Genomic DNA, 113,188 nt, shown 5'->3' on the forward strand with positions numbered 1-113,188 from the left:
AAGAGGAGATTAGTTGCCTATAAGCTTTGAAGATGTGGGTGTGGAGGAGAATGGAAAGAGTGAAAATGGGTGGACAGAGTAAATAATGAAATTTTGAGGAAAGTAGAAGAGAGAACGTTAGTAAAGAATGGAAAGAGACAAAATAACATTACAGGACATGTATTGAGAAGAGAAAGCATGCAGAGGAAAGTGAATGAGGGTTAGATGTGTGGGGAGAGAACTGTTGGGAGAAGGAGAATTGGAATGATGGATTGGATGATAAGAGGAAATTATACAGGAATTAAAAGTATAGAGAAGCGTGGAGCCAATGGAGCTCTGAACCGGCCTGACGGCAGAGAACTTGAAAAAATTAAGCTTTTATAACTGCAAAATATAAATATTAAACATAGATCAAGATAAACACTTAACATGTTTGCAATTTCATGTACTGTACTGTACTTATTTCAAATGAATTATTTTCCTGGCGTGTTGAAAGGCGTTAATCATCTGATTGTATAAGGGTTTTGGGGTTTATGCTTTCGTAAGGGGTTTTTGAAAACCCGGAAGGGTTTTTGCTTTCGTAAAGGCGACTGCGATGATTTGAGACAGTATTTAAATTCTATGCAGTGGGACCAACTGATGATGTTAACAATAGCAAATTCAAAATAGGAAGCATTCAAAGAATTTATCTTGGAAGCTACTAGGCTTTACATACCAACTAAGAAATATTGTTCAAGGTTCAGGCCTAAATGAATGTCAGATGAACTAATGAGCCATATGGCAGAGAAGAAAAATGCATGGGATATATATAAATTAATGGTTGACATGGAAGACTATGATAGATATACGTTGGTCTGTAACCAAGTCACAAAGAAGATTAGGCAGGCAAAGGAAGATTATGAGAAATCTTTGGCAAAGGATGCAAAGCAAAACAGGAAAGAGTTCTTTACATATGTAAACTCTAGAAGGAAAGGGATGAATCAGATTGGTCCACTGGATATTGATGGTTCAACTGTTGATGATCCTGCTCAGGTGGCTAAAAAACTAAACGAGTATTTTGCATCTACATTCACACATGAGGAGTTATTCAGGAAGAGGAATGCAGGAGGTAAAGTAAACTCTGGCAGTGAGCTAGATGATTTTGTAATAACTGAGAGGAAAGTGGAATCTCGTAATTCTTTCGTATACAGGTCTGGAATCCTAATTTCAAGAAGGATGTAGAGCTGCTGGAACGAATACAGAGAAGGGCAACAAGATTAATGAATGGGTTGCTCTTAGGAAGAAATTATTGAGGATATGTTGAGCACAAACATAAGAAAGGCACCCGGGGTGGATGGGATCTATCCAGTTATATTAAAGGAGGCAGCAAAGGAAGTAAGAAAACCCTTAGCCATAATTATGAGAGCTCCTTTGGAATCAGGGTAGGTACCCATAGACTGAAGATGTGCAAATGTGACCCCAATTCACCAAGAGGATCAAAGGCTAACAAAAGTAATTATAGACCTGTGACTTTAACTTCTGTTCCAGGAAAATTAATGGAGGCACTGGTTAAAGAAGCACTGCAGGGTCATTTAGACAAGACTTCAGTTATAGGTCGGACACAGCATGGTTTGTTAAAGGAGAGTCATGCCTAACCAAATGGACTGGATACTATGATGCAGTCACAAAAGAACTGGATGCAGGAAATAACTTTGATATCATATATTTGGATCTTAGAAAGGCTTTTGATACTGTTGAACATGGAAGACTGCTGCACAAATTGGAGTAGTGTGGCATCGGAGGCAAATTGCTGCTATGGATAAAGGGATGGTTGAGGGGAAGAAGACAGAGAGTGGTAATCAATGGACACTGCTCATCGTGGACTAATATTATTAGTGGAGTCCTTCAAGGTTCAGTGTTGTGTCCATTGTTGTTTTCTGTATTTATAAATGATATTGATGATTGTATATCAAGCTTAATGTCGAAATTTGCAGGCGATACAAAGGTTGGCAGGGTGAAAACCCGGGAAAAAATCTGACTACTGATAGTTTGCTGCTGCAACAGGATCTGGAAATGGTGAGCAGATGGGCTGAGAGGTGGCAAATGAAGTTTAACATTGACAAATGTAAAGTACTACATATGGGAAACAGCAACCCCAGAGCAACGTATCAACTCTGTGGTACTACACTGACAGTGGTAGAGAATTAAAAAGACCTGGGGGTAATTGTGCAGTCAGATATGAAGTTTTCTGAGCAGTGCAGACGGGCTACAAGAGTAGCTCATCGTGTCTTGTCAATGATATACAGGAATTTTTCTAGCAGGGAAAAGGAGATGATTATTCTCTTGTATAAGGCAATGGTCAGGCCACACCTTTAGTACTGTATACAGCTCTGGAGGCCTCATTTCAAGAAGGATGCAGATCTGTTGGAACGAATACAGAGAAGGGTAACAAGATTAGTGAGTGGAACAAAGGGTTGCTCTTACGAAGAAAGGCTTAAGTTTTGCAAATTACAGTGTCTGGAGATTAGGCACCGGCGAGGTGATCTGATAGAGGTACATAAATTATTGAATGGTTTGAGCATGCTCAATGCTGATGGGATTCTTCCTCTAACTCAGAATAATCACCTGAGAGGGCATGAATTCAAATTGAGGAAAGGCAGATGCAGGATAGATGTGCGGAAATTTGACTCTAGCCAGCAGTGGTTGGTTGGTAGAACAGTGTTCCATCCCATGTTGTGGAAGTTGATAGCCTAAATAAATTTAAGGCTCAGCTGGACAGGTATTTCGAACGAACGGAGGGGTGAAATAGGAGTGGGTTTTTTTTTTTTTTGCTGATGCTGCATAAACTTGCTTTCTTGCATCATATGCTAATCCTAATAAAACCAATCAGATGACTAGCAGGATTTCTGGGTATGTGTGACAGGCGGTTGGTTAGGTTTTAAGAGTAACGCTAAGTTGCTGAATCGTAATCGCTTTAATTCTTAATTCATGCTTAGCAGCAGCACTGACTCAATTGTCTGAAGGGCAGAGATCCGAACAATGCGCTCCCAGTAATGTCAAGTAATTCGTTCGTTATATGGAAATTTTCTTCGTTCTACTGAAACTATTATAAATCTGATTACCCAGGGAGATTTTTAAAAACAATCGCTAAATAGAAAATTTCTCTATAAAGAAATTCGTTAAGCAGAGGTCCGACTTGTATAGTCAAAAAAATTTTGGCGCCCTCCTGAACTGCCGCCCGCAAGCGATGCTTACCTCGCCTACTCACTTGCGGCGGCCCTGTGGAAAAGGCCCGATGTTCTAATCCCGTCGATGACGCGAAAGACTTTTATGGTCATTTTTAACTCTATGGCTGAGTTAGTCGTCTCAGGTGTTGTTGTCGTTGTTTGTATGTCCTTATGTTTGTGAGCTCCTCAATAATTGGATTATATTCATGATCTAGACCACCCCGCCCGTGAACGAATTATTGCATAACTTCCATAAATTCTTGGTGAGTGATAGGAGATAAGTTTGGGGTTGTTTTGTGAAGGGGTTACTAAGATATGAGTGATTTAAAATTTCAACTTTAATATTTTATGCTACAAGGTAGTCTCCCATAGACTTAATAGAGACTGGAAATAAGTGGAATATTAGGCTTAACGGTAGTGCTACTGGTTTCACCATTGGCTTCCATGGTGCAAGACAAGATGGCGGCATAACAACAACTTTTGGAGGGAAAAATACTTTCCGTGGGAGTAACCATTATTGTTACCAGTGGCACCTATAAAAATCGAATATGTATATATAAAGATTATTCAGAGAGGGCGATTCAAGCCTCCCATGACATTGTGTTTGTGTATTCTGAAAGCACATGGTATACCTAAGAATAACGTGGCTGACTACCTGTAGTGTAACATAGGAAAAGCATTTGGCAGCCATTGTTTAATAGAAGAAGCCAATAGGAAGTCCTTATTGATGTTTTTGGAGGGAAAACTTTCTTGGTAGTGGCCATCTTGTCTGTAGCGCTATCTATAGTATATATAGGTATAATGAGAATGATAATGCTAATGTATATAAAATTGTATATATATCTTCTCTGTAAGTTCTTGTATATAAAATGTAAAGAATTGTGTGTACAAATAAATGGAAAAAATGGAAAATGGAATGTAGCGCTATCTACATAGAATAATTCAAAATAATATAACTAAAATAGAAAAAATAAGACCCTCAAAGTGCTACAGTGTATGAGTGGATAGTATTCTCATACCACTACATAGAAATATAAATTAGATATAGGATCTTTTGGGCTATTTTTGAAAACTCGTTACTTTGTAATTTCAAAATATTCATGCAATTTTTCATCCAGTTGGTTAGAGAGACCATAGTTTTCCAGTATATAAAAACTTTATATATTGTTATTCTTTGAAAGGTTATTGGTAAGTAATTTGAATACAAGGATCCAGACTAGAAGAATAACTTGAAAGAAGATAAATTCAAATTGAAGTGATACAAAATATTTTAATTTCGGGGAAGACTGGAATATTATTTTGAATTATATATTTTGTGTGTACTGTTTCATTTATCAACACAACACTATGGATTCTAGTGTATCACCTCTGCTTGATTCTGATAGGGACTTGTCTTCGTCGATTGTAGATAAGCCTACTAAATCAGCTGGGAAAAAATATCCCATAATATTAAAAATAACAAGAAGTGATCAGGATAATTCGGCAGATGATAAATCTATTTCATCTGCTTCTGATCCCAGTAGTTCTGACCTGGATAAAAATCCAAATGAAAGCAGAGACACAGTTGCCAACGCTTTGGCTAATGTACAAGAATTCGTGCAAAATACATCATTCACTGAAGGCTAGGACCTTGGGGAGTCTTTAGATACCTCGGTGGTACTTTCAACAATGACCAAGATTAAACACGCACTCGGAGAATTTTAACTGCAGATAGCAGCAAAGTCATGAAGGAAGCCTCAAACTATATACATCGTTTGTGGTCAGACCTGGAGTTACTTACGAATGCATTATTGATCGACAATGAACGATTGAAAGTAAAAACCTCAGAATTACAAATACGCACTGAGATTTTTCACCATCTAATCAAGGACCAACCCAAACAGCGTACCCTTGTTGAAGCAGTTAGAGGATCAACTGCTGCTGCAGCAGGTATTCAACGTACTGAAAATATTGTACATAAACTTAGAGGAGAAGATGAACAATTACAACATAATTTTTCTCAACTTCCTTTGGACGAAGGTGTTATTCCCCCATCAAAAAATAAATTTAATGACCCTAAAAACATCATTATATTGAGACCGAATGCCGATTCTGAAATTTCATCAAGTCAGGATATTAGAATTAAAGTGACAGAGGTGTTCAAAAAAGAACATCGAGATATTAAAATCAAAAATATGAGGTTGCTTAGAAACAAAGGTCTCTTAATCGAAACTACTAATCCCATGGATGCAAATAAAATTAGCAAAATGACGCAGCTGACAAATGCAGGTTTGTCTATGGACAAACCACGGTTACTAGACCCCACGGTTTTAATTTACGGTGTGCCGAAAGAATATACAAAGGAAGATATATCAGAAGATTAGTTTATAAAGAACCTAAACGATCATGGGTTTGAACAAGAGGAAGTTAAAAATGGTACAACGTTCAGATTTAGTTCAGGCTCTGGAAATAAAATAACAAACTGGGTAATAGGATTCACCCCCCAAATTTTTAAACGCTTAATACAGAATGATCGTATCTTTCTTGCCTTCACTTCACATAAATTCCGTCGTTTCACAGTGGTTACTAAATGTTTCCGCTGTCTGGCCTATGGCCATTCAGCTTTAAATTGCACACATAAGACCGTGTCTTGTGGCCACTGTGGAGGCGGTGTACATGTGTTTGCTGAATGCACACACAGGGAAGAACCCCCTCGGTGTGTCAATTTTAAAAGGCGCAACAGAGATTGTCAGCATTCAGTCCGAGACAATAACTGTCCGGAGTATAAAAGAGCTGTTGAACTAGTAAACCAAAAAACTCATAATGAATAATACGGCCACTACAAATTTTTCTAACGTTGTGGGTGTGAATTTTGAGGGTATAAAAATACTGCAAATAAACTGCCAGCGTTCACGAGTGGTCATGGATGAAGTAAGAGTGGCGATGATTGAAAATAATTATGATCTTATATGTGTTCAAGAACCTTATTATTCGACTCAAGTAGGAGGCTTGATTCACAGGGTTATGGGATTCGCGTTATCCCTCAGAATTGTTCATTCTATAGAAACCCGTCCTAAAACTGCAATAGCAATATGCAATCATGAATTAGTAGTGACAACCACCTCGGGAGAGTGTACAGACACTGTAACTTGTCTTTTGATCTCTTCTCCAATTATTACTTTTCATCTAGTTTCTCTGTATTGCCGTCCGTCACCAGATATTCAAACGTCCTTACATCAGCTGGATCGTATATGCACAAAATTTGCTTCAGGGAATTTAATTATATGCGCTGATTTAAATGCCAAATCATCTTTTTGGAACAGCAGAATTTCAGACAACAGAGGTTCTGCTATGGAAGATTTAATATTGTCTTACAATTTAGTAGTTCAAAATTTGCCAAACAGACCTTACACATTCTCTTCCTTAATTGGAACATCAAACATTGATCCAACTATCACCTCTGTTAAACTGGACGGGCAGATAACTAATTGGAATGTTCTACCATCACTTATTAACAGTGATCATAACGTTATAGTATTCAGTATCAAACCCACAGTTAGAAATGCGGATCTACAGCTGGTGGACTTGAGAAGATATTCCATGGAAAACATTAAATGGGACAAGTTTAAGAATTTTCTAAATTTGTTCTTTCGTCCTCACGTGGCTTCTACTTTAAATTCCTTATCTGCCATAGAATATTCAAACTATGTTCAGTCACACTTGTTCCTTGCTATGAGCTACTCTGCTAAACGTAAACAATCCAGACGCCCATCTGTCCCCTGGTGGACTTCGGAACTTACTACATTAAGAACCCAAACCATGAATGCTAGGAAAACGTACCAACGAAACAGGCACCTGGCAGACACTGATGTCCAGAGACTGAAACAACAATACAGTGATCTCAGGAAAAGGCTACATAAAGCCGTCGCAGATGCAAAAATTGAATGTTGGCAAAACTTTGTTCGTAACACGGGAAACACTGAACCGTGGGGTCTAGTGTACAAGATTTCCAGGAACAAGTTAATCTCCGGAGACATATATAACACTGTTATAGTGGACGGACAAGAAACTACCCACTGGTACTCTACTGTTGGTACTATTGTAAATAAGCTTTTTCCTCAAGACAATTCAGAGGATGATTCTCGCGAACAAGCAGAAATTAGGAGACACAATCAACAATATATTGGAACATTTGACATCAATCCTTTTACTCTTGTTGAACTAGGAACAGCTGTCTCCAAACTAAACAGTAAAAAATGTCCAGGGATGGATCTGATAGAAAACTAGATAATAGTCAAATTTTATGACCTATTTCCCAATATCCTCCTCAATCTCATGAACAAGTGTTATATCGAGGGAATCTTTCCAAGACCGTGGAAGATTGCCCTACTTAAAGTTTTACATAAGCCTGGGAAGTCGGCATCTAATCCCAGGGCTTACAGACCAATCTCCCTATTGGCAAACTTGGGGAAACTTTTTGAAAGGCTGCTCTCTCCAAGAATACAAAAAACGTTACAGGATAACCATCTATGTTCAATTAATCAGTTCGGGTTTAAAAAAGGCTCTTCAACAGAAGTTGCCATTGCCACCCTCAAGAACTATGTAGAAAACTCCCAAGCTAAGTACGTGTTGGCAGTGTTTATTGACTTTGAGGGGCTTTTGACATGGTATGGTGGGAGAGTGTCCTTGTGTCACTGCGCTTGGGAAGATGTGACAACTATACTTATAGAATCATCAGGTCCTACTTCCAAGACAGATCCATCAGAATTTGTGCAAAACACCTAGTGTATTCAGCTACTGTTTCAGAAGATGCCCTCAGGGGTCGGTACTGGGGCCTCTCCTCTGGAACGCAGTCTTAGATCAGTGGATGACAAAATACCACGAGGAGGCTATGAAAATCGCTTATGCCGACGAATTAGTAATTGCTGTAGAGGGTGTTCGAGGAGGATACTCGAGGAAAAGATGCAAATTATATTAAATGATCTATTTGTATGGACCAAACTTAACAAACTAAAAATATCACCAACAAAGACCAAATTTATGACCTTCAAAGCTCATTTTAACTATAATAGACCTCCTAAGATCTTGATAGACAACTCTGAAATCCTATATGTATCCCAAAACAAATATTTAGGCATCCTAATCGATGATAAATTAAGCTTTCTGCCACATGTATGTCAACTTAGAGATAAAATAAGGAATTTTACTGCCTCGATCATAAGAATATCAAGGAAAGACTGGGGACTTAGTAAAAGAATCTTGTTTTTATATTATAAAACAATATTTCTGCCAATAGTCTCATATGCTGCAACCATTTGGTATCACAGAGTCATAACGGTTACAATGAAAATGAAACTTATTTCTCTTCAAAGATCCATGTTATTATCTGTTTTAAATTCTCCTAGAACTGTATCAAACAACGCATTACAAGTCTTAGCAGGAACCATTCCCCTGGATCTGTATATCGTATTCAAGGGGATGACAAGTCGGCTTAGGAAAGGTTTGGCTTCGGAACTAATGGGAATAACATCTGATCCAGTTAAAGGAGGTCAAACAAGAAAAGAAAAGATTGTGGGAACATCTGACATCTGTGTGGCAGGATCGGTGGAATGCCAGCGAACATTGAACAGTTACGAGGCAATTTATAACCAAAGTGGATTTTACTGCCGCCAAGGAAATAAATCCTTGGTTAACGGGACATGGATCCCTTAGAGCCAAGTTACACGGACATGGACTTGAGCCAGACCCTTACTGCATTTGTGGGGGTGTGGAAACTTGATCTCATGTTTTATTTCACTGCCCACAGTATCTTCAGGCACGTTTAGTTTTGTTTAGCAGTGTATCGGATCTGACAGAAGATAACGTAAGTCCCTTGGTAGAAAGCTGTAGGAATTTTAATGCTTTACAGACATTTTCAGCGACTGTTTTTAAAAGAAGACTAGAAATAAGATCCCTTCACCCTCGAGGAAATTAGATGTAGGATGTACAGATTAATTAATAAAGTCCCGGTGGTCTTCTCCGTTCTGTGCCACCATGTCTTAAAACTCTTCTTTAGGTGGTTCTCTTCTGGTTGCTGAAGACTTCTAATTATTCTTTTTCCCGAGAGTCCTAACTTGTGTATGATTTGGAATTCCAGTGACAGTCCATGGGTAAGAGAATGTAGTTCATATCTATATGGTCACAGATCTAGATGTAACTTAAGACCACACAAGGTATAACTCCAAAAGTTTCAGAGGAGGTTGTGCTTGTAAACTATGTTTCCATCTAGTTCCTTAGTTTTTGATTTCAGGTGTCACGCCCCAGAATCAATCAACATTCTTATGAGAATCCTGTTAACACCCGAGGGTCCCTGTATATCCTCCCATTAGAGTTCTATCGAGGCATCCAATCTGAGACTTCCAACCAGCTGAGATCCGGGGAAGACTACTGGAACTGACTTCTTTTTCTTGAATGAAATCAAACTGGACAGTTCAACTTGTGACTTCATTCGAAATAAGAAAATGTACTGAGAATAAATGAACTGTGGTGAAAAAGACTAAGACTAGGAAATCATGTATATATGTTAATATAATTGTTACAATTGTTTTGCTAGAACATCATGTATATAACTACTAGTTTTTTTTTTTTTTTTTTTAGCTGGCTCTCCGGTAAGGGCAACCTGGGAGCGGGATTGCAGGCACTCGCCAGTATTGCACTCCCTCTGGCGGGTGCGAGATTTTCGGTGTAATAATACCGGTAATAATACCGGTATAGAAGGACTGTTAACCTAGGCCCGGTGCTAGGGATGGGCACCAGGCAGCAGCTGCCCATACGTTGGCTGCACCCTGGTGGCATAATAGCCTGTCACAAACAAAACAACACACATACACTGACACTTTTCAGGCCCATTATGCAGAGTTTCTGCACAATAAAAGAGTACAAAGGTGGAGATGGGCTAAGGCCTAGGAGCCACCCCGATATAAGAACACACATGCAAACACACACAGTACCTTGATACCATTATATAGAATGGATATATATATATATATATATAACATTATATATATATAATGTTATCTTATATATATATATAAGTGTCATCGATGAAAGTAAAATGAAATAAAATAAAATAATAAAAATAAATTAAAATAAAAATAAATATAGATGGAGAAGTTATTAAACACAAAATGCCAAGCCAGTTGAAGAAAAAAAGAATGTTAAGAACCTATATAAAATTAAGTAGAATTAAATCTGAATTAATGCCGAATTAACAGGCCAATCATATGTACAATGTTTTTCCTTTTCCCTCTTTTTCCACATCTTCGTTTTCATATTTCATATATATATATATATATATATATATATATATATATATATATATATATATATATATATATATATATGATAATGTCTATAAAACTGTATATAATCTTGTATATAAATTGTTTATATCATGAGAATGTACATAAAATTGTGTGTGTAAATAAATGGAATGGAAGGGAACGGTCTCAGGTGTAGACAGCAAGGCCTTTTCTCCGGAACCCGATGTTTTTAGTCCAGAAAGGCAGGCAAATCGACCAGAGAACCTGCAATTTACAGACACAATACACATGGGTAAAAAAAAAACTAAAAACTATTTTATTTTATAAGGGTTACCTGTAAATTTAATTTCAACTATCCATATGTATTGTGCTTGTAAATTGCGCGCGTTTTCTGCTCGATTTGCCTGCCTTGCTGGAAGAAAACCTTAGTTTTTCCGGGGAAAAAATTACTATCTACGTCTAAGAGTTTCTTAAAGATGATCCTTAGAATTACAAATTAGCACAGTATCATCTGCATAACGAAGGTTGTATACCTTCATTCTTCCAATTTTGAAGCCAGTCTCTAAATCTTTCAAAGCTTCACGCATGATATCTTCGGTATAAAAATTAAAAAGGTGAGGTGACAAAATACAGCCCTGCCTTACACCTTTACCTATTGTTAAAAAGTCCGTGCTTCCATGCTTGTTCTCAGAGTTCCTTTCTGTTCCTGGTAACTTAATCAGCTGTATTATGTGGATTGGAAAACCCATAATAGTCATCGTTTCCCATAGTTTCTCATGTTGAACACAATCAAATGCTTTTGCGTAATCTATAAAACACAAAATGACTGGAATATTGAACTACTGTATTTGCATTTTTCAATAATCAGTTGTAGACTTAAGATCTGATCTTTTGTTCCTCTACCCCTTCTGCTCGCTTTTCTGGAATTTGTTCTTTAAGTTTTCTTGAGATTCTGTTTAATATGATTTTAAGAAGAATCTTGGTAGCGTGAGAAATGAGGCTAATAGTCCTGTAATTTGAGCAAATTTTCAGATTTTTTTTGGTAAAGGGATGAAAATTGATTTCTTCCAATCTGATGGCCACCGTCAGTTTCCCAAATTTTTATAATCATTTTATGAAAAAAACTCGGCACGCTTCACACCTGTAGCTTTAATCAATTCCTCTGGGATTTCATCAATTCCAGGTGACTTTCCACACGTTAGTTCTCTGATGTCTTTTTCGACTTCTTCCTTCAGTGGTACTGGTTCATGATCACACTCTTGAAAAAGGGGTCGCAGATCATTAGTGCCAGCAGGTGCTCGGAAGAGCTGCTCACAGTATTCTTACCACGTTCCTTTGATTGTGTTCTCCTCTGTTAAAATTACACCTTTCGAATCCTTAATTACATTAAATTTTGGTCGGAATTTTTTGTCTTAAGGACTTGATTCCATCATACATCTTTTTTTGTGTTGTTTCGTTTGTTGTGGTAACTCAGCTACGGAGTAAAAAGAGTCCATAAAAGTTCCTTGTGTCATCGACGGGTTTGAACCTGGACTTTTTTCACCTAGTGTCGGGAAAACGGCGACGATACCACTGTATCCCCGCGCAGACAAATAGACAAATACACATGGGTAGATCAAATAACTGTCCAGGTGACCCTTATATTGTACTTTATACGTAGTCTTATTGTTCTAGTTACGCTGGTTATTTTTATTTTTAATTTAGATAAGAGTTTTTGTAGATTACTACTTAATATACATAAAAGCGTTGTTTCGTTCGAATCTTGCAGCCATTGTTTTTGTATAGAGTGGTAGGGAATTCAAATTTTTAATTATGGTAACTAGGTAACTCTAAAGTAAAAATATATAGCGTAATACGCATCACTGCATTTAGGATTCTAATAGATAGTGTAGTATTGACAATTAATTAATTAAATTTATTGATCTTATTAATTTAAAATATCATGCCCCAGACTAGAGCAGCAAAGCAACGGGCACAGAGTGGCAGGAGTGCTGTGACTCAGGGGAGCACTGAGGAGAGCGATTCTCCAACGCATTACAGCCTAAAAAAATGTGCAACTTGTGAAATGTTTGCCGATATCTCTGGAACAGAACATGATCTAGCCAAGGAGGATGTCCTTTTGTGTGCCAGGTGCAGAGAGTGTCTAGAAATTAGGTGTCAACTCAGCGTTCTAATGGGCATCTATGAGAATTTAAGGTGTAGGGTAGATGCCCTCAAAGAAATTAATATGATGGGCCCGTCAAGTTCTCAGCTGCCCAACTCAACACCAGAGCTCACACCTGGGCATCAGGCAACACAGCGGCAATCTCCAAGGCAGAATGCACTGGTCCCACAGGAGGTAGTTATTATTGGTGACTCTCTTGTCAGGGAGACCGGAAATATATTGTGTAAAAAGGACAGATGGAACAGAACCAGGGTATGTCTGCCAGGGGCAAAAGTTGATGCGTTCTAAAGGATATATAATCTTTTAAGGGCACAAAATGTGATATTGTTCTACACATTGGCACCAATAACATTAAGAGTAAGAGATCTGAAAATTTACTTACCAAGTATAGGGGCCGACCGGGCTAGCCGAGTGGGTAAAGTACCTGCCCGGCAACCCAAAGGTCGCGGGTTCGATTCCCGCCTCGGGCTTGGATCAAAGTACTGCAAAAACCTTGGGAGGTGCAATATGGCCACAGAAGCTGATGCGCCAACAACTACCAAATCAAAAAAAAAAAAAAAAAAAACCAAGTATAGGTTAATGTTGCAAGAAAGCCGTGAGTTAGGGTTAAATTTTGAAAGTGTTTGCAATTCTGACCAGACACGATAGGAGGGAGTACATGATGAGAACCTTATCAATCAATTCGGCCCTGGAGAGAATGTGCAAGGCAGCATCCTTTGTGTTTGTTAACAGGAAAGACTGCTTCAACAGGGATGGGATACACTTAAATACAATTAAAAATAAATTTAAGGAGGAACTGGACAAATATTTAGAGGGAATTGTTTTGTAATTTTTTTTTTTTTTTGACTGATGCGGTATAAGCTCATAACTTGCTGTTTTGCATCACATGCCACTACTACTATCCTAATAAACAGTTTTTTTTTTTAGATGCTGAAATTTCTTTGAATTCATTAGTATATGGCAATGGGGCCTTGAGCAACTTGTGAATCGTTTCGGTCTCTTCTGTATAAGGTATAGTTTTTTTTTTTTTATCCTAGGGTTGTTTTGGGGAATAAGGTCTTGTAAACAGATACCAGCAGGGTTGTGTTTGTATATTAAATAGTAAATATCACTGGTATTGTTTCGGAACCCTCTGCAGCTGCATGAATGAAAGGCATCATTAATTCCCCTTGGGGAAGAAGGTTGAGTGCTAGTAGAAGGTCTGACTGTTCTAGTATTCTGCCTACGCTTCTCAGCTTTAGCCTCTTCCTTTGATAAAAACGGTTGTCTGAATCCATATCAATCTCTGCACCTGGGTGAAATAATTGTTCTTCTTGCTCAAATTGGTGATCCGTATCCATTGTGATTCTTTGGGTCAATAGTTGTTGCCGAGTTGTTTTTTTTCGGTTTAGGTTTTGAATTTGATACAGACCAACTTACTGGAGAAACGGATATGACTGAGTTACTAGCTTGATCTACGTTTGCCTGATTCACAGGTTCTTTTAGTATTGAGAGAACTGCACGTGGCCAGGCGGAAATTAAGATATCAGAAGAGATGGAAATATAGTCTCGATATACCGTGGTAGTGGTATGGAAATTTTAAATTGGCGGTTGAAGAGGTTAGTCGTAAAGTCGGGATAATGCACGAAAAAGGTGAGCGCACATTTTATGGCTGACCCAATATAGCTGAAAGAAAAAAGAAAAAGTTAGTAGAGATCAAATGAAGAAATATATAAAATAGTATAAGTAGTAAAAATAGTATAAATAGTAAACTTATTGAAACTCGCGAAGTACACCGATGAGCCAAAACATTATGACCACCTAGCTAATATGATGTTTGTCCTCTACGTGCAGCCAAAACAGCTCGTACCCGGCGACGCATGGACGCTACAAAGAAAAGCTAATATATTTAGGCCACCCGAATAATTAAATTCATGTGCTGTGCTGTGCTGTGTCTTATGTCTGTTAATTGCGTGTGTTCTATGGTCGATTTGTATGTTTGCTGGACGAAAAACCTCAATTTCTGGGGGAAAAACCTTGCTATCTACGCCTGAGACCGACTTACTTAGCCATGGAGTGAAAAAAGCCCATTAAAGTTCCATTGAATCGCGTCATGGACGGGATTCGAACCCGGGCCTTTTCCACCCGATGTGGGGAGGACGCTGACGATACAACTGTGTTACACGCGCAGGCTGGCGTGGACGCTACAAGGTTTCTCAAATTGTCTTGTGGCATCTGGTACCAACACGTAACCAGCAGATATTTTAACTCCTGTAAGGTCCGTGGTTGAGACGCCGTAGATCGGAGTTGCTGTTCCAGCACAAACTACAGATGCTCGATGGGATTTATGTCTGGGGAATTTGAAGGCCAGGGAAATAGCTGGAAGTCTCCTCATGTTCCGCGAACCAGTCTAACAATCCGGGCAGTATCATATGGCGCATTATCCTGCTGAAAGACGGCACCGTGATAGTGGAAGATCGTTGCCATGAAAGGTGTACCTGGTCAGCAGTGATGTTTAAGTAAAGAGTAAAGTGTATTTAGGGCCAGACTACACCAGGGTTTTTTTCCATCTCTGCGTAGTTTACATTGTGGTGTGATACAGTTTGCTGTAAAGGCCAGAAATTTGCATGGAAAAGTGCGTGGATCTTGGATTGTGTAGTGTCATGTTCCGTATTCTTCTGGCCATTTAGCCGCCAGACCTCTGCTGAGGCCCGACGTTGCCCACACTTTGAGTGGAGGCAGACCAGGTACCTAATAGTTTGTATTTACTCTGGCAGGTCCTGCCACCTAATTTCCTGAGATTTGAATAGCTAGGACTTTAAAAAATATAAAAAAATAATAAAAAATAAAGAAAAAAATCATTCTATATATACATATAATGATTATTTAATAATTGATCGATTGCGTGGGGAGAGCGCTTGAAGTCTGAGAGGCCAAAATGTGAACGAAAAGTAATTTGTACAAAGTTAGATTTTGACATGTGGGACGTACGCTAGCGTGAAGATAAACTGGGTAGGGGGACTGAAGGCTGGGGGGAGAAAGACAGAAGGATAGGATGGTAGATTTCAGAGTGCCTGGCATATGAGTGACTGGACCCAGGGTATCCCAACAGAACATCGCCCAAAGCATGAGACCATTGCCATCAGTTTGTTTTCATCCCACGGTTCATCCAGGTGCCATCAGTTCCTCAGGTAAACGACGCACACATACCCGGCTGTCCAAATGATGTAACAGGAAATGTGATTCATCGGACCAGACGATCTTCTTCCGATCACTCAAGGTCCAGTTTCGATGCTCGCGTGCCTATTGTAGGTACTGTCGCCGGTGAACCGTGGTTGGCATGGGCACTCGGAGCGGCCTGCGGCTATGGAGCCCCATTTTCAGCAGGGTTCGATGTACTGTGTGTTGTGACACATTAGTCCCATCACCCGATTCCAGTTACCGGTGAGTTGCGCCACAGGCGCCCTTCTTTTGCCACATACCATCCGGGAGAGCCTTCGCTCAACTCGATCATCGATGAGCCATGGTCGTCCAACAACTCGCCGGCGGTTCGTGGATTTTCCCTCCTCGGACCACTTTCAGTAGGTACTACCCACGGCTGACCGTGAGCATCCTACCTTCCATGCCGTTTTGGATATGCTCTGATCCAGTCGTCTGGCCATTACAATTTGGCCTTTGTCAAACTCGCTTAAGTCCGCAGCCTTTCCCATCTGAAGAACACTGATTAACGGAGCTCAGTAACAGGTATTTTTATTTACCGTGTCCCGACCGTGCACGCGCAGTAGTTCACCTGTAGTTGCTTCGATTTGCATAACGATTCGCTGGTAATAATGTTTTGGCTCATCGATGTATTATGTGGCCAAATGAAATCCTGAAGACATTCTAAAGGATGATGATTCCTCATCATTCGGTCATTCTGCGTAAATGACAAATAATGATGCTTATTACGAACCAGAATGTCGTTCCTGCGTAGATTGCGAAGCCTGCCTAGACCGTGAAGTGAAAAAAAAAAAAAAGTTCATAAAAGTTCCTTCTGTCAAGATGATATTCGAACCCAGTCCTTTTCATGTGGTGCAGAGGGACAGTAATTATAAGCTCTGTGATGTCCTCATGTGCAGCCCATTGGTTATAAACACTCTCCTTCCCATACGGGGTGGAAAGGCCAGGATTAGAATTCTGCCAATAAAACGACAAGAACTTTTTAGACTTTCTCACTTATTTCCTGGCTGAGTTAGTCGGTCTCACCTGAGACCGACTAACTGAGCATTGTGGTTTTTTGTTCCACGAAACTCTGGTTTTTCGTTTAGCAAAACAGGCAAACTGACTACTGCACACCCGCAATTCATGGACATATGACACATGGGCAGATTAAATTGTTCCTGGCAGTGCCGGAACAAGGTATTTCCGTGCCACATGCAGATTGATTTTTCAGCGCACTTTACTAAGAATATGTATATATTTTTGTCTCATTTTTCTCCTGTTTTTGTACCCCGGGCAAGGTCTCTGCCAGCCCGTGCTTTAATCTGGCACTGGAATTTCTCGGGTTACACTAATATGACAATTTTTTAAAATAATCTCCGTGCTTCCCTCAAATATATAAAATAGGCAAACGCCGTAGAATTCATGTAGTTTGCAGACACAATAATCGAGAATTCGAACCAAGGTAACTGAATTATCTTGGCTGAACTTCTAAACAACTTAAGCGAATCCTTCATTTCAAAGGATAAGGGTATTTCGTTACAAGATACCCTTAATTAAATGTATTATTATATATTCAACAAAGTAAATAATTTTAACTATCTTCTTTGAGATTATGACGTGTTTTGTTAACATTTGTGGCACGAAAGTTTTTGTTTTGTACACAGTTCCCATTGGTATCAGTGCTTTAAAATTTTTACTCCGTCCAAACATCGTTTAATACGTATCGTTTGTAGTCATGCTACGCTAACAACTGGTTTGGTATTACATAATTTCGTGCCGATGTCTACTTTTGTTTTCTTGTATTGTTCCTTAAATCTGTTACTTTTCCTTCGAATATTCTAAAGAAAACAAGGTAAGGTTTTAATAATGGAATTCTCTCGATCGTTTGTTTCCGAACTGCAATTTTAGATTTTGGGAACACGATTAAATTTCATGATTAGCTTATATGCGATGCGCACTTTACATATTTTACCTAAAATGTGCTGGGACTGTGATTTTGACTGAACCCGGTAAAAGTGTTGAAATGCATTTTTATATAAAATTGGATTGGGATTAATTTCTGTGCATTAAATTAATAAAATATGATAGTTTAGTGGAATATGACCTGACAGAAACGTAAGAGCAGAAACTGTTGTTACAGATATAGCATATGGGTCTTTTAGTATCCATATAGCGTATAGATTTGTATGTTATTAAGACGTGAATGATATACCAACAGCTCGGAAGATACCGATGCATTAGCTTCAACCAGGTTTCTTGTTTTGGGATTTGGATAGCTTTCATCTTACTGAATCGCTTACTCTAATATTCTATTTATTTATTTGAGGGTTCGAACCCTCGCGTTAATCCATTCGGATGCCCAGTTCCCGTTAAGCCTTCGGAGGCATAATTGATGTCATACCCAAAAGAAAAGGAATATAGAAATCAAAATATATCCAAAAATATATATCTATATCGGTATAGTTATGCCATAAAATCCATGTGAAAGTAGTCACGTGTAACGAAACCAATGATAATCTCATTCGTAAAAGAGTGAGAAAACTAAATTCATTATCGTGTCACCTGAAATTGGGGACGAGGCACAGGCAGGAGTAACTATAGGTGGTCCTTGTTGGTGGCACATCCCCTCAGGTTTTACCCAGAGACTCAGGGTTTACAGCCTATTTATTTTCGGGTGGAAAAGGTCAGTGATAGAAGAAAATTAAGGCTCCAGAACGTTGGCACACCCGAGTCACCGTGTTGCGGGCGTGGTCGAATTCGGGACAGAGTCAAGGAAAAGAGGTGTGGGTTTTTTAATAGACCAAAATTTTTTGGCTAGTTGAAAAAGGTTATGTTAGTTTACGCCACTAATTCATAACCGAATTCAAGCAAACAAAGTGAATATGATATTATTGTACATTATGTTTTTCTTTTCTTTTCTTTTCCTTTTTTTTTTTAGATTTACAAAACTATTTAATACCTGTCATGTATGATAATGTTTTTAACTAAATTAGGAAATTGCAAATCTTTATAAGTAAATAATTATCACAAAAAAAAAGTTCTTGCAGTAATAATTTTTTCCAAGTAACATTTAACAAATTAATTTTAATTTCAAAGTAATCTAAAAATGTTTATTTTACATGAAAAAATTTCAGGATTGTGCTCACTGCTTCACATAGTGATAGAAGAAATTTTCTCTCAAATCCCCCAAAGATTTTGAGGGGGTTGCAACTCTGTTGTCCCAAAGTAGTTTCTATTTGAAGCATATAAGAATTAAGTAGCCACTACAATGCCTACTTATAACTGGTGCCCCATTGTGGTGTTTACCTAGCTTTTTACTTGAGCCAGTTCTGGTGAGAGACAGAATAATGTTAGTGAGGATAGCCCCCTTGTTCCATTCCCCTGATATGTTAACTTTGGTCTTAATCCTGATTAGTCACTGCCCTCCCCACATCATGTGGAACTCAGGTTCAAATCCTGTCTGTGAGGTGAGAAACTTTTATGGACTTTTTTACTCAGTGATTGAGCAAGTTAGTCTCAGGCACAGATAACAAGGATTTTCATCCAGAGAAATAGTCAAATTGACCCTAGAACATACACAATTTATGTTCATGGACAATAATACACATGGGAAGATGAGTTGGCTATCAGGTGGCCCTTATGACACTTTACTTTTAATCATGTTTGTATACATGAAAAACATATAAAAAAAAATAGAATTTTCCACATAGATAAAAGTTGCGTCTTAGATGAAGCAGTGACCTGGGCTGTTATGCCAATGCAATCAGTGAAACACTGAGGCAAATTGGAGTAACAGAAAATCAGTGGAATATTGTAGAAACAGAGGAATAAAATATGTACAATTGTCCACTGATTTATACAGAATTATTGCACGTATTATCTATAAACTTTTACAGGTTAGCAGTAAGTTGTGACAGTACTCAGGGTCAGTGACTTGCAGATCAGACCTTGCAGACTTAGAATTAGGAAAATGTCAGTGAAGTTTTTAATCTTATGGGGTTTGGAGTGAGTACTGTAGTACTTTTTTTGATTAGAGTTTGGATTACACTTCTTTTTTTTTTTTTTTTTTTATGGATTAATGACAAAAAAAAAAGTGAATTACACCACTTTTTTATGGAGCTTGGATTAATGACGTAATAACAGGATCTATAAAAGTTAGGCAGATGGGTTGGCAAGTGAAGTTTAACATTGACAAATGCAAAGTACTGCAATGGGTAGCAATAAACCGAGAGTATAGCTTTAGCATTAGTAGAGTCATATGATGCAAGAAAGCAAGCTTATACAGCAACAGCCAAAAAAAAAAAAAAAACCTTCCACTTCACCCCTCCGTTCGTTCGAAATACATGTCCAGCTGAGCCTTAAATTTATTTAGGCTATCAACTTCCACAACAAGGGATGGAAGTCTGTTCCACCAACCAACTATCCGCTGGCTAAAGGCAAATTTCCGCACATCTATCCTACATCTGTTTTTACTCAATTTGAATTTATGCCCTCTCAGGTGATTATTCTGAGCAAGAGGCAGAACCCATCAGCATTGAGCATGCTCAATCCATTCAAAGCTTTATACACCTCTATCAGATCACCTCACCAGTGCCTAGTCTCCAGACACTGTAATCTGCAAAACTTAAATCTGTATATTTATCAGTGATATTGATAAAGGTATATCAGGCTTAATATCGAAGTTTGCAGATGATACAAAGGTTGGCAGGGTTGTTAATGACAGTAATGGCAGTGTGCTACTGCAACAGGATCTAGATAATTTGGGCAGATGGGCTAAGAAGTGGCAACTGAAGATTAACCTTCTCAGCAGCTCTACACCCTTCTTGAAATGAGGCTGCCAGACCTATGTACAGTACTCAAGGTGTGGCCTGACCATTGCCTTATACAAGGGAATAATCACCTCCTTATCCCCTGGTAGAAAAATTCCTGTATATCATTGATAAGACATCATGAGCTACTCTTGCAGCCCATCTGTACTGCTGAGAGAACTTCATATCTGCCTGCACAATTACTCCCAGGTCCTTTTCATTCTCTACCACTGTCAAGGTAGTATCACAGAGTTGATACGTTGCTCTGGGGTTGCTGTTTCCCATATGCACTACTTTACATTTGTCAAGGTTAAACTTCATTTGCCACCTCTCAGCCCATCTGTTCAACCTTTCCAGATCCTGTTCCAGAAGCATAGCATCAGTAGTGTCCTTAACAACCCTGCCAACCTTTGTATTGTCTGCAAACTTGGACATTAAGCTTGATATACCATCATTAATATTATTTATAAAAAAAAAACAATAATGGATCCAACACTGAACCCTGAGGGACTCCACTAATAACATTAGTCCACGATGAACAGTGTCCATTGATTACCACTCTCTGTCTTCTCCCCCTCAACGACCCCTTTATCCACAGCAGCAATTTGCCTCCAATGCCACACTGCTCTAATTTGTGCAGCAGTCTTCCATGTGCAATAGTATCAAAAGCCTTTCTAAGATCCAAGTATATAATATCAAAGTTATTCCCTGCATCCAGTTCTTTTGTGACTGCATCATAGTATCCAATCAAATTGGTCAGGCAAGACTTCCCCTTAACAAAACCATGCTGTGTCCGACCTATAACTGAAGTCTTGTCTAGATGATCCTGCAGTGCTTCTTTAACCAGTGCCTCCCTTAATTTTCCTGGAACAGAAATTAAACTCACAGGTCTATAATTACTTGTGTCAGCCTTTGATCCTTCTTTGTGAATTGGGGTCACATTTGCACTTCTCCAATCTACGGGCATCTCCCCTGAGTCCATAGAAGCTTTCATAATTATGCCTAAGGGTTTGCTTACTTCCTTTGCTACCTCCTTTAATATAACTGGATAGATCCCATCCACCCCAGGTGCCTTTCTTGTGTTTATCTTCAACAATTTCTCCTCCACTTTACTCTCAGTTATTACAAGATTATCTAGCTTACTGCCAGAGTTGAATACACCTCTGGCAATCCCCTCGCTGAATAACTCATGTGTGAATGTCGATGCAAAAGATTCATTTAGTTTGTTAGCTACCTGAGCAGGATCATCAACAGTTGAACCATCGATATTAAGTGGACCAATCTGATTCATCCCCTTCCTTCTAGAGTTTACATAAGTAAAGAACTCTTTGCTGTTTTTCCTTTGCATCCCTTGCCAAAGTTTTCTGGTAATCTGCCTTCGCCTGCCTAACCTCCTTTGTAACTTGGTTACAGATCAACTTATATCTATCATAGGCTTCTGTGTCACGTGTTAATTTATATGTATCCCATGCATTTTTCTTCTCTGCCATGTGTCTCATTAGTTCATCTGACATCCACTTAGGCCTAAACCTTGAACAATATTTCTTAGTTGGTATGTAAGGCCTAGTAGCTTCCAAGACAAGTTCTTTGAATGCTTCCCATTTTGAATTTGCTGTTGGTAACATCTTCAGTTGGTCCCACTGTATAGAATTTAAATACTGTCTCAGACCATCGTAGTCGCCTTTACGAAAGCAATAATCCTTCCGTTTACCCCTAATGGTAGTTACTTCTTTGAGTAAATCCCACTTCAGCACACTGTGATCACTGCCACCTAGTGGTTCCTTTATCTGCAGATTCTTAATGCATGAAGAATCACTACTGATAATCAAATCAAAAGTATTACTCCCTCTAGTTGCTTCCCGAACATGCTGATGTAGAAAACAATCATCCAATAAATCCATAAAAGCCCTGCTAGTGTGTGAGTAACCAGCCCCCAAATTCCAGTCAATATCTGGGTAATTAAAATCCCCCATTATAATACTCTCTGATTTACTGGCCCACTCTATTTCCCTGTACAGTTTCTTATTATACTCATCAAAGTCATTAGGCCTATAGCACACTCCTACTCGCAATTTTGATCTCCCAATGCTTTTGTCACACCAAACTGAATCGACGCTGCACTGTCCAGCGATGTCGACTGGCTTCACTTCCTTTGATTTTATGTGTTTCTTAACTAGTAGCATAACCCCCTCCTCCCTGTCTATCCTTTCTGTAGACGTTGTACTCCCCAAATTCCAGTTGTGCATTCCTTATATCTGTGTAACACCACATCTCTGATATCCCAACAATATCTGCCTTTGATGCTTTGAGCAATACCTCAAATTCATCAAATTTATTTACCAAAATCCTAGCATTGGTGTACACGCAAGTATACATGCACCTGTTCTTTTGCTTAGCTACCCTAACACAACCCATGTATTTACTTGTACCGCAGTGACTCCCAGAAGTCTCTGAAATAACCTGCATCTTGTTTTTCAGGCTTCTGCTCATTCCAATAGAAGCAGTGGAAGAATCACTTTCACCTCTGCCAGTGGCTACTGGTAATCTATTAGTCCTTGTATCCCCCCCCCCCAAGCTAGCAGTTTTCCGACCCACCTAACACTGCCTCGATAGCATCAGCAAATATTCTTGCACCCTTTCTATTTAAGTGTATCCCATCCCTGTAGAAGCAGTCCCTTCTATTAACAAGTACAGACCAGGCTAAAAAAATTCTACCCCTTGAGCCTTGCACAATCTTTCCAGGGCCGAATTAATCTACAAGGCTCTCATCATATACTCCCTCCATATGGTTAAAGAGGCCTATGCGCTCCGGATTCATACTAGTAAAATGTGAAAAAATAAAAGAAACACATAAAAAAATGAAAAGGAACCGTAATTTTCATTTTACTAATATACTCCCTCTGATCGTGTCTGGGCAGAATTGCAGACACTTTCAAATTCAACCCTAATTCCCGGCTTTTTTTCAACAGTGACCTGTACTTGTTAAGTAATTCTGCCAGTCTCCTACTCTTAATATCATTAGTGCCAATGTGTACAACTATATCACCTTCTGTGCCCTTAAAAGATGATGTCTGCTCTACAACGTCATCAACCTTTGCCCCTGGTCCTGTTCCATCTCTCCTTTTTAAAAGCATGTTCCACTTTGGATTTATTGGATGATTGTTTTCTACAGCAGCATGTTCGAGGCAACCAGGGGGAGTCATTAGCATTAGTAGAGGCATAGAAGCGGGCAGCATTGTCGAGGTCACGTTATGTCAAGGATCTGGGTGTATTCTTACCACGTGTATGCCATATCCAAAAATTTCATTACTTCATACAGCATGTCCCACCCACTTTTTCTTACTGTTGAATACACCATGAATTGTCAAACTAATAGAGCAAGCTTATCTGCGAAAAGATCCAAATCTCCCAAGTACTTCCTAATTCATTTCACAAATATACGTGGTCTCAATTCTAATCTCAAGATGTCCATTTCCACTTGCAGTCTGCCAAACCCCATGTACTTTTTCTGACAGAATCCCAGTTATCGGTTGATTCAACTGCTCATCTCAGATGCCCAAATTATTCGCTGTATGATTCCTTTCTCCTCAAAGGTGGTACTTGTGCATATGTCCGTTCTGATATTCCTTGTCAGAGACTTGGCAATTTGGAATCTCCTCTCTTTGATCTTCTCTGGCTTAAAATCTCTCTACCTCATTCAGTCAAAGTCATCTGTTGTCTCTACCGTTCTCCCAACTCCACTAATCACTTGGAACTCTTTGACTTCCTCTCTTTGCAACTTGACTTTCTCCAATCCAACTTTCCTAACAGTGAAGTAATTTTCCTTGGGGATTTTAATGTTCACAACTCCAGCTGGCTTCTGTTTTCTAGTCACACCAACGCAGCAAACAACCCTTCTAAGTACACGGTCGAAGTGAGAGGTCCTTTAGGCACTTCAGATCACAACTTGGTGATTGTCTCTTCTCCAATGGAACTTTTATCTCATGGCTATTCCCAACCTCGTGTTGTTTGGCATTACAAGAATTCAAAATGGGATGACCTGCGAGACTTCTTTTCTTCTTTTCCTTGGTCGGATTACTGTTTCAAAACTTCTGATGTCAACGTTTGCTCAGATCGTGTCAGTGAAATTATTCTTGCAGGAATGGAATCCTTTATTCCACACTCCACTTTAAAATCTCGTCCTTTATCTAAACCTTGGTTTTCCAATAAATGTGCTAAGGCTGTTCAAGAGAAGAATGTTACATATCGTAATTGGCTTGTTTCTAATTCTTTAGTTTCATTTTCTGCCTACACCAAAGCTTGCAACAATTGTAAAGCAGTTATTAATCAGTCCCAACTAGTGTTTGAACAGGCTAAGAGTAGAAAACTTGCTTCTTGCCCTAATGGTAGCCGAGCATTCTGGTCTCTTGCCAAAGCTATTGGCAGCAACTTTTGCCCATCTCTGTTCCCACCTCTGTCCAAACCAGATGGTTCTGTTGTCACTTCAGCCAAGGATAAAGCTGACCTGCTAGCATCCCATTTTTTTTCCAGCTTTCTCCTCATTTGTATTAATGATCTTGGTAAAACACCTCCCACCATTCCCAACACGCTCCATTGAATGCCTCCTTTCTTCCGTCAAAAAAGATATCAGAAGGACTTTGATGAATTTTGATGCTAAGAAAGCTCCAGGTCCTGATGGTATTTCTCCACTTGTTCTCAAAACCCGTGCTCCTGAACTTACTCCTATTCTTTGCTGCCTTTTTTCACTTTCTTATTTCAAAGGTGTTTTTCCTTCTGCTTGGAAATTTGCTCATATCCAGCCAGTTCTTAAAAGGGGTGGCAAATCGCTCCCAGCCAATTATCATTCCCATTGCAATTACTTCTACTCTTTCTAAAGTAATGGAGAAATCATTTAACTGCCAACTCTTAAACTACCTAGAAACCCTCCATCTGATCAACAGTATGGATTCAGTCAGTGTCGATTCACTGATGATATTCTGGCTTATGTTACCCATTTATGGACTAATTCAGTGGAAATGTTTGGTGAAATACAAGTAGTTGCTCTTGACATCTCAAAGGCTTTTGATCGTGTTTGGCATAAAGGTCTTCTAAACAAGCTTCCATCTTATGGTTTGCCAATTGTTTTTAGTAATTGGTTATCCAGTTTTCTCTCTGATCGCTCACTGAGAGTGATGGTAGATGGCTCTCTTGTCTTCTATCTTCTTCACTAATGCTGGTTTCCCCCCAGTTTCAGTTCTTTCCCCCACTCTTTTCCTCTTGTATATTAATGACTTCCTTCCATTGACTGGAAATCCTATCCATAGTATTGCTGATGATAGCACATTGCATTCCACTTTTCATTTTGAGAAACCTTGTCCTGCTCAATCAGCTTCAACTTCTCGAAAATCTGCTACCAATTCCTTAAATGCCGATCTTCAGGTAATTCTCCAGTGAGGCAAAGACAACTTAGTTGATTTCAACCCTTCTAAAACTCAGTCTTGTCTTATATCTCGCAAAAAGGATTCTTCTGCTCCTATGCTTATCTTTAATGACACTCCGATTTCTAGGCAAAATAATATATCTCTCTTGGGGATTACCCTGACTTCTAATCTCTCTTGGAACAAGCACATTACAAATATTGCTTCCTCTGCATCTAAAAAACTTGGTTTTCTCTTTCACTCTCGGCGTTACTTTTCTTCCAAACAGCTGCTCACTCTGTATAAATCACAAATCCGCCCTGCCATGGAATATTGTTCCCACATCTGGGGTGGTGCTTTCAAAACCTCTCTCAGGCTTCTTGATTCCATTCAGAAGAGGGCAGTTAGGTTAATTAATGATTCATCACTAACAGAGTCTCTCCACTCCCTTTCTCATAGACATACTGTTTCTGCTGCATGCCTCTTCTACAGATACTTCCATGTGCACTGTTCTTCTGAATTGGCTTCTATAATTCCCTCTCTCTCTCTTTCAAAACAGTCCGAACACATGCCGCCACCAGCCAACATCCATTTACTGTCAAACTTCAAACTCACAGAACCAACTTTTCATCTTCCTCGTTTATTCATTCAACTGTCGTTTTCTGGAACAACCTTCCTTCATACCTATTTCCTGAAAATTACAGTCTACAGAAGTTCAAGTCCAATGTCAACAAATATCTTCTTTCATCGTCTCAACCTCCAACCCAAGCACGGTACTAAGTACTATAGGTTCTAATACCTCTCGTGTTTGAGGTTCATATAAAAAAAAATATATATATGATGCACGAAAGCAAGCTTATGCAGCATCAGCCAAAAAAAAAAAAAAAAAAAAAAAACTTCCCATTTCACCCATTCATTTGCTCCAAACGTTTGCCCACTTCTTCCTTGAATTTATTTAAGCTATCAACTTCCACAACAGATGGAAGTTTTGTTCCAGCAATCAGCCACCTGCTGGCTAAAGGCAAATATCCGCACATTTATTCTACATCTGTCTTTCCTCAGTTTGAATTTTTGTCCCCTTGGGCAATTAATCTTGGCAAGAGGAAGAATCCCATCAGCATTGAGCTTGTTCGAACCATTCAAGGCCTTATGCACCTCAATCAGATCACCTTGCAGGTACCTAGTCTCCAGACATTGTAATTTGCAGAACTTAAGCCTTTCTATGTAAGAGCCTCGCTTTGTTTCCCTCACCAGTCTTGTTGCCCTTCTCAGTACTTCTAGCAACTCTGTCCTTCCTAAAATGAGGCTTTTGCAGTACTCAAAGCGTGGCCTGATGGGTAGGCCATGCCTTGAGTAGTGCCTTATACTAGGGGATAATCACCTCCTTTTCTCTACTAGAAAAATTCCTGTATATCACTGACAAGACTCCATGAGCCACTCTGGCAGCCTGTCTGCATTGCACTGCTCAGAAAACTTCATATCTTACCTTACAATTATCCCCAGATCTCTTTCGTTCTCCAGTACCCTGACTGTAACAGCACCCAGTTGGAACATTTCTCTCGGGTTACTGCTACCCATATGCAGTACTTTGTGTGAATGTTAAACTTCAGTTTCTACTTCTCAGCCCATCTGCCCAACTTTACCAGATTCTGTTGTAACAGCATACTACAACAGGATCATTACTTTTATTAACCACTCTGCCAATCTTTGTATCATCTGCAAACTTTGACATTAAGTGTGATATACCTTCATCAATATCATTGATGAATATACAAAACAACAATGGGCCCAACATGATCCCTGTGGGACACCACTAATAACTTTAGTCCACGAAGAGCAGTGTCCATTTTTTACCACTCTCTGTCTTCTCCCACTCAACCATCCTTTTATCCATTGTAGCAACTTGCCCTTAATGCCATACTGCTCCAACTTGTACAGTAGTCTTCCATGTGCAACAGTATCAAAAGCTATCCTGAAATCCAAGTATATGATATCAAAATTATTTTTTGCATCTAGTTCTTTTGTGACCACGTCGTAGTATCCAATCAAATTGGTCAGAGATGACTTCTCCTTAACAAATCATGCTGTCTGAATTATTACTGCAGTCTTGTCTGAATGATCCTGCAATGTTTCTTTAACCAGCGACTCCATTATTTTCCCCGGAACACAAGTCAAACTAACAGGTCTGTAATTACCGTGTCACCCTTTGAACCCCGCTTTGTGAATTGGAGATACATTTGCACATATCCAGTCCGTGAAGACGTCCCCTGAGTTAAAGGATGCCCTCATAATTATGGCTAGGGGTTTGCTTACTTCGTTTGCTACCTACTTTAATATAAGTGGATATATCCCATCCACCCCAGGTGCCTTTCTTATGTTTAACTTCAACAATTTCCTTTCCACTTTGCTCTCAGTTATTACAAAATCATTTAACTCCCTGTTAGAGTTTAATAAACATCTGGCCTTCTCCTCCTTGAATAACTCCTCATGTGTGAATGCAGGTGCAAAATACTCATTTAGTTTGGCAGCTGTTTGAGAATGATCATTTGCAGTCAAACCATTGATATCAAGTGGACCAATCTGATTCATCCTCTTCCGTTTAGAGTTTATATAAGTAAAGAAGTCTTTGCTTTTTTTTTTTTTGCATACTTTGCCAACGATTTCTCATAATCTGCCTTTGCTTGCTTAACATCCTTTGTGACTTGATTACAGAGTAGCTTACTCCGATGAGCCAAAACATTATGACCAGCAAGTTGGTATGCAAATTGAAACAACTGCAGGTGAACTATGGCACGGGTCAGGGCAGAGTATAAAAAACACCCGATACTGAGCTCTGTTAATCAGTGTTACTCTTATTCTTCAGATCGGAATGGCAGTGGACTTAAGTGAGTTTGACAAAGGCCAATTTGTAATGGTCAGATGGCTGGGTCAGATCATATCTGAAATGGCATGGCTGGGGGGATGTTCAGCCGTGGTTAGTACCTACCGAAAGTGGTTTGCAGATGGAAAACCCACGAACCGCCGGTGAGGTGTTGGACTACCACGGCTCATCGATGCATGGAGTGAGTGAAGGCTCTCCTGGATGGTATGCGGCAACAGAAGGGCAACACAACTAGCCAGTACAGGAATTCGCGGAACATGAGGAAGACTTCCAGGAATTTCCCTGGCCTCCAAATTCCCCAAACGTCAGTCCCATCGAGCATCTGTGGTTTGTGTTGGAACAGCAACTCCGATCTGCGGCATCTCAACCACTGCCCTTACAGGAGTTAAATGATCTGCTGGTTATGTGTTGGTACCAGATACCACAAGGCACATTTAGAAATCTTGTAGCATCCATGCCTTGCCGATTATGAGCTGTATTGGCTGCACGTGGAGGGCCAACATTATATCAGGTAGGTGGTCATAATGTTTTGGCTCATTGGTGTATATCTACCGTAGGCTTCTATGTTGCTGGCGCCTCTGTAGCCAGGTGGGAAGGAGCAGCAGTGCGTAGCACACGCTTCTTGATTAAACCGGGGTTCGAGCCCGTCACCACCAAATACAGAGGATGTGGAAAGGTCGGGAATGACCACCGCATATCCCCGAGCAATATGGCCTTAGTTGCTAATGCTCCAAAAAAAAAAAAAACAAGCTTCTATGTTGCCTGATAATTTATATTAGCATTAGCATTAGTAGAGGCATATGATGAAAGAAAGCAAGCTTATGCAGCATCAGCCAAAAAAAAAAAAAAAACCACTCCCATTTCACCCCTCCATTCATTCCAAATACCTGTTCAGCTCAAGTCTTAAATTTCTTTAGGCTATCAACTTCCACAACAAAAGATGGAAGTCTGTTCCACTAACCAACTACCCACTGGCTAAAGGCAAACTGCGCACATCTGTCCTACATCTGTCTTTCCTCGATTTGAATTTATGCCCTCTCAGGTGGTTATTCTGAGCAAGAGGAAGAATCCCATCAGCATTTAGCATGCTCAAACCATTCAAAGCTTTATACACCTCAATCAGATCACCTCGCAGGTAGGTGCCTCCGTAGCCAGATGGGAAGAAGCAGCAGTGTGTAGCACACACTTCTTGATTAGACCGGGGTTAGAGCCTGTCAACACCAAATACGGAGGATGCGGAAGGTCAGGCAATGACCGCCGCATATTCCCGGAGCAGTATGGCCTTAGTTGCTAATGCTCCTAAAAACCAAACAACAACCTCGCAGGTGCCTAGTCTCCAGACACTGTAATTTGCAAAATTTAAGCCTTTCTCTGTACTCGTTCCAACGGCTCTACATCCTACTTAAAATGTGGCCTCCAGACCTGTATACAGTACTCAAAGTGTGGCCTGGCCATTGCCTTATACAAGGGAATAATCACCTCCTTATCCCTGCTAGAAAAATTCCTGTATATCATTGACAAGACACCATGAGCTACTCCTGCTGCCAGTCTGCACTGCTCAGAGAACTTCATATCTGCCTGTACAATTACCATCAGGTCCTTTTTGTTCTCTACCACTGTCAGGGTAGTACCACAGAGTTGATACATCACTCTGGGGTTACTGTTTCCCATATGTAGTACTTTACATTAGTCAATGTTAAACTTCATTTGTCACCGCTCAGCCCATCTGCTCAACTTTTCTGGATCCTGTTGCAGCAGCGTACTGTCATTAGTGTCCTTAACAACTCTACCAACCTTCGTATCATCTGCAAACTTGGACATTAAGCTTGATATTCCATCATCAATATCATTTATAAATACAGAAAACAATAATGGACCCAACACTGAACCCAGAGGGACTCCACTAATAACATTAGTCCACAATGAGCAGTGTCCATTGATTACCATTCCTTGTCTTCTCACACTGAACCATCCCTTTATCCATAGCGGCAATTTGCCTCCAATGCCACACTGCTCCAATTTGTTCAGCAGTGTTCCATTTTCAACAGTATCAAAAGCCTTTCTAAGATCTAAATATATGATATCAAAGTTATTCCCTGCATCCAGTTACTTTGTGACCACATCATAGTATCCAATGAAATTGGGCAGGCAAGACTTTCCCTTAACAAAACCATGTTGTGTCCGAGCTATAACTGAAGTCTTGTCTAGATGATTCTGCAGTTCTTCTTTAACCAGTGCCTCCATTAAATTTCCTGGAACAGAAGTTAAACTAACAGGTCTATAATTACTTGTTGTCCTTTGATCCTCCTTTGTGAATTGCGGTCACATTTGCACATCTCCAGTCCATGGGTACCTCCCCTGAGTCCAAAGAAGCTCTCATAATTATGGCTAAGGGTTTGCTTACTTCCTTTGCTGCCTTCTTTAATATAACTGGATGGATCCCATCCACACCAGGTGCCTTTTTTGTGTTTATCTTCAACAATTTCTCCTCCACTTTCCTCTCAGTTATTACAAAATCATCTAGCTCACTGCGAAAGTTTAACTCACCTCTGGCATTCCCCTCTACGAATAACTGCTCATGGGTGAATGTAGATGCAAAATACTCATTGTTTGTTAGCCACCTGAGCAGGATCATCGACAGTTGAACCATCAATATCCAGTGGACCAATTCATTCCTTTCCTTAGAGTTTACATAGGTAAAGAATGCTTTGTTGTTTTTCTTTGCATCTTTTGCCAAGAATTTCTCATAATCTGCCTTTGCGTGCCTAATCTCCTTTGTGACTTGGTTACAGAACAGCTTATATCTATCATAAGCTTCCATGTCACCCATTAATTTATATGTATCCCATGCATTTTTCATCTCTCCCATATGTCTCATTAGTTCATCTGACATCCATTTAGGCCTAAACCTCGAACAATATTTCTTAGTTGGTATGTAAAGCCTAGTAGCTTCCAAGATTTCTTTCTCGAATGCTGCCCATTTAGAATTTGCTGTTGGTAACATCAGTTGAACCCACTGTATAGAATTTAAAAACTGTCTGAGACCACTGTAGTCACCTCTACAAAAGCAAAAACCCTTCCATTTACCCCTGATAGTAGTTGCCTTCTTAAAGTAAATGCCACATCAAATACACAGTGATCACTGCCACCTAGTGGCTCTTTTATCTGTAAATTCGAAATGCATTAATAATCACTGCTGATAACCAGATCAAGAGTGTTACTTCGTCTGGTTGCCTCTCTAACATGTTGCTGTAGAAAACAATCATCCAATAAATCCACAAAAGCCTTTATTGTGAGAGTGATCTACCCACAAGGTCTTGTCAATATCTGGCAAGTTAAAATTTTCCATTATTAGACCCTGATTTATTGGACCACTATTTCTCTGTATACCTCATTGTACTCATCAGAGTCATTAGGCCTATAACAAACTCCTATCCTCATTTTTGCTTTTCCCGTGCTTATATCACATGACACAGACTCAACATTGGTCTGTCCATCTATGTCAACTGGATGCACACCAAATTGACTCAATATTGCACTGGCCACTCATATCAGCTGGATGCACTGCCTTCAATTGTATGTGTTTCCTAACTAACAGTACAATCTCTCCTCCCTTCCTATCCTGTCTATCCTTTCTGTACACATTGTACTCCCAAATTTCCAATTCTGCATTGCTTATATCTGTTTGATAGCATGTCTCTGATATCCCAACAATATCTGCCTTTGATGCTTTGATCAGCACTTCATATTCATCAAATTTATTTACTGTTCTTCTAGCATTGGTGTACATGCAAGTATACGTGCACCTGTTCTTACTTTTAGTCACCTTAACACAGCCCATGTATTTACTCGTTCCATGAAGACTTCCAGCAGTCCTTGAAATCCCTAGTAACTTGTTTTCCAGGCTGCTGCTCGTTCCGATTGAAGCAGTGTAACAATCATTTTCACTTCTGCCTGTGGCTACTGTTAATCTATTAGTCTGTGAATTCCTCCAAGCTAGCAATTTTCCAACCCACATAACATTGCCTCGATAGCATCAGTAAATATTCTTCTTCCCTTTCTCTTTAAGAATATTTCTTCACAGACCATGCTGTGAAAAATTCTATCCCATGAGCCTTCCACAATCTCTCTAGGGCTGAATTGATTGGCAAGGCTCTCATCATATACTCCCTGCTATCGTGTCTGGGCAGGATTTCAAACACTTTCAAATTTATCTCTGACTTGCGACTTTTTTTCAACATTGACCTGTACTTGTTAAGAATATCCACAGATCATCTACACTTAATGTCATTAGTGCCATTGTGTACAACAATATCACCCTTTGTGCCCTTAAAAGATGATATATGCTCTACGTCATCAACTTTTGCCCCTGGCAGACATACTCTGGTGCTATTCCACCTATCCTTTTTGCACAATATATTTCCCATTTCCCTGACATTTGAGTCACCGACAATAACTAGCTCTTGTGGGACCAATGCATTGACAATACTATATTATCTCTGTTTATACTATATTAATATCTGTTTTGATTATTAATTATTTTTAATATACTAGATCTGTTGCTCATATCTCTATTTTCTTTCGTCATGCAAATTGGGTTGTGGTGGGGAGGGGGCTATCTACTCCTCCCACATGAGACTGGCTTACTACAGCTTCAGTTGAAGAGGACTTTAGAAATTCCTTCAGTTGCCAGCAGGAAACATATCTGGATCAGTGTGTCATGCAGACAAGTGACATTGTATCATGGCGGCTATGCTGCCACGCTGATCTGTTTAGTCTGTACAAAGAAATAGTGTGGATGGTGCAAAATCTTATAAATAGAAAATAAATAACTTAAAACTTATATGACACGACTATAGCCTAGCAGTCAGCATGGGCATAAATGCTTACTACTTCGTCTAGGCATGCTTCATTTTCAAATTCTATAGTAATATCTTTGTAATCCCTACCTTTGTAACCTTTTCTGTATGCCCATGCTGGAGTATAATCAGGAAATATATTTCATTTTTTATATTTGGTCAGGACACCTTTCATTTCAGATATAGATCAAAATATTTACAACTACTATGCATCGTGAAGATCTTGTGCGGTTTGACCTACAGACAGCATGATCTAGCTTCTGCTGATGTTTTGTTAGATGCATTTCCTCTCCATCACTTTATTCATCTTGCCATTCTCCTTCCTCCAATCTAGGACCAGGCCATTGAACTGGCTGGTCACATGGAGTGCCAAGATGTTGGTATGCCATCTAGGGATACCTCTTGTCTGAGAAGCTATCAGGTTCAATATTTTTAGTATGGCACTTCATTGCACAGGACAGAAAAAGCAATCCTTTTCTGGTCTGCATGCCAAAAATAAGGTGAAACAAAAATATACAAATTTTTGTATACTCTAGAGGAAAAAAACTGACTGAAATTAGTAAATGGTCTTTATTGATATAAAAAGTAACAATACTTTAAAGTTACTAATAAGACCTTTGCTGCTGCATAATTTTGCACAAAAGTATGTTACAGTTTCATCACTAGATAATGGAATCGTTAATCGCATAAAATTTCAAAATAACAATATTTTACCAAAATAACAATGTATCAATATCTCAATTAATCAGTAGTGGAATTGTATGCAATTAAAAATGGCTGATACTCAATAAATTAAATTTGCCTTCAAATGAATACTTTTTTATGCTGTGTGTTAATATGCTTTCCAGTGCATGCCACTTGGGGCATAGATGCTATTAGTTCACCATAATTGGCCTGACAACCAGTGATATGCATACCACTGAGGATGTGGAAAAATATTAAAGACGTTTCTTCTGCACTAATATGCTCCTTATATTTTTGCATAAATAGCATTTCATGTAAAAAAAACAGGAAAAATTTAAAGTTTTTTGGTTTGTGTATAGTAGTTTTGATAATTTACTCAATAATTTGATAATTCTTGTGTGACCTGTAATTTTATTTTCATTTGCCATTCATTCCGAATAACATCTGAATGATTTCCTTAAAAACAACTATAAGCAATTTTGAATTGTAATAATCTTTTAGTAGTATTAATATTATCAATGATTGTAATTTAAGAATTAAGATCATATTTGTCTATATATCTCTTGTTTATTTAGAGGTAATTATTGTCACCAAACAATTTTTTTATTAGATGTATTCACTTGTTGAATGTTGTTGAAGTGTTGCATACCATGTCCACTAATTTTTTATGAAAATATTCCTTAGTTATTCCATTTCCTCTACTTACCAAATAATTTAAAGGTGGGGGAGCTGGGAAGCTATTTCGGAGGAAAAGCATTGCATACCATTAATGTACAAGTTCAACATGTTGTTATTGAGTTTTGTGTAAAAATAAGTCTATTAATATTAAAAGTGATCTTTATATTTTGTGATTATTTTTATAAAGTGATGCTTGTATAATATACAGATGCTTTTAATGAACTCTCTCTTTAGCATATGGCAACAGTAACAGAAGTTCCAGCTGGTGATTCCTCTTCAGGAAGTGAAGAAAATGGTGCTAGTAGTAATCAGGAAGGCACATTCGAGTGTAACATTTGCCTTGATACTGCAAAAGATGCCGTGGTCAGTCTTTGTGGACATCTTTTTTGGTAAATGTTCTGCTGTTTTAGTTTTCACTTCATCACAGAAGTGCAATTTATTCTTGGAATTTTTATTATTACTTTTTTTAAAATTTTTAATGTGCTTAAAAAATTAAAAATGGGGATGGATTTATGTTAGTCCTGTTTGTGATTAAACTTAAATTTTAAGCAGTGAATTTTTTATGACATATTTACAAAATATACACTTGGATATACAGGGTGTCCCTTTTGAACATCCCTGAATTTAAATGTCTCACAAAAGAAAACCTAGTGCACTAGGAAATGTTAATAACTTTTATTGGGAAAGAAAACAGTCGGCAGATTTCTATATGAGCTCCTTTGGTGCAATGAAGAATGTCCAAACAATACTCTATTTCAGACCAGGTTCACTTCAACATATCTGCACTAATGGTGGCAATTGCTTGCCCGATGTGTGTGCATAGGGTGGTGATTTTAAACACACTGGTGGAATAAACCATGTCTTTCACATAGCCTCAGAAGAAGAAATCATCTAAGGGAGTTATGTCAGGTGAATGGGGGGCTGTGGTATCAGTGTACCACACTCAATGCAATGGTCTGGGAACATGTTGTTCAGAGCATGTGCATCTGCAAGCGCCAATGAGGCAGTGCTCCATCTTGCTGGAAGATTATGCTGCACTACGTGTGCAATCTAAAGAAATGCATATTTTTCCAGCATGTCTAGGTGTGCAGTTCCTTTAACTGTATCCACCAAGAAGGTGGTTCTGATAATCATGTCCTTCATAAGACCGCACTGCACATTCTTTTGAACTGTCTCAAATATGCTCTTGGATATAGTGCAGGTTTACAGAACCTCAAGGCGCCTCCGTAGCCAGATGGGCAGGAGCAGCAGTGCGTAGCACACGCTTCTTGATTAGGCTGGGGTTCGAGCCCATGCCCACCAAATACGGAGGATGCGGAAAGTCAGGGAATGACCACTGCATATCCCCGGAGCAATATGGCCTTAGTTTCTAATGCTCCTAAAAACCAAATAACAAACTAACATAACAACAGAACCTCAAATTTGAACATTGTATCGGTTAACATTTTTCTAAAATGTGAAATATTGCTTCATTGGAAAACAACATCACTCAAGAAATTTTGGTTTTGATTGATGCAATCAAGAATATCAATAGCAAAGTTTTGTTGCTGTGGTAGTAGTAGTAATAGTAGTGGCATGTGAGGCAAGAAAGCAAGTGTATGAGTTTATGCAGCATCAGCCAAAAAAAAGAAAGAAAAAAAAATCGCACCATTACCTTCAAATGCCTGTCCAGTTCCTCCTTAAATTTATTCAAACTATCAACTTCCACAACGACAGATGGAAGTTTGTTCCAGCAATTAACCACCTGCTGGCTAAAGATAAATTTCCGCACATCTATTCTACATTTGTCCTTTCTTGATTTGAATTTATGCCCCTTTAGGTTCGTAATCTGAACAAGTGGAAGGATCCCATCAGAATTCAGCGTGCTCAACCCATTCAAGGCCTTATACACCTCAATCAGATCACCTCGCAGGTGCCTAGTCTCCAGCCACTGCAATTTGCAGAACTTAAACCTCTCTTGGTAAGAGGATCCCTTCATTCCCCTCACCAATCTTGTTGCCCTTCTCTGTAGACGCTCAAGTAAATCTACATCCTTTCTAAAATGAGGGACAATCACCTCCTTTTACCTGCTAGCAAAATTCCTATACAGGGTGATTCACTACCAGTGCGACAAACTTGCAGGAGGTGTAGGGGGCACAAAGACGAATCGGAATCACATAGCATTGCAGGGTCCAAAATGCCTTCGTCATGCAGTAGAGGACGTTGAATGGGAGGTCGCATGAACAGCGATCCTGCTGGAAGTCAGCATTTGCAAACTGGTCCCGAGGCAGTAGGATGGACGAGTATTCAAACGTTGAACTGGCCGACATATGGAGCTGCTGACTCCATATGTCGGACAGCCCGCAGCTCCATACACCTCGCATATGGAGCTGCGGACTGTAACGGGTGTGCCGCTCTGCGCTTGTACCAGGAATGTTTCCCCGCACAGCCTTGCTCCTCATCATATGATTTTTGAATGTGTGCACAGAAGGTTACGTGAGACTGGTTGTTTCACGAGAGGTACCATGAATCAAGAGCGAACGACGAGGACGCCAGACAATGAGGAGAATGTCCTACGTCTTGCCGAAGGCAATCAGAGTACGAATACTCGAGTGATAGGCCAACGATTGGGTATTTCCCAATCCACTGTATGGAGGATACTGTCAACAAACCAAATGAGTTCATACCATCTGCAACATGTCCAATCATTGGAGCCTGCGAATTATCCACTCCAGAGGATTTTTGCTACTTGGTTTCTTCAACAGAGTGCGGCAGACAGCGCATTTGCTGCGTCCGTATTGTTCACGGATGTGGCAAGTTTCACAAGAGAGGGAACCTTCAATCAACATAACGTCCATTTGTGGGCTTTGGAGACCCCATGGTACGTGAACATGTGCAACTCAATGCCGTTTCTCTGTCACTGTTTGGGCCGGCATTGCTGGAGACCACCTCATTGGACCGTACCTTCTGCCCCCTCGTCTGGACGGTAGAGCATACTTGATCTTTCTACAGCAAGTCCTACCAGAACTTATTGAAGAAGCACATGTTCCTCAGTCGTTGCGCCGCTCAGTGTGGTTCCAGCATGATGGGGCTCCCCCACATTACACCAACGACGTCCGCCAACACCTAAACGTTACATTTGGACAGCATTGGATAGGTCGTGGTGGTCCGATTCATTGGCCTGCTAGATCGATGGACATATCATGCCTGGACTTCTGCTGGGGTCAAATGAAGACATTGGTGTACGAGACCCCCATTGATTCAGTTGAAGACCTCGTCGCTCGCATCTCTGTAGTTGCTGGGGAGATTCGAGACACGCCAGGAATCTTCCAGAACGTTAGGGATTCCGTGCAGTGGTGCTGTGAAGCCTGTGTGACTGCTTCTGGTCAAACTTTCGAACACCTTCTGTAGCATGGCTTTTTCCCAATGTAAAACTTGTCATTAAAATGATTTCTGTTACACTAATGAGTGGCTGTTTCTGTTCTTTTTCTTTGCTTCTTTGTTCATGCTACCTCCTACATGACGAAGGCACTTCGGACCCTGCAATGCTATGTGATTCCGATTCGTCTTTGTGCCCCCTACACCTCCTGCAAGTTTGTCGCACTGGTAGTGAATCACCCTGTATATCATTGACAAAACCCCATGACCTGCCCTTGCAGCCTGTCTGCATTGCTCAGAAAACTTCATATCTGACTGCACAATTACTCCCAGGTCTTTTTCATTTTCTACCACCTTAAGTGTAGCACCACACAGTTGGTATGTTTCTCTGGGGCTTCTACCCATATGCAGTACTTTGCATTTGTCAAGGTTAAACTTCAGTTGCAGCCCATCTGCCCAAATTATCTAGATCCTGTTGCAGTAGCACACTGCCATTACTGTCATTAACAACCCTGCCAACCTTTGTATCATCTGCAAACTTCGACATTAAGCCTGATATATCTTCATCAATATCATTGATAAATATACAAAACAGCAGCGGACCCAACACCGAACCCTGTGGGGCTCCACTAATAACATTAGTCCACGAAGAGCAGCACCCATTGATTACCACCCTCTGTCTTTTGCCACTTAACCATCCTTTTATCCATTGTAGCAACTTACCCTTAATACCATTCTGCTCCAATTTGTACAATAGTCTTCCATGCGCAACAGTGTCAAAAGCTTTCCTGAAATCCAAATATATGATATCAAAATTATTTTTTGCATCCAGTTCCTTTGTAACCACATCATAATATCCTCTCAAATTTGTCAGACAAGACTTTCCCTTAACAAACCCATGCTGTGTCTGAATTATTGCTGCAGTCTTGTCTAGATGATCCTGCAATGCATCTTTAACCAGTGACTCCATTATTTTACCCGGAACAGAAGTTAAACTAACTGGTCTGTAATTACTCGTGTCACCCTTCGATCCCCCTTTGTGAATTGGGGATACATTTGCACATCTCCAGTCCGTGGGAACCTCCCCTGAGTCCAAGGATGCTCTCATAATTATGGTAAGGGTTTGCTTAGTTGCTTTGCTGCCTCCTTTAATATAACTGGATAGATCCCATCCACCCCAGATGCTTTTCTTATGTTTAACTTCAACAATTTCTCCTCCACTTTGCTCTCAGTTATTACAAAATCATTAAGTATCCTGCTACAATTTGATAACCTTCTGCCATTTTCAAACCTTAATAATTCCTCATGTGTGAATATAGATGCAAAATACTCATTCAGTTTGTTTGCTATCTGAGCAGGATCATCAACAGTCGAACCATCAATGTCAAATGGACCAATCAGATTCATCCCCTTCCTTTTAGAGTTTATATAAGTAAAGAAATCCTTGCTGTTTTTCTTAGCATCTTTTGCCAAGGATTTCTTGTAATCTGCCTTCACCTTCCTAACCTCCTTCGTGACCTGATTACCTGTGGTTTTTGACTCTGCTTGATTTCTTGAACCATTTGCAATTTATAGGTGTACAAACGCAACTGCTTGTAGACAACCCTGTGTAGAGGTGCAAGGGGCATGCTCAATTCCTTGATGCATGCCTGATTGATTTTATTGGCTATGAACAAAGGCAGCACATATCTCTTCAACTTGCTCTTCTGAGATGCTTTGATGACCTCCTCCATGTTGCTTCTGCACACCACCAGTGTTCAAAACATCCTGTACCATCTGCATATAGACTTTGGGTTGGGTGCATCTTTGTTGAACACATGTCTAAATTGCCTTTGAATCATGACAACAGATTTGCTCTCTGAAAACCACACTATTGCCTGCACTTCCTCCTGCATTGATGCCATATTTACACAAACAACAGTAGTACTGCAGCCTCAATCACAGTGCGATTCAAAACATTAACAATGAAACATGACCATATCCTCCTCTACTGGCTTATACTACTTTGCCATATGTATAACACGTGAAATTTAACCAACTTAAAATTGGGGACATTCAAAAGGGACCCTGTGGTATATAGGCACAAGAAAAAATTCTTAATTAGATGCAAGGGGATTACTAAATCAGGATTGGAACAGTTGTTTACCTAGCTACATTGTTTCATTTTAACTAAAAAACAGTAGATGAACAGGGCTATTTTGTTTGTCAAGAGCTTCTGTTTTTTAGTTTCAGAATGAACATTTCAGCAATCATTGTTGGAAATTTGCTTAGAAATTCCTTATATCCAGCCAATCCCTAAAAATGGTGACAAATCTTTCCCATCCAGTTAATTGCCCTATTGCACTTACTCTTCTCTTTCCCAAGTAATGGCAAAATCTATCAACTGCCGACTCAAACTACAGTTAACCCTCACTAATCCGGAATAAATAAAGCAAGCCTCCTCCCGGGTTGGGGGGGGGGGGGGGTGGGAGGCTTGCTATTCCGGAATAATGGGGGATTGTTAATCCGGATTTGCGAAGCAAAAGATAACCTTAAAAGAACAAAACTTAACACATATAAATGGAAAATTTAATAAATAAAATATAGGTAGTGCTGATGAAAATAAATTTAAAAAAAAATCACTGTAGAGCCTTTATTTAAAATCTATAAAAAGACAATACCAATGCCACTTGATCCTTGCTGTGAATACCACTTAAATACAGCTTCTTCTAGCAACACTTCTTTTGGCTTTTTAATGTCTGTCTATTTGATGCACTGCTTTTATTACTTCCCACATCGAATTTTAAAGAAAACCTCTTTATAGATTCTTTTGGTTTTTTAATATCCGACACAGTTTATTGGCCAATACCAAATTTTTCAGCAATTTTTTTTCCAGGAACACCATCTTCGAGTTGTTCTATCACTTTGAGCTTGTTAATGATAGTTAAAATAACATGTTTTCTTTTTATTCCACTTTTCAATTCTTTTCAATTCACTTTTCAATTCTTGTACAATATATGTATAAAAGAGTATGCACATGAAGCAATATAAGCAATAACATCTGTCCGGCTCTGACAGCATCAGCAATGATGCTGGACAACACGCAAGACAATGTAATGTATGTTTTATTTCCATCTCTCTCTCTCTCTCTCTCTCTCTCTCTCTCTCTCTCTCTCTCTCTCTCTCTCTCTCTCTCTCTCTCTCTCTCTCTCTCTCTCTCTCTCTCTCTCTCTCTCTCTCTCTCTCTGTGTGTGTGTGCAGTCAGAGTGACTCATCTCCTTCCTAAATTCTGTCTTTCAAAGTACTCAACTGTGAGCAGAATTTTTCATATTTTGATTCGGATTATCTGATATATTAACTGTAACTGGATTAGTCAGGGTTTACTGTTCCTTGAAACTTCCCATCTGATCAATGAACATCAGTATGGATTCTGTCAGAGCCAGTTTGTTGGTGATGTATTGGCTTATGTTACTCATCTTTGAACATATTCAACGGGAAAGTTTTGTGAAATTCAAGCAGCTGCTCTTGACATTTCTTAGACTTTTGATCGTGGTTGGGATCAAAGCCTTCTAAACAGATCCCATCTTATGGATTGCCAAATGTTTTTTGCAATTGGGTATTCAGTTTTCTTTTCTTCTTTTTACTCCCTACAAGGATGGTAAGTGGCTCCCTGTCTTCCAACTTCTCTGCTAATACTAGGTTCATTTCTTTCTCCCACTATTTTCCTCTTGTATATTAATGATTTTCCACTGACTGGAAATCCTATCCATAATTTTGATTGTGATAGAACACAACATTCCATCTTGCAGTTTCCGAATTTGTAAAACCTTGCACAAAACAGCTTCAACTTCCTGAATATCCGCTATCAATTCCTTAAATGACAGTCTCAGGTAATTTTTCAGTGGGGCAAAGAAAACTTAGCTACTTTTAATCCTTCTAAAACAAAAAAAAAGAGAGCCTACTGTTCCTTTGCTCATCTTTGATGACCCTCACAGTGTTCTCCCCCAGAAAATTTTTCCAGCTGGGTAGCATTATGAAATAGCCGGGTGAGGAAGTGTAATACTTTGCATAGTATGTTCGAATAAATATTGATCGAGATCGGTGATCAGTACCATACGGTACTGCGAAATTGCTTAAATTTTAGCTGAGTGGGGGGCGCCTATTCAATAGATCCTGGGGAGAACGTTGCCTCAGATTTCTAGACAAGATTGCATATCTCTACTAGGAATTATGCTAACTTCTAATCTCCCTTGGCATAAATACATTACAAATATTGCTCCTCTTCATCCACAAAACTGGGTTTTCTTTTTGCTCTCGGTGTTTTTTTTTTTTTTTTTCTAAACAACTAATCATTCTGTACAAATCTCAAATCCACACTACCATAGAATATTGTTCCCACATCTGGGGTGTTGCCCTCGAAACCACTCTCAAGCTTCTAGACTCCAAAAGAGAGCTCTCAGGTGTAATTTTCCACTCTGTTTTCCTGTTTATCCCTTCTGCGTCAGTTTTCTGCAACAGCATTCCTTTCCATGTATTTCCTAAAAATTGTCTACAAAAATTTAAGTCTAATGTCAACAAGTATCTTCTATTTTCTCAACACAACCTGTACATAGTATGAAGTATTATAGGTTCTCATATCTTTTGTGTTTGAGGCTTTCATTTAAAAAAAAAAAGTATTACTTCATTTGATCATAGGCAAATATTTTTAGAATATTTAAAGAATTCCTGAGTATTGCAGGAAGTACTGATTTGGAGTTTCATCTTGGTGTGTTTGTGTGTGTTCAATATGAAGTTTTGGCACTACAACATATATTAAAAATATCAAAGGCTAGTATTTTATTATCCTAGTGTTATCCCTGTTCATGTGGCAGCTGAGCACGTTGCATCTTCAGCACATACCTTTAGCCAGCTCTGACTTCAGGAGTTATGGAGAGAATGTAAAGTAAAGCATTTAATATTTCTTATGTGCTGTGGTTCAATATTCAATTATGCAAGGTTTATATATGTAACTGCAGTTTTTGAAGGGCATGTAGAGTGCCCCTAGTATGGTGGTTTGTACTTGTCACTTGTTAGGAGAGGTCTGTGGTTATATCCAGTTGGGGATTAGAAGAATTCTTAAAATCCTCTTTAATTGTAGCTGTGGTTAGTTAGTATCTGAGGGAATAGCCACCCTCTCACAATATTAGGGGCTTTTTTCAACACACTTGTGAACAGATAAAATCATATGAACTGGCACACTATGACTAAATTAGTCAGTGCACCAAAATATTCCCAGTCAATTTGTTAGTATGTAGAGCATAGTGCTACATTATTGGCAGAATGTGCTGTGTAAGCCTACTTAAACTGGTTCAAAGTCTAGGAAAAATTACCATTCCCTAAATTTAATAGTTCAGATATATCCTATGAAATTCAGCTCCATCCATTATGCCTTGCATATTGGATCCATTTCCTCCTGCTTAGTACAGTTAGTAAGTAAAATATCTAGTCTTCAAAAAATAAGCCTTCTCTGCTTTTTTTGTCAATATCACTGTAGCTTTTGATGGAAATTTTTGACCAAGCCTCTTTCAGCTTTTAGAAAAGCACTACCCTTTTTTTTTTAGTGCAGTGAGAAAAATATTTCAAGCTGAGCTTATGAATAGAACCCTCCTCATCTTTATTAATGATAAATGTTTTCAAAAATCAGTCTCCGCCAGCTTTCCTCAAGGTAGTAGGCTTCCAGCATTCTTCTCTCATATCTTCATTCTTTTCTTTATAAAAAATCAAAGTCCAGCTCTTAGGTGTATGATGTTATTCTCTCCATGCCCACCTTTTACAACCCTACTGATGACCTACTTCATGGTTACAAACAACTTTAGTCAGTATTATCAGTGGTTTGCATCTATTAGTAGGGTTTTTGATTATCTGCTAGTCCATGTAAAACTAAATATATATATATATATATATATATATATATATAAACATGTCTCCAAAAACACTTTATTATGCATGAAAGTAATTGACAATGGTCATTAGAAGCTTTGCCCATAACCCAAGATGAAGGGTGAGATTGAGTAAAAACAGTAGTAAATAAAACACTGATATTGTTGCTTTGTTACTTTTTAATATTCTTGATTTTGAGAATGCAATCTCAAAATCAAGTGGCAGTCTTTACTTGCATTCTTCCTTCCCTTCTTCTCTAAGAGCCAATATTAGTCATTTGCCAGAGCTCATTCAGTAGCAGCATTGCTTAGTTTCATAGCAGCAACTTCATTTTCCAACATAATTGGTTACCAATAGAATTTCAGGGAAATCAGTACATTTTGCTCCATTTCAAGGCTGCCAGAGTATCCAAAAGTCTGCCATGAAGATATTAAAGACCAAATTCTTGACATGGTGCAATAAGATATGTGGATAAGTAGTACTCAACAAATTGATGCTGCTCTTGTGTTCCTCACACATCTGTTTGACATCAGTTCTTTCATCTTCAGACAGTGACTTCATCATTTGCTTAATCAGACTACCCTCAGTTATTCTAGTTTTATCAACGGCACCTCCATTTTCCTGTCCAAGATCCTGGTTTTGCAAATTGGATACTGTTTATTGATGAAGTGAGTTTTGTGCAGAATGGAATTATCAGCTTGTATTATATCAAGGAGAAAAAATATCTCTGGTGTAATGGTAAGGGCCCATCAACAGCAATTTTTTGTCAGCATCTGCTGCAGTATGGACCACATGTTCTTCATATTGGTTGACCAGACAAGCTTACTGACATTTCTTGGAAGATTTTTTTTGCAAGGAAGGACTGCTCAAAGATGTGAACTTGGGTCATGTACGATATGGCCCAGAATAAAAATATATTGAAATGAATAGAGAAGAATTGTTTGTTTCTGAATTATATCAAGCAGAACACACAACATTACAATTTCTAACAAATACACATTGTAAATATACACTATTACACTCCAGGCATATTGATATTGTAGGTTATCAAATATTTTCTTAATGCAGTCCTTTGAAATTAATCAGAGCACACATCTGATATTGTTTTTCAATTGCATAATATTACAGGGAACAGGTATCTGTAGACATGTTCCTTCAGTATGACCCACAAATAGGCATCAGGATGTGCAAATTCAGGTTAATTTGTAGGGCATGGGTATTCTGCTCCTCTGGAGATTGTGCCACAGAAAGTGCTGTTCAAAGAGTTTCACCACTTCCCTAGCAGTGTGTGTGGGGGCGGGGAGTTAGCTCCATCTTGTTGGAACTACTGTGCATGGAAAAGCAGCTTTCTGTTGCAACAGAATATTTACAGGTCTTTGATGAAGGGTGAGGCAAACAGCTGACAGTATCTTTCTTGGTTTACAGTAACATGCCTTCTCTGTTCATCTTCCACAAAATAAGGTCCGGTGAGACCATTGCTTGAAATGTCACACCAGACAGTTACTTTGTCACTGTGCAGAGAATGTGTGACATTCACTCATCTGGTCTATCAAATCTGAGAAACTATTATTTACTTGTTCACATAATCAGCCATTGTAATATGGCACATGTTAGAAAACAAACCATTACAGAGAAAATGTTTATTTTTGTACACATTTTCAAGAGTGCAAACACAGAACAAAGTCTTTGTTCCAAATCGTGTGTTTGCAGCTGGTGACTCATCTGCATATGACATGAGAAAAGTGCCTAACAGATGAATCATTCTTTGAGCAGACTTTCTTTTCACACTGAGTTTTATTGCTAAATGCTGCTGGCTTTTTTTGGGCAACCATATGATTTTGTCAAACACTGCCCCCATATTCATGTTGTCTGAAGGTCCATTTTTTTTCCATTTCTGTTTTTATGCTGGCTTAAAATTGAACCTATCTGCCTAAACTTATTCACCAAAAGCAACACTTTGCTTTGTTGGTGGATCTTTATTGAAATCAGCTTGGAAACGTTTGTGTACAATTTTTATACTGGGTCCCTGCTTGGTCTGCTCCATGTGAATGGAAGTAATGCTCTACAATAAAAGCCTTTTCTAGAACAGTGAGAATCATCACCAGTAAACAAATTTCATAAGCTTCTCAGCTATAACTCTAAGGTCAGACTAACACATCATGCTAACAACAGCTAATGCAGTGTTGCTAAACTTTGGTATACAGCAGGCCCCCGTTATAATGCGGTTTGCTTTACGCTGATTCGCTATAACGCAGTTCTTATATTATAACCCGTATCTGACTATAACTGTCACAGATCACTATAACGCTCTTTTACAGATTGCATTTTTGGCATATTTAATGAAATCGTTTCATTTGATGGAGTCAGTAGCTTGAAAATGAATAGCAAAACAGCATTGAAACGTTTCCCACGCTGATTTGCGAAATTTTCCCACGCTCGATGAAATTTTCTCGCACGTTAATTTAATTGCAGTACAGTGACTTGTTACGTAGTTTAGAGATCAACATTTTAAAAAATGATCAAGTATATTGCTTGTAATAGTTGCGTTATATGCATTTATCCGAAGTCTAGTCATCACTTAGTACAGTATTAGATATTGTGCGTAATGGACAGTTTACTTGAACATTGTATCATAATTAATGCAATCAACGCAGTTACATTTTCGAAGAGCTGATAATGACCAATAGGAATGAAAAAGCAACAACGTCTGGGCACAGTACGAAGACTATAAATGTAAGAAAAAGACCGAATTTGAAAATTAAATTAGACGTTTTGAAGCGAATCGATTCCGGTCAACGACAAGCGGATGTGTGCCATAATTTAGGACTTGCAACTTTAACTGTAAGAACAATTATAAAAAAATAAAGAATTAATTTTAGCAGTGGGAAAGATAGCTATTCCACTGCAAGCAACTAGGACTAGGCTGGCTGTTAGGATTGAAATGGAAAGACTTTAATTTTATTGAAATAATATTCCAATGCAGAATTCAGTTAAGTTAAATATTAAAAAAAAAAAAAAAAAAAAAAAAGAGAGAGAAAGAGATTAGCCAATATGATGATCTGAAGAAAACTTGCCTTAAAAAAAAAAAAAAGTGGAACCATTTAAAACTGATAAGGGCTGGTAGAATAGATTTAAAATTCAGGGAGAAGCCACTAGTGCAGATCAAGGAGCCGAAACTTTCAAAAACGAACTTGTTAAAATTATTGAAGAGGGGTATTGTGTGTTATACGTCTCAACAAGTTTTTAATATAGATGAAGCAGGACTTTTGTGGAAACGAATGCCTAAAAGAAGTTTCATATTGAAAAAAGAAAAAACATGCCAAGTTTCAAAGCGGCGAAGGATCAGTTGACTTTATTGTTGGGTGGTAACGCTGCGGGTCATTTAAAATTAATACCCCTTTTAGTTTATTTGGAAGAGGGCCATCCACACATTTTTCATGATTAAATTCATCCATTAAATTAAATCAATTAAATTCACTATTTTAATTGGAATTTTAAGTTTACTTTTGATATGCAAATAGTTACTACATAATTATACGTATGTAATGCGGAATATTTTATGTGTACAAATAATTGAATATTAAATATTTTGACCGATGTTTGTGCATCTTTTCACTACTGTTTATTATTGATTAGGAAATGTCCTATGGCACCGACCGCAGCTCACAAATACATATGTTACCTTATGGGAAAGTGGCGCTCGCTTAGCGCGGATTCATTTAGCGCTCTGTTTTTCCGGAACGAATGATCAGGGTTAAGCGGGGGTTACCTGTACTTTATTCTGGGCCTTACTGTACGATAGCACTCCCACCCATTTCAGCTAATAAGTGAGGGCTCACCTCAATGCTACCTATCCACTCTGATGCCCCTTGACTACTATCCTTCAGAATCAATTAAAAATTCTGGTTTACGAAATGGAAGTGCCATAATGCAGTGAAGATTAGAATATAGCTGTGAATGTTTGAACATATTTGGTAGTTACTAATTTGATGAGCTGTGGTTTATGTTCAAGTGCAAGGACCTCACATCAAACAATTCTTTGAAATCAGTACACGAACCTTAAAAATTAAATATGTGTTTGTATGCCTTTCTAAAGTTTATTGGAATAACCCCAGAATAAAGCATTTTCAGACACCTGCTTATGACTTTTTTCATTCTTATTTTGTACTCAGAATATGTCCAATGAGTTTCAGAAATATGTACAAAAATTTGCACATATCTTAAATGGTTCTAGGTGAATTTATTGAAAACAAATTAATTGAATGAGCAACTTATCAAATAATCAATTTATTGAAAGGATTTTTCAAAAATTTTGAAGTAATTTATTTTTCATAAATCTGAATTATTTAATGAAACAGCAATAAATTACAAATTTATAATAACTGGATGCATTTAACATAACTGATTTAAATTAGATTTGTATAAAAAATGAAATTGGATTTTTTTTAAGAACTTAGGAGTTGGTTGTTGTCTAATTTTATATTTTAAGAAATAATACCAATTCATGAACAAGATAGTAGGGATAGAGGGCTAATGAAAAGAAAGAGAATGCAAAAGATACATTTATTGTGATATTCATTTTAATTCCAAGAATCTTCTGCACTGTGACAAGAACACAGATGTACTTTGCTAATTAGACAAGAAATATTCCTGCAACATTAAATACTACACAAAAAAAAAAAAAAAAAAATACTACACTAAATGTATATACCTAATGCAGTAATAACAGTATGCACTGGTTATGCTATTAAAGTTTGTTATTAAATATATATATGTATGTTGCAATATCAAGCTTACAGTATATGTCTTTCATATCTCCTATTAAGTTAGTTGTTTGTATTATGCTATACTGTTACTTTTGTAAGTTCTAAGTAATTATAATTGATAATAAATTTATCTAACTAGTGCCAACCTATGATTCAGACTTTTGAGCTACCTATTTTCAACAATTAAAATACCAGAATTCTTCTACCGTGCACTCAATATTATAATTTTTTTATATGGTTCCTGTGCTGGCAGCCCATTGATGTTATGTGGTTTTTGGGTGATTATGAGGTACAAAATATTCTTTCTCCAAGTACTTTCCTGAACATGCTGATACAAATAGTGATCTGGTTGATTTAAAAATTTTGAATTCTATAGTGTTTTCTTCACACTTGTAGATGGAAGAAGATGGAGACTCACTCACAATATTATTGTTGAGTGTGCCAAAGTATCACTAGATGCAATTGAAGAAGATTCTGTATTTCAATCAGTAAGGGACAAATCAATATTACTCATAAGAAATTATTCACACTTGCTCACTCTTCACATGTTCGTGTATGGGCTCTTTTCATAGTCTTTAGAATTTTCTAGTCTGCACTGTACCCTTTTGTTATTTTACCTTTCCTTCCAACAAATTCAGACCACGCAGATTCTGTGCTGATATGTGTGAGCTCTGAATCTGGGAAAGCTTTTGTCAACATATTTTGCATCAGGCTGCTTTTGATAGGAAGCCAATGAAAGAGCTAATTTGGTTCCCAAAGATGGAAACTGTGCATATGCAATTTCCAACAATGGAACCAGAAGCAACGAAAAAAATAGTATTCTATATATTTTAAATAATTTCTGTTTATACTTTGGGACGACCACACTGTTAGAGGAGTTGCTTGTTCTCAATTTGTTTCATGATAAAATGTTCTATTACTTTTTGAATGCACATTATAAGAGTGCATTCAAAAAGGTTTTTTTTAATGCATTCAGAAGTGATCACATTTCTAATATTTATTAGATTTATTTGTTGAAATGTTATTTTTATTCTTTGCAGTTGGCCATGCCTGCATAGGTGGTTAGAAACGAGACCAAACTCTCAGGTTTGTCCTGTATGCAAAGCAGCTATCAGTAGAGATAAAGTTATTCCATTATATGGACGAGGAGGTTCTCAGCAAGATCCAAGGTTAGCTATTCCTAGATCTCTAAAATATAAAAACCATATTTTAAAAAATTCTAGGTCCCAAATTTTGACAAATTATGAGAACTAATAACTAATGTAAAATCAGAAATCATAATTGTAGAAGAGATATTTTGGAATAGTGAAATAAAATAACAAAGGAAAACTATAAAATGGAATTTTATAGTTTTGGTTGCTATTGCTGTTTCAAATATTGTATTAGAGAAACTTTTAAATTAGAGGAAAATGGGGAAAAAATACCACAGAGTGATTCTGGTACTACTTTTTTAATAATACAAAAGGAGCATCCCTAACTACCTTCCAATTAACCAGTGCTCCCTCTTTAAACATAAAACAGTAATTTCTGCAGCTATGTCAGATGCATCGGTCATCATGCTAGTTTTTTTTTCAGCAGTACATTGTTTACATATACTGAAACTAGCACGTTGAAGGCAAAAATAGTAAATACTTGCACAAGACCAGACACATTCTTTGCACATACAAATTTTGTATAATTCCAAGTAAATAATGATTGTTCACTTCCAAAACTGCTGAAATAAGTTTGACTGAAAAGTGATGGCCATTACCACTGCAACAACAGTTAATGTGGTTCTGTATTTTTTCTGTTGAGCTGTATGTTTCTGAAGAGTTCAGATGTGTTTGTTCTAAATTGTTTACCAATAAAATTATTTATTTTAATTACAATATGTAATTTCATTAAATATTATGTAAATTAATGAAATAATAGGTAAAAAAAAAAGAAAAAAATTGTTTCTATGAAAGCTAAGTTCGATGCTTTGGAAAGATCAACTATTAATTCTGTATTGCTAAAAAAAAAAATTAAAAAAAAAACTGTTGAATGCAAAAGATTGGGAAAATTTTTTTTAAAAATGTAGAAGGATTTTGCATTTGGTTTATGTAACAAGGGTTGTTGAATCCTTTGCTCTACTTTAAAGAAACCAAAATTAAAGATTGTAGATGATGCATTATGGATGGGTTTATGGAAGAATGGCAGTGTGGAGCTACAATCAGTGGATCCATACTCAAAGAAAATATCTTAGCCCTATATCAAAAGTTACAGCTGACAGTTACAGGCTCCGCAAAAACGATAAGTGTTTGCCTTTTATTTACATGATTGTTGTTTTATATTGTACTTAATACGTAGTCATATAGTTATAGTTAAGCTGGTTATTTTTTATTTTAATTTAGATAGAGTTTTTGTGGATTTTACTTACGATAGGTAAAACCGTTATTTTTGTTCGATTTTTGTAGCCATTGTTTTTGTATATAGGGAATTCAAAGTTTTTGTAGGGAATTCAATTTTTTAATTGAGGCAGCTCTAACGCATAATTATATAGTAATACGCTTCACTGTTTCTATTTCATAGTTTCTATTCAAATACTACTGACATTTAATTTATTGATTTTATTAATTTAAACTACCATGCCCCGAACTAGAGCAGCAAAGCAACGGGCACAAAGTGGCAGGAGTGTTGTGACTCGGGGGAGAACTGAGGGGGGCGATTCTCCAACGCGTCACAGCCTAAAAAAATGTGCAACTTGTGAAATGTTTGCCGAACTCTCTGGAACGGAACATGATATTGCCATGGGGGATGTCTTTGTGTGTGCGCAATGTAAGGAGTGTAAGGAAATCAGGAGACAACTCAGCGTTGTTATGGGCCTATATGAGAGTTTGAAGGACAGGGTGGATGCCCTCGAAGGAAATAAATTGAGGGGCCCATCAAGCTCTCAGCTGCCCACATCAACGCCAGAGCTTGCACTTGGTCATCACGCAACACAGCGGCAACCCCCAAGGCAGAATGCGCTGGTCCCACAGGAACTATTAGTTGTTGGTGACTCTATTGTCAGGGAAACGGGGAACATGCTATGTAAAAAGGATAGGTGGAATAGGACCAGGGTATGTCTGCCAGGGGCAAAGGTTGATGACGTTGTAGAGCGGATATCATCTTTCAAGGGCACAAAAGGTGATATAGTTGTACACGTTGGCACTAATGATATTAAGAGTAGGAGACCGGCAGAATTACTCAACAAGTACAGGTCACTGTTGAAAAAAAGCCGAGAATTAGGGTTGAACTTGAAAGTGTCTGCAATTCTGCCCAGACACGATAGGAGGGAGTATATGATGAGAGCCTTGTCGATCAATTCGGCCCTGGAAAGATTGTGCAAGGCTCAAGGGGTAGAATTTTTTTCAGCCTGGACTGTACTTGTTAACAGGAGAGATTGCTTCTACAGGGATGGGATACACTTAAATAGAAAGGGTGCAAGAATATTTGCTGATGCTATCGAGGCAGTGCTAGGTGGGTCGGAAAACTGCTAGCTTGGGGGGATACAAAGACTAATAGTTTAACAGTAACCGCAGGCAGAGGTGAAGGTGATTCTTGCACAACTTCTATTAGAATAAGAAGCGACCTGGAGCGAGGGGTGTTGGGGGTTTCAGGGACGGATGGCAGTCATCCTGGAATAGTTGGGTATATGGGATGTGTTAGGGTAACAAGGAATAGGCATAGGAGCATGTATGCTTGCATGTATACCAATGCTAGAAGTATAGTAAATAAATTTGATGAATTTGAAGTGTTGGTCAAGACATCAAAGGCGGATATTGTTGGGATAGCAGAGACGTGGTGTCACAAAGATATAAGGAATGCAGAACTGGAATTTGGGGAGTACAATGTGTACAGAAAGGATAGACAGGACAGAAAGGGAGGAGGTGTTATGCTGTTAATTAAGAAAAACATAAAATCAAAAGAAGTGCATCCAGTTGATATAGATGGACAGTGCACTGTTGAGTCAGTTTGGTGTGACATAAGCACTGCAAAAGCAAAAATAAGAGTAGGAGTGTGTTATAGGCCTAATGACTCGAATGAGTACAATGAACAATTGTACAGAGAAATAGAGTGGGCCAGTAAATCAGAATGTCTTATAATGGGGGATTTTAACTTCCCAGATATTGACTGGAACTTGTGGGTTGGTCACTCACACACTAGTCAGACTTTTGCGGATTTATTGGATGATTGTTTTCTGCAGCAGCATGTTCGAGAGGCAACCAGAGAAAGTAATACTCTTGATCTGGTTATCAGCAGTGATCATTCGTGTATTAAGAATTTGCAGATAAAGGAACCACTAGGTGGCAGTGATCACAGTGTGCTGAAGTGGGATTTACTCAAAGAGGTAACTACCGTCAGGGGTAAAGGAAAGGGTTTTTGCTTCCGTAAAGGGGAGTACAGTGGTCTCAGACAGTTTTTAAATTCTGTACAGTGGGATCAACTGACGATGTTACAAACAGTAAATTCTAAGTGGGAAGCATTCAAGGAATTAATCGTGGAAGCTACTAGACTTTTCATACCGATGAAGAAATATTGTTCAAGGTTTAGGCCTAAATGGTTATCAAATGAACTAATGAGACTCGTGACAGAGAAGAAAAATGCATGGGATGCATATAAATTATCAGGCGACGCAGAAGCCTGTAGCAGATATAAGCTAGTCTGTAATCAGGTCACAAAGGAGGTTCGGCAGGCAAAGGCGGATTACGAGAAATCTTTGGCAAAAGATGCTAAGAAAAACAGCAAGGATTTCTTTACTTATATAAACTCTAAAAGGAAGGGGCTGAATATGATTGGTCCACTTGACATCGATGGTTCGACTGTTGATGATCCTGCTCAGATAGCAAACAAACTGAATGAGTATTTTGCATCTACATTCACACGTGAGGAATCATTACAGTTTGAAAATGGAAGAAGGTTATCAAATTGTAGCAGTGTGCTTAATGATTTTGTAATAACTGAGAGCAAAGTGGAGGAGAAATTGTTGAAGTTAAACATAAGAAAGGCACCTGGGGCGGATGGGATCTATCCAGTTATATTAAAGGAGGCGGCAAAGCAACTAAGCAAACCCTTAGCCATAATTATGAGAGCATCCTTGGATTCAGGGGAGGTTCCCACGGACTGGAGATGTGCAAATGTATCCCCAATTCACAAAGAAGGTTCGAAGGGTGACACGAATAATTACAGACCAGTTAGTTTAACTTCTGTTCCGGGTAAAATAATGGAGTCACTGGTTAAAGATGCATTGCAGGATCATCTAGACAAGACTGCAGCAATAATTCAGACACAGCATGGGTTTGTTAAGGGAAAGTCTTGTCTGACAAATTTGATTGGTTATTATGATGTGGTCACAAAGGAACTGGATGCAAAAAATAATTTTGATATCATATACTTGGATTTCAGGAAAGCTTTTGACACTGTTGCGCATGGAAGACTACTGTACAAATTGGAGCAGAATGGTATTAAGGGTAAGTTGCTACAATGGATAAAAGGATGGTTAAGTGGGAGAAGACAGAGGGTGGTAATCAATGGGTGCTGCTCTTCGTGGACTAATGTTATTAGTGTAGTCCCACAGGGTTCGGTGTTGGGTCCACTGTTGTTTTGTATATTTATCAATGATATTGATGAAGGTATATCAGGCTTAATGTCGAAGTTTGCAGATGACACGAAGGTTGGCAGGGTTGTTAATGACAGTAATGGCAGTGTGCTACTGCAACAGGATCTAGATAATTTGGGCAGATGGGCTAAGAAGTGGCAGCTGAAGTTTAACCTTGACAAATGCAAAGTACTGCATATGGGTAGAAGTAACCCCAGAGAAACGTACCAACTGTGTGGTACTACACTTAAGGTGGTAGAAAATGAAAAAGACCTGGGAGTAATTGTGCAGTCAGATATGAAGTTTTCTGAGCAATGTAGACAGGCTGCTAGGGCAGGTCATGGGGTTTTGTCAATGATATATAGGAATTTTGCTAGCAGGGAAAAGGAGGTGATTGTCCCTCTGTATAAGGCAATGGTCAGGCCACGCCTTGAGTACTGCATACAGGTCTGGAGGCCTCATTTTAGGAAGGATGTAGATTTGCTTGAGCGTGTACAGAGAAGAGCAACACGATTGGTGAGGGGAATGAAGGGATCCTCTTACCAAGAGAGGCTTAAGTTCTGCAAATTGCAGTGGCTGGAGACTAGGCACCTGTGCGGTGATCTGATTGAGGTCTATAAGGCCTTGAATGGGTTGAGCACGCTGAATTCTGATGGGATCCTCCCACTTGTTCAGAATACGAACCTACGGGGACATAAGTTCAAATTAAGAAAGGATAGATGTAGAATAGATGTGCGGAAATTTGCCTTTAGCCAGCGGGTGGTTAATTGCTGGAACAAACTTCCATCTGTCGTTGTGGAAGTTGATAGGTTAAATAAATTTAAGGAGGAACTGGACAGGCATTTGGAGGGTATGGTGTGATTTTTTTTTTTTTTTTTTTTTTTTTGGCTGATGCTGCATAAGCTCCTACACTTGCTTTCTTGCATCAAGTGCCACTACTACTACTACTACTACTACTACTATGATGCAGAAAGTTTAACAGCAGGTTACAGATGGCTTGGATGTTGGAAAAAAATGTTATGGTATCCATGTATTGAGTATTAGTAGGGAGAATTCAGCCTGCAAAATTACAGAAGATTTAGGGTCATTTATTAACAAGGAAAAATTGAATGGAGAACAACTCTATTGAGGGGGGGGGGTCAAAAAAAAGCTTTGTATTCGCCCGGTACTTGTGCTAGAACAGAGGTTTTCAACCTTTTTTTTAATAATGGCACCCCTATGTAATTTATTTTATTTTGCGGTACCCCTACTCAATCTACTCAATTTTCTGTCTGTTAGATCCGATTCTCTCTCTCTCTCTCTCTCTCTCTCTCTCTCTCTCTCTCTCTCTCTGCGTGCGTGTGCGCGTGTGTGTGTGTGTGATATTAAAAAATATATATGTTATATGATAGTTATTACAATAATATAATTATAAAATTACATTTCATAATATAAATTATATATATACAGTATATAATAATTTTATTCTTTATATAGAGATACTAAGCAAACATCAAATATAGATCACAACAAAATTAAAAAGATACTGTACACCTTTTTATAATGAAATAAACATATAAATTTTAAAAAAATAATAAGTTTAAGTAACTTAAACCCAAATTACATGGCACCCCTGGAATGTTGTTGCAGCACCCCTGTTGAAAACCACTGTGCTAGTAGATTGAAACAGTGTATTACACTTTTTCAACATAGTTACCAAAAAAAAAGACCTATTTTTTCCACTTTTCAATACGCTTCTGCAGACCAGTTTTGTAGAAGTCCTCTGACTGTCATTCAAATCACTGCTCAGCAGCAGAAATCACTTCATCATCATCAGCAAAGTGTTTTCCATGAAGAAAGAACTTTAGGGCAGGAAAAAGGAAGAAATCTGAGGGTGCAAGGTCAGGGGAATAAGCAGGATGTGGCAGTAGTCAGTCCTCGTATAACACGTGTTTACACTACATGAATTCGATCACACATGATTTATAAATAGGGGAACAATATCATATATAACATGAACTAAATTCACTTATGCACGATTCGCCTTTGTGTTTACAAGGAATGGCAGTCCAATTTGGAATCACCCCAACTGAATGCAACACGATAGAAATGAAGAGAAGATTCTGAAAAATGTATTTGTTTTTTATATCAGTGAAGAGGAAACACATTTCACCGTAATAACATAAAAACCGACACAATTCCAGCTATTGGTATTATCACAAATGCAATTAGATAGAGTTTACTACCAGTTTATAACAGATTCCACTAGCAGAAATGTAACTGAATAATGTTTTATTTGTTTTATGGTAGTGACCTCCAGAAATGTGCTTTAGTACAATGTGAGCTAGTGGGGTGTTAATAGTGTGTCTCTGCCTTTATGGTGTTGTTTATTCAATTGCTATACAAGCCAGCTTTGTTTATGTGTATCAAGCATGCCTCCTCATTTTGTAATTGTGCTTTATTCCCTAAAAATGAGTAAAATATTTAAAAAAGGAGTGAAAAGGAAGCATCCTGGTGAAGACAGTACAGATTCAGAGAGAAAAAAGAAAGCAATATCGATAGACAGAGATGGACTGGGTCAAAAATTCTTATTGAGGAAAATTTGTAGCGGCTTCATACTAGCATTTATGGTCAAAATCACACCGGCCTCCGGTCCACCTGGATTTCTTGTAAGGTTTATGGCCAGTCTGCTTCTGTCCATAGAGAAAGAAATATGAAATTCTGAAACACTTTTGGGCAAATTGAAAGAACGTGATATTGCACATGCTACAGGCCTAAATGAGGCAACGCCAAGAATTAAAAAGAATGCAGAGAAAATAAAAAACTTTCATAGCAGGAACAACTCAAAGTGTAATAAAATCATTAGATCAAGACACAAAGAATTGGAAGAGATGGAACGGCTGTCATCTGTTTGGATAGAAAATCATTAGATCAAGACACAAAGAATTGGAAGAGATGGAACGGCTGTCATCTGTTTGGATAGAAAATCAAACAAAGAACAAGTTTGCTTACGATAGAAGCAAAAGCATTAGCAATATTTTATCATGTAATAGTCGTAATAAAATTCTTATGTATTTTTTTATTATGATTATTTATTGTGTTTGGTAATGTTTTGGTTAGAAATGTGTGTTCAATCTTGGGTGGTCGGCACCTAACCCTATTTTTCCCATAGGGCCTGTTATTTATATTGCACGATTTTGTTGCACGAGGGTTTATAGGAACACAACTATTGTGTTATACTAGGACTGACTGTATTTCAGTTTATCCTGACACATCGACAACATTTTATGTGCACATGGTTCTCTTTCCTTCTGGTGAAGGGTCAGAAGTCTGCTAACCCATCTAGCAGACACTTTACTAATATGCAACTGCTAATGGATAATGTTCTCTACAGACTAAACTGGTTTGGAGCTTTGTAGCTAGTTCTTTGATGCTAATATAGCAATCTTGCAGGATCAGTGCCTGTTTTACAACATTCTCTTTTGTTACAGCAGTTGCTGGGCATCCTGGGATTTCTTCATCATTCACTGAGGTTCTTCACATATTTGAATTGTTTATACCAACGACACTAACTTGGGCAGTCTTCTCCGTAAACAGTGACCATTTCTTTGTGGATTGTTTTGAGTGTTTTCCCTTGCAGAAAGAGGAACCGAATCACTGTTCTGTATTCCACTTTATTCATTGTGACACTACTTCATTCAGTGCTGCAAAGAAAAAGAAAAAAATGAATTGTCAGAGATCGAAATCAAAATTTATGTGGTTACTATTAGATATTTCAAGGTATTAAACAGAATTTCAGCTTTCTATCACAACTACTTCTGAGTGAATACAAATCTTTTTTGAACCTCTCCCTCTTGTACATTATAAATGAAACAGATATAAATCATAAGATATTACCTATAAAAATTATTGACAAAAAGCAGAGCCTGATGCACCAAGAGAGAATCACATTAGCTGCCCGCATAAATGTAACTGGAACTCACAAATTGCCACTATTTTCTGTTGGTAAATTAGCTAATTTTAGAGCTTTTAAAAATATAAATTGTTTATTTTTATCAGTGTATTACTGCTTACAAAAATCACATGGCCGGACTCCTCATTATTTAAAGAGGTGGTTTTTTTTTTTTTTTTTTTCATGAATATGTACATTCTTTAAAAAAACACTTGAAATAAATAAATTTACCTGAAAAGGCTTTATTCTTTCTGGATAATGCTCCTTCACATCCCAAATTTGAAGAACTTAAAGAAGGGAATAAAATGGCTATGTTTTTACCACTGAATGTAATATCTTTGATCCAACCCAGAATGTTTGATTCTAGGCTGGATCAAGACTTTCAGAAACTTTCATCTATATTGTCTCTTTACATTCTAGAATCACCTACATTCTAGAATGTTTTAAGATACAATATGGATGAAAGTGTTTGAAATTTTGGAAAAAAACATGAAATATATATATCTTATAGAATCATTAAAAGTTATCAACATCAGAGACATTGTTTACAATATAGCACTGGTGTTGAAGAAAGTCCTGAACTACAGAAAAATAATGGAAAACATAGTTTATTAGAACATTTCAGGCAAATTGAAGGTTTCACAGATTTACAGAAAAGATGGCATACAATAATGAATTCGTGATGATGGTGAGATGGGAAATGAAGTTATGATAATGCAAAAATTATGCGGGTCATAATATCAACAGATGGATATAAAATATGAAGAAGAGGGGATTAAATCAAATCCAGAGCCAAAAATTTCTTATGCAGCAGCAAAAAATGCCTTTTGCAAAATAAAATAAACTTTATGATGCCCTGTTTTAACTGACTTTTTTGATTAAATGACTAACAGCTTGGCCTAATTGCATTGGATAAGAGGACTTCTACTGTACAAATAAGAGGAGCATTATTAATCTCAATTCATTGTTTTTCAAACTTTTTACTACTTGCCAACCACTTCAGCAGGTAAAATTATGATCGCAGAGTAAAGTCTAACTGAAAAAACTATTGAGCTTAAAAGTGGGTAAGACCCTGAGTACTGATGTTATTTAGCTGGTCATTTTGAAGGTGATTGTAAAAGAGCACATTATTAGTATTAATCATGACATTATTAGTCATCATTGGACTTGGTGATTCATCTCCTTGGATTGTAAAAGTACAAATGTCTCATTGTCCCACAAAGGCAGAGATAAGGATGAGACGGATTACTAAAGACTGGTCAGCTTGACATCAGTAGTGGGGGGGGAGTCATGTTGTCCATGGACAAGGGTGCATTACAGAATCATTTTGAGAGGTACAATATTCTAAATGGATTACAACATAGCTTTGTAAAGGAAAACATTTTCTTGATCAATTATATCAGTAGTCGATCAATCTGATCAATTAATGTGAAATAGTTGCAGGAGTTAGATGCAAGAAACAAATTTTACATTATTTATTTATACTTTTTCAAAGTATTTGACACATTCTTGCATAGGAGATTGCTGTACAAGATGAAGCATATTTTAAAAATTCAGGTAAAATCCTCAGGTGGATTAAGATTTGGCTGAATGACAGAAAACAGGGTTCTGTTATAGTTATTATTTAGAGTAGGCCAGAGTGGTGTCCCTTGAGGTTCATTGCTGGGTTGACTTGTTTTGGATTTTCTTGAATGATATGGATTCAGGGAATACTGGATATGATGTTGAAATTTGCATATAACATAAAGGTCAGAAGAGTGGTTAACACAAGTTAGGCTTCAGTTTCTTCAAAATGAGACATGATTAAAAAAAATAGCAGTTACATTTTAATACTGCCGAACATAATGTTCTACATTTAGAAAATAACAAACCAGGAATAACTTATGTTTTGGGATGAGGGAGGGGTAGAGAAGGGTTTAAATAGGAGAGAGACTTGAGTGATTGATACAATCAGACAAAGATTATAATATTTATCTGATTTATAATATACGTAAGTTAGTTATAATCCAGTTTAATGCAAATATATACTAACAAAATCAGTAGCTTTCGAGACACGTGTCTCTTTATCAACTGACAAATTAAATACAAAATACAAAAATACAACGAGCTGAGTGGGGCACGTTAATCATGCGTCATTGTTGTTGCATGGACGTGCGCTGCTTTCTACACCAGTGATCTTCCAGCAATAAAACGGTTGTCTCTAGGATGGGATGCAGACGTATGCCTTTCTGGCGATTTAATGCCTTTGGATTGCTTACTATGTTGAGTGACTCTAGCCATAGGCGGTGGCGAAAGTGTCGTGAATGGTCTACTATTTCAAAGTCTCGTTTGGGGTCAAGATCGTGGTTGGTGGCCCAAAAATGTTCCGCAACCGCGGACTGGTCAGTTTCGGCAAGCCGGATTGCTCTGTCGTGTTCCGTGAGGCGATCCTGGAGACGCCTCGATGTTTCTCCTATGTAGCAACTGTTACAGTCTCTACAGGTGATGCGTCTCGAAAGCTACTGATTTTGTTAGTATATATTTGTATTAAACTGGATTATAACTAACTTACGTATATTATAAACTATGGACCCCAGTACTCCAGGCCCATTCGTTACTATTTACCTGATTGTATCATAACAATCAGAAAAAGGTTATGTAAGTGTGGTAATTACTATGCAGTGTAAGCAGGTGGCTAGAAAGATGCATAATACCTTGTAAATGATTCAATGTACTTTTGCATCTAGAGAGAATTCTTAATTTGCATAATAACTCACACTAAACAACTTATTTACCACTGTTTTGGAAGGTTCTTCTTCTTGGTCCTTAGCTGGCAGCTAGGGGAGGCGGTTGACCACGCAACCAGTATGCTGCTGTAGGTGCCGCAGGGTTTCGGACTTGCTCTGTGATGTTCTTCCATACTTTACGATCCACAGCGTCAGTCCTGGCCTGGTTAAGGTCGAGACGTCGGCTCTTCAAGTCATTTTCCACTTGCTTGGCCCACGTTTTCCTAGGCGCAGTCCGTTGGATGCTCCATTGGGTGGGTCGTTGTCTCCAAAGGAGTGTGGATGGTATTCTGTTTGTGCCCATTCTACATACGTGGCCAAACCATCTAAGCCTTCGCTTCTGGATTTGGTCGGCAATGGTTGGTTGCTGTTGGCATCTGGTGTGGATGGTATCATTAGTGATGCGGTCAAGAAGTGAGATGTCCAAAATCTGCCGCAGGCATCGCATTTGGAATACCTCAAGTTTGTTTAAATCTAGCTTGAGACAAATCCATGTTTCTGATCGGTAAAGGAGAATGGGCAGGATCAAAGTCCGGAAGAGTAGGATTTTAGTCTTTGAGGAAATGTTGGTCCTCTTCCACAGACACCATGTGAGCGAGGCGAACGCAGTGGCCGCCTGTCCAATTCTGCTGTGGATTTCCATGGTGGATGCAACTTTCTTCTCCTGGACCAGCGACCCAAGGTATTTAAAGTCCTGCACTTGCTCGATCTGGATGCCTTTGAGATAGATGGTGGCTTGCGACCCATCTGTTGTCAGGGCCTTTGTCTTATCAGCATTGATCTTCAAACTGTATGGCCGGGCAATGTCGTAGAGGATGTCCGTGGCTTCAGAGTCGTTACCAGCAAAGATAGCACTATCATCGGCAAACATCAGGTCAGTCACATAGTGATCCTTGTCATATTGTATGCCCCGTCTGTTTCTGAATGCTTGGAGGCTACATCCCCTTGGCGGACTCCAGTTTGGATGGTAAATTCCTCAGATAAATCGTTCTGGATGCTCACCTGGCTGGTTAAACCGTTGTATTTGTAAGGTTACTGTTACTAGAGACTATCTGATGAGAGACCATGATAAGTCCTGATAAGATGAAGTAATGATAGCTTATTCTCTTACTTCTAGTGGCCAGTATGTATATCCAAGTAGGGACTCAGTTCAGATGAATTCTCAAAGCCTCATAATATATGCAGCATGTGGCATTATTGCTCTAGCATCTTTGCTTGCTTAACTTGCTTTCTGCTTGGTCATTTGCTTTTAACTATTTTTATATTATTATTTATAATTTTTACATTTTATAATTTATAAGTTTTTAGTTTATTTAATATTAGTATAGACCAAGGGTTCCCAAACTTTTAGAGAAGCCAGCCACATATGAATTTTTGGAATATTTGGTGGGCCAGAGAAAATTCCTAATTACTGAAAACTACATTCTCTGCTTAACTTTAATGTTGTGCAAAGAAACAAATTTTATACTTACCTATATCTACAGATTCAAAAATAAATCGATTGATATGTAATATAAAATATACCAGTTTGTTTATATCAAATTTTAATTATTACTTATTTATTGTACTAATCGCAAAAATACAGTTAGTAATACAACAAAATCATAATTAATGTGATGAATGTGGTTGTAGAGTGTGACTATGTTTTGTAATATTGGGTTTTAAAGTACTATTTCTAATTCTTAAAGTCATGTAAATGCGGGTCAGTTAGATATGATCGTATTTTTGTTTTTACATATTTCATTTTTGAAAAGGTCTGCTCTCATATACATGTACTTCTGAAAATTGATGTAACCTTTCTTGCAAAATTTTAAATTTTTAGATAATCTGACTCAGATAATATTGAATAAAATTGAATTAGATTTTCAATTTTAAATATTGTCTTCAATGCATCATTAGATTGAAGATCTACTAACTCTAATTGTAAATTCTCATCAACATTGTTGACAGGTATGTCAAATGGATTTTGAAAAAGTTCAAATACATTTGAATTATTTTTAAAATCAGAAAATCTAGCTGCAAAATTTTCCTACAACAAACTAATGTTTTGAACAAAATTGTCAGTGTTAGAATTACAACTAGGCATATTTTTAGATAAATTATCGCAACATGGAAAATGTAAAAAATTATTCCGAAGTAGCTGACTTAAATAACTCCAGTTTCGTTTCAAATGCTTTGACGTTATAATACAATTCATTGACAAGTTTGTCTCATAGTAAGAAAATTCAGGCGTTCACTTATAAAAAGGCAAGTGCCACAACCATTTGAGATCTGACAGTTCTGGAACAGGTTTCAATTTTTCGTTCATAAATAAATCTATTTTGATCCTAAGTTCAAAAAATCACTTCAACATGTTACCGTGACTCAACCATGGTGTTTCAGTGTGGTATTGACCGTATTCAGCCTCAATTGTTTCAAGAAAATTTTTGAATTGCCGACGATTCAAACCAGTCTTGCGAATAAAATTTAATGTTGATATTACAGTTGACACGACTGAACCTACACCCAAAAAATTTCCGCATAAAGACCGCTGTTGAATTATACAATGAAATTGCATTGGTTTTTTAATATTTTTACTCTCAAGATATTTATGAAGCTGACCCATGAACCCAATTTTAGTACTGACCATATTTTTAGTGCCATCCGTCGTAACTGCTGATAGCAAATCCCAATTCAATTTGAGGCCGTCAGTTGCTTCTGACACACTCAAAAATATATTTTCACCTGTTGTTGTATCTCTTTCAAGCTTTTTAATGCAACCAGCTTTTCAGTTACTGCAAAATTTTGATTTATACCTCGGATATAAATTAATAATTGAACTGTATGGCTTGTATCGTCACTCTCATCAATTGCTATTGAAAAATGTGTGAATTCACGAACTTTTTCTATGAGTTGATTTTGAACATCGGCTTGTAAATCTTCAATTCTTCTTGTTACATTTGATGAAGATAAACTTACAAATGCAAAATTCTTTTCTTTCTCAGGACATACTTCTTCTGCAATTGCAAACAAATTCATTTTACAAATCCTCCATCCGTAAAGGCCCTTCCTTCTTTGGCAATGATTTGGGAGACTCAAAAACTAGATCTAACTGCAGATAAATTTTGATAAGTAAAAGTTAGATCTTCTGTTGTTGACTTTGTAAAGTTTGGGTTAGTTCTTGGATTTTTTTTCTGCCACAAAGTTCCTTGAAATTTATTGTGAATCGAGGCATGCTTTGTGGTGTAGTGACATTTCACATTATATTCCTTGAACACCGATAAGGCTTCATTGCAGATGAGACAAGTGAAAGTACCATTGAGCAGTGCAAAAAAAAGTAATTTTGGCCACTGCTCATTAAAAATGCAAACCTCAGCATCAACTTTTCTTTTATTTTTCAGCATCAACTTTTCTTTTATTTTATAACATCAACTTTGACATGATTTTTATGGGGTCACTGGAATAAAAAAAATAAAAAAAATACTCCTGAATATTGAAGCAAGCAAGCACTGATGTGTCTTTAAATTTTATGACATATTTTAACATAAAGGTTATTATTATATTCATATCATTTATATCACATGAAATTAATAATATAGTTTATTTAGCTGTTTACCTAATAAACTACATTATATTATAATATAAAACTATATTATTAATTATAATATAGTTTACTAAGGAGATGTTTTGGGTATCTTACTGATACCCGTCATCAGACTGTGTTATGGGGAGAACAGAAAGGGCTACAAATTTGAATATTTTAGGATATTACAGTTACAATTACCAATATTACAATTTGCAAATTATGATTCTAAAGTATTAAGTTTTGAATTGCTGTTACAGTAGAAAACAGGAAACCTAAGGTAATACAAAGAGATTAAATTCATACCTGCCGACAGCCTCCTCTTGCTGATGCTACCAGAAACTTTGTGCATACAGGCTGCCAGCAGTTAATTTATAGCAGAAGGATTAACTCTATTAACGAATAGGATAGTGTCATGTTTTTACCTTGGATCCGGAGTTCTTGTCTAGTAGAAGCCAGGAGTGACCTTTGCTCCCATACTCTGAACATCAGGGTTCATGTGCAGACAGGTTCAGGATCTTACCGACACCGATCATCAGACCATGCTGCTGGTGCCAGGTTTTATCTGAGTTTCGTGTGTAGTGGAAGCCTAGGGTGACCTTTGCTCCTTTTGCTAGGAAATCCCTAATTACTGTTTCTAACGCCTGTGGAAAAATAAAATAATCCGTCAAAATTAACGGATTATTTTAACAATGTTTCAAAGAATAGCTTTGAGTGGAAATAACTGAATTAATATCTAACGAGACTAAGCTGACAACACAGAGGCATCAACACTATTAAACAACCGACAAAGGTTAAAATAATCTGTAAAATGGTGTTTTTCATAAATTTTATTGTGATCTAATATAAACATTTAATTTTTACGATCTAATTGAAATATCCACGGTCCGGATAAAATTCTTTCATGGGCCCTATTTTGGGGACCCCTGGTATAGACCATAAGCTGTTTTTGCTGTATCATCAAAAAAACCCCTTTACAATCTATTTCTTTTTCTCATACTCTTCCAACTTCAGATGGTACTTATCCAGTTGACCCTGAAACTTTTCCAGACTGTTAACTTAACCACCCAGTTAGGCAGTTTATTTCAGTGGTCAACAGCGCACTGACCAAATGTAAACTTTTTTGTGACCCAGCATATTAGTTCCCCATTGGTTTATATCCCCTGGTTTTTGAGTCCTTTTTGTATGAAAATTTTGTCATTCAATTTAGCTCCCCCCACTTAGTACCATTTATACCTCAGTCAGATCCCCTCTGAGATGCCTTGTTCCTAAGCCACACCTTTGTAATCTGTCCTCATCATATGGCTGCTCCTTTGCTATTTACACTAAATGAATCGCTTGTTTTTGGAATCTTTCAAGCCCAATGTCTTCTCTCAAATGTGGCCCCAAGTACAGTTTCATCATTGGCTTGTATAATGGAATCATAACTTCCTTTTATGGTAGATCATTGGTAAAACAACTTTTGCTTTCCTGGCCTTACACTGCATGCTAACTTCATGTCTGACTGCGTCAAAACACCCAGGTCTCTTTCCTCATGCCCTACAGCTATTCCCTACCTAGTGTATAAGTTACTCTTAAGGTTATTGTTTCTCAAACATAGAACCTTATATTTGGCAGCATTAAAATGTAACTGCCATTTATCTGACCATTAATGATGTCTATCAAGGTTATTCCAAAGTGGTTATAATGCCTAATTTTCATTTGTTTATATCATTCAATAAGATCAGAGCTGAGAGTGGCCCAGCACCAAACCTTAAGAGACCCTATTTATAATTCTGTTCCAATCTGAAGAATGATCATTTATAACAACCCTCTACTTTTTTTTTTGGTTTTTTTTTTTTTTTTTAAGGAACATTAGCAACTAAGGACCACCGAATGACCACTGCATATCCCCATATTGCTCCGGGGATATGCGGTGGTCACTTCCTGACCTTTACGCATCCTCCATATTTGGTGGTCACGGGCTCGAACCCCGGTCTAATCAAGAAGCGTGTGCTACGCACTGCTGCTCCTGCCCACCTGGCTACAGAGGCGCCACACAACCCTCTGCTGCCTGTACTTCAGACATATCTCAATCCACTAAAAGATCTTTCCTTCAACCACAGTGTTTCTGTACAAGTCCAGCTTGTACAGAAACCTCCCATGTGTAGAACCCTGTCAAATGCTCTGATGAAGTCCAAGTGTGTAACGTCAGAACTGTTTTTTGCATTGATGTGAACTTCCATGACACATCATAATTTATCAGGTTGGTTAAACAAGATTTTTTTCTTTGCAAATCAGCTGTGTTGTGATCCATTTAGGGTGATCTTGACCTTAAGGTTCATTACAAGATGATCTTGTAATGCAATTGGCTGTAGACTCCGTGACTTTCCCTACCACTGGGGTTAAGCCAGCCTATAGTTGATCTGATCCCTTCCCATCCATTTGTGTATTGGTGAGACATTGGCACTTCTCCAATGCAAGGGGGATTATCCTTAAATCTGAAAAAAAAAAAAAAAAAAAAAACAACATAAGATTTGGCACATTCCTTTTACAGCCTCTTTCAGTATAACTGGTTAAATATCCATCTGTGCTTGTGCCTTATCCACTTTCAAGCTAGCAGTTTTGTTAGAGTCTCTTGCATAATATCAGTATCACATATCTTAAAATGATTGGGTAGGTTAGATCCTATTTGGGTTACTGTTTTCCTCTTATGTATTTACATATGAATAAAACTCCTTGGCTATTATTGGCTCCCTTGACCAATACTTTCTCATACTCAGATTTTGCCTATCATAATTCTCTGCGGTTTGTTACAAATTGACTTATATGCATATGAGTTATATATTTCATTCTAGTTGGCTGTGCCTAAGAATCTTCTCCATCCACAGTAATTCCCTTTCTTGAATTAAAATCTCATTTTTCGTTGTTCACATTCACTATTTTCACTCACTGCTAATGATTCCTGTAGCATATTTATGATATTTGGTCACTGAACGAAATATGAGATTATTATAATCTTATTTTTCATTGTCCACTTTCACTGTGTTCGATCACTGCAGTAGCATCATATTTGTGATATTTGGTCACAAGTGATGACAAGATGAAGAATATTCCTGTCCCTCCCTTGTACTCTTTGTGACATATTGATACAAATAACAGTTATTAATTTGATACAGTAAATTCACTCCACAGTTTCAGTTGCTGTCATGTGGTCTGTAGCACACCCCACTTTCAACATTACTTTATAATTAAATGTCTTGCGCCACACAGACTACATGCACTCATGAAACTGCTCCGAATCAGAGTATGATCTTAATGAATTTCATTATAGAAGACAGTATGCGTTTCTGTGAAGAGATTAGTGGTCTTCTGAATGAACTGGGCATTGAACACAATATGATATAATTCAATACAATTACAATAATTATCATAACTATTAGGGGCGCCTCCATAGCCAGGTGGGCAGGAGGAGCAGTGCATAGCACGCACTTCTTGATTAGACCGGGGTTCGAGCCCATGACCACCAAATACAGAGGATGTGGAAAGGTCAGGGAATGACCACTGCATATCCCCGGAGCAATATGGCCTTAGTTGGTAATGCTCCTAAAAACCAAATAACAAACAAACAATAACTATTAGCGTTCAATAGCTGTAAGTACCACTAAAGTACTGTTTATATTCAGTTAGATATACTATCTATTCCACAAAGAAACATTTGGCTACAAATGGACTAGACTTTGTGTACTGTGGCCTTAGGTGTTGCTACACCATTAACATCTAAACATCCATCCAACAAATGTGGAGTTTTGGTACCAAAGGTTACTGTTAAGAATGGCTATTCAATCAGACAAGTATAACTTCTGAACTACTTGCTTTATTTAAAAGAGTATAAACCCAGCTACTTAATTATAATGAGAAAAAAAAAAAGCTATAAGTAAAAATTTTAACTCTTTAAATTTTATTTTAATAAAATTCAAAACAATTAAATAAAAAAAAATTTTAAAAAGAGGAATCATTACACTTCATCCGAAGTGTGAAGTGTTGGATTTTTTTGGTGCAAAAGCAATTTGGCCATATTGCACATGAAGTGTTGGTTTCTGCAGTTAGGAAAAATATAAGGATATAGAGGGAACTCTAGCACAACATATGTTTTGGAATCCTTTCCTAGTTTAGCATTAGGACAAACTGGATTGTGCTTGAATAAATTTAGATTAATGCTATTAATTGAAGTTAACCTGGGTGATGGGACAGAAAATGTAACAAAAATGGTGGTGAGTCACTTGACAAGTGCCCAATTTTCTTTTAATTTCTGGAAAATGTTTTGGATTTTTTTTTGAATTCTGCTTAAGCAATGGCGCCTCCGTAGCCAGGTGGGAAGGAGCAGCAGTGCGTAGCACACGCTTCTTGATTAGACCGGGGTTCGAGCCCGTCACCACCAAATACGGAGGATGCGGAAAGGTCATTCAGGGAATGACCACCGCATATCCCGGAGCAATATGGCCTTAGTTGCTAATGCTCCTAAAAACCAAATAACAACAACAACAGCTTAAGCAATGCCAATATTTCATTTTTTCTTAATGGATTGCAGTACTTTTTAAGTTTTAATAAAAAATTAAAAGTTTGAAACTGTACTTTATACTTTCTTATTTTCAAGAGAAACAAAAAATATTGATTCTGCTGAAAATTGCAAAAAAAAATCACCCATATCATTTCACCCATCCACTCACTCCAATGTTTGTCTAGTTCTGCCTTGAATCTGTTTAAGCTATCAACTTCTACGACAGTTCCAGCAACCACCTGCTGGCTAAAGGCAAACTTCCACACATCTATCCTACAACTGTCTTTCCTCAATTTGAATTTATGCCCTCTCAGGCGATTATTCTGAGCAAGAGGAAGAATCCCATCAGCATTGAGCATGCTCAAACCATTCAAGGCTTTATACACTTCAATCAGATCACCTCAAGCAGATGCCTAGTCGCCAGACACTGTAATTTGCAAAACTTAAACCTTCCTTCGTAAGAGCAACCCTTTGTTCCATTCACTAATTTTGTTGCCCTTCTCTGTACTCGTTCCAACAGATCTATATCCTTCTTAAAATGAGGCCTCCAGACCTGTATACAGTACTCAAGGTGTGGCCTGACCATTGCCTTATACAAGGGGATGATCACCTCCTTATCCCTGCTAGAAAAATTTTGTATATCATTGACAAGGAGCGAGGGGTGTTGGGGGTTTCAGGGACGGATGGCAGTCATCATGGAATAGTTGGGTATATGGGATGTGTTAGGGTAACAAGGAATAGGCATAGGAGCATGTATGCTTGCATGTATACCAATGCTATAAGTATAGTAAATAAATTTGATGAATTTGAAGTGTTGGTCAAGACATCAAAGGCGGATATTGTTGGGATAGCAGAGACATGGTGTCACAAAGATATAAGGAATGCAGAACTGGAATTTGGGGAGTACAATGTGTACAGAAAGGATAGACAGGACAGAAAGGGAGGGGGTGTTATGCTGTTAATTAAGAAAAACATAAAATCAAAGGAAGTGCACCCAGTTAATATAGATGAACAGTGCTCTGTTGAGTCAGTTTGGTGCGAGATAAGCACTGCGAAAGGAAAAATAAGGGTAGGAGTGTGTTATAGGCCTAATGACTTGAATGAGTACAATGAACAATTGTACAGAGAAATAGAGTGGGCCAGTAAATCTGAATGTCTTATAATGGGGGATTTTAACTTCCCAGATATTGACTGGAACTTGTGGGTTGGTCACTCACACACCAGTCAGACTTTTGTGGATTTATTGGATGATTGTTTTCTGCAGCAGCATGTTCGAGAGGCAACCAGAGAAAGTAACACTCTTGATCTGGTTATCAGCAGTGATCATTCGTGTATTAAGAATTTGCAGATAAAGGAACCACTAGGTGGCAGTGATCACAGTGTGCTGAAGTGGGATTTACTCAAAGAGGTAACTACCGTCAGGGGTAAAGGAAAGGGTTTTTGCTTCCGTAAAGGGGAGTACAGTGGTCTCAGACAGTTTTTAAATTCTGTACAGTGGGATCAACTGACGATGTTACCAACAGTAAATTCTAAGTGGGAAGCATTCAAGGAATTAATCGTGGAAGCTACTAGACTTTATATACCGATTAAGAAATATCGTTCAAGGTTTAGGCATAAATGGTTATCAAATGAACTAATGAGACTCGTGACAGAGAAGAAAAATGCATGGGATGCATATAAATTATCAGGTGACGCAGAAGCCTGTGGCAGATATAAGCTAGTCTGTAATCAGGTCACAAAGGAGGTTCGGCAGGCGAAGGCGGATTACGAGAAATCTTTGGCAAAGGATGCTAAGAAAAACAGCAAGGATTTCTTTACTTATATAAACTCTAAAAGGAAGGGGATGAATAAGATTGGTCCACTTGACATCGATAGTTCGACTGTTGATGATCCTGCTCAGATAGCAAACAAACTGAATGAGTATTTTGCATCTACATTCACACGTGAGGAATTATTACAGTTTGAAAATGGAAGAAGGTTATCAAATTGTAGCAGTGTGCTTAATGATTTTGTAATAACTGAGAGCAAAGTGGAGGAGAAATTGTTGAAGTTAAACATAAGAAAGGCACCTGGGGTGGATGGGATCTATCCAGTTATATTAAAGGAGGCGGCAAAGCAACTAAGCAAACCCTTAGCCATAATTATGAGAGCATCCTTGGACTCAGGGGAGGTTCCCACGGACTGGAGATGTGCAAATGTGTCCCCAATTCACAAAGGTGGATCGAAGGGTGACACGAGTAATTACAGACCAGTTAGTTTAACTTCTGTTCCGGGTAAAATAATGGAGTCACTGGTTAAAGATGCATTGCAGGATCATCTAGACAAGACTGCAGCAATAATTCAAACACAGCATGGGTTTGTTAAGGGAAAGTCTTGTCTGACAAATTTGATTGGTTATTATGATGTGGTCACAAAGGAACTGGATGCAAAAAATAATTTTGATATCATATACTTGGATTTCAGGAAAGCTTTTGACACTGTTGCGCATGGAAGACTACTGTACAAATTGGAGCAGAATGGTATTAAGGGTAAGTTGCTACAATGGATAAAAGGATGGTTAAGTGGGAGAAGACAGAGGGTGGTAATCAATGGGTGCTGCTCTTCGTGGGCTAATGTTATTAGTGGAGTCCCACAGGGTTCTGTGTTGGGTCCACTGTTGTTTTGTGTATTTATCAATGATATTGATGAAGGTATATCAGGCTTAATGTCGAAGTTTGCAGATGACACAAAGGTTGGCAGCGTTGTTAATGACAGTAATGGCAGTGTGCTACTGCAACAGGATCTAGATAATTTGGGCAGATGGGCTAAGAAGTGGCAACTGAAGTTCAACCTTGACAAATGCAAAGTACTGCATATGGGTAGAAGTAACCCCAGAGAAACGTACCAACTGTGTGGTACTACACTTAAGGTGGTAGAAAATGAAAAAGACCTGGGAGTAATTGTGCAGTCAGATATGAAGTTTTCTGAGCAATGCAGACAGGCTGCTAGGGCAGGTCATGGGGTTTTGTCAATGATATATAGGAATTTTGCTAGCAGGGAAAAGGAGGTGATTGTCCCTCTGTATAAGGCAATGGTCAGGCCACGCCTTGAGTACTGCGTACAGGTCTGGAGGCCTCATTTTAGGAAGGATGTAGATTTGCTTGAGCGTGTACAGAGAAGAGCAACACGATTGGTGAGGGGAATGAAGGGATTCTCTTACCAAGAGAGGCTTAAGTTCTGCAAATTGCAGTGGCTGGAGACTAGGCACCTGCGCGGTGATCTGATTGAGGTCTATAAGGCCTTGAATGGGTTGAGCACGCTGAATTCTGATGGGATCCTTCCACTTGTTCAGATTACGAACCTACGGGGACATAAGTTCAAATTAAGAAAGGATAGATGTAGAATAGATGTGCGGAAATTTGCCTTTAGCCAGCGGGTGGTTAATTGCTGGAACAAACTTCCATCTGTCGTTGTGGAAGTTGATAGGTTAAATAAATTTGAGGAACTGGACAGGCATTTGGAGGGAATGGTGTGATTTTTTTTTTTTTTTTTTTTTGGCTGATGCTGCATAAGCTCCTACACTTGCTTTCTTGCATCATGTGCCACTACTACTACTACAAGACACCATGAGCTTTTCTTGCAGACCGTCTGCACAGCTCAAAAAACTTCATATCTGCCTGCACAATTACCCCCAGGTCCTTTTCACTCTCTACCACTGCCAGTGTAGTACCACACAGTTGATATGTTACTCTGGGGTTACTGCTTCCCATATGCAGTACTTTACATTTGTCAATTTTAAACTTCAGTTGCCACCTCTCAGCACATCTGCTTTTCTAGATCCTGTTGCAGTGGCATACTGTCATTAACAACCCTGCCGACCTTCGTATCATCTGCAAACTTGAACATTAAGCCTGATATACCATCAATAGTATCATTGATAAATACAGAAAACAACAATGGACCCAACACTGAACCCTGGGGGACTCCACTAATAACATTAGTCCACGAAGAGCAGTGTCCATTGATTACCACTCTCTGGCTTCTCCCACTCAACCATCGCTTTATCCATAGTAGTAATTTGCCGCTAATGCCACACTGCTCCAATTTGTGCAGCAGTCTTCCATGTGCAACAGTTTCAATAGCCTTTCCATGATCCAAATATATGGTATCATAATTATTCTTTGCTTCCAGTTCCTTTGTGAGTACATTATTTGGATTGGACAGGTTAATGCAAGAAAATAGTTACTTAGATTGGACAAGTTAATGCAAGAAATGGAATGGTAAATGATGAAGTAATTAAGGGGTAGGCGAAATTAATGGGATGGGAATAAGATATTTTGTGTACAGCAATGGTTGGTTACATCATTTTAAGCAGCACCATCAATTGATTCAATGAAAGAGATATGAAGAAATATCTGAGGTTGACTAGGAATCAGTGGAATGGGATATCATCAAAGAATTTTCAATATTTTTAAAAAATACAATCAACAAGACATTTATAACATGGACAAAACAGCTTTATCATGCAACCAGACAAAACAATATCAAGTGGTACAGTGAAAGGGTTTAAAAAAAAAAAAAAAAAAACACAAGTCTCCCTTGCGTTCTGTATAAATGCAGACAGGAGTGACAAATGGACTTCAATTGGAGGGGCAGGCAAAACCTTGGTGCTTTATAATTTCAACCAAATTTACATGAATTATAGACATAATAGTAAAGCATGGATGACTGCAGTAAAATTTTGTGAGTGGCTGCAAAATTTCAAAAGGGAAATGAGAATTGAAAACTGCAATGTGCTTTTGCTTTTAGATAATGCTCCTTGCCACAAAGGAGTTATCTTAGTAATGTGGAAATTGAGTTCCTACCTCCTAATTGAACAGAATTTCTACAGCTTCTTGATGCTGGAATGATTAAGAGTTTTAAGGCACATTATAGGCACCATCAGCTGAAGACAATTGTAGAGGGCATCAATAATTGTTCATCTGAATTGTCCTTGAAAGACATTGTATGATCAAACTTTAATGGGATGAAGTTTCACCATGATCAATAGTTAACTGTTATACTGGGCTTATAGAAAAAGTTCATTTAGATGAAATAGAAGATAATCCTATCCAGAGTTGCGAATAGCCATGAATGATCTTCCATATATGTCTTCTGAAAAATTGCTTGCAGTTGACCAAGAAGAGCCTGCTTTTGGAGAAATGACAACTGAGGAAATTGTGGAATTAATATAAAGAGCTTTCATTTGACAGTGATAGTGAAAAGATGAGATGGAAGTTTGTGAAGAAGTGATAGCTAAGGAGGCTAAGGTATATGTCTTCAAGAACTTTGTCAATTCCCTGAAGAGAACTCAGGTAACAAAGACCTAATGAAACATGTTTAGCTCTGACACTGGCACTAAATCAGGGATGGTGCTAAATCAAGGTACAGTCAGTTATGCTATAACACTGTACATGTGTTCCTAAAAATCTCTGCATTATGGTATTTCGCACATTAAAAACAACAGTGCTTATGGGAAAAATAGGAATAGGAGTAGAGCAGTCAAAAAAAATATTGTCTGGTAAGTAAAACACTAAAAAGGTTAGAAATCCAATAAAATTGCTAAAGCTGGTTTAAACATCTCTTAAATTTCTAATAAATAAGTAAATATTACTAAATATAGCACTTTACCGTGACAAGATATAAAGTTTGATTGATATTTCTGTTCACTGACATTTTCTTTTTTTTTTTTGGATTGTAAAATTTAAAACAGTAAAAAAGAAGCAATCAATAATGACACACAAATTGCACAAGTGAGACAAGCTTAAAAAACAGGAATTGAAGAGGTGATTCTGAAAATTATTCATGTTTTTTATATGATTGAATATTTCATGAAAGGGAAAAAACATTTTACCCCAATAACGTAAAAACTCACAGAATTCCAGCAATCGGTATTATCACAAATGCAGTAAGACTGAGTTTATTACCCATTTATAATTAGATTGCACTAACTGAAAAGCCAATAAACCAGGAACTGCAAATTGTTTTTAATGTTTTACAGTGGTGACCTCCAGAAACGTGCTCCTCTGCTCAAGCCTCATGAAATTTCTGTTCGAACAGAAAAATGTGAGCTCTTGAAAACACGAGTCGGCCTGCAATATCACGTGTTATCTTGTGAATACACCGAATGACAACAGTGTGCCTCTGACCAATACAACTATAGTAAATGGGAAATATAGATCTCACACATTTGACTTTTTTTAAGCTTCGTAAACTTGTATGTATTACTGCACAGGTTGCCACATTCAGCTTGATTCTGGATTTTGCATTCACCTAGTGTTACTCGCAGATGAAATTGCACGTGAGCCAATGCAAAAATCGCATTATACTCTCATTGTTCTCTAATATATCAGTCGTGGTGCAGAAAATGTGCGTTATAGAAGAACTGACTGTAGTTTAAACAACTACATTATAGTAATTATTTTGGCATTAAGAAATTGAAGAATTATGACATTTTTTTTCTACAGGAAAAATAGAATCAAAATATTAGTGCATATAAATGATAAAGAAATATAATGCAGATAGAAAAATATTTAGGGATTACCCAGATATGCAAAGTAAAGTTTAATAATGAGAAATAAAATTTGCTTCATTTATAATAATTATTTAATATACTGAAAAAAATGTGAGTTACAAGAGTTTACAACATACATAAAAATATAGTAAACTCACTTTTTTGACAAAGTACTTATCAGGTCACATTATGGAAAAATCCTGTGTTTCAACTTCTTGCTGAAAGGTTTATGAAGGGTGTATTGGCCATCATGGCCACCATCATTAAATGTGAGTATACTATGTGGACAATGGGCCACTGCTGTAGAACTCCCTCAACTGTTATCCTTTTCACAATTACCTGAAATGGCAGTACTCTATAATTCATTTCAAAATTGAGACTGAGGTAAACAAGGCATGGTGTTTTTTTTTTTTTTTTTTTTTTTTTTACATCACTATTCATGGGATGGAAAAACTTCTCCAATCAGAAATATACAGAAAGCCTACAGGCTCATCCTGTCATTTCAAATCCAACCAACCACAAAGACAGGGATCCTAAGAGCCCTCCAGATCTTCAAAGGCTTAAGTCTACAGAGCGAACTAGCTTTTATTTGTAGCTTGCAACTATCCCATTTCAGTGATAAGACAGGTCACAATAACAGCCTTCTAGCAGTATAATTCTTTACCATTCCCACTAGAGGACAGAAATCTACAACTGCCAGAATCACAGTACCTCACTCTACCATTCATCTTAGAAATTCCAAATCAGGATAGCAAGAATAAGCAAGAGTTACACTGCTTTGGGCTGTTTTAAACAACTTCTGAAAAATCCATCCATATATCTTATTAGCAATAAGAGATCAGTGTGTCTCATCCAGGGCCAAGGATGTCTTGAGAAACATGTCATTGAACAAAAGAGAGATTTTGAACAAGGCATTATTGTACATTTGATGCCTAAGGGTGTCTGGAGAAATCCTAGCAATGATTCTGCATCCCATGCTTGGGAGGCAGAATCATTGCTAGGATTTCTCCAGACACCCTTAGGCACCATCAATCATAATATAACAGTGAAAGTATTGTTCCTGCCAGATCAACAAGAACATGATGGTCCTTCAAGAAGCTCTATCAGCTAACATAGTAGCTGTGATTATTAGTCTTCTACATCATGGGTCAAAATCCCATCTTGATGGGAGGAATATTTGTGGACTTTTTTTGTACTCTAGTTTTTAATCCAGAATAGACAAATTGACATATACCTGCAACAACTATAACAGTGCTGATTCTAAGCAAGCCAACCCATCCCAGTACAAACCAGCTCTTCAAGAAAACAGCACACTGGACCTACTTCATAGTGCCTGTTAGATTAGATCAGTGATGGCGAACCTTTTTTGAAGAGTGGGTCAATTATTTTTATTTCTTTTTTAAATACTAGCCCGTGAGTCATAAGTTAGTGGCCTCAATTAGAAGGGGGGGGGGTGAAAAGAGTACCAATTATTTGGAAACATCAAACATTTTGTTAAGAGATAAAGTTGACAGTTGAATCTTTTTGGTTCTCACTTTTGAAATAATCCAAAAAAGGTTTTAGTTTCCTTTTTGATTTATAACTTTAACTTTTGCAAGTGAAGAGCTAAAAAAAAAAGTAAATATCGAAGCTTGATTTGATACCTTGTACCGCACCAGGTGACATCATGACCAGTATTGCCTCTGCACAAAGTATTTGAATGGGCAAGGAATAAAAGAAAACGCTTTTATTTTGAAATATTCTTCATTAATAATTAACATAATTACTTGTTTGTTTGTTTCGGGATTTATTGGGCGCATCGGCAACTATGACCATAGCGCCAAACATAATTACAGATACAGTACGTGTAATAAAGTTGATAAAAGTATATTTAATGCGAAATTTGTTGTTGCTTACTTTCAGACAGTTTCTTAATATTAGGTACATATTTCGTGTTCATCACTTTAATACATTTTGCAGTCAACTCATTTCCAAGTTTATTCCTGTTGGAAGATTTAACAAAATTCATTGAGGAAAACAATTTTTCACATGAATATGTGGACCCGAACATTGTGAGAAGAGGGTTAGCCAGTTTCCTCATACATGTAAAATTGTTCGGTAAAGAATACCATGCGTTTAATATAATATTTTCAACTTTTAGTGTGGAATCTTCGTTAGGCCTATCTGCATTACTTTCTGAAATTTTTCCTTCTACTTCGAAAATCAAGTTTTCAAATTTATTTTTCCACACTATGCTGCTTTGGAATTCAATTAATTCCATTTCTAAGTTAGTGATACCTAGCCACATAAAATCGTTTAGCTGCATTGTATCGTACTCTGCTTTATGTGGGCATAAAATAAAGCGAAATGTATTTTCCAAACTTTTAAATTGATTATATCTCTCATGGAAAGCTTGTTTTATTTCTTGCAAAATGGTTAAATATTTTTTAATTGCATTTTCTTGAATGTCAAGAATATTTTCAAAATCTTTAGTGTTTTGAAAATGTTTTTGTAATTGAGGAAAATATTTCATGGTGCTCATTTCCAAATCTTTAGTAAAGATGTCAAGTTTTTTCATAAATATTTTGATATTTTCAAACATCATTAATGCAATTTGTCCATGTCCCTGAAGTTTTTTATTCAGTTCATTGAAATGCTGAGTGATATCACATAAGAACATTAAATCATTTAGCCAATCTATATTTGAAAATTCGTCATAACTATTGTTTTTTTCATTCAAAAAGAGCTTTATTTCGTCTAATAAAATGACGATTAAGAACTTGGCCGCAACTGAGCCATCGAACATTGTTATATGTCAAAATCCCAGAATATTGGCACTCAATTTCCTCTAATAATTGTGCAAATTCTCGCTTATTAAGTTTATAAAGTTGATAACTTTAATTACAACTGGTATCACATTAGACGCGTACGTCAAGTCTGCCTCTTAGTCCAATACTGCGAGAGTACGAGCTGTTAACTTTTTACTAGCCCGATACATCTCCGTTCTTCAATGCAACGACAAATCGCGCCAAGTTTGTCAAAATGTAATGAGTCACCCACACGCGTAGTTTAATACAAATAGAATACTGTTTGCCGACGCGCGACGTCCACATTCCACTTGGATTTTTGTTATTTTTTATTTATATATTTTATTTATTTTTTTATAAATCTGACATTACATATTTATATTTTATAATTGTTTAATATTTTCGATTATCTTTTCTCTCTGTTATAATTAAAAAAAGTGGGCCAATATTACAATAAACGCGTGCGCGTGGGTTACTTACAAAGCCTTCGTGGGTCAGATACTGACCCACGTGTCATAGGTTCGCCACCACGGGATTAGATAAATAAAAATATATACTTGACTTAATTATGTAGAATGAAGATTTTTACTTTATTTTTTTTTTTTATGCTGATTCTAATGAACTTTCTTTTTTGCATCATTTTATCAAGGCCAATGATAATAATATTTTTTCAATTCCATTCAGGGATAAGCTTCCACCAAGACCTCCAGGCCAAAGGACAGAGCCAGAAAACAACCCTGTGGTAATGTATATATATATATTTATTATAATATGAGTATATATTTATATTTGGCTATATGTTCAGTTTACTAAAATTTAAATTACCGAAAATAGCTTGAACAGTTCATTTAAATACCATAAATAACATTATGTAAATATAATAGTAATAAAGTATTATTGGCATGAAATTGACTTCCAAGATTTAAATTTACAAATTATTTCTTGGTAAAGTGATATATTATCTCCGCCTATGCACCAACTGAGACTAGCCTGGACCCGACCAAGAATAACTTCTACAACCAGCTCCAACATACGCTGGATTCAATTCCACAGACAAAAGTGATCATCCTCTCAGGGGACTTTAATGCCCACATTGGCATGGATAGATCTGGTTGGGAAACAACAATGGGCAAGTTTGGCCATGGGAAGATCAATGACAACGGACTACGTTTGTTGTCCTTTGCCGCATCTAACAACCTGATCATCGGAAATAGCCATTTCCAGCACCCTCAAAAACATCAACTTACATGGCGAAATCCATCTGGCAAGGACTCAGCAATCCTGGACTACATTCTGATCAATGCCCGATTTCGCTCATCACTCATGGATGTTCGTGCCATGAGGGGACCTGATTGCGGATCTGATCACTACCTCATCCGGGCTAAGGTGTAGCTCAAATTACGGCATGCAAAAAGGTCATCTCGGTCAGCCAAGCTGGACTGGAGGCAGCTAATGAATGCTGCCAACAAAGGGGCATATCAGATCGCCTTATCCAACCGCTTTGAGACGCTAGCCGTGCCCGAGGATATAAATGAAGAAGAAAAGCAGATCTCTGATGCCATCCTGGAATGTGCCAAGCCCCTATGTCCACCTGCCCGACGTCAAACGCAACCATGGATATCAGATGAGTGCCTCGACCTCGTGGACAAACGGAAACAGGCAAAGCTGGTCGACTTTGAATGGTACCGGCAGCTAAACCGAGAAGTCCGACAGAGGATGACAGCAGAAAGAGAAGCATACTGGAACCAAGTGGCAGACAATCTTGAAGTGGCAGCATCCAAGAATGAGTACCGCACTCTCTACTGCACCCTCAGATGTCTGAGTGGAAAGACCAAATTGACTAGTGACAACATCAAGAATGCTGATGGGACCTTCGTGCGATCACCATCCGAACGCCTGCAACGGTGGAGTGAATTCTTCAAAGCATTGTATAATCACGACCCACCTCAGGGACCGCCAGAAGCCGCACTATCGATCGATCCCCCTGAAGTCTCCATGGTCGATGTTGAGCCTACAGCAGAAGAAGTGAAAGCAGCCATACAATCCCTAAAGAATGGCAGGGCACCAGGAGTGGACCAAGTCACCACAGAAGCGATCAAAGCCGGGGGGAGATGTACTGCTTCGCCGACCACACTCACTCCTCAAAACCATCTGGTGCACTGAACAAATTCCGCTAACATGGAGGAAAGCCATTATCGTACCGATCCACAAGAAAGGCGATAACCGGGATTGCAAGAACTACCGTGGCATCAGCCTCCTTTCCATCATCGGAAAGGTCTTTATGAAGATCATGCAGTCAAGGCTGTAAAAACATCGCGAGCAAACCAGTCGAGAAGAACAGGCGGGATTTAGACCCGGGCGAGGATGCTGTGATCAAATCTTTGCCATCCGTCAGCTGATGGAGGAGAGGATCCGGTGTGGACAGCGAACCGTCATTGTTTTCATTAACTTTATAAGTCTGTTTTCGACTGTGTCCATCGGCCTGCCTTATGGAAACTACTAGAGGTCGAACATGTACCTCGAAAAGTCATCACACTCCTCCAAACTGCATATAACGGTTTAACCAGCCAGGTGCATATCCAGAACGATTTATCTGAAGAATTTACCATCCAAACTGGAGTCCGCCAAGGGGATGTAGCCTCCCCGTTGCTTTTCAACATCATGGTTGATGCCATTATGAGGCAAGCATTCAGAAACAGACCGGGCATACAATATGACAAGGATCACTATGTGACTGACCTGATGTTTGCCGATGATAGTGCTATCTTTGCTGGTAACGACTCTGAAGCCACGGACATCCTCTACGACATTGTCCGCATTGCTCGGCTATACGTTTGAAGATCAATGCTGATAAGACAAAGGCCCTGACAACAGATGGGTCGCAAGCCACCATCTATCTCAAAGGCGTCCAGATCGAGCAAGTGCAGGACTTTAAATACCTTGGGTCGCTGGTCCAGGAGAAGAAAGTTGCATCCACCATGGAAATCCACAGCAGAATTGGACAGGCGGCCACTGCGTTCGCCTCGCTCACATGGTGTCTGTGGAAGAGGACCAACATTTCCTCAAAGACTAAAATCCAACTCTTCCGGACTTTGATCCTGCCCATTCTCCTTTACCGATCAGAAACATGGATTTGTCTCAAGCTAGATTTAAACAAACTTGAGGTATTCCAAATGCGATGCCTGCGGCAGATTTTGGACATCTCACTTCTTGACCGCATCACTAATGATACCATCCACACCAGATGCCAACAGCAACCAACCATTGCCGACCAAATCCAGAAGCGAAGGCTTAGATGGTTTGGCCACGTATGTAGAATGGGCACAAACAGAATACCATCCACACTCCTTTGGAGACAACGACCCACCCAATGGAGCATCCAACGGACCGCGCCTAGGAAAACGTGGGCCAAGCAAGTGGAAAATGACTTGAAGAGCCGACGTCTCGACCTTAACCAGGCCAGGACTGATGCCATGGATCGTAAAGTATGGAAGAACACAGAGCAAGTCCGAAACCCTGCGGCACCTACAGCAGCATACTGGTTGCGTGGTCAACCGCCTCCCCCAGCTGCCAGCTAAGGACCAAGAAGAAGAAGAAGAAAGTGATATATGGCTTACCTATATATATATATATTACTTATCCTGTATATACATATAAATGGGTAGAAAAATTGCCTGAGGTGTTAATTACATATTATATAATGTGAGAAGTTAAAAGCATTAGTGACAGCAATATAGGCATATAGTTCAAGTTATATTTTGCAGTAGCATCATCTTCTACTCCATTGCATGCTAGCTGGAGTAGTCTGGCAATTATGATAATAAAAAAAAAAGGGGTGAAATATAGTAGATGTTGAAAGTGAAGAAGAAAAGGCATAAAAACAACTCTGGATTTATTAGGATTACCAGTCCCAAATAAGACTAGTTTGCCTTATTTCTAATACTAGCTTATTAAATTACTGTCTAAGTTCTGTGAAAGTAGCAGTTGTTGAAATTCATTGAGTTTGTTTTTCAGACTTGGAATACTTTATCCAAAAAACTGCATTTATAGAAAGTTTCCACAATCAATTGGGATCAAGTTTGAAGAAGTGTCGATCACTGTAAAAGTTTTTGACAGTGATTATTCTGACACTGCCTGACAGTCAATAATCTTTGTGAGTCGAGCAGATAGAAGGAATGCTAAAAAGTGGTCAGTAAATCAAACTGCCAAATTTTTGGAGTGTATTTCAGCACTGTTGTTTTGACCTTTTTGTCATCTGTTATGCTCAGCATGGCAACTTTTGTATTTAGTTGGCAATATGTGTATGAAGGGAGGCAATCATTGCACTGGTTGCAGTGCATGTGCAAGGAAAGGACATCCTTTGTTGATGCACTGCAATGCTACAAAACTTCAGATTCTGAGTATCAGTAATTGCAGACAGCAGCCAGAAGAGTATAGGGATTGTTAACAGAATTGAATACATTCTAAAGTAGTCAGAAATGCACAAAATAAAAGTGATTACTATAAAAAATAATTTATAGGATGCAATTGCAAGGCTGCCATTACCAGATGGCTGTTGCCACCGCCTCCGTAGCCAGGTGGGAAGGAGCAGCAATGCGTAGCACACGTTTCTTGATTAGACTGGGGTTCGAGCCCGGCACCACCAAATACGGAGGGTGTGGAAAGGTCAGGGAATGACTACCGCTTATCCCAGAGCAATATGGCCTTAGTTGCTAATGCTCCTAAAAACCAAATAACTAACTAAATAACTAATAACTGTTGCCACCTCTGTAATGTGGCCAGCTTCAGATATTGACCGAACATGTCTTTGTTACCAAAAAAAAGAAAAATAAATAAATTGACTACACTAATCCCTTAATGAAATTTAAATATATCCAAGTTAACTATGGGTTCTCCTTTAACCTTTATCACTGCAAAAAAGGTCTAGCTTTTTGAATTACTTCCCAAATTTCACACTGTAAACATTGAAAATTGTGCTGATGTTCTTAAAGAATTGAAAGTAAATGCAACTGAAGTTCATTAGAACAATTTATTTAGTTCCTGTAAATTTTCTTGTTGAACAGATTCAGTCCTTTATCAGTATAACTCCAGTTAGCAGTTTCCTTTCTAGATTAAGACAAACTTTTCAATATTTCCTGCTTTGTTGAACATAGCTCCACTTCTACAACCATTTGATTTAAATGGAGAGTGGTGCATTTTAATTTGCAGTTATGACTGTATTAGTCCTTAAACAGTATTTATTGTTGCAAAGTGCATTTAACAGTAATGTTTAACCATTCAGCCAGATGTTAATTTGCACTGTAGGACTCGTTAATCTGCTGGGAATTAAATTATCCAAGTCAATGTCTGTGTCCCTAACTTAGTTTCCACTGTTGCATGAAACTAATATTCCAACAAGGCAGTATATCTGAACTTAACCGTGTGTGATCCTCTTGACTTTCTTTGCTGACAAAAATAAATAGTCATTAATCAGACCAAGTGTTTTTATATTCAGCAACTTGTGGCTAATTCTCAGCTAATTAAATTAGTATTTAATTTTTAAACTTTGTGCTTGCTATTCATATATCCTATTGCATTCTACATTTCTTTAAATATTCTTGTGCCACGTGACAGACAGTGCCTAACTACATGTTTGCTACTGTTAGGTTAGGTGGAAATTTGCTCTATGAAATTAATACAAGCAGCATACTTACAATTAATAGCAAACAAGTAAATATTACATTAGTTTCTTATTTAGGTGTTTTTTTTCTCTTCATAAACAGTCATATGATTTAGCTTCACTTCTAATATCTGACAATAAGCACTGAGGTAAAACATGATATAAAGGAATTAATTATTTACGCAGACAAACAGTAAATCCTTAGAAAGTTAATAAGGTTGTATGCTAGTAAATATTAATTTTCACCATCTGACAGTTTACATGTATGAACTTTGGAAATACATGGCACATGAAAACTTTCAGGTGGTGAAAAGTTTGTATTGTATCTATTTTGTAGTTTCTGGTTGATACGACCTGTGCTTTTTGGCTGGTGAGTATTCTATTTCTGATATTATCTTTATTGTAAAAGCTGTAAAAATTTGAAGTGAGAGCCTTAGATCTTAGAATCTCACAGATTAGTCAAAATTTCGACTTAGACTTTGCTGTATTTCTGAAATTTGGTACAGTAATACCCTGAAGTTACGCAATAGGTGGGTCCAACGAAAATCGCTTAAGTCGAATTCGCGTAAGTCGGGGTACAACTTTGCATATAAATACATATAAATTTTGTTTAATTGGGACCAAGGACTAACAAAAACACTAGTTTAGAAGAAAAATATTTAATAAAATTGCAGTTATTTATACATATTAATACAAAATATGTATTAAAAAAAATAAATGAGTTACGTAAAAAAGTTATTTCGATGTTGATGGCTTCATAAAATCTAACAAATTCGTGTGACAACACAGCGCCTTTTTTTTTCACGCAGAATTTCTTCGTAGCAAGTTAATTTTTTTATTCCTTGCTTTGTAGCTATAACGCGTTCTTCGTTGGAGTCTGTGTTCTTAAATTTTTAAGCCCTTTTCAATTGAGCTGAGACCTGTCAAACTTGCAATTGTCATGTGCTTTTCTGGTAGAACTGTGTCCGAAGTGTCGGATACTTCAGTGACGTTTTGCTCACGCATCTCTATGAGCTCATTCATTGTCAGCTCTTGACTATGTGAATCCAACAGCTCGTTGACATCATCACCATTGACTTCCAAATCTAATTGCCTGGCAAGATTAACAATTTCTTCTATCACATGAGCGACATGATCAGTTTCTGGTGTTGTTTTAGTCTCGTTTTTAAAAAAAAATGAACAAAGTTTCTTCCAGAGACCAATGTTTTTTTTTGTGAATTTCATCCCAAGATTCTTCAATGATTCTTACGGCATCTAAAACATTGAATTGTTTCCAAAAGTCTTTAACAGATATCTCACTATTTTGTCTCCTAGGTTCATTCAGACGTGCAACCGAACGCCTCGTAGTAAGCCTTGAATGTTTTGATGACTCCCTGGTCCATTGGTTGAAGCAAGCTGGTTGTGTTTGGAGGCAAAAACACAACTTTCACACGTGGGTCGAAATTAATTAGGGTGGCAGGAGGGTGACCGGGTGCATTGTCAATAAGAAGCATCACTTTAAATGGAATCTGTTTAGACTTGCAATAATGTTCGACTTCGGGTATGAAGTGGTGACCAAACCAGTCCTCAAAAACGGAAGCTGTCACCCAAGCTTTATGATTTGACTTCCAAATCACTGGTAAGCTAATTTTAGATATACACCAAACGAAAAAATCAAGAACCGTGTAACTTCGAGTTTGCCTAAGTCGGGGTATTACTGTATTATAGAAAACCAGCATTGTGAAGGGCATAATTACTGAAAGCAAACTTATGCAGCATCAGCCAAAAAAAAAAAAAAATCCCTCCCATTTCACTCCTCCATTTGTTCCAAATGCCTGTCCAGCTCAGCCTTAAATTCATTTAAGGTTGAAATGTTGTTATTATCATTGTTATCGTCATCCTTGTGGGGGGGGGTCCACCCTGTGACAGGTACTGGTACCAAATGCGCAGGGTGGTTGCTATGTCTGGCTGTTATTGTTGTTGATCGAGGAACTCTCTGATTATCCCACAGGTATTCATGATTGCAATTTTCTGGAGTTTCTTGTAGGTGTTTTCTTGGAGACCTGTTGTTACTAGCCTTATGTAGGGTCTTTGTCACCATATTGGTGGTTGACACAATGATCAGGATAGCTGTTACTTGTTCCATATGCTACACATCTTTGATCTCCTGTCTTAGGTCTGTGTACTTCCTGATATTTTTCTTGTGGGTTTTTGGAGGTTGCCAGTGTTGGACACTTCTGTGTCAATCAGATAGGTAACCTTTTCTTTCTTTCTTGTTGACAAGGGTTGTCTGGTCTGTTGTGCAGGATTGGCTTGTCCGTTATTATGGCATGGTCCCAGTACAGCTTGTGGGTTGAGGTCTCCAGTATGGCCAGGGTTTGTACTTGTAATACAGTACACTTTCTTTGATGAATTGTTATTTCCTCACTACCTTCTGATATATTATCTTGATGACCTGGTCATGTCTGTGAGTATACTCTGTCTGGGTGATCACCCTGCATCCTGCAGTGATGTTTTGGATCATTTCTGAGGCCAGGTAGCATTGTCGACATGTCATCTGTCACTCCAGGTTCCTTGGCAATGGTATTTTTTATAGTTTCTGTTGTTAATTACCTGGCCTTGGATGGTGAGCATAAAACCTTCAGTCTCAGGGAAGAGGGTTAGAGTGGCACTGTGTTTTTTTGGAAGTAATCCTTCAGCTTCTCTGTCATTTTCTTTTGTGCTCGATGAGGTCTATTAAGCCCCTTCCTCCTTTCCAAGCTATGGTCAATCTCTCTATGGCTGACTTTGGGTAGCATTGGCAGCTCTTAGTCATCATTGTCCTTATTTTCTCATGATCTCCTGCAGCTTGGTGTTAGTCCATTCTATGATTCCAAAGGAGTGTTAGCACTGGGACTGCATAACTGTTTATGGCTTTTACTGTGTTCCTTCCATTCAGCTTTGCTTTGAGCAGGCTTCTGAGTCTCCACCATTATTATTATTAGTAGTAATAGTAGTAGCAGCAGCAGCAGCATGCGATACTTGAAAGCAAGCTTATAAAGCATCAGCAAAACAAACCCTCCCATATCACTTGCCTATCCCCTCCAGTGATTTGTCTAGTTGTTTCTTGAATTTATTTAAACTGCTAACTTCCATAACAACAACAACAGATGGAAGTTTGTTCTAACAATCAACCACCCACTAGCTGGCTAAAGGCAAGCCTCCACACATTTATCCTGCAACCTTCCATCCGTAATTTGAATTTGTCCCCCTCGTGTGTGTAGTCTGAGCAAGAGGAAGAAGCCTTAAGCACCATAATCAGATCACCTCATAGGTGTCTATTCTCCAGATACTGCAGTTTGCAGAACTGAAGCCTCATGGTAAGACCACTGTTTCGTTCTCTTCACCAATCTCGTTGCTCTTCTCTGCACACTTGCCAGCAGATCCTTCCTAAAATGAGGCCTCCAGGTCTGTGTGCAGTACTCAAGATGTGGCCTAACCATTGCCTTATACAGTGGGATAATCTTGTATATAATGGGATATACAAGAACCAAAGTTCTTGTATACGTCTATCAGCCTATCTGCATTGCTCAGAGAACTTCATATCTGACTGCATAATTATCCCCAGATGTTTTTCATTTTCCACTATCCTAAGTGTTGGGCATTAATCTGGGATTACTGCTACTCATATGCAGTACTTTGCATTTGTCAGTGTTAAACTTCAACTACCATTCCTCAGCCCATCCATTTAAATTTTTTAGATCTTGTTGCAGTAGCTTACCCTGATTACGGTCATTAACTCCCAAGCCAACATTTGCATCATTTGCGAACTTAGACATTAAGCCTAATATACGTTCATCAATATCATTAATAAATATAGAAAATGACAAAGGAACTGGATGCAAAAAATAATTTTGATATCAAACACTTGGATTTCAGGAAAGTTTTTGATACTATTTCACATAAAAGACCCAGGGGAGGACTCCACTAATGTTATTAGTGGAGTCTCCCAGGGTTCAGTGCTGAGCCTCCACTAATAACATTAGTCCATGAAGAGTAGTGTCCATTAATAACCATCCCTTTATTCAGAGCAGTAACTTGTCCTTAATTCCACACTGCTCCAATTTGTACAGCATTCTATTATGTGCAATAGTATCAAAAGCTTTCCTGAAATCCAAGTATATGATATCAAAATTATTTTTTGCATCGCATCCATTTCCTTTGTTTCTCATCACAGTATCCAATCAGATTGGTCAGACAAGATTGTCCCTTAACAAATCCATGCGGTGAGTTCAGTATAATTGCATTCCTATCTAAATAGTCCTGTATTACTTCTTTAACTCTATTTTCCCTGGAACCAAAGTTAAGCTAACAGGTCTAGATCGTAGATATAGCTTAGCTTAATTTTATTGGTTTGGGCATTAATCTGGGATTACTGCTACCCATATGCAGTACTTTGCATTTGTCAATGTTAAACTTCAACTACCATTTCTCAGCCCATCCATTTAAATTTTTTATATCTTGTCTTGTTGCAGTAGCTTACCCTGACTACGGTCATTAACCACCCCGCCAACCTTTATCATTTGCAAACTTAGACATTAAGTCTAATATACCTTCATCAATATCATTAATAAATATAGAAAATGACAAAGGAACTGGATGCAAAAAATGGTAACAGGTCTGTAATTACTCATGTCATAATGGAGCAGCAAAGCAAATTTGGCATCCACAACAATCATAACATATTATTCACCTCAGTACAGCTTTTCCTGAGCAACAAAATTATTAGCATATCAGTAAACCAAGCTTGCACTCTTTCGTAGTAGTGACCCAGGATACTGCACCCTTATGACCACTACAGAATGCATCACTGCCTCATCAGTAGCAGCTCTAAACTTTGCTATAAATATCTGTTTACTATGTATGGCTGCTTTATAGCTCAATTTTTTTAAAATTTTTTTAATTTAATATTTATATTCACTGTATGTGTTGGGATACTAGTAGGATTCCACCTCCCCCACCCTAAAAAAAGTAAGATTGTGGAAGATTCTCTCTCTCACACACACTCACACAACAAAAAGAGCAGCTATAGCTTCCTGGAACAGTGTTGTTTCCTCATTATCAGTAAACTCACATTATAATGTGATTGAATGATTCCTTGGTAATCATATCTAGAAAGATACCTGAATTTTAAATTTTAGAGGTCTTTTGTGACCTCTATAATTTAAGATTTCTATAGTAAAACATGGTAAAACTAATTTCACATCTGAAACTTTGATAACTAGACTTGGCCCTAAACTACATGTGGTCTCAGTGTTTTCTCTTCCCCTTCTTTAATTAATATCAATACCATGTATGTTCTTTAAACAATACATTAAGACCCTTGTTCTGTTCCATAGAACAGAAATATAATGGATAATAAGGGAGCTCACAGTTCCAAGATGACCTCTGAAATTAGCTCACTGAAAGTATGAAAACCTCAGTGTTACAGAGAACACTGACGTTTTCTTATGTTTAGTGAGTTAATTTGAGTTAATTTCTGGCGATGAAATTGATGGTAAGGTAAACACAGATAAACAAATTACAAATGACCATTTTTTTTTTTTTTTTTTTTTTTTATTTTAGCAAACCTTTGGAAGTTTTGGATTTGGGGATGGAGGATTCCATATGTCGTTTGGAATTGGTGCCTTTCCTTTTGGATTTTTTGCATCTTCTTTCAATTTTGGAGATGGAAGGCCTCCTCCAGGTAAGCCATTACTGGATTAGGATTTGTCACTGAATTTCAGAGGTGTTTTTTTTTTTTTTTTTTAGGTCAGCATGAATTACTCTTCGAGGGATCCATTGGTGGTTATCAGTTTTTTTTTTCAGCTCCTTAAATAGGTAATATAATTCAAAAATGGGTGTAATATACAAGCAAGGTTTGGATATACTATCAGAATGTACTAACAGGCATTAAAAAAAAGAACATTTATCAGGTATTCCAAAGAAAACTTGTTAATGGAAATATGAGTACTGTATAAAGTTCTGAAGTGAGGTTCCATTAGAATAAAGATATTCAACTTCTGATCATGGGGTGGAGACAATGTATTTGGCTATAGGTTGCACAGTCATGATATGGAATGAAGACTGATGACTTGTGACTAGAATATGCAGTGCTGCTTACTATGGGGAAAAAAAGATGAGAAATATTTGTGATGTCACATGTGACATTTACTCTATAGCCCATGAGTAGTTGGTGATGGAAAGGAATGAAGAACAAGTTCAAGAATAATTATAAGTGAGAGTTTAATTCGTCTTTGTTGGATGTCTGTTACTCAATGCCAAGCATCCAACTTTGTCATTGCAGTCGTCAGTGTTATAATAAGTCTTGAAAAAAGAGCCTGGGGAGGTTTTAAACATTGACTGTGTACTTGAATTAATTTTTAGGAATTTTTTTTTAAAATTGATGAGTCAATGTTTTCTTTAAGATTTTAAAATGTTCACTAATACAGTCAATACAGAACAGAAGCATCAGTTGTCGGGACCTGTGTTTTAAAGTAAGGAAACCCAAACACTAAGGAAGAGTGATTGGTTTTGAATAGAAATACCCTACCCTCTTCTGGGGAATTTTCAGTCAAGGGTATAATTGACAATATTTTTTACTCTAAAGCAGTGTTCCACAACCTTTTTCTCTTCATGGTACGCCTTAAGTTATTCATGACACAACACGGCACATCAAAATGTTAATCCCCCAAAAAGCATAGTTTACACCAGTGTTAATATAAATATGCTATAAGTCACAATAGAATAAATTTTATTGTTTCAACAATCCAACAGAAATTGGCTCATGCATATTAACATTTTATGAACCCTAAATCACTGTGCAAAGCCACAAAAAAAAAAAAAAAAAAAATTCTATTAGTATTAAGCCAGAAAACTATGCAAACTATGCATACCTTTAATGTGATACTTGTGCCTGCTTTGCTGAACACAAACGGCTGATGTGTGGTGGAATCAGCCGTCTTGACAATACAAGCCTCATTTCTTCAACAATGGATCTGAGTCTCTCCCTCTTTGATGTTTTAATTTCAATCAAGGTTGAAAAGCCTAGTTAACAAAAATATGTAGTTGATAATGGTAATAACACATTAATTGCCATCTCGGAGCTAGCCAGGTATTCTTTCCTTATCGATTACCAAAGTTGTCCAACTGAACTTCATGATGTTTTAATTGCAATGTTCTGTCCGCCTTCAGATCTGTTAGTTCCTCTTGTACATTCATCAGAAGACATTTTGCATCCACAACAAATGGATCAAAAACCCAGTCAAATTCTTTAATGCTCTCTCCAAAATAATCCTTTAACTTCTGCTGCAAGTTATCTAAATGTTCTTTAATGAAGTCCATCACCACTTTATTACCAGCAGAAAGTGGCCATACAGTTGGGAACATCTTAGATGATCTATTTGCAATGTGTTGTATCCAAAAATCCAGCTTAATCTGAAAGCTTTGGATCTTATCCATACTCGTAAAAAGATTTTCGTTCTTGCCTTGCATTTTTCGGTTCAGCTCATTCAAGTGAACGAAAATATCGGAAAGATATGCCAACTTAGCCACCCAATCGTCATCTGCAAATAATTCTGCATACTCACGCCCCTCAACTGTTAAAAATGTCTATACTTCCTCCTTAAGTTCAAAAAGGCACGTTACCACATGACAACCACCATATTTCTGTATGTAGCAAGAGTGTAGTGTATTCAGATCCCATTTCCTGACACAAAACAGAAAAAAGCTGCGAATTGAAGGGCCATGATTTGATGAAGTTAACGACTTTAACTACTTCATCCAGCACAACTTTCAGAGCAGATGGCAAAGACTTCATGGTGAATAAGACAATGGTCACATTGTGCACTTTAGCTACAAAGCCTTTAACTTGGCCTGTCATGGAAGCAGCTCCATCTGTGCAAACATTAACACAGTGGTTTTCAACCGGGGTGCCTCAACAACATTCCAGGGGTGCCACGTAATTTGGGGTTAAGTTAATTAAACTTATTATTTTTTTTTTAAATTTATATATTTATTTCATTATAAAAAGGTGTACGGTATCTATTTAATTTTGTGGTGATCTATAATTGATGTTTATTTAGTACCTCTATATAAAGAATAAAATTATTATATATATATATACAGTCGAACTTCCCTATAACAAATTCTATAAATCCAGCGAAAAAATTCGTTATAGAGAAATTTCGTTATACAGAGAATATCTTTTTTATTAGAAATTTTTATTTAATTAGAAAATGAAAATGAATCTACATTTATTTTTAATGTATTTTATTTCAAAAACACTTATTTAAATTACGCTTACACAATTTTCGCCAGTAAGTATCACAAATTTAAAAAAATCCGTAATTTTCGTTTGCACAGTACAATTAAAAAATGTCTGATTCTCAAAGAAAACCTCACATTTGTTCAGAGCATTAAAAACATTATCAGGAACATTTTCACAAAACTGTAGACCCATACGAACCGTTTTAAAAGCGTTAATCATTTCTTCTTGAGTTGGCTTTTCTACGGGTTGTTCTGATGTGTCTTCAGCGTCATCGTTAATTTCTTCGTGATCATGGTCGTGTCTAGCACTGTTCAGTAGTATTTCATCTTCATTTGGATGTTCTGTTGTAGTCAGGTCTTGATCTACATAAACATAACTATCCAGTGTTATTTCATTTTCGATGTTTCCGGACGATTCTAATATTTTCCAAAAGTTTTTCAGTTGTGAAAGGGGCAGTTCATCTTGTTCATCCAGTTGATGTTCGACTTCTGCATTCAATGCAAATCCCGCTTTCGAAAAACAATTTTGAATAGTGTATTCAGTGACATCGTTTGTCCAAACTTTTGCCAGTTCAGAGATGCAATCTCTAAGGTTAATTGTAACTTCCAAGTTTCTATTTTCTGATAACGCATTGACAATCTTCATTATTATTCTCTTTCGATAATGAAATTTAAAATTTTTAATTATGCCTTGGGCCATTGGCTGGAGTTTTGACGTCACGTTTGGTGGTAAAAACAATAACTTCACACTTAAGTTTGGCAGAAATACTGTCAGGATGTGCTGGACAGTTGTCAGTTACCAACACGATTTTCCTTTTTTCTTTTGTTATACGCTTGTCTAGTTTTAATATCCAGTCTTCAAAGATATCACTGGTCATCCATGCTTTTTTATTAAAGGTGTAGTCAACTTCCAAAGATTTTGTGCCTCTAAAACAGCTTGGGTTTTTTGATTTTCCGATTACTAAAAGTCTTAATTTTTCACTTCCTGTCATATTTGCTCCAACTAGCACAGTGATTCTTTCTTTGCTTTGTTTTCCGCCAAAACATTTATCATCTTTAAAAGCAAGAGTTCTATTCGGTAAACATTTAAAGAATAAACCCATTTCGTCAGCATTAAAAACATCCTTAGGTTCATATTCTTCCAAAATCTTCTTTAAGGTATTGTTCCTCCAACTGTTGCAATCTTCTTCACTTACATTAACACTTTCTCCACAAATAACCTTTTCCACAATTCTGTGGCGCTTCTTAAATTTATCTAGCCACCCAGTGCTCGCATTAAATTCTGTATGTCCCAGGGACTGTGCAAATTTCAGAGCTTGTTGCTTAATTATTGGACCCGATATTGGTATATTCTTTTCACGTATCATTTGCACCCATTTTAGAACAGCTTTATCAACATCTTCGTATATACACAACTTAATTCGCTTCTTGTCTGCTGCTCCTTCAATTGCATTTAAAATTGATTCTCGATTTTTTAAAATCGTAGATAAGCTGCTTGCAGGTATGCCATATTTCTCCGCAATATCTTTTTTCTTAAAACTCTGGTCAATATCATGAAGGATCTTTACTTTATCATTAATACTTAAACATTTTCTCTTCGACATTTTTTCCCCAAATGTAAAAATCACTGGACTGTAGCTCTTGCCGATACATACACCGCAAACTTCGCTGCGCTGGCCATATAGTGAATTGTTAGTACAGGTACCGCCTACTCAATAACGTTTGCTTGCCAATTCAACAGTATCACGTGACTTTTCCTATCAATCACTTTGAAGAAATATACGACTTTCATTCATATATAAAATTTACGGTTAATGTATGCTGTATGTTACTTTTCAAAAAAAAAAAAAAAAAAAAAAATACAAGAGCATATAGCCTATGTGATTGATGACAAATTGTTCTAAAAGAACTAAATAAAAAAAAAATTTTTTTTCATGAAAACCATCTACTAGGAGTCCAGTTAGATGAGAACGGACATATCATATAATGATTGACAGGAAGGTCACGTGGTACGGTTGAGGTGAGAAGCGAATGTCACTCAGTAGGCGTTCGTTACTAAAAATCGACTGTGCCATCATTCTATGTATTGCCGCCGCAGCACGCTAAAGGCTTACCGCAGCGAATTTCGTTTTCCCCTGAGCCAACATCAATTTACAAATCTATCCTATTTATTGTAAAGTTTATGACCACTTTTAAGAAAACCCATTTGGTTTTATAACTGTAACAAAAATGAAACAAAGACCTTCCTACGGGCGTCAATGACCACAAGTATTCACTAAAAGAATGATTAATTCCAGATGCTAATGCGTAATTTCGGAGGGAAGGAGGTCGTATATTTTTAAAAATTCGTTATAGAGAGACTAACACTTCGCTATATGGGGTTAATTTTACATGTAATTTCGTTTCAAGGTGCAATGTTTTGCGAAAAAATTCGTAATATAGAGAAATTCGTTAAATAGAAGTTCGTAATAGAGAAGTTCCACTGTATATATATAATTTGCATTATGAATTGTATTTTGTTTGTTTATAGTTATATTATTGTAATAATATCATATAACATTTTTTTAATATATATATATACACATATACATTTCTGTATTTATTGATGAAGGTATAGCAGGCTTGCAGATGATACGAAGGTTGGCAGGGTTGTTAATAACACTAATGACAGTAAGCTACTGCAACAGGATCTAGAAAATTTGAGCAGATGGGCTGAGAGGTGGCAACTGAAGTTTAACATTGGCAAATATAAGTACTGCATATAGGTAACGGTAACTCCAGAGTAATATATCAACTGCGTGGTACTACACTCAGGGTGGTGGAGAGTGAAAGGGACCTAGGGGTAGTTGTGTTTTCTGAGTAGTTCAGACAGTCTGCAAGAGTAGCTCATAGGGTCTTGTCAATGATATACAGGAATTTTTATAGCAGATAAGGATGTGATTATCCCCTTGTATAGGGCAATCAATGGTTAGGTACACCTTGAGTACTGTATACAGGTTTGGAGGCCTCATTTTAGGAATGAGTACAGAGAAGGGCAAGAAGATTAGTGAATGGAAGAAAGGGTTGGTGTTATCAAGAAAGGCTTAAGTTCTGCAAATTGCAGCTTCTGGAGACTAGGCACCTGTGAGGTGATCTAATTAAGGTGTGTAAGATCTTGATTGGATTGTGCAAGCTCAATGCTAATGGGATTCTTCCTCTTGCTCAGATTACTCACCTGAGAGGACATAAATTTAAATTGAGGAAAGATAATTGCAGAATAGATGTGCAGAATTTGCCTTTAGCCAGTAGGTGGTTGATAGTGGAAGGTCAGCAACTTAAATAAGTTCAAGGCAGAACTAGACAAACATTTGGAGCGAATGGATGGGTGAAATGGGAAGGGTAGTTTTTTTTTTTTTTTTTTGGCTGATTCTATGTAAGCTTGCTTTCTTGCATCATATGCCCTGCTAATGCTAATTACATTTCTCTCTCTAATCTATTGCTTTAGGGTTTCATAATATAAAACAATAAATTAACTATATACAAAAAGTGATGGGTAAAAGTCTTCATTCATAATGCAAAATATATAATTTTGGTTAATTTTAACAGGATTGGTCATTCTTCTGACAAAATCAGCAATCAACCCCCCCCCCCCCAAGTTAAACAAGCTTCCACTACCCCAGATACTACTGAGGACCAATTTGTTGAGCTCCACCATACCTTTTCCTTCCTTCTACACAATTAATCTCAGGCTCTTTGTTATTTTACAGGAAATGACTTTTTGTAAACTGCTAAACAAAATATTATAGCTTGTTTACCTTTTGCTGTAAGCCTGTTACCACTCAGAAAAACATTGCTCTGAGATTTAGCATCTTGGGGGGGGGGCCACACTGGCCATAGGTGCCGATGTGCCTAAAAAATTCCCAAACAAACAATCTTAGGGGTTTTGTATGTTGCAGATGAACTTTCCAACTCTGACAAACCTGGGGCCTGATCCTTGCCAGTTTTTGAGTTAAGTTATGCTACTGAAAAAATTCTCTTTAAAAAAGGTACCATAAACAACAGATGAACCAAGTGTCATGGAGAGAAATATCAATTGAGAAAGCCAAATTTCACACTACAACTTTACCAGAGTCCCATTGTTGAGTTTCTTTAACAATGCAGCTGGCCATAGGTGCCGATGTGCCTAAAAAATTCCCAAACAAACAATCTTAGGGGTTTTGTATGTTGCAGATGAACTTTCCAACTCTGACAAACCTGGGGCCTGATCCTTGCCAGTTTTTGAGTTAAGTTATGCTACTGAAAAAATTCTCTTTAAAAAAGGTACCATAAACAACAGATGAACCAAGTGTCATGGAGAGAAATATCAATTGAGAAAGCCAAATTTCACACTACAACTTTACCAGAGTCCCATTGTTGAGTTTCTTTAACAATGCAGCTGGCCATAGGTGCCGATGTGCCTAAAAAATTCCCAAACAAACAATCTTAGGGGTTTTGTATGTTGCAGATGAACTTTCCAACTCTGACAAACCTGGGGCCTGATCCTTGCCAGTTTTTGAGTTAAGTTATGCTACTGAAAAAATTCTCTTTAAAAAAGGTACCATAAACAACAGATGAACCAAGTGTCATGGAGAGAAATATCAATTGAGAAAGCCAAATTTCACACTACAACTTTACCAGAGTCCCATTGTTGAGTTTCTTTAACAATGCAGCTTTTGCCACAATAGGAGGTGACCTACATTTCTGTTAACCATCAGTTGTCACTGCTTTTCTTTTAGGAACCATATGGGCAAATACAAATGGATGAATGTTGATGTGTCATAGTGTTTATAAACATGATATATAAAAATTGTTTAGTGTTCTTTGAATGTGTTACATTAGCCTAAGGCTTCATATAATAATTGCGAGATCCAGTAATCCATAGTTAATTATCACTGAGTTTGCTAACCTAGTTCACAAATAGTAGCAGACAATCCCATGATCTACTGATTCCCTCATGTGGTGGGGGAAATCAGTAGGTCATGCTCACTAAAATCTTGTGGCTTTAAGGTGAAACCTGCACCCTAAAGTCAGCTGTGATTGTGCACGGTGTAGATTTCTGATACATTTCTTGGGTAAGTTGCTAACCTTCAGGTGGTTTGCTAGATTCACCCATTTTCCTAAACATGGTGGGATAATGGATTTGGGAGTTTCAACTCTGTATGTATAAATATTAACATGTGTGTAATAATGTGTTTTATTTTAATTATTTTATTTATTTATTTATTTTTTAAAGCTCCAGGAACTCCTGAATATACTGAAGACCAATTCCTATCAAAAGTTTTCTTTATAGTTGCCCTCCTGTTTATCTTCTGGCTTCTGATAGCATGACTGAAATAAGCATGGCACCGGTTGTTCTTTCTAATTTTCAGAGTTTGTTATACAAGCATTTAAAGCAACTGTATTGGGACCCTACTGTACATTTTAATTCTGTTTGTTCTGGAAAAAGGACTTGTGTTATATATTCCAATAAGAATTATGTTAGAGTTATTAGATATTGAATATCCATTACAGTTTGGCTGAGTAAATAAAAGAATCTTGTGTACAGATTTTATATCTTCAAATAAGAATTTGTAAATTAGTTTTCTTGACAGTGTTATTAAGAGACTGATTCAGTTTAGTTTCCTGTGTATCTGTTCAGAACTTGACACCAGGCAGGAATGTTAATAAAATCTTGAAATTCTTAGTCAGTTATGCTTTTGCTGCACTTTAATTCATTATCACAACCAATATCATTTCTGTACCCTTTCTTTGTGAAGGTGCTAAAAAAAGTTAATTTCTTTTACATACTTTAAGGATTGATTTTATTTATTTGTTGTTATAGTTAAGACCATTACATAATTGCTTGTTTAATTTATGGACAAACAATGTAATTAAACTGAAATCAAAACTTAATTTTAAATAAGAGTTTGAAAATATCGAAAATATTGAAGGCATTTTCAGCTTGAACAAGTTGACTGCCAATTACATTGGCCTAAAGTTTTCTTAAAACAAATTGCTAAATTAAAATAATCTGTCACATAGTATTCTGTTTCATCCATATAAATCTCAATTTCTTTTTTATGAGAATATATCTTGCTGAGAATCTGAATTGTTCATTAACACAATTTAAATATGTAAATTATGTGTATTCTTTGTGTAAAGTTCTATAACTTATAAAATCTCTACAGGCAAATTTTAATTGTCATCATCCGGCTTTGTATATAACTTTTATAATCTGATGAATGGAGCATTAACCTTTCACTATGTACTTTTCTGATTACTTACAGTAAATAAATAAGTATATCGGCCTATAATAATTGGTTTTTTTTTTTTTTTTAATAAACAACTGACAAAGAAAAAACGTTTCCAGAAATTCACTCCTGATTGTATAGAGACTGAACATTTGATTTTTGCTGTTGATTTTTATATATATACAAACTTAACACATACAGTCACAAAAATATACAGTGAAATTTTTTTTATTGCTTTGCTTTCTAATCTTTCCTGATGACAGTCAGCAGAGCATCTGACATTAAGCTCATTTATATGCAAGTCCATTTTCTATTGTGATTAAAATATTTAACATATTTTAAATATGTTAAAGGAACCAAAAACACACTATATTCAGATATAGCATTTACACTACATACAATAACTTTTCAAGAATAATAGAATTTGTTTGTTCAACAACTTATCAGATACAAGAGAAAATTCAATTTTGATTCAATGAATTAAATTCTAACAGGGGAAAAGGAAAGGTATTTTATCTGTGGTGGCGGACAAATGTTTTGCACTACATTGTAGGTTGCAGAAATGTTCGAAATGCATTTGTCAGATGGGATATATAGCTCTATGGATGAAATCTAATAAAAAGACTCCGCCTGATATACTTAATTAGAATAAATATCTTCCCAAAGGGTAAATTACGTAAGTAATAAAAATATGAGAAATCATGACAACCAAACATACATTTTATTTATTGCATTTACAGGTACAAACTGAAATGACAAGTTAATATAACAGTATTATATACTGTAAATCAATAAGATAAGTCCTCAATATTTTGTTGTTCCTCCTCAAGCTGCAATTACAGCCCTGCAACAATCTGGCATAGGGATGATCAAATTCTAGGATGTACGGTTGCCCAATTTCATTGGCTTCTGAGCAATTTTAGACAACATTATATACCGGCAATTTTCAATTCGGTTCAAATCTGACTGTTGCTGGGCCTGTCCAACACTGTAATGCCAGCATTTCTGAGATATGACTGCACCTTGAAGAGAAAACAATTGTGTAAATATATTTTAAGCCTTGTGAGACAAGAAGACAAACTCATCATTAAAAGTGTAGCACCTTGCCACACAGCAAAATTGGCGAGTCCTGTTGAAAAATGCAGTTTTGAACGTCTGTGTGGTGATCCTTAATAACAGATTTCAGGCATTCCTCCAAGATAGCAGTGTAGGTTTCTGCATTCACCATTCCGTTAATAAACTTAATTTGCCGCAGCCCCACACCATCTGACCAGCAGGGAACTTTACAGTTGGTGTTATGCAGTCAGGATGGTATGCCTCCAGTTTTTGGCATCTGACATATTGCTTCCCATCCGAACCATACAGGTTGAATTTCGATTCATCAGAAAAGATGACGGTGTCCCCTTGCTCTTATGTCCATGAAACATGCTTTTCAGCCCAAGCAAGTCGCTTCGTCCTCATTTGTTGGGTCAACAAAGGAATCTTCTTGGGCCGATGGGCATGCAGACCACATTCCGAAAGCCATCTTTGGATAGTGTTGAAACAAGTGCAACACCAGAGGCCATCTCAAAGTCCAGTTTTAGAACAAGAGCACTAGTATAGCGATTATGAAGGCATAGCAGTTTCGAATATTGACCTTGGGAAGGTGTAGTCACTCTCTTTTGGCCTGATCCAGGTCTTCTCTTCACATCACTGGTTTCATGCTTTAATTTCAGCACCCGGGACACTGACTGGTGACAGCCTATTTCATCAGCGATAGCACGCGTAGAAAGCCCTTCCTGGGACGGAGCAACAGCTACACTTTTTTTTCTTGGTGTCAACTGAACATATGGAGCCATGCTTATGCCTCCGCAAAACAAGATACTAATGAGCATCTGTACTCTTCCAACGCCGTATTTATAGAAACGGTTGCTGCAATACCTTGCAATTACTGTCTGATGCAATAGAAGCGTTATCTGACGCAATACCTTTTACATTGCGACAAACAAAATGACTAATCAAACAATATCTTTTACGTTTCACTACAAATGTTACTTTTTTTTTAAGGTGATGCAGTTTTTTTGTCCGCCACTGTATACATAGTACACTTGAGTTTACAGACTAGCTGCACAGCACTAGTTGAATGCAATGTGATTTGCCCTGACATATTGAAAGTTTCACCCTGCATCTTGTATATAGAAGTTTGGTAATCATTTATTACATTTCATTACTGTGTGCAATTGAAATGCATTTATTTATCATAGTTTGAGGATGGCAAATTTTGAACACTGCACAAAGTTCTTCCAGTTCTTAGGGGAAACTAGGAATGATGAATTAGGTGCACAGAGAGGATCCTCCATATCATACCACCATGTTTGGATGGCTTCTTAGATTCAAAAGAAAGAAGAGAATGTTTAGCAGACTACAACCATGCCAGAAGACCTTGAACTACTTGTATGCTTGAAAAGGGTTTGATTTGATTTTTTGATTTTTTATTGGCGCATTAGCTTCCAAGGCTATAATGCGCCAAGACCAGGTCATATATAAAAAATTTTAAACATTCAGTGACCTAATTAGTTAGGTCACTATGTCAAAATGTATAAAAGGCATAAAAAATAAATCAATAAAAATCACAGTAAAATATAAATTTTATACACGAGCAAAAACGTTTATTGATTTTAAAAAGCTAAAAACAGCAGACACATTGTCATTGTCGGATAAAATCTGACTGAGTGTATAAGGCTCAGTCAGCTGGTTAAAAGCGATAAAACGAGCATTACTAAAACTGGAACAGTTACATAAAATATGTTTAACGGATAAAATGGTGTCGCATTGCTCGCACATAGGAGGATCATCCGCCCTCAGCAGAAACGAATGTGTCAGATGACTGTGTCCTATGCGGGCTTGAAAAGGGATCACATCAAATTGGGTATAAGACAGTTTGGTGTACGAGACAATTTGGTACATGATATTTCACCGAACGTAACAATTTAGTGAAAGGCAATTAAGAAAATAAGTGGAGTAAAAGGTTTGGGAAACCAAAAGAATTTTGGTGTTTAAAAAAAAAAAAAATTGCCTAATTTCTTTAGGTGTGGTCTCCATACTAATGCCTTCTAAGGTAGAACCAGTGGTTGGGATAACTGGCCTTTCATGCAACGTGAAAAATAACTTGGTTCTTTAAATGAAACTATAATTGTGGCCCTCTTCAATGCAGCAGGAAGCATACCCATTCCCCTTTCAATGCTTTTGCTCTTAACATCCACAGTACTAACTTATTACTGACTTTAACTGCTTTCATTAAAAAGTGTAATGCTGGTTGCAAAAAGAATGTTAGATGTGCATTAACCAGCCAGACCCATTAATGATCTCTTTGTTCTCCAGAACAATTTATCTCTGTATGCATTTTCTAAAAATACATTATGCAGAAGTGAAGATAAAATGTGAAAAAGTTTCTTCTTCTTTCCCATCTTTTAATTGCCCATAGTACTTTTTTATAGGATCTCCCTAAAAAAAAGTAGAATGTCCATTAAATAACAAAGGTTTATGTGCACTCTATCAGAAATATTAATTAATTGTACCACGATTACTAAATTAACTACTTACAGCGTGTTAAAAGTTTGCATTTTTGGTCTTTTGTCATACACCAAATTTTCTCATTTCATAAATGACATCGAGGAAGGGATAGAAGATGTGATCTCAAAGTTTGCAGACTGTGTAAAGATTGGCAGAGTTGTCAATGATTGGTGCCAAGCAGTGTTCCTTCAGGATGACTTGAACAGACTTCAGTGATGGTCAGAGAAGTAGCAGCTATGTTTTAACGTGGCAAAATGCAAAGTTACACTAGAGGAATAGCAACCCCAAAATAAATTATATACTTGGTTGGAATTAAAAACAGTGGAGGAAGAAGAAAGGAATCTGGGAACTATGATACAAGCAGCTATGAAGTTTTCAGAGCGATGTAGACAGGCAGGAAGGAAAGTCCATGGTGCCCTGTCAATGATTTATCAAATGTTATCCTGTAGAGGTAGGGAGGTCATAATCCCACAGTATAAGGTAATTGTAAGCCCACATTTTGAATACTGTGTTCAAGTATGGAGACCTAATCTGAAAAAAAGACATTGAGATTCTTAAAAAGGTCCAAAGATAGGCAATGTGAATGGTTAGATCGGCAAAAGGACGACCGTATGGAAAGACTGTGGGCTACACAGAGCTTGGCAACCAGGCACTTCAGAGGTGATCTGATTGAGGTTTATAAGGCTCTGACAGGGATTACTAAAATGAATGAAGGTGGAATTCTCACTGTTATAAAGAATTTCAGAACTAGGAACTATAAAATTCAAATTACAGGGGGTTTAGATTAGATTATAGGAAGTTTTCTTCTAGCCAGCGAGTTGTTGCTGGAACAAGTTGCTCCTCACAGGTAGTTGAGACTGACAGTTCTTGAATAAATTCTAAGGTCAACTAGATAGTTACCATATATAGGGAGGGAAGCATATAATTTGTATTTTCTTATGTTTTTTTTTTTTTTTTTTTTTTTGCCAGTGCAGCAAAAGCCTGTGGCTTCCTTGCACTATATGTTGAATACTATTACTACTACTATTTTCGCATAGAATTCATTGAATCATTGCACTCACTATACTGTTGTAGCCACCAATTGTCTTTCACTAAATTGTTATACAACCAAACTGCCCTGCACTGAACTGATGTAGACCCATCTGAAAAAACTTAACAGCTGGACATCTCATGCATCAGAACCTGTGCCTGTTGATAAATTTGCACAGAGGCCATTGGAATTTTAAGCAGTGATTTGAACATTCATTGAATTTCTCAGCATGTGGTGCCTTGGATGCTCACCAACAATCGCACAATGATTAGATAAAAATTTGCACTGATCTCATATTGGCATCTGATAACAATCCATTGTTCCTAGAGGCCAATTTTGTTGGGGAAAAAGATAGTGTTTTTTCTACCACAAACAAACAGCAAAAGCATCCAGAATGGCAGGCAGCAGAAAATATGGAAACAGTTGCATGACAGTGCATCCATATACTGCTCATTTCTTGTGCTTCAAGAGCTCACTAAACAATGCTGTTGTGTTACTACAGATCCTTACTTGACTTCTCACCGTGCAAATTTATTCTTTTCTTAAAATGAAACTGTTTACAAGGAATTGCTTTCCCAGAGAATAAGAAGCTACTGATGCAACTTGAGATGTTCTCCATGCTAGACCAGTTTCCCCCAGCAAGAAAAAGTTCCAGCAATTGCATTAATGGTGGCAAAAGTGCATTGCTGCCCAAGGAAAGAGTTTTTTGAAAGTGCAATCTAGGTTTAGTTATGTTTAAAACAAAAGTCTGGGAACTTTGATTGTATCATTTAGAAGAAATTCTGTTATCAAGAGGTATCAACAAAAGCTTTTGCCTATTGTTCCTGGGAAGGATATTCAAGCCCCACTTTAGTATTAGTATTAACAATGGCCGCATGGTGCAAGGAAGCCTATGACTTATGCTGCAATGCACCAGCCAAAAAAAAATAATAAAATAAAAATAATAATAAAAAAATAAATAAATAAAATAATAATTAATAAATAAGAGAAAAGGAAATGGACAACCTAAGCTGTAGGTAATTACTAGCTGACCTTTGAATTTCCCCAAACTGTCAGCCTCTACCACCCATGTAGGCAACTTATTCCAGTAATTTATAACTCGCTGGCTAAAATAAAACTTACTGCAATCCAGTCTAAACATCATCCCCCCCCCCGTAACTTGAAATTATGGCCCCTTGTTCTAGAATCATTTATAACCATGAAATTTTCATCCACATTCATTTTGTTTATGCCTCTCAGAGCCGCCTCTAAGGTGCCTAGTTTCCCAGCTCTGCAACTCACATATTCGGAAATCTTTCCTCATATGGACACCCTCTTACTGATCTCATCGGGTGAGTTACCCGTCTCTGGACCCTTTCAAGAAGCATGTCTTACTTTAGATGTGGTCTCCATACCTGAACACAGTATTCCGAATGTGGTCTAACAATAGCTTTATACAATGGGATTATGACATCCTTATCTCTACTAGTAATTGTTCGATACATTATCGATAGGACACCATGGGCCCTCCTTGTAATCAGTCTACAATGCTCAGAAAACTTCACGTCTAACCATATCGTAACACCTAAGTCCCTTTCCTGCACTACCAGCTATAGTTAAACTCTACCAAGTGTATAAGTTATTTTGGAGTTACTGTTCCCCAGGTGCAATACCTTACACTTAGCTGGATTAAAGCATAGCTGCCATTTGTCTGACCATCCCTAAAGTCTATCTAGGTCATTCTAAAGAAGCTCTCCTTTAGACACCACGTGCCCCTTATCCCTTCGTCGATGTCATTTATGAAAATCAAAAACAACAGTGGTCCTAATACTGATCCTTGAGGAACCCCATTTCTTACATCAACCCAATCTGAGGAATAACCATTTATCACAACCCCGCCTCCTGCCCTGAAGCCATCCAGCTATCCATCTAAGAATTTTCCCTGTGATTCCAACCTATTCCAGCTTATAAAGTAACCACTCATGTGGGAATGAGTTAAATGCTTTACTGAAATCCAAATAAACAATGTCAAAATTATTCCCAAAGTCCAGCTCTTGAGTGACCCTGTCAAAAATAGCTAACCAGATTAATTAAACATGATTTTCCTTTTACAAAACCATACTGAGTATCCTTCAGAATTCCATTTCTATCTAAATGATCCTGAATTCCAACTTTGATCATTGTCTCCATGATTTTCCCTACTACTGAAGTTAGACTAACCGGCCAGTAATTTCCCCACTTCACGTCAGAACAACCCTTATGTGTTGGAGACACACTGGCACTTTTCCAATTCAACGGAATCACTCCAGAGTCCAATGCTCGCATAATTTGCCTCAATGCACTCACTTTCCCCTTAAGATTATAGGATATGTCATCAACCCCAGGAGCCTTACTAGCCTGTAGGCTCGAAAGTTTTTTTTTATTAAATAAATTTGAAATTTCGACATCATTAATTACAATTTTTCAACTTCACTCCCTTAATTTCTCATTGACGTAAAGGGTTTTTTCTTTTGTAAATATTGATGCAAAGTATAAGTTCATCTGCAACTTCAGCTGGGGTATCTAATATTCTAATATCCCACATCCATTACATAAGGGTCCCAATCTGGTTTGTTCTTCTCTTTGCATTTATATATGTGAAGAATTCCTTATTTTGCGGCGATTTCTCATAATCTGCCATTGCCAGCTTAACCTTTTCTGTGGAAATATTACAGATCAATTTGTAGCTGTCCTTCCTCTTGTACATAGATTTGTGAGAGGACTTGCCAATAGCGGACTTGAAAAGTTCTATGCTGCAGGAAGTTTAGTATGAAATATGGTAAGTGGCCTCTCGAGTCAAGGAATGCAGATCTTTCAAGATGCCAAAACGTCAAGTGGTGTCAAAGGCCTTCTCTATGTCAAGGCATACCATAACAAGATCCTTGAGGTTGTCACAGACATTCTCTCAGATATGCCAGACAAGCTGTTCTTGCTACCTGGGAGTCTAAAACGCTGATGGAACTGATATTCGGGTGACACTCAAGTCAAAGTGGACCCAATTTCGGCGAAGTCCGGACGGTCTATGACAGCCAAATCCTCTGCTTGCACCTTCACGATGGTGGGACTGTTAGTAATCCTGGGTATAACCTTCATGCACAAGTACATGGAGGGTGACCACCCAGGTGTGAACCAACGTAAGCAGGGGTCGAGGTGTGGCGCCCACACCACATGGAGGAACGCCGCCCCTCTATGTTACCAGGCAGTACTAGGTGGTAGATGACTCTCATCAACCGGTGAAATACCACCACTTTGCTTATTGGAGGCTTGAAGTGGTGGAACCCATGTTTAGTCTCTAGAGCTAAGTTCCGGCCAACCCTTCCCTATCTCTTCCATCATGCAGTATGATTGATGATTTTTGAGGTTATGATGAATGTCGTGGCGAGATCCAATATTCCTTACATTTCGAGGGTACAGCTCTAAAACGGTGTTCGCAGGCCGGCCGCTAGTTAGTACACCGGACTGAACCTATTGGTAACTCTCTAGGAAGCTTCCGGATCAGCTAGTGTATAATCTTGCTACCTCTACTCTGCCAGATAGTGACTGGAGGGAGCCCGAGTAGTGTGTATGCGGGGAGCATTGTCGAGGCCACGTTATGTCAAGGATCTGGATATATTCTTACCACATGTACGCCATATCCAAAAATTTCATTACTTCATACAGCATGTCCCACCCACTTTTTCTTACTATTGAATACACCATGAATTGTCAAAATTATAGAGCAAGCTTATCTGTGAAAAGATCTAAACCTCCCAAGGACTTCCTAATTCATTTCACAAATATACGTGGTCTCAATTCTAATCTCAACGATGTCCATTTCCACTTGCAGTCTTCCAAACCCCATGTACTTTTTCTGACTGAATCTCAGTTATCAGTTGATTCAACTACTGCTCATCTCAGATGTCCAAATTATTTGCTGTATGATTCCTTTCGCCTCAAAGGTGGTACTTGTGCATATGTCCGTTCTGATATCCCCTGTCAGAGACTTGGCAATTTGGAATCTCCTCTCTTTGATCTTCTCTGGCTTAAAATCTCTCTACCTCATTGTGTAAAATTCATCTGTTGTCTCTACCGTTCTCCCAACTCCACTAATCACTTGGAGCTCTTTGACTTCCTCTCTTTGCAACTTGACTTTCTCCAGTCCAACTTTCCTAACAGTGAGGTAATTTTCCTTGGTGATTTTAACGTTCACAACTCCAGCTGGCTTCTGTTTTCTAGTCACACCGACCCAGCAGGTCGAGATGCTGAGGCTTTTGCAATTACTAATGACCTAGCACAGATTGTTCATTTACCTACAAGAATACCGGACAATCCTAATCATACAGCCAATATGCTTGATCTTTTTCTCACAAACAACCCTTCTAAGTACAAGGTTGAGGTGAGAGGTCCTTTAGGCACTTCAGATCACAACTTGGTGATTGTCTCTTCTCCAATGGAACCTTTATCTCATGCCTATTCCCAACCTCGTATTGTTTGGCATTACAAGAATGCAAAATGGGATGACCTGCGAGACTTCTTTTCTTCTTTTCCTTGGTCTGATTACTGTTTCAAAACTTCTGATGTCAACGTTTGCTCAGATCGTGTCAGTGAAATTATTCTTGCAGGAATGGAATCCTTTATCCCACACTCCACTTTAAAATCTCGCCCTTTATCTAAACCTTGGTTTTCCAATAAATGTGCTAAGGCTGTCCAAGAGAAGAACGTTGCATATCGTAATTGGCTTGTTTCTAATTCTTCAGTTTCATTTTCTGCCTACACCAAAGCTCGCAACAATTGTAAAGCAGTTATTAATCAGTCAAAACTAGAGTTTGAACAGGCTAAGAGTAGAAAACTTGCTTCTTGCCCTAATGGTAGCCGAGCATTCTGGTCTCTTGCCAAAGCTATTAGCCGCAACTTTTGCCCATCTCTGCTCCCACCTCTGTCCAAACCAGATGGTTCTGTTGTCACTTCAGCCAAGGATAAAGCTGACCTGCTAGCATCCCATTTTTCTTCAAGCTCATGTATTAATGATCTTGGTAAAACACCTCCCACCATTCCTAACACACTCCATTCAATGCCTCCTGTGGTCTTCCGTCAAAAGGATATCAGAAGGATTTTGATGAATCTTGATGCTAAGAAAGCTCCAGGTCCTGATGGTATTTCTCCACTTGTTCTCAAAACCTGTGCTCCTGAACTTACTCCTATTCTTTGCCGCCTTTTTTCACTTTCTTATTCCAAAGGTGTTTTTCCTTCTGCTTGGAAATTTGCTCATATCCAGCCAGTTCCTAAAAAGGGTGACAAATCCCTCCCATCCAATTATCGTCCCATTGCAATTACTTCTACTCTTTCTAAAGTAATGGAGAAATCAATTAACCACCAACTCTTAAACTAACTAGAAACCTTCCGTCTGATCAACGATCGCCAGTATGGATTCCGTCAGTGTCGATCCACTGGTGATATTCTGGCTTATGTTACCCATTTATGGACTAATTCAATGGAAAGGTTCGGTGAAACACGAGTAGTTGCTCTTGACATCTCAAAGGCTTTTGATCGTGTTTGCCATAAAAGTCTTCTAAACAAGCTTCCATATTATGGTTTGCCAACTGTTTTTAGTAATTGGTTATCCAGTTTTCTCTCTGATTGCTCACTGAGGGTGATGGTAGATGGCTCTCTGTCTTCTAACTTCTCCACTAATGCCGGTGTCCCCCAAGGTTCAGTTCTTTCCCCCACTCTTTTCCTCTTGTATATCAATGACCTTCTTCCATTGACTGGAAATCCTATCCATAGTTTTGCCGATGATAGCACATTGTATTCAACTTTCCATTTTGAGAAACCTTGTCCAGCTCAATCAGCTTCAAGTTCTCGAAAATCTGCTGCCAATTCCTTAAATGCCAATCTTCAGGTAATTCTCCAGTGGGGCAAAGACAACTTAGTTGATTTCAACCCTTCTAAAACTCAATCTTGTCTTATATCTCGCAAAAAGGATTCTTCTGCTCCTATGCTTATCTTTAGTGACACTCCGATTTCTAGGCAAAATGATATATCTCTTTTGGAGATTACCCTGACTTCTAATCTCTCTTGGCACAAGCACATTACAAATATTGCTTCCTCTGCATCTAAAAAACTTGGTTTTCTCTTTCGCTCTCGGCGTTACTTTTCTCCCAAACAGCTGCTCACTCTGTATAAATCGCAAATCCGCCCTGCCATGGAATATTGTTCCCACATCTGGGGTGGTGCCCCCAAAACCTCTCTCAGGCTTCTTGATTCCATTCAGAAGAGGGCAGTTAGGTTAGTTAATGATTCATCTCTAACAGAGTCTCTCCACTCGCTTTCTCATAGACGCACTGTTTTTGCTGCATGCCTCTTCTACAGATACTTCCATGGGCACTGTTCTTCTGAATTGGCTTCTATAATTCCCGCTCTCTGTTTCAAAACAGTCCGAACACGTGCTGCCACCAGCCAACATCCATTTACTGTCCAACTTCAAACCCACAGAACCAACTTTTCATCTTCCTCATTTATTCATTCAACTGCCGTTTTCTGGAACAACCTTCCTTCATACGTATTTCCTGAAAATTACAATCTACAGAAGTTCAAGTTCAATATCAACAAATATCTTCTTTCGTCTTCTCAACCTCCAACCCAAGCACGGTACTAAGTACTATAGGTTATAATACCTCTCGTGTTTGGGGTTCTCATAAAAAAAAAAAAAAAAGATGCTTGTTTCAGATAAACACATTCCTGATGTTTGTTTCAGCTTTGATGAGATCCAGGGATGATCGATTTTTTCTGAAACCAAATTGGCTATCAGAGATTAGATATTTGGAGTCAAGATACCAGGTCAGTTAGTGGTGTATCATTTTTTCCAGGGTTTTACTCAAGCAGCTGGTAAGAGAAATAGGTCTATAGTTGTTAGGGATAGAGTGATCTTTCTCTGCGGTTTGGGAATTGACAATACATAGGAGTCATATGGGGAATGAATGTTCAGTGAAAATACGATTGTAGAAGGGTCAGCAGCAAGGATAATGCTTTGTTATCTAAGTGTTTAAGCATTATATAATACACTCCATCCGGACCAGCAGCACTGTTCTTTGAGATATATATAGCCTTCTTGAAGTTCAATCATAGTAAGTGGCCGATTGTATGATAGACACGATTTGGTTTTGAAGTTCAATCGAAATTTTTCAGCTGAAGCTTTAATCTTCTGAAATGACTGGTCATATGCGGTCGATGCAGACAACTGTGAGAATACAGAGCCTAAAGCATTTGCAATTTCTGCAGGAATACACAGCTCCTGTCCATTCCAGTTGAAAATTGGGGAGGATAGAGGAAGAAATTTGCCATTTAGTTTTATTTTTCTCCATATTATTCTAGAATCTGTATTTTTATTAACTGAATTTGCAAATCGGACCCAGGAGTGTCTCTTCTCTGAAAAGAGTATAATTTTTGATCGAGAGAGATACCTTAGGAGTTAAATATGTCTCCAGTAAACAGATGCCAATTGGATTATGACGTATTTCCTGGATGTCATCAATATTGCTATAAAAGCCTCTGCAATTCAACTGGACTACGTTGTTCATTGTTTAGATTTAGATGAAGGAGCTGAGTCTTGTCTGTTTTTTGTCTGTTTTTTAAAGTCTGTTTGACGTGGTCACTTTTAATTTTATCTCTTTTTGGGAAAATTGGTTTCGTGTCTATTTCATCCTCTGAATGGATCTCCAGAATGGTTTCTGTTTCATCTTGACTGGGGATTTCATTGGTATCCATAAGGATGGAGTCAACTGGCTGTTTGCTAACGGGATCCGGCTTCTCTGTTTGAACAGGGGCTGCATGGGCAGCAGGTGTTATGGTGACTGGTGTGTTGTTAGCCCTGCTTGAAATATGTTGCTTTGATAGTTGTGGTACAGAAGAGAGCAAGGATCGAGCCCTTTCAGAAATGGAGATGTTTTTTGGAATTGATGTATCAGTTTGTACTGATACTGAATGAAATTTTTTTAGAGGCTTTGGCATATGTATGTCTAGGCATCTGTAGTTACAATTGCTTTCATGCTTCTGGGAATGAGACTTTCTTTTCTATTTTGTATTTCTGGATTTTTTTCTCGTATTTCCACTGTTCACCATTTTTGGAGAAGGCTAGGTGGTTGCCTTTACAATTGGGACAGAGCGAAAACTGGGCATTACAGTCAGCTTGGGTATGCTCTTTCGATCCACAGTTTGGACATAATGAGTCGCCTCGACAGACTGTTTGTGAGCGTCCAAATTTCTGACATAACATCTTATTGGGTTTGGAATATATGGGCGAATGCGACAATGCAAATACCTGCTTTCACTGACGAAGGTAGGTTGGGTGAGCTGAATTAGTATGATGCTCCGAGTCGGAATTAGCTCGCCATCTGTTTTCATCATAATTCTTTTGGCTTATATGACTTTCTGATCCTGCAGTTCCTGAACAATTTCTTCTTCTGAGACATTCATTAGGTCCCATTCTGAAATTATGCCTTTGGATGTATTAAGTGTGGCATGGGGACACCTTGCCTAGAACTCCATCAAATGAGTTGATTCTGAGTAGAGACTCAGAGTGTTTAGAGCTGGTGGTCTCTAGAAGCAGGTCACCAGATTTTAGTCGTCTCACCATTTTCGGGTAACCAGCTACGTTCTCAAGAAATTTTAGAATGAGAAATGGTGATAAATTGCCTAAGGGCTGGTTTGTTAGTAAATGCAGAATCAGAAAACTTGGGTGTTCAATTTGAGGAGCACATCTGTCTTCAGTCTCTTTGGATTGAAAGAGTCAATATCAGGTTGATGCAAATCCATATGATTCGGATTTGCAGTCTTAATCGGGGATAAATTGTCACATTCCATGTTTTGCTCCTTTTGCCCCCGGGGATTTGCTTTACCACCCAGGTTTCCAGCCCCGCCATGGGGAGGCATGAGCAGTGCCACTAGGTGACCAAGTGGCTGAGTTATTTGATTAGTACTGTTAGAAATAGAAACAGAAAGGTGGCCTTCCTTTCTGGACCTTTGCCTACTTCTTGTAGTGCGATAGTGCTACAGTAATTTATAAACAAAGAGAACAGTAGTTGGAACGAAATATAATCTATTCAAAGGCTCTTTGGATATAACGCTTTTTGGAATGCACAGAAATCGCTTGGTCACAGAACACTTGGCACCTGGGGCCAAGACACTGAAAACGTGCTATTCAGTGAGAGGTCCAAGAAAAGAAACCTTTCTTTTCTTTGACTTTATTCTGTATATGCACACACTTCATACTAAACAGATGCTGTAGAGCCCCCCCCCCCCCCCCCCCCCGACATGATTGGGAAATGTGGCAGTAATATAAGTTAGTTTTTCAATTTTTGCCCTTTTGCAGTAGAGCAAAAACTTGGAGTTAGACTGCAACATACAACCATTTAATTACACATTTATGTTCCTTATATGAACATCCAAATTTAAAATTCCTACAAGCAGTTAGTTTTATTTCAATAAATTAATTATTTACCATGCAGGGCACTGTTTGTTTTCCTATAAACTTATACACATATGTAGACCATGCCTTATAACATGTACATCAGTAAAGGATGATTTATGT

At 37.9% G+C, this 113,188-nt stretch overlaps 1 protein-coding gene across 2 annotated transcripts; it reads left to right on the top strand.

The window, feature by feature from the left end:
* The first annotated feature begins 17,516 nt into the window (after window positions 1-17,516).
* On the top strand, window positions 17,517-98,707 carry LOC150087265 (E3 ubiquitin-protein ligase RNF185-like). Of its 2 annotated transcripts, none has more exons than XM_090371106.1 (6): window positions 17,517-17,661; window positions 35,350-35,504; window positions 50,177-50,305; window positions 79,536-79,590; window positions 90,094-90,214; window positions 98,027-98,707. In XM_090371106.1, exons 2-6 carry the CDS (start codon window positions 35,353-35,355, stop codon window positions 98,119-98,121), a joined length of 552 nt encoding a protein of 183 aa, XP_090227232.1. In that variant the 5' UTR covers window positions 17,517-17,661; window positions 35,350-35,352; the 3' UTR covers window positions 98,122-98,707. The 2 variants fall into 2 exon arrangements, with proteins under 2 accessions (XP_090227232.1, XP_090227231.1); XM_090371105.1 differs by having other exon boundaries at window positions 17,518-17,661; window positions 79,536-79,593.
* Window positions 98,708-113,188: the final 14,481 nt, after the last annotated feature.

The sequence above is a fragment of the Mastigoproctus giganteus genome, chromosome 4 (assembly GCF_048544385.1).
Source record: "Mastigoproctus giganteus isolate SK-2022 chromosome 4, ASM4854438v1, whole genome shotgun sequence".
NCBI lineage: Eukaryota > Metazoa > Arthropoda > Arachnida > Uropygi > Thelyphonidae > Mastigoproctus > Mastigoproctus giganteus.

Bases quoted from the DNA above. Each gene is read 5' to 3' on its own strand.
- LOC150087265 (XM_090371105.1), top strand. From the start codon at position 35,353: ATGGCAACAGTAACAGAAGTTCCAGCTGGTGATTCCTCTTCAGGAAGT. The intron at 35,505-50,176 runs GTAAATGTTCTG...TATTCTTTGCAG, and splicing joins CTTTGTGGACATCTTTTTTG to TTGGCCATGCCTGCATAGGT. The intron at 90,215-98,026 runs GTAAGCCATTAC...TATTTTTTAAAG, and splicing joins AGATGGAAGGCCTCCTCCAG to CTCCAGGAACTCCTGAATAT.